This window comes from Dunckerocampus dactyliophorus, chromosome 17 (assembly GCF_027744805.1).
Source record: "Dunckerocampus dactyliophorus isolate RoL2022-P2 chromosome 17, RoL_Ddac_1.1, whole genome shotgun sequence".
In the NCBI taxonomy this organism is placed as follows: Eukaryota; Metazoa; Chordata; class Actinopteri; order Syngnathiformes; family Syngnathidae; genus Dunckerocampus; species Dunckerocampus dactyliophorus.
The window spans coordinates 15266052-15386133 of record NC_072835.1 but is presented as its reverse complement, the minus strand read 5'-3'; the positions used below and the strand labels follow the sequence as shown (position 1 = coordinate 15386133).

General features: G+C 40.7%; 1 protein-coding gene and 2 long non-coding RNA genes across 5 annotated transcripts; 1 reads left to right on the top strand and 2 right to left on the bottom strand.

Moving 5' to 3' along the window:
• Positions 1–11617: 11617 nt before the first annotated feature.
• Positions 11618–113624, top strand: LOC129170385 (mediator of RNA polymerase II transcription subunit 13-like). Of its 3 annotated transcripts, none has more exons than XM_054757873.1 (31): positions 11618–12631; positions 38788–39025; positions 71619–71703; positions 75660–75743; positions 91007–91152; positions 91436–91636; positions 94437–94604; positions 94684–94840; positions 94906–95010; positions 95641–96285; positions 97266–97479; positions 97582–97660; positions 97744–97865; positions 98914–99010; positions 99094–99311; positions 99389–99570; positions 100450–101378; positions 101562–101741; positions 101816–102045; positions 102856–103054; positions 103122–103392; positions 103998–104250; positions 104319–104507; positions 106417–106640; positions 106722–106864; positions 107640–107798; positions 107919–108083; positions 108836–108999; positions 110768–110932; positions 111063–111172; positions 112428–113624. In XM_054757873.1, the coding sequence occupies exons 1-31, from the start codon at positions 12560–12562 to the stop codon at positions 112558–112560; spliced, it is 6327 nt and encodes a 2108-aa protein (XP_054613848.1). In that variant the 5' UTR covers positions 11618–12559; the 3' UTR covers positions 112561–113624. The 3 variants fall into 3 exon arrangements, with proteins under 3 accessions (XP_054613848.1, XP_054613847.1, XP_054613846.1); XM_054757872.1 differs by having other exon boundaries at positions 97266–97488; positions 99097–99311; XM_054757871.1 differs by having other exon boundaries at positions 97266–97488.
• LOC129170387 (uncharacterized) lies at positions 38020–38691 on the bottom strand. The gene is made up of 3 exons (XR_008566591.1): positions 38575–38691; positions 38235–38400; positions 38020–38099 (listed from the first exon to the last, which is right to left on the bottom strand). It is a non-coding gene; the product is annotated as an uncharacterized LOC129170387 (long non-coding RNA).
• LOC129170388 (uncharacterized) lies at positions 75721–77680 on the bottom strand. The gene is made up of 3 exons (XR_008566592.1): positions 77575–77680; positions 76672–76752; positions 75721–75922 (listed from the first exon to the last, which is right to left on the bottom strand). It is a non-coding gene; the product is annotated as an uncharacterized LOC129170388 (long non-coding RNA).
• Positions 113625–120082: the final 6458 nt, after the last annotated feature.

The window sequence follows — 120082 nt, the reverse complement described above, 5'->3', positions numbered from 1 at the left end:
AAAAAACAGCGTTTTGTGTCAAGCATAACTTTCACTTTGACACAAATTTTTTGGTTTTGTGACAACTCCAACATCTAAACTGCACCACAACATAAACAACACAAAAAGGGGATATTTTACATCAAAATAACTATTTACAAAAATAACACCGTGAACTATTTACAATTTTCACCTTTTGAAGTGAACTGTGTCTGTGCATGCGTGTGCGTGCATGCGTAATCCTAATACTGCAAAAAGAAAATTTACAAAAATTATTTATGGAGAAAGCTGAAATATTTACCCGCGACTCTAGTGGATGATGGATGAAGATGGATGCATGGATGGGTGACATATTTAGAAAATAAAAAAAATAGCAAAAATGGGAATAAAAAAGAGCAAAGACTGAAGTTCACACAAAAAAATCCGACTAAAGTCTTTTATTCTTTTTTTTACTTTTAAATGGTTTTATTTATTTTATTTTTTAAATGTAATTTAATTTTATTCTATTTTACTTACTTATTTTTGACCTGCTTGTATTTACTGCTTTTATTGTTTTTACTTGTTTCAAATATTTTACCTGTCCTAAGTTTCTTTGTTTTTATTTGATCTTTTAGTTTTTACTGTCGTAATTTGTACTTTTACTTATTATTTATGGTTTTACTTGTCTGTGCAGCAGCTTGGAAGCACTGTTTGGAAACAGCGTTTAGAAAATGTGCTTTATAAATCAAGTGGATTGGATTGGATACGAAAAATGCTCTTTTTCACTTAAAGTACAAAGTTGAAATGCATTTTTTTTCTTGGAATATATACACATATATAAAACTTCTGAACACGTGTTGCTCTACAAAATATCAAAGTGGCCAATGTGTCTGTTTTATGACTATATTTGAATATTTTGCTTCTCAACCCAGATAGAAAAATGATATTGTAATTTGTACCTATTTTGGGGGGGCTCCTGTCAGTCAGGGGCCATTGGAATTGTCCTAACTCCCCCCCCTTTACGGAGCTCCAGCGTAGAATATGAAATTGATGTTCAACGCTTGAAAAGACAAACCCTCCAATCACAATCACGAATGACCACTAGATGTCGTCGCTGCTCTTAGTTGGTGTATCGCACCAGCTTCCTGGAATGTGCTTTCAAACTTATTCAAAATAGTCAGTTAAAACAACGCACTCTATTAAAGCATGTCTGTATTAGCTTTTCAAAGTCTAGATCTTTCCCTTTTTTATGTTTTGTCACTTAGCTAAAAAAAAAGCAGTCCTCTCCTGTGCCCGGAGTGGTACACTTTGATTGCATGTTTGTATTTGTATGTGCTGCCTTCATGATATGAATTTACATGGCAACAGAATACCTAAATAAACCCTGCTTCTTCCTACTGCTTTTCGGACATGAACTGTGCAAGCATAAACGATGACTAAGTCCCCCTTTAAGCAATATCAGGTGGTATGGGGGTCCAAGGAGACAAAAGAGCTGATGAATTGAATTAATCCTGTGATAGATGGGTCTGTTCACAGGGGAGGGGGGTGGGCGCAAAATGGACCTATTGTTCATGTGTCACTCCGATGGCCACGTCCCTCTATGATTGGTGCCTGCCTTGTGAAGGCCACAAGTGGACCAAAGACCTCCCTCTAGCCTCCTTATTCTTCTTTCTTGTCTCTCCCGTGTTTTCTCTCTTTATTCCGCCACAACAACAACACAGTTTGTTATCCTTGAAGCCAGATTCAAAGAAAGCAGCCTTCACCCAGGACAAACATGAATAAATAAATGTCACTTTTGCTTTATTTTATATACAGTAGCTGTCAATGCGAACCTCTCCAGAGCAATCGAGCATCATTCATAAATACTCACATGCATGTTATGCCTGCGGGGTTACAAAATGTATACAATAAACTTTTTTTTCAGGCTATGCTGACTGAATTAGGTCAGAATTTTGTATTAGTAGGCCCGGTGGAGGATAAGGTGTTTAAAATGGTAAAAAAAAAAAAAGTAAAGCTTTAGTTTGGCTTTATGAAATATGACAACACTGAAAAGTTGTTGACAAATTGATTTAATTTAATTTAATTTAATTTAATTTAATTTAATTTAATTTAATTTTTTTAATGACCACAAAATAGAGCATCATTTTAAAAACTGACATGATTGTTTTTTTTTTATTTTAATAATGTAAAATATAAAGATAATAATATTAAAGTCAAACTTTTGCTATGCTCGTGTGTATTTTTTTTAAATGCTCGCCGTCAAACTCCAAAGCAACAGGTGGCGTTATATGCCTGAAACGTGAGGCAGTTGTGAGCCTATCAGATGCCAGGAGAAGAAAGGCACAACAACGAGACAAATATTTAAGAAAAGGGGAAAAAACATCATCTGTGAGGACTGACGGTGAAGTCGTGTTATTGGTCGCGGTGTCGCAAAATCTCTCGCGCTTAAAAAACGTCACAAGATTTCTGGGCACTTGGTCTGAATTTTGAAATTGCAAATTTTGAAAACGAATATACTGCCATGCACATGCGTGTCTGCTTCCCTTGTCTCCCGCCTCCAAACAGGCAGGAAGAGAGTTCACTCTGTGCATTGGTGTCAGCAACTCGCTGCATTTGTTCCAATGAACAATGGTACGAACGGAGTGAGCCCTTTTGCAAGTCATACACTCGCTTTGCAAAAGAGTGTAATGTAGTAGAAATTAAACAAGTAGATTATATTAATATTGAAACAGTGAAATAGTTAAATAATAATATTATGATAATTCATATAACAATAAATTAAAACAAAGTAGAATTAAGTGTATTTATCATCAGATTACGTTACAAAATGTCAGTTTGAAAATATATAAAAATCTTTCATAACCCTCAACAATCCAAATCAATCTAAGAAAAAGGCTTAAAATTCTCGTTTGAAAATGATCTTTAACGTGGGGGCGAAGGGCAGCCAGGTGAGTGCCCCACAGACACGATCATTAGTTATGGTGAGGAGATGGTAATCGTGTTACGCTACAATCGCACTGAGCACATCGCTCTCCTCAGATGGATATAAACAAGTAGACAAGCACACACAATAAGCCCCCCCCCCCCGCTTTGAGTGTTTGTGGAAAGGCCACTTTAAGGGCACTAACTGAAATGTTTAACACTCGCCGGGTGGATTTATTGAGGTCAGCGCAAGGCTACGTTTTGAGAGGACAAGGTTATACCTTCGGATTGATTTCCATGAATGACTTTATGCTCAGGAGGAGGAGGAGGAGGAGAAATGGGGAGGGGGAGACTTATCCTGCTACATTGCACAAAGGAAACGTAGCAAGACGGCATAAGAAAGGAGGGCAGGATGGCGTCAGCAAGCGCTCAGCTAATAAATATGTGTCGGAGAAAGACAAAGAGCAAAGAGACTTTTCTGGCTCAGGCTTTTATGTTGATTTGATCGACTTCTCTGCACACGAGGAGGGTAAAATTGTCTCATTGTTTCTCTAAATGGGCATGCTGTTGAAGCCCAAATGCAATATTTAGGATACAAATAAAAGGATCAGAGTGCTGGAAGAGGACATGACACATATCATTTACGTTATTAAATTAATTTTGCCAATCACAATGTGAGGCTGAGCGATGCGAGGAAAACAGCAACATGACGGTTCTTTATCATGATTTGATGCTTTACGGTGTGCTCTCCCTCCCTCTCTCTCTTTGTGCGATGAATTAGAGGAACATGAAAACGGAGTAGACCTTCAGCGATACATAATGTATGAGCAGCTCCAAGGCTCCTAGTGGATTCTGTGCAGGTGGCATCAGAGGGTGCAGCCGAGTGGAAAAGGCAGGCCGGTCACTTAGTGCACACTATCTGCGGTAATCTCTCCGCACGGCTTGGACAATGTCTCTCGCTGGCACTAGCAGGCTGAAATGTGCCATACAAGCAGGCTGAGACACTCCAGCGGGATGTTAAAAGGCCTTGATCTAACCTTCAGGCTCCCGCTGTGCATGTCTTCAAGATTTGCAATGTAAATTAAATCAATATAAGCGACAGCTTTGGCCGTCTGGTGTACTTAATAAACTGCAATTTCTCTTCTGGCGCACGAAGTCAACTCAAATTGCAGTCTGCTCACTTGTTGCTTGGCAGAATGCACGGCACACAATCAATCAAATCATTTGTGCTCAATGAAAATCAGTTATATTTCATCCAGCATGTCCGAGCCACAATTTGAAATGGCAAACAAGTCACACTGACCTTTAGTATGGATAATACTCCCAAAATATAACACGATAAGGCACCATACAAGCGTAACCCCCCCCACTGTTCATATTAACTCTTAAAGCAGGGGTGTCCAAAGTGCGGCCTGCAATTTTATTGGCGGAAGACATTATAAATGGAATTTAACAAGAAAACTAACAAAAACAACGGCAGAAATTGAAAAATCAGCAGTTATTTTACAAGAATCAAGTCAAAGTATTGAGAGAAAAAAATATGTAAATCTCATGAGAAAAAGTCGTAATTTTACTAGAATAACGAATTCTAATAGCATAAAGTTGAAAAGCTGGAAAGTTGGAACATTTGTTTGTGGAAAAAGTTACAATGTTACGAGAATAAAGTTAAAGTATTATGGGAATAAAGTCATAAGTACGAGAAGAAAAATTATAAGTAGAAGGTTGAAATAGATGGACAATTAAACAAACAACAACAACCGCACAAATGAAAAAAACAGCTGTAATTTTACGAGAATAAAGTCAAAATATTAAGAGAAAAAAAGTCATATTCTAGCAAAAATAAAGTAGCAATTTTACGAGCTTGTAATCTTATGAGGAAAAAGGCGGGGTACATCCTGGACTGGTCGCCAGCCAATCGCAGGGCACGAGTTACACTCACATTCATACCTATGGACAATTTAGGGTCGCCAATTAACCTAACATGCATGTTTTTGGAATGTGGGAGGAAAGCGGAGTACCCGGAGAAAACCCACACATGCACGGGGAGAACATGCAAACTCCACACAGAGATGCCCAACAGAGATTCGTACCCAGATCTTCCCGATCATATAAAAATGTTAGTTTTTTTTAGTTGTAATATTATTAAAAAAACAAAACAAAATAAAGTTGTAATATTTGGAAAATTAGGTTAGGGAAAAAATTATAATTTGAAAATAAAGTCAAAATATTTTGTGAATAAAGTCATAATATTACAATAATAAATTTACAAAGATCATTTAAGAAGAAAGTTGAAATATTTGGAAAAAGAAACAGAAAAAAAACTTTAAAAAAAAAAGCAAAGATAATAAGCTCTTCCACCTATACCACAAAGCTGAGATGCAGTATTCTTCTTGAAATATACAGTATGTAACCTCTTAGCATATTTACATGTGTTGGTTTACAAAATATCAACGTTGCCATTGCATCCTTTCATTTTTCAGTATGTGGCCGTTGGCGGATAAAGTTTGGACACCTCTGCTTTAAAGGTACGGTATCCAAGAGGCTGTTACGTCACCAATGTGAAAACATCATTATTTATCACAACTTCATTTTTAAATGTATAGCAATGATTTGGAATGCTCGAGAAAGTGGAAAGGAAAACGTTGTGTTGACCACATTCAGTTACTCACAAGTACCGTGTATTGTTGAAACACGGCAGCAACAGAACCAATGTTGGAATAGTACTAAGACGCAAACATCTCAACCAGCATTTCTCCCACTGATGAGTTTAATGTAAACTGCAGTGGAACACGTATGAGCACTCCTGAGGCTTCAAATGTACCAACCGCCATCGTGTGGACGTATATTAGCGACCGAGATGATTGTTTGCTTTTGTTAATTGAATAGAGGCGTTAATAAGATTACCCACTTAATGCAGCCTGCTGTATAGACATCGGGATAGAATAACCCGACACTACAGACAAATAGTGAGAGCATCTTCCCCAGCAACAAAACCAAGATGAACAGCAACAATGAACTTTAGATGCTCTAAAAAAAAAAAAAAAAATCTATATATATACTGTATCTATATATATATATATATATATATCTATATCTATATATATATATATATATAAAAATAAAAAAAGTTTAGACCTGCAGACGTTCCTGTGATTTAAAGTCTCTCTCTCACTGAGGCACTGCTATAACTTTGCAGGCTGCCATGATGGATGAGGCGGTGTCACCCTGTGTTCATTATAATGCACACCATCTATTCTCCTCAGCCACACTCTGCCGCGCTCCAGGAAATGCCAGCGAGGTAGTGGCGCACTTGCACAAAGAGGAGAAACCCTCATCTGATATCTATGCTTTGCTTGTGTGTTAACTTAGCGCCCAGTGAGCCATCAATCACTGATGAAGATACCCACTTGGATAACTGATGTGTGTGTGCGTGTGTGTGTGCGTGTGTGTGTGAGGGCACAGTATGACTGATGAACACCCTTCAGTGTCCACGCGAGCATATTCCCTTGAAATATACTCATCCTGAATCATTAATGAGCACTCCCACAGTTAACGGTGTGCAAAAACATGAGGAGGAACACGAAGCGGGAGTGCTTATCATGCTAGCCACATGAATGTGATAGCCTCATAAAGGAATAAGAAGCTTCAAATGATGCTGTGTTACACCCCATTTTAACTCCAGCAGTTCTTAAATTTGCCTAAAAGGTCAGATAAATTTGGCCTCCGTAGGGCAATATTCTTATTTTATAGCCTCTTTTGTAGTGGTATTAATAATAATATTATTACGTGTCGCATACTGTAAAATCAAAGGATACGGGAGCTATTTTGATATTTGTAATTCTGTAAACGGACTCAAACCGATTTGTTGTATTATTCATTCCAACATTTCAACTTTTTCAAATTTTTGCTGTATTTTTCTTGTTTAATTGTATTTTTGTATGGAGCACCCGGGGGGCATGGAGGAAAATAATTTTGATGGGTTAAAAAAAACAGAAAAGACAAATTTTTGCCAGTCCTCGCTAATGTTTTGCGTTATTTATCTTGCAAAACTTTTACGACACACTTCCGATAATAGTTTGCCTCCCAATAGCAAAAATCATTTAAAACTATTACCATCTTCAGCATTTGCGCATCCCTTCCTGCACAATTGCAGAAGTAGAAAGTGATATTGTAACTATGGCAACAACATTTCAATGATCCATGATGGTTGTTCAGATTGTCTTTTGAAACGCTACCATCCGCTTCTGGCTGGTGTTGCTGAAAACACATTTGTTTGCGTACTGGAACTCCAAAGGAAATACATTGATTAGCCATACATCGGATTCTTTCACTTGTGTGCGCCGCTTGTCCTATAAGTAAACATTGTCATGTCAGAAAGTCAACAAAAGTGCTGCTCTTCTTGAATCTTGACGATTCAGCGCAAACATCCACTACTAGCCGACATTGACGCAGCAGTCTGGACTTTGTACCTCCTAAATGTTATATTATCTAACGTAATTCCTGATAAAAGTTTCACCATTGAAGTTTAATGGATGATAATGGCTACTCAATCTGACAAATGATTTTGTTAGTGTAAAAACTTCGAGCATGACTCTGTTTGTGATGTGTCGCAGACATCAGTGACCAAATTTGGGGTCGTAACAAGTCACAATACTTTGCGTTAGCTCACAAAAGTTAATAAGATTTGTTTTTTTACCTATCTACAGTAAATTATGTCCCTTAGGGGGCTCCATATTTATGGGATGTGCCGAGGGCCAATAAAAAACAAACTGTGGGCCACATTTTGAACCTCAAAAGTTACAGGAGTTACAGTGAAGTTCTTTTTACACTTGAGTAAAAAAAGAAGCAGAAAGAAATTACTTTTCTCACTGTCAAACACCAAATCAATAGGTGGCGCTATAGCCGCAACCTGTGCTAAATGCTGAAAACAGGTTTCAGGACTTCATTTTCATGACTTCAGCAATTTGGAGTGAATTAGAAAGTAGAAAGGACCACTTGGTAATTTATTAACAAATATATTACACAACAACACAGCAGCAAAAGAACCAATGTTGTAATAGCGGTAAGGCAAAACTGTTGAGCCAACGTTAACACTGCTGATGAGGTCAGTGTAGACAAGTGTAACACGCATGAGTTTCACACCAGCTGGAAAGTGGCACAAACGTCATTTTAAAGCGCATGCAGAGGCTCATCTTGCGAGAATAAAGTCGGAATTTCAACGAGTGAATCTCAAAATTCCCATGTAAACGTAAATCAAATCAGCATTCTCTCCCTGAAGTCCCGCCATAATGTAAGTAATATAATAAATATGCTAAAAACACCAACGCAGACCAAACAAACACGGTGAGTTGAGTTTGTAGATTTCAGATTAAACTGTAGTCCTTCTTCAGGACTAGACACAAACACGTACGCAATCACATTCAACTCTTTCACACCAACAGCCGAGTAGCACAAGTAACATTTAAAAGCGCATGTAGAGATAGATAAAGCCGCTGGATGCTGACCACTCATGATAGATACTTCAAATGCAGCTATTGCGATCTTGTAGCACGTATGAAACAACCTCACCAGAAGGTTGCCTACAGCCAGAGCTGACAATGTTTTTTGACCCGGTGCTCCAGTATTTAGGGATGGTGGCAGCTATTTGCTTTTGTAGACCTGTAGCAGACTCTGCGATTCATTGAATAGAGGCATTAATTGCAGCATTTACTGTAAATAAAAGAACCAAAATATTACCAGTAATGCATCATTTCTCTTCTCTCTCTGTCATCCGTCAGCACACCAAGTGTACCAAGTGTCTTTTTTTTAAAGCCTTCAAGGATATACTGAACAAAAAAAAAGGTCTCAGAATGGATCATTCCTGGAGCAAAGGGATCAATAACCGCCAGGCTAAGTACCCCGCTCATCCATCTGATTCCTATCTTTCCCCAGCAGATAGAAGAGGAATCAGTGGACTTTAAGGCTCTTTTTCCTTCCTCTGTGGCAACATGCACCAAGGCTTCCTCTTGTGCATAAAGCTGCATTAAATGATTCATGTCACAACTGCACTAGCATGATCATCATCGGACATGTCACTATATCACTGGGATTGTATAGTGTGGCACCAAAGTAAGGAATGGCCTATAAATAGCTCAGCTAGATTCACACATAAAGGTAACATCTTGCTCAAGCAGAAAGGATGGAGTTGGGCTTGGAGGAAGCTATTAATTATAAAAGAGAAATCAAACTGCTGCCATGTTGAGTGTGTGTGCGTGTGTGTGTGTGTGTGTGTGTGTGTGTGTGTGCGACCGCTCGAAGGCTTCACGAGCGGCTGGACGGCTTGTCAGAAATGTCTGAAAAAATAATGTCAGCTTTGAAAATAAGACTCGTTATTCGCTCAAACGTTGCCTGATCTGTTCCTCACTTTAAAAGACTGTCACTTAAGTGAAATCAACTTTTAAATATCTCCTATGTAAAGTGGGAAAACATCACTTGTTCAAAGCAGCCTGATAATTCCCATTTAAACACATAAAACATATGCATGCAAACATGTTAATAGCAATGGGTTTATTTCTCTTGAATAAGCTTAACACAGATGTGTGAAGGAGCACCGTATTTACATTGCACGGTTCAACTAAGTTCTGAAAAGCAGTTGGAAGAAGAGCTTATTTAAGCCTACCCCTTCTCCATGTCCCGGCAATTACTGCTAGTTTGTTTGTTTCCTGCTTTTAAAATGTTCGCCTTTAATCGGAAAAGAAAACAAAAAAAATGTAACAAGAGATACTGTAGCTACCTTATGCAGTGAAGAAATGGAAAAAAAAAGAAGAAAAAAGAAGTGTTGAAAAAATAAAAGATCATAAATAAATAGACAGAGACTGTAAAATAACATTAAAATATTAAAAAAAATAAAAAAACGTACAAAATAAATAAAATAATTTACTTTTATTATAATGTATATATTTAATAAAAACAAAAGCTAAAGAGATTTGAAATGAATGAATAAATACATAAACACAGGAGTACACAACAATGACAGAAACATTGCATAACGGTGTGCAAGCATATTTCATACGTATGGACGTAATAATCAGGCCATTTTGGTTTAATTGATGTGAGCTAAATGTACATCATTGGCGTCTCATTACATTTACATTATAATCCAAACACTCTGACAGTAAAGCAATATCATAAGTGCTTCTAATGAATGATTCATTATGCCACAAATATTTGATGGGCTGACTCTTTTCTGTCCGCTGCGGTTTTATTATTTCAAACTATATATCATTTTCTATGAGAACGTCATTGTAGCGACGTACTGTAGTTAATGCTGTTAATGCTAGTATAGCTAGTTAAGGATGGATTGAATTTACCTGCAAAACCTGCTTTTTTAGAATGTGCCTTTCTGCCAAAACAAACAAAAAAGACGTAGTGTTCAAAGTGCTGGTCATTTACCTTCATCGCCTCTGGAGCTCTGACATCCATGCTACGGCTCTTCAAAGTAAAGTAAAGTATTACTTTATTTGACCGATAGAAAAGAGTACACCCCCCACATTTCTGCTAGCATTTTTATGTAGTATATCTTGTCAAGGGACAGCACTATAGAAAGTAAACTTGGATATGCAGTACTTAAGAGTACAGCTCGTATAGCAGTATAGATTTATGGTCAACACACAGCCATAATTGTCTAAATAGCCGGCAACACAAGTAAATGGTCTTTCACTTGGATATCGCTTTTCTACGAAGGCACTCAAAGCACTTTGACACTGCTAGGACATTTATTTACCTACAGTACTGATGACACAGCCTCAGGAGCAACTGGGGGTTCGGTATCTTGCCCAAGGACACTTCAACACCTTCACGGAGGAACGAACCCGCAACGTTCAGGGTGGGAAACGACCACGCTACCACCTGAGCCATCCCGCCCCTAAGTGAGTATAAGATAACTCTATCTTGCTTACTGTCAAGCATGGAGGTGGTGGCGTCCTGGTCTGGGGCTGCAGGAGTGCTCCCGTCACTGGGGAGCGAGGGTCACATCTACCGTGGCATTCTGAAGCAGGAACTGGGCCACATGGCAGATTTCCAACATGATAACGAGCCCAAACACACCTCCAAGATGACAACTGCCTGGATGATGGAGTGGCCAAAGATGTCTCCTCTAGACCTGGACCCAATTTAGCACCTGTGAGGCATCTTCAATTGGAAGGGAGGAAGGTGGAGGAACACAAGGTGTTTAACATCCACCAGCTCCACCAGTGACGTCATCACGGAGGAGTGGAAGCTACTCAGCGCCCTATCAGTGCAGAAGTGCATTATCTTTGCAAAGGCATGTTTCGTGTTTGATGTCATGGCCAAATGAGTGCACATAATAATACTATGACAGGTGCTGTCATGTGATATTATTATGACACTGTAGCATTGTGTGTCTTGTGAAACTGCTAGCCTGACCTCTAGCCTGTGTCACATTTGCATTATGTAACCACATAAGGACACCGTGCAAATGCATTAAAGAGAATAACATATGTAACATATGGAAGTAAATAATAAGTCAATGCAAGATGTGTGCAAGATCCCACACTTTGAGGAGGGGAGGTGTCTTGTTGCACGACGACCGCCATTACAATGCCTTGCGTGGGGGGTGAAGAGAGAGAGAGCGAGAGAGAGAGAGAGAGAGAGAGACTCTGGCGGTTGTCTTTGGATGTGCGCGCGCAGACCCCACGCACGCCCCCACCCCCCACCTCCCCACACCATTCCACCACTTCTTCTTATTTACCAACCTACTGACATGATCACACAGCGCCAAATCCACGCAACCCTGCAGCATCTCCATAGACGAGCGTTGCTTTTGTTCAAGAAATCGGTGCATTTTTGCCCCTGTAGTGTTCCATGCATGTGTGCAACCGCAAGAGGACGTGTCGTAATGATACAAAACTGAAAGGAAGGAAGGATTTTTTTCACACACTCACACAGAAGCCTGCTTGTGGCGTTCCTCCTCCTGCCCCTGCTGCTGGAGTCAAAAGAAGACTTTCTGTCTCCCGATCGTGGATTCTCCCCCGCGCCACCACGCCACGAAGGAAGGATTGTTTTTGGGAAGGGAAAAATCCTGAAAGCAACAGAGGGATTAAAAACCATTTCTGGCAGGGTTACATTGTGCGGCTGTGCTAAGAAAGGCGGCTATAAATAGCTCCGTGCAATTTCTCGTAAACTATAACAAGTGGTGCATGGGATTGTGAGAGACAATCACGCGCCTGGAATACCCCACTTTTTTCGAACGTGGAAGAAGTTTGGAGTTTTTTTTTTAATAATCGCGCGCGCGTGTGTGTGTGGTGTTTGCAGCCATGGATTATTATTATGATTATCATTATGATCTTCATCTCAGGCTGATCTTCTCTAAATGGCGTGGATGTGTCCGCCTGACCTGGATTGGGATCGTGTTTTGATCCCCGTGTGGATTTATTCTCACATTGCATTCGATCATGGGCTCATTCTTCACTCTGAATACGCCCATTTGCTTCTAAAGGCAGCCTTTCTCGTATTTATCTGGACCTCTGGCGAGGTTTCTAGCCTACCTTTTGTGTGTGTGTTGTGTGCGTGTGTGTGGAGTGGACCCACTCAGGACGGACGGGACCCCCTTTATTTGGTGTGGGGTGTTGATGTAGGATTTCGACATGCCCAACGCTGAGGAACCAAAGCTGGGACCATTATGACGACAACGACGAACTGGGTGGCGAACGGGGCAAGCCTTGAGGACTGCCACTCCAACATCTTCTCTCTGGTAGGGCACCCCTTACTTAAATTCTGTCGCACTTTAAAAAAAAACACACATGGCTTTGATGTTGATTTTTTTATAAATGCAATACAGGGCATTTTAATACTCAGTGCACAATTTGACATTTTGCACAATTTTTAAATAATGTAATAAATTTTTAAAAACATTTACAATATTTTTAGTACATTTTTTATTTCGGTTTTATTTGTTTTTAAATTTTTTTTAAATTTATTTTATTCTGTATTTTATAGTGTTTTTTGTGTCATTTTCAAATTATTAACTTAAATTAAATTATTATTGCATTATATTATTATAATGGAATTATATATCATATATATTTTTTTGTATTACATTTTCATTTTCGAATAAATGCACATACGTAAATCATTTGACACCTTACAGCACAGGTGTCAAACTCATGGCTGTGGGCCAAACGTGGCCCACAGAAAGAACACACTTACAATGATTTGCGCATTAAAGCAATTCTGTCAGTTTCAAATATTCCTGTGGTGTTGCTGAACTCACGTGGCCACAGTATTTTATATATATAGCAGTAATTGCACAACCATTCTTACTAAAGGTGCCCCATATTCAGACTCAAAGTAACAATAGTTTAACTGTACACGACTAAAAACGCCACCACTTTGAAACTATTACAAAATGTCTGTACAAAATAACACCTTAAAGACGCATAAGACAGTCAAAAATGACCATTTAACTACAGCAAAGCATGTCTTGGACAACGGCATGCGACCTAAATTTGGCTTTGAGTTTTGGCCCCCTGAGCGATTTTGTTTGACACCCCATCTTACAACATAGTGCCCTGAAGGTGTCCCTTCCCCTTCAAAAAATGTAGCACTGCAAAAGATGAAGAAAACAGACATGGGTTTGATGTACAAGTAAATACTTGTGTTTTTTTGAATATACAATGCAGAGCATTTTGCTGTACACCTTACATCATGGTGTCCTGGAGGTGTCCCTTCCCCTTCATGGGTCCCAGGTACCAGAAAAAAACTTTACAGCCCTGCAAACCAGGAAGAAAACAGACATGGGTTTGGTGTAAATGCTTATGTTTTGTTTTTATAGACAATACAGAGCATTTTGCTGCACAATGCATTGATCTGAATAAATTGACATCTTACATCATGGTGTCCTGGGGGTGTCCATTCCCCTTCATAGGTCCCTGGCACCACAAAAAAACTGAGCTACAGCCCATGCAAAACATGCCGAAAAGTTTAGTTTTTATATACAATACAGAGTATTTTGACGCAGAATGAAAAAATTTAAATAATTTGACAATTTACATCATGGCGTCCTTAGTGGAACCCCAGGTACCACAAAAAACTCAGCTAAAACCCCGCAAAACATGAAGAAAACAGACACAGTGTTGATGCAAATACTTGTGTTGTGTTTTTATAGACAATACACAAATCAAAATAAACTGACACTTTACATCATGGTGTCTTGTGGGTGTCCTTTTGCTTTATGAGCCCCGGTACTACAAAAAAACTCTGCTACAACCCTGCAAACAAAGGCAATGTAGGACAGTTAGTAAGTACACCTGCACACTGGTTGCACTGGTTGCAGAACTGTATCGCATCCTACTGACGGGTGTTTCTAATATTTTGCATACCGTGTTTCGCAGCAAAAAGGGGCAAAATATATAAAACACACCTCAGTATGATACACTTCATTTGTATTTACATAACTATATTATTTGTGTGCTCTAATGACAGATTCCTTTTTGTTTATCATTGCTGTTTGTGTTGTTGTGAAATACTCTATGGGATTTGAAATATTATCACTCATCCATAGTAAATACGGTAACCGAAATATTAGCAACACCTCCCAGTGTGATGTATTGTAGTTCTACACCACTGTAAACTACATTAATAAACATAATGATAAATGAATACCTCTCTGGCAAACATTATTTGTATTCATTTACATGAGAGGGGCAAAATATTTACTATACTCCAAGATCTTCATCAATAAATCATGGTACACTTAAAAAAAAGAGCGAGCCAATGCTAAAAGCAGCTGTAACAGAGCAAAAACACAACCCTTAATGATGCAAATGCACTTGTTTAAGCAGCTTTCCTTGCAGGTAAGCACCATTTAAGCTCATACGGAGTAGCATCACTCCCCTCCCTTTAAATAATCATTTCACTGCACAATGCAGAGTGGCGGCTGCCTCTGTCAAATATTTCTCCCAGGCATAATGATTTCCTCATCTTCAATATTGTAATGTGTCAAGCTACACAAACGGCTTACCAGCTCATAAATCAGAGGATTGTGGGAGCTGAGGAGCAGTCAAGAGCTTTTCACTCCTCCTCCTCCTCCTTCTTCTACTCTATCCTCCCATCAACCTTAGAGATAAAAGCTGATAAAATGTTAATGTTGTCCTCACTAAGATTGGCTGACGACACGCACGGTGGGGGGCACATGAGGCGGATAGGGTATCGTTTTGGGTGAAATTTCTGTGACTTTGGCGGAACGTTATTCAGGAGGTGGTTGCGATGTTTTTTGGAGAGAAAGAAGCAGCGTGCTAACTGTCCTGCTCCCTGGGGCAGCCAAGTGGAAAGGCATGCAGTAGACGGGAGTCCAGACAACAACACTGAGGTCCCGAGGGCTTTTTTTTTTTTAGGTGATCTTGCACCCTGCAAGTCACAACTAAAGCTGTAATTTCACAATGCTTAAGGAGTAGGTGGGACAGGGGCAGTCATGCCTTGGAATTTGTGACTATCAGGTCAAGAAGGAGTGAGTAGGACGATTAATTAAAACCCTTCCTGAAGATTTGAACAGTCAGATTGAAATAAATCCAACAATGTCTTGAATTCTTTAGCTGGGACTACCAATGTGGTGATAGCCATATACTTGAATATGCTTCGCTGCTCTCCAGGTACGCTTTTTGTTGCGTTTTGTCGGTTTCAGTTTGGAGTTCAGTCTCTGACACCTGGATTACGCTCCTGTGTCGAGGCACCCAGTGTACGCTACACCAGCTTTCTCCTTCCCCTGCAAACCTTCTTGCATGGCGTGACACGCACCTCCAAAAAATGTAACTTCGCGGGCCGCAAAGGCTGTGACTGGTCGGCTTTGTTGAAAACATTGTCTTGTGTGTGTGTACGACTCGTTTAGATGGTGTACACGCCACCTCCACAAATGCCTTCTCCCTACGATTTCAGATCAACATTTGCAATAAAAATGATTGTTGTAATTAATTGCTAAGTACAATTTTGTGTAATGCGTCAAACTAACTGACTAAATAATGATACCTCTTTCCCCAATATATTGGTGCTTGGTGAAGGTGATGGTGTCCAAAGATGTCATGAAATCTGACACCCTGCAAACTAGTTAACGAGCTAACAAGCTAACTAACGCACGATGACCCAGTTCCGGTTAAACCGTGCCCACTTCCATTCCTTTATGCCCCACCCACTCCAAGTACAGATACGGACACAGATAATTTAGGCCATGTTCGCACTGCAGGTCAAATCCGATTTTTTTTTGCTTATATGCGACCTGTATCTGATTTTTTCATGTCGGTGTGTACAGCACGATTCCGACTTTTTCAAATGCGACTCAGGCCTCATTTGTATGTGGATATAAATCTGATAAGAATGCGATCAGGTCGCTTACTGAGACTTTAAAGGTACTCAAGGATGTAGGCAGTCATCGAAGGGTGTGGTTTATCGTGCAAAAGTCGATGTAGGCTGAAGTTCTTCTTCTCATCATTCCTGCTCCCACACACACCTTGGAATAGACACAGCAGCAAGTTGTCTACAAACTTTCCATAGCCAAAATTCTTGCCCTTTTTCTTCTTAATCTCCTACAGGGAATCATTTGGTTGAGAAAATATTGACTCCCGTTGCACAAAATCCTTGAAATTGCCACAAACGCGTTAAGGAGAGCACGCTAGCAATGTGCGGATCGACACTGAAATTGTTATATGATATTTTCAAATATTAATGGGCCATAGTCAACCACGAAACATTTATGAATTTATTACTGTATTTTTTGAAAAAACGTGATAGAGAGAGGGAGCGATGTTGCTAACTAAATAATGGCCACCGCCCTTGCATTTCGTGCTTGGTGGAGGTAATAATCCCAATGGTAATGTGATCATGTTTATTATTGTGGTTGAGGTTTTCACATTTTAGAATCACCCATAATGAAGATGGATGTGTAACTGCAACCACAATAATAAATAAACACATTGTTAAGGTGTCAATTGAAAGAGAGCCTTACGGTCTTTGGATTGTGCATGTGTACCTAATAAGTGGATGAATGGATGACAGGCTAGTGATGCAGTGCTTTCGGTGGTGGGAGTCGGGAGTAAAAAATAGACAAGTGATGAATTGGTGGTTGTGTTATGAAGACACACAATGGAAGGATGTATCGCTGGAATTGAGCACATGTGATTAGGATACGGTGAAAAGTGGCAAACTGTAAAGTGGATGCCTCTCTTAAGCACGGACTGGGCATTTCTTGACCTCTGCTATGTTGGAACATAAAAAAGGTCTTGGCTAAGCAGTCTGACAACCTGTTTAACTGCATTCCAGCTTGCACTAACCTTGTTGCTCACTGCTGATTTACTGCCTGTTAAAGAATAAGTGCCACTTGCATCATCATCATAAGAAATAGCCACTAAAGGGGGTAAAAAAGACGTGATGGGACTTTATAATGCAGATCGGTGTTGTGATCTGTCTGTCGGCGACGTCACACACACACTGCATCAACACACATCACATCACGGCGGCCACAAAACAACTGTCTTGTGTGCCGATGATTATCCATCTGTGACGGGACACAAACGAGTCCCGGGTAGGACGTGAGCTGGCAGGCGACGGAGGAGGGGTGGAGGACGAGACGGGGGAAGGTTTTTTTTTTCACAAAGAGGCAAAGAGAGAACGAAAAAGAGAGAGAGAGAGAGAGAGAGAGACTGCAGTGGAATCTGTTTTCATTTTAGGAAAGTATTATGACTGATGTGCATTTCCTGACTGCTGGCCTCAGCAGAGAGAGAGAGGGGGAGAGAGAGAGTCAGACGGAGTGAGAGAAAATTAAAGAGCGAGGGAGCATAATGAGAGAGAGAGGCGAAAAGGAGAGAGAGAGAGGGAGAGCAGTCATCTGTCTGTGGACATGTGCAGCTTATTGTAACAGTGACTCAAGCTAAGCAAAGGCGTGGACCATAAAAAAAAAGAGCCTCAGCACACAGGAAAACCTCCACTCTACTGTGACACACGCGCACCCACACGGTGCAATATAACAAAAAAAAACATACTTTACAAAGATAACAATGCTCAGTTTTGCATGGCATTGATTTTACTAGATGTTTATTGTTGTGGCTATAGTTAGCAGGATGTGAGAGCTGTTTCTAATATTTTGACACAGTGTACAATAACTTCAATTACTATAATGCAACGTTAAGTTTTTGTGATGCTTTTAACTGTAACATGTGTCCCGAGAGCCTGTTGAGCCCGTGAGAAAAATCTGTCATCTTGACTTGACTTGATAATGCCTTTGACACGCGTATATGTCCATCCCTTAACGGAAGGCAGCCTTGTAAAAAAAATGTAAAATTGAATCTAAAAATCTGAACTGTCAGTCAGCTACAGATGTGGGAGCTCGAAGTTTGAGAATTTTGTTGTTCTTCAGCGAATAGGCTAACCTAGCATGATGTCGCTGTTAAAATGTGACTGGAATGTCAGCACTGTAAATCGCATAGCTATGCTAGTGCTGCTAGCGTCTGTGTCCTTCTATCCAACTCCTTAATGTTATGTTGTTGCATGTGGGACATGGCATATATTACATTGGACAAGTGCAGCATGTCTCATCTTATTGATGAGACTGAGGTGGAGAGGGTGAAAACCTTCAAGTTCCTTGGCACACACATCAGTGAGGACCTCACGTGGTCTCACAACACCCAACAAATTTTGAAGAAGTCCCAAAGGAGACTGTACTTCCTGAGAAGACTGAGGAAATTTGGCATGTCCACCACAATCCTGAGTTGCTTCTACAGATGCACTATCGAAAGTGTCCTTACCGCCTCCATCGCTGTTTGGTACGGTAACTGTACAACACGTGATAGGAAGGCACTCCAGCGGGTGATCAAGACCTCACAGAACATTGTTGGGGCAGCCCTCCCCTCACTGCAAGACATTTATAAATCTAGAGTCCTACGCAGAACACACAACCTCATCAAGGACAGCACACATCCTCAACACTCATTATTCACACTCCTACCGTCAGGCAGACGCTACAGGAGTTTGAAGCCCAGGACCACAAGGCTGGCAAACAGCTTTTACCCACAGGCCATCAGGCTTCTCAACGAAGCACTCACACACGCCGCACGCAACACACACTCATAGCACTTTATTTATTTATTTACTTATTTATTTGTATATTTATTTGTATTAATGTCTCTTCTTTTTGTTGTTGCTTAATTTATTGGTATATATGTTTATGTTTCTATGTTCTTATTCTTATTCTTTCTTGTGTTTTCTTTCTTTTCTTGGGAGAATGAACAGGATAAGATTTTCATTGCATAGTATAACTGCTGTTTTACCATGCACGTGACAATAAAACTCTCTTGAATCTTGAATCTTGAATCTTGAAATAGAGCTTCAAAATGCCAAAAGAACAAATGGGAGTAAGACAAAACATTTTTTGAGTAAGCGATGTTTTGCAAACAACCATTAAAGTGAAATAAAAAAAAACCCAAAACCACTCTAAAACAAACCAAATTTTTATAAAAGGACTCAGTAATGAGTAGCAGCACCATTCTTGGTTTGCGCATGCCTGATGCCAGTGTTTCCCGGAGGCTAGTGGGAATGTTGCTCCAGGTGGTGAAGATGGCTTCACGGAGGGCATCCACTGTGTGGAACTGATGTCCATTTTTGTAAACGTCCCTCGCCACCCATCCCGTGATACTCTCAATTGGATTTAGATCAGGGGAACACAAAGGTTGACTTAAAAGAGTTAGGTTATTCCTCTGGAAGAAGTCCTTTGTTAGGCGTGCATTGTGAACTGTGGCGTTATCCTTTTGAAAAGCCAGTCATTACCATGCAGACGAGGGCCTTCAGTCATGAGGGATGCCCCCTGCAACATCTCCACATAGCCAGCTGCCGTTTGACGCCCTTGCACAACCTGAAACTCCATTGTTCCATTGAAGGAAAAAGCACCCCAGACCATGATGGCGCCCTCTCCACTGTGCCGTGTGGAAAACATCTCAGGTGGGATCTCCTTGTCATGCCAGTAACATTGGAAGCCATCAGGACCGTCAAAGTTCCATTTTTTTTCTCATAAATCAAACTTTCTTCCACCTTTCAATGCCCCATGTTTGTTGCGCATGTGCAAGTTCCAAACAGGAAATTTTGTGGCGTTGAAGTAGACGAGGCCTTTGAAGACGTTCTTTGTTCTTAAAACCCTTCTCTCACAGATGCCGTCTGATGGTTATTGGACTGCACTCGGCACCAGTAACAACATTCATTTTGGCGGAGGATCTTCCCGGGACATTTCCGGTGACATTTTTTTGGGTTTACCACTTGACTGTTTTTTTCCATAATCCTCAGGATCTTTTAAGAAGTTTCAAATGACTGTCTTACTGCGTCCAACCTCAGCAGCTATGGCGCGCTGCGAAAAGCCTTGCTTATACAGCTCAACAATCCAACCACATAAGAGAGAAAGCTCTGTTGCTTTTGCCATCAAGAGATCATGAGTGTGAATACCAGAAAATGACATTGAATCCACATTTTGGACAAGATTTTGGCTTTTAAAAGCAGTGGTATTTTCTTTTGATCAGCTGATGAACAACCTATTTCCCTTATAATAGCTGCTTGCAATAAATTGCATGCTCAATTTTTTTTGTCTCATTCCCATTTCTTCTGATTGCATCTTGAAGATCTACTTTCAATCTCCTTAAGATCCAACAGTGCAAAATGGAAATTCTTGCAATTTTTCACCTGGTCTTAAAATTTTGTGAGTGTAAAAAGTGGATAAAGTGCACAAAAGTGCTTCTTGGAGCCACACACTCTGAATTAGATAAGCGTGGACTAACAGTTTCTTAGCATGAAAGCTACAGACACACAAAACAGCGTGTTCCCAGTGGGGCTTACTGAATGAATTCCAGCATCAAGGCTAGATTTTGGTCAACACACGTCCAATACAGTGGCCTAGTGGTTAGCATGTTGGCCAGGAGATCGGGAAGATCTGGGTTTGAATCTCCGTTAGGCATCTCTGTGTGGAGTTTGCATGTTCTCCCTTTGTGTGAGTGGCTTTTCTCCGGGTACTCCGGTTTCCTCCCACATTCCAAAAACATGCATGTTAGGTTAATTGGCGACTCTAAATTGTCCAAAGGTATGAATGTGAGTGTGAATGCTTGTTTGTCTATATGTGCCCTGCGATTGGCTGGCTACCATTCCAGGGTGTACCCCCGCCTCTCGCCCGAAGTCAGCTGGGATAGGCATACCCGCGACCCTAATGAGGATAGAAGATGGATGGATGGACTTTACAATATTGTGTGGCCTTAATCTTGTATAGAATTCTTATTGGATCTAACAGTTTGTGCAGATGTACCTAATGAAGTGACCAGTCAGTGGTAAACGCCCACACCCAGGAGGCAACCTTCAAATATTTAAAAGCACCCACATACAGTATGTATATCATATTGGAAACACACTAAATCTGCCAGCCACACTTGCTCGTACACGCTGCTTATATATTTTATGGACTTGATGGAGGGTGTGCTGTGAAATCATCTCCCCCTGTCAAGGACAGACTCCAGCTTGTGCAAACACAGGTAGAATGCAGACTCCTTAATTAGAGGACGTCTTGTGTCCACCCTCTTCTCAACAGGCCTGGAGTGCACCGCTAGTAATTAAAGTGTCCTCAAGTGGAGGTCTAAATGTGATCAACTAAGAGGCGCATCATTAGCACAAACTGTATTCCAATAGAGATCCTGCCTTTATAATAATGACGTGATGGTCCAGCACGGAAATAAAGTGCTAAGCTCTGCAGCTGTGGGAGTGCCATTAGCGGCGGTGTCTTGATTTATGGCGGAAGAGGCTGCGGCGGTTTGTAAGGAGACGCAGGTGATCATGAGTGGTGTCTTTTTTTAACACAAGTCTGTTTGTGTTTGTCTTTTATTAATAGGGGTGGCTATTGCCTAAGCAAAAAATGTAGTAGGACGTGCTGCATGGAAAACGCTATATTTTTCCATAATTTTAAAACATTATTGCATTCTGTTTTCTTTACATTTAACTACAATATCACTCAGTAAAATGCACACCTTCACCAAGGCTGAACTATCTTAAACTTCTACCTGACGTGCAAGACCATCATGTTCTTGGCCGGAATGCAAGCGGATCGTAACAACGGATCGTCACGACAACAAATTTTTCTGGGCGATAATTGTCCCACATATTATTGCCGATAAACGATATTATTGTCAACATTATTTTTCAGACCGTTTTTTCATGAATGTGATGATAATGTATGGCATCAAAATGCGAGTTCACCGTATCACAAGCAATACACTTTAATTTCTCAAGAGTAGTTTTTAAATAAAATACATTAAACTAAGAACATAATACTTAAAAAACAACCCAATGAAAAAGGAAATTACTGCCAAAAACATCATACATTTTCTCTAAGCAACCCAGTATTTTAAAGGCAGTCTGTTGACATCCGACATTGAAGTCACGGCGGCGTCCTCTAACTAAGGTCAGAACTGCTCCAGCTTTCCTTACGCATTGCCTCCATCTGGCTACTGAACCCCTCGCGAGCTGCCCCGACTCTGTTGACAGCCACAGCGGTGGCGTCACCTTCAGCAGTCTCTCTGTGGCGCCTCCCACTAATCTGCCCCTGTCACTGCTGCCAGAAGCCCTTGTCATCACAGTGGTGACTTGACCCGCCACTACAGGCTCACCTGTGTCGATATGCCATGCTGCGTGTCACTATAGTGCAGCAATACACAATGGAGGCTGCTGTGTGATACTGTAACTGTGAGCGAGCTTTGTTGTTGTGGGTGGGGCGGCTGTTCAGGAACAAAAAGAAGCAAGATTACTCACTCACTCCTGCTTGTTTTTTTTACAGTACAATCTGCCTTCTAGTTACCCCTGCCAAGGAGGTCATGTTTTCATTGATGTTGGCTTGCAGGTATTTAGTACTTAATGGGGTTAAAAGAGGACCTTAAGTTTGGTGCAGATCTGGATAAAGTGATCTGTTAACATTGCGAAACATTTATTCTATTTTCTCAGACAAAAGATGGTTATCTAAAAAGCTGCTGATCCATATTACTGTATTGTTCTGCCTCAATAAAGGCCTGTGCTATACTGAAGGCCAGTGTAGGGGTTATGTTTTCATTGTTCTGTTTGATTGTGATTCAAGAAAAACATGTGGATCCAGGAGATGTAAAAATAGTCCTAACAATGCAAATTGTCATTTTACATTGTTGTCAGGGAATAATACAAGGCATGAGTAGAGCAGGCTATCGTGATTGTTGAGACACGGAGAAGGGGTTGGATTAAATAAACTCTACTTCTCTCACTCCTTTTTGGACATGCTGAATTCTGCAAACATGTAATGTACTTCAATGTCATTTTGTTCAGCATATTTGAAATAAACAGTTACCGTTACCATTACCATAGAGGGTGAGTACCGTACATGCTGTACGTAAACCAAAGAGAGGATGGGGCGCTAATTGGAAGCAGGCAACAATTGGAGAGAGGCTGTTATTTTTAATGTTTTGATTTTTTTATGAGTGCATGAGAAAGTGGGAAGGAAAACATAGCTGTCTTTGACAGCTATCAAGTATTTTGCATCACAGCAGCAACAGAACCAATGTTGCAATAATGGTAGGAAGCCAACTGCTGAGCCTGCATTAATACCGTTGATGAGCTCATGGTAAAGAACAGTTTCACGCCCACAACTGAAAAGTGTTAGAAACATTTTAAGGAGCATGCAGCGCTACATACATGTTGGACGCTGACCACTGATGATAGTTCAATTGCAGCTACTGCCAACTTGTGGAATTTATTAAAAAAAATACACCAGGAGGTTGCCTACAGCCACCGACAGTATGTCAATGGTTTTTGACCCGGCGTTAATTAGAGACCTCAGCAGTTATTGCATTTTAGATCATACACCCGGCAACTATAGGAGACTCTGAATAGAGGTGTTAATTGGTGCACTCGAGGTATCTATGAAGGTGTGTTACTGGCCTTGGTGGAGGTCTTTGTTCTCCCTAGTGCCATTCCAGTACTGTCTTGGATCTTATCTGACCCATAGAGGTGAACAACAGTTCAAAGGCACACAAAAGCAGGAGTGGACTCCTCAAGGCTGGGAGGGAAGGAGCCATCGTTGGGTGCTGGTGTTGGAAACTGGGTCTGGATGGGTATTTTGGAGCACAGTGGCTGGAGTGTGAAATATGTAAGGCCCGCAGTGCCAGCTGTGTTCTATTCTTAGCGTCCGCTGGTGTTGGAGCATGTGTGCCGGGGCGACAGGAGGCTGAACAGGGAACGCTGGATTGGCAGGGAGCGCCGCTAGTAGCTGGCTCCTGGAAAGTTAGCTTGGCAGGCTGGCAAAAGACTGGCAGATAGAGTCCTGGATGGATAGATTAGACACATCATTGTCACGCTGCTGCTGCTTCTGCTGCTGCTGCTCTTATTTATGATGAATTTAGCTGTTATGTTTCATCAGGGGGATGTTCTTGTTATCTCAGGCAGAGACACTCCACCTGGCTCAGACGCATCTCCATGGATTATTCTGCCTTCCAGTACATTTTGAATGTGTGTCGGTTTGTGCTCTGGTTTGAAAGCCACTGATGAAATTCTCGAAAACATAAGCCCTATTACAGTTGTCTTTTAATCTGCGTGGGTTTGTTTGTGTGCAATATCTTGTCTCAAGTTATATCAATTTGGATTCTTTAAAATGGGCATGTATTCTTTCAGGAATGGTGTCAAAAATCCCTACTAGGGATTGGCATAATAATAGCATAATTTAACGATTAAGCGATTATAAATTAATCCACTTTTGATGAATTGACTTTGACACAATTGAGGCAAAACAGACTGCACTTCCTGGCAGGTGCTGCTGATTCAGTCTCAACTACCGACATTAAAGGCATAAAAATATTAGACCGCATCCTTGACAAAAATACAGTGGAACCTCGGTTAGCATACGCCTCAGTTAGTGTGTTGAAAAATGTATGCAAAAATGTTGCCTGTTGCATATATTAGCATGTTCGTAACTTATTTTAATCATAAAGCTTTCCTGTTACCATAGTGGCGTAATTGTCCTCCAGCTCTGTCACCGGTCTATGATGTCATTAGTGGGTGACTTTGTAGTTCTTTGTTAACTAACACAGTTACACCACAAGTCTTTGCGTTTCTTATTGATCACGGCTGCAAAATAACCCATAATGGAGCCAAGAAAGTTGCAAGTGGCAGCACTTTGATAAAGAAGGTAAGAAACACATTTGATTAATAATTGAATATATTGATCATTTTAATAACTCGGGCCGCACGGTGGTCTAGTGGTTAGCATGTTGGCCAACACAGTCACAGTCTGGAGATCGGGAAGACCTGGGTTCGAATCTCCGTTGGGCATTTTCTGTGTGGAGTTTGCATGTTCTCCCCGTACATGAGTGGGTTTACTCCGGGTACGCCGGTTTCCTCCCACATTCCAAAAACATGCATGTTAGGTTAATTGGTGACTCTAAATTGTCCATAGGTATGAATGTGAGTGTGAATGGTTGTTGTCTATATGTGCCCTGCAATTGGCTGGCGATCAGTCCCGGGTGTACCCCCGCCTGTCGCCCGAAGTCAGCTTGGATAGGCTCCAGCATACTCCCGCGACCCTAATGAGGAGAAGCGGTATAGAAAATGGATGGATGGATGGATTTTAATAACTCATATCAAAACACAAAGGTGACGTCTGTGCGGATGTCTGCTCGTCCCTTCTGCCTCATAGCCGCCTTTGTCAACAATCAGGTCTTCAGTCACGGAACAAGTGACGTTTTGGATTGTTTTCTGAGTGTAAAACCATAATCGTACAATCGTTTTGTGCTAACATTTCAATGGATTAATTGGATTTGCATAATTTCTTATGGGAAAAATGTATTTGCTTAGAGTAAGTTTTGGTTTAATATAATTGAAATAACAAGCGATAGATTGCAATGAAAAGGTGACGTTTCTTAGCTACTTGACAGTTGTTTGATGGCTATGCTCCACTGATCACCATTATCTTATAATTAGCATCATAACTCCTCTGTTGTTTGCTCCCTTGTCCGACCTTTGAGCCTGTGTGTGTGAGTGACATGAAAGAAAGCTCTGACTATTTTTATTTGGCTCTAGAAGTTGGTTTGCAAGTAGTGTATAATTTCTTATATTCAGGTCAATGTGCTACTTTGCTGGAAAGACAACATGACATCAGCTATGTCAAGTTGAACTAAGGCAACTTTAATTTAAGACCTTACTGAAACACTGACATTAGTTTAGAACATTTAAAAAGAGATTTCTCCAAATGTCATCGATAAATTGATCAATGTCAATGAAAATAACATATCCATGAACATAAATCAGATTGTAGCACCGAGGCATTGATTTTGCAGGTGACAAGCCTTGGGGGAGGTCTCCTGTCTGAGGGTAGCTCCGTTAAAGACTACAGCTCCACTGACAATGAGAATGTACTTTATTTAAGGGCTGCATTTGCAAGCTTGTAAGTGGCCACATATTTCCTGCAAACCCCAAACAGAGCTGCCAGGATCCCACTTGGCTGCCATCCAGAGCGCACTTAGGTTAAAAGGGCCTCCTCCTTTTTACGTCCACCAAACGATGGGAGAGACAGAGACAACATCACACTGTCTCGTTCGCTGCTGCAAATTCTAATGATCGTCATGTGCTCATGTTCCGCTGAGAGATTATCCGTGACCAATCAGATGGCCTCTTGAGGAGAACAAACACATTGTGTGCAGACTGTTCATTCGCAGCCGTTTGACTTGCATCCATTCTCTCCTTGCACTCATCTCAAATTAGGTGATTTTATAAAATGTATATTGTCTCATGGGAATTTGTGCAACTCAGTTTTACTACATTTCAGTAAAAGTGCGCCGATGAGATCATGTTGACTTTACATGTGATGATTACAAAAGTCTGAGCTCAACGTGTCAGCATTACAGCTGGGCAGGGGTTTTCCAAAAGGCTGTTTATATAGTATAACTTTGCATATCTACATCAGATTAGTTTTTTTAGAACATGCCAAGATGGCCTCATCATCTGTCCTGTTCAATCTGGGAAGTCAGTTGCCCACATTGCGCCGATGCAAGTGGACTGTAACAGCCACAAGTGAAACTAGGTACTTGATTTGCAGCAGAAAGTGAATCTATGGTAGTGGGTTCATGCGCATACCAAATAAACATGCCTCACACTTTTCTAGGTGAGTTGGGACAAATTGTTGTAATGCATGTCTTACATCATAATAATGCTAATATAACTCATTAGCATATCTACGTTGGATTAGCCTTTGTGGAACATTTTAAGTATCAAAATGGCCCCCGCGTCCTTTGATTTTTCAGTATGCGGCCCTTGGTGGAAAAAGTTTGGACACTCCTGGCTCATGGAGACTTGCAGTTTTGAATTTTAGAGTGTATTCGCATTTGTTATGTTTGGCATGGTTAAAATGAACTCTGGTGCGTTTGCTTTGCTACTACGGTATGTTTGGGCAACACGATCATCAAACGTGAATGCTCCATGTAGCAAAGACACAGACCAGTGTTAAAATGAAATGGGAAAAAGCATGCAGAAATGATTAATATGTAAGAGAAAATACGTCCGAAGTGCTGTCTCTCTGCTCTGTTCTTTCCTTCTGTGTGTGTGATAAGTCTATTTTAGAAGCTTTTTGTGAAATCTAACATGAAAAATATAGCAAAATATAAAAATAACGTATGTCTTCAACCCAGCACCATAAGTGTGAGTACAGCCTCAAAGCAAACAACAGATTACACAGGCAGCCACTTTTTGCCTGTTCCAACCTGCCCAGGTGCGACCCAGGGTGAAGTCGGTGGCCCGGCCCTGTCTACGTCCTGACAAACACAGGCTTTTCTCTGTTGCCTAAGGCAAATCAACGCAGCAGATTGCAACTCAAATTAGATATATTTCATACCACTTATGCTCCAGTTAGCCAATTTGGGGAACAATAACACTATTTACTACTTGTAGGCATTGGCGCCTCCATGCAGCGGTACTTAGCTGATGATCACGGTGAATCATTTGTTAGATAAAATCTGATTTTTGGGCTTTTTAACTCACTTAGTATCCAATTATACATGAAGCGTGTTATACAGACTCTCACAGATACACTCACAGATCCAGTACATGACAAAATAATAATAATAGTGCACAGTTTTGGTTGAAGTATTATTATTTTTTTTTTATTATTGTGGTTGCTGTTGAGAAGAAAAAGATGTTAGAAATTTTTTTTAGTATGAGTAAATTAAATATCACTATATATATACATATATATACACATTTGTATTTATTATGTTATTATGACTTTGTAGCACATTAATATTGTTACATTTCCTGCAGCAGTGTTTCTCCTACCATTATATTAGGGGGGGCGCCCCAAATTGTATTTTCTATATACCTGTAGTGCCAGATCACAGAAGTCATCTGAGTATACATTTCTTATAGAATAGGTCAATACCAGGGGTGCCCATTACGTCGATCGGGAGCTAGCTTCACTGTTTCTCCCCCGTGGCAAAGATATTTAATATAGTAGTTTCAAAGTTTACTGGTTAGATTTTATATATATGTTATATGTTTTATAGTGAGAGAGAGATCATGTCGACTTGTATCTTGCATGCTGAAAAAGTGTGTACATCCCAGAAATACTCGAGCTCATTGCCCGTCCCCCAAATCTCCCCCCACCTTCCAGGCACTACTCTAGTCATGATTGGGCATGGGACACAGGTTCAGGCTTGATCACCCTGTAGTTGGCCGCCTTTGATGAGGGTGTTGAAAGGCCGAAACATCCACTGATTCAAAGGTACACCACTGATGATGTGTCCCAAAATGTGCATCTTTCCCACGGCTGAGATAAAGTTCCCACGCCACTCTCAACATCCACGCCGCATATGATTACCATTTATTGGCACAAAGGACAGTTTCCATCAAGTCCTGTGTATTTATGAACTATCTGCTCTACGTATCGAGCATGGTGGCAGAAGGGATTGCATTAATTATATGACATGTCTTTATTTGACTGAGTGTGCTACAGGTTTTGACTTTCTGGATTATTTTACGGTCTTAACTGATTCCCTTTATAAAATGTGATGGTTATATAACGTATATAACTGGTGAGGAACGATTGCATGACCGTCACAGCTGACATGCATGCATGACACACAAAAAAGCTGTAAACTTAGGGGCAACACTGTAAACTGTATGGCTTTATTCATGTATTTATCTGTAGTGTATTAAAGCAATTATTGTTTTGGTTACCGGAACCAGAGAATTTGCTCATCTCAACCTTTGTTATGCCTTAAAAAAGATGACGCTCTGAAAGAACAAAAGAGCATATTAAATATCACCTAATTAACACGTTTCAAGTTGCCATTTACTAATATCTCCAACATCCAAAGTTTCATCGTGGAGTATGAAACGGCAGAACAGAGCTCCTCGTTGTAGACACAAAAAAAGCAATCCTAAAAATAGACACAAATATATTTTGTTCTTGCTTCATCTTTTTCCTTTGTTTGCAAGAAGAGAAGAATCCTGCAGATGTTGTATGTTGCTTAGCAACTGTTTTTGTGCTTCTGTGTCTTCCATGGCTTTTTTCTGCGAATCTGTTTCTTTGTCTCTACTTCATGTCTCCGCGCCTCGTCACAGTTAATTAAGTCACAGACGCTCGTGAAGCAGCCACTGGTTTATTTATTTGCACCTTAATTATTTAGGCTTCAGACCATCCCGGAATGTTCGATGCTATGGCTTTGTGTCGTTTTATATGTGTGGATGTTTTACAGCCGCCTGCTGCCCGCCTCTTAATGTGTCAGGTGAGGAGCCTCCATCGAGCGTGATTGGCAGCTCTATCTGTCACTCAGCCCTGGGGACTCTGGCTGCTCTAATTAGGTCACTTGGCTTGCTCACCTCCCGCCGCTGCATGCTACGCTATACAGAACAGCACAGATCAAATAACACTGCCTTGTTTTGTGGGCTCGGGCGGAGGTGGCAGCACAAAGCGGAGGAAAAGCATCTGTTTAGTGCTTGCAGCCCCACGGGTTTGCCGCCGCCCCCCCCCAACCCAAACCCCTCTCTCCACACCTGTTTGCTGCTTTTGGGTCACTGCTCTCGTTCCCCTACAAGCACATTGCTCTTCATTTGTGTTGTAAGATGCCTGAAGGGAGCGCGACTCCTTGCGGGTTAATTTGATTTCAGCGGGCTAATTGATGAAGGGGGAGAGTGGCCCCCTGCTCTGATTTCTACCACTGGTTTCGTTATCATCTTTGTCCGCATTCATTCTCCACACTTATGACAAGGCGTGGGTGTTACAAATCAATTTATCAACTGTACATGTCGTCTACAAACTAGTGTGCTCCCTTAACAGACTACACTTTGCGGTTCCATGTTATACTACGGACTAAAGACAGTGATATTTGCTGCAACTAATTAGTTTGTTGTCAACTAATTAATCATAATAATCAATGGAAATGCTGAAATTCCTAATAAAAGAGCTGGTGAAAAGAGTGATATTCCTCAAGTAACGCCTGCCCTTTTTTAATCATTAGAATGGTCATTATACTGCCAAGATGTTTAGCTCTGAGGGGCTATCCACACGGAAACGTTTTCGGGTCAAAACGGCAAAGTATTTTATGGTTTCAGAAAAAACAGAATTTGAAAAAAAATACAACTGAATTTGGGAAAAATGAAACAGATTTCATAGGGCCCTATACTCTGTGATTGGCTGGCGACCAGTCCAGGGTGTAACCGGTCCCCGCCTCTCTCCCAAAGACAGCTGGGATAGGCCATGAACCGAGTGAGGACAAGCGGTATAGAAAATGAATGGATGAATGTTAGAGTTTTACTATGAAGAGGTATAAGCGCTGAACCTCAGGTTTTGCTTCTGCAGTATTCCATTTTGTAGTCAGTCTGTAAATTTAAAACAATACTAATGTTTGTTGGCGATATCACAATGCCAAACAAATACAATAGCGGGTTAGCATCATAGGAGTTTAACTGCATGCAAAATTTGGCTACAGATATTTTAGTTTTTACCATTAGAAAGTAGCACTTTACATGTTTTTTAGTTTGAAGATGACAAGCTCTAAGTCGCAGTCTCCAATTTTATTATCTTTTGCTCCCCCTGTTTGTTTAAACAAAACTTAATTAATTAATGATGAATTGTTCAATGAACACCAGGCTGTTTTTGGAAATTTTGTACCGCCAAATAAATACAACACAAGCTGGTGCGGTTACCCAAGCTGACAAAGATAGCATGTCAAACTCCATGCTAAATTTGTCAACAAACATCAGTTGGATGCAGATGTTTTAGTTTTTTGCTTTAAGACACTGCATTTCACTATCACTGCGTTTCGGTCTGAGTCTGAGGCTTCACTTCTATTCCTAATATCTTTGCTTTCCCCCATTTTATTCAAAGGTGGCATTTTATGTTGCGTTGTTAGGAGAATTTTGGACTGTTGTCTCTTAGGTAAAGAAGGGACAACAGCGCAGTTACATAAAGACAACAACGTTGTCAGAAAAACGTGAAAAACAACAAAAAATGCTGTAACATGCCGGAGTAGCAGTGTAATAAATAAACCCTAAATGATATCATGTGTGCCTACTGAAGCACTCAGTGATTAAAAAAACAATACAAAATGCATTCATTCCTCAGCATCTCCTCGTTCTTTGACATGTTCCTTCGCCTGATATAGGTAACTTATCTGAAAGGCGTGCATGTAGCACAAAGCCACATGAATGAAGCCCCAATATTGGCAGATTGTCAAGCGTCTAAGCAGATTGGAAGTTGATGAGAAAGCGATGCCGCTCGGCCAGAAAAAGTGTCTCACTTGTGCCCGACGAGGTAAAACTGCTGATACAAGCCGACTCTCAATTGCCTAAAGGGCCTCCTTTGTCAGCCCGTCAGCTCACAAGGCTCAGACAAAGCGAAAAAAATGCCATCGCTCTTAGATAGCGTGCTCAGCTTTGATGGAGCTGCCCACTGTGTGCATTAGCCGCAATTACTGTATAAGACTGCTAAAACTTAAAAGGATAAAAATTCTGTTTTAAACACAGACACTGCTTAAAAGGAATAATGACATACTTTATAATTAATTCACAAACATAATCACAGAGGAATTGTGTTTTGACTCGTGGCTCTCCCCTAAATTCTTCAGTCAGTGCCTCAATTCAATTAACCACAGCCTCCTATTTCCTGGTGCGTGGTCTACGAAAGCAAAAAACCACTGGGGTCTCTAATTAGCTCTGGGTCTTGGATTAAAAACTGTGGCTGTAGGCAACCTTCTGGTGTCGTTTTTTTTTGACTCCCCAATATGGCATTGTGAGTGGTCAGCATCCAGTAACTTTATCTAGAGCTATATGCGCTCTAAAATAGGACTACTTAGCTATTGTAACTGATGGATGTTACACTTGCTGTACTGTTGTTAACACATCAGTGGTATTAATGCCGGCTGAATGAGTTTGCTCATTACCGCTATTTTATCATTTGTTCTGTTGCCGCTGTGTTGTGCAATAAACTCCTTCATTAATGAAATGTGGCCAAAGACCGCTATAGGTTTTCCTTTCCACTTTCTCATGCACTCCAAATCATGATGAAAGCTTTCATATTTATTGTTTGTTGGGGGGCACATCTATAGATTTTTAACGAATGCCTGACCCACGATGTTTAAGGTACCTGAAGTCAAATTGTGGTCATAGTTTTGAAGATGTCAGGGATTATTGCCTTTCTGTTACGACAAGTATGCTACTGATTTTGTATTGATACCTGAAACAAGATGTTTGGTCCATGGCGCTTGAGGCAGCTGGGATAAAAGTCACATTAGTTCATGTTTTTTTTCAGTTTTTAATGATGTTTTCTAGTTTTTGCTGTTAAGGCCAGTGAAGGTTTCCTATCCATTTTAAAGCTACACTTGCAAATGTCTCGCTTTAGGGCGGCAGCATGATAAACCTCAGTAGTCAAAGGAAATGAGACTCTCTCGTGTCTTGTGTAATGGATGATGAGGATTATGAGCACATGTCCTGAGGTTGACCTTCTACACCCAGTACTTGCAAGCCGACTTATTTTTAACCTTCTTGTTTAGGCTGCTATATTCCTAAACGCTATTTAAAGAATACAAACCCTGAGAACTGGGTGCCGTCTTACCTTTATTTACTTAACAAAAAGATGTTTGAAGGAGGAGCAAAGGGGCACTCCCGAAAAGTGCTGGGTGACAGTGAGAGAGTGCTGAGGGATGAGAGGGAGAGTGGGGACGCGGTGAAAGATAATAGAGGTGAGCGGAAGGTCACCGATTCAGTGGTGGAAAGGAAAAGCTCTTGTTTTAGGGTCTTGCACTGAGTCCCAAATCAACCTACTGAGACAAGGGAAGGTTTTATTGGCAAAAATCCACTATTTGGATTTTTTTCTTCCCTGACCTCTTTGCTGTTTTTTACTCTTTTGTTGGTGTTTAAGAGAGATAGTGGATGATAGAATACTACACAGTCATGTTTTTGAATGCATCTTCTGAATGTGTTATATTTGTATTTTAGTTCATTTAGCCATTTTTATGCTGGAATATGCTTAATGTAGTAAAAAAAATTATTTGCTTAAATATACATACTTTTTTACTACTAACAGGCTGTGTTTAACCTCGAAACATTCAGTCATTCATTTATTCATTCATTTTCCTTGCCGCTTAATCCTCATTAGTATTGCTGGGGCATGCTGGAGCTTATGCCAGCTGACTTTGGGCGGGAGGTGGGGTACACCCTGGACTGGTCACCAGCCAATCACAGGGCACTTATAGACAAACAACCATTCATACCTATGGACAATTTAGAGTCACCAATTACAGTAACCTAACACGCATGTTTTTTTGGAATGTGGGAGGAAGCCGGAGTACCTGGAGAAAACCCATGAAACAGCATGATTTATGAATTCATATATTTTAGAAAAACTGTGATCGAGTGAAGTTCTCACATGAATAGCTACAGCATTGTACTGACAAAAAATGTAACTCTTATGAGCTATTTTTGTTGTCATTGTTATATTTGTCCAAACAAAGGTACCTTTAGTTGTATCAGGCATTAAAATTAACAAGAAACTGAAGAAACAAGGGTAGTTTAATCATTTTTTCCATGACTGTATATACTGTGTGTGTGTGTGTGTGTGTGTGTATATACAGTATATATATATATATATATATATATATATATATATATATATATATATACTACCCTTGTTTCTTCATTACAGTGCTGTATTTTTGTATTGTTGTTTACATTTAAATACCAGCACATGACAATAAATAATGTTACTATGAAAAATTGCCAGTACAATTACTACTAAAGATTTTATGATGGCCACAGTTTGACGCTGGAACAGTTTATTTCTATTGACATTATTTCCTATGGGAAATTGAAGATAAAATTGACACCGATAAATGATAAGGTAAGATCACTCCTATTCAGATATAAATGCCAATCCTTGAATAAAATTGCCTTAAGACAACGACGCCTTAAAGATCTTTGTATCAATACTATGCTTATTAATAATACTGTATTTTACGGTACTCATTTGGAATTAAAGCTGAAGAAAAGCTGCATATCCCATCATCACTGATGCCCTGAAAGTGAGTGAGGTGTCACAGAATCTGAGCTCTTTTTTCTTTTCCCTGTATCCACCTCATGGCGATTAACAACGATACGATTAAAGCGGGAATGATAAAAGGTTTGTTTTTGTTTGCGCGGCAGATTGCGGAGCTGATTTGCCGCTTAAACGTGCCGATTTAACAACTCTCTGATAATTTGATTTGCAGGGTCGACAGGGTTTCCCCTCCTATTTTCCCTTTTGTGTTTGAAGTGTGAATTGATGAAATGCATTCCGATAACAGGCTGATAGTATCATTAAAAGTGTGCGGAGAAATCTCACACACTGAATAACACAATAGCTGATGAATGTTTAATATATTTTTGACACCTTTTTTATCTACATCAGAGGTTCAAAATATTAGAAACACCTCGTACTATGATGTGGTGCTTTTCTTCACCTCCACAGAGCAAAGAAAGAACAAACAATTTACATGACCTCAAAAATTATTTGGAATCAAGTGGAACAAATCTTGCCAAACTCATTCCATAGCATTTATTATGGCTATACACGTGTAAAAATTTGTCATCGGAAAACTGCACTTTTTCTGGAATTTTGCCCATCATCCACAATCCTTATATGAGACATGAGCACATATGACTTTCTCTTTTATGTGCATTTTAAAGTTATAAAAACAGATAAAAAGCGACGGCTCAGTAGTGCATGAAATGGGATACACCTATGTCGCCCATGGTTTTCCTGATTATAACCAAAATCACTTAAGTTCTTAAGTACTGCCAAAAAATGTAACTCTTATGAGCTATTTTTGTTGTCATTGTTGTATTTATCCAAACAAAAGTACCTTTAGTTGTATCAGGCATTAAAATGAACAAGAAACTGAAGGAACGAGGGTGGTCTAATTATATTTTCCATGACTGCAACTGTTGAACTTCTTTCCACAAATTGAAACAAAAACTTCCACAACTACCACAAAAACTGCCACGTCTATATTATGTGTATTATCATTCACCGTAGCCATGCTATAGCTCACAGTCTGACAGACTTGTCGCTGCGCTGTTCTCACGAGACATTTTCTGTAAACGACAAATATTGTCACTTTTCATTCTCGCGAGCAAATTTAAGTTCAAGCCTTGTTGTTTGCACTTGTAGTGTCTTTGTTGTGTGTTTGCACGTGAGTCCACAAGGGTGCACAGACATTTGGCAGACAGGGGGACAGGAGGGGTTTGGTTGTTGTTAGAAGGAGGTCTCATTGCATCACAATGCCCTCCACGCTTGTGTTCACTCAGCTAGTGTGGACCTTGATTGGCACACTGGGGGCCAGGATGCAAGCCATCCAGGCCAGGAGTAGGTACATCAAGACTGCCAGTTTAGCCTGTGCCATGCGAGAACCACTCATCATGAGTGACAATGCATGTGCACAGCTGCATGCTGAGCCCGACAATAATTACAAGCGAGTCCCTCCTGTAATGACAGTATGTGTAATGGGAGATATAAACATTGGCGTTGTGATAAGCCCAGGCACTAAAATTAGCCACGACAAGGTCAAGGATGCGGCTGCTGCCCTCAAAGCAAAGCGAAAAGAGAGAGACATCTGTTTGTGCTGCCTCGTCCCTCCCAGTCAGTGTCAAAAGTCCTTCCACTGTTTGACACTGTTGTCTGCCGCTACTGGATCAAGAGGTGATGGAGAAAAAGGCGGGGGAGGTCATGCAACCTGTCAGTGTTGGGTGGCGACGTAAGCACAGAACGCAAAATGCGCAAAGTTCCTCTTGAATCCCGCCGAAGAGGATTTATATAGCACAGTTACATGCATACAACGTGATGATGGCGTGCTCATGCATACAGACATTTAAAAGCCAGTTTATCCAATATTTTTGTGGCTCATTCAAAGTGGACAATTGTACATTTTCTGGAAAAATATGCTTCAAAAGTCACGCAAAAATTAAGAATGGAGGTTGAACCGTCTGTTTGCAACAGTGTGAGACATCTCACAAGTCCCCAGATCAGTTAGCATCAAAAGATTAAGAGCACTAAGGCGGTGTTTCCCAGCATTTACTGAACCAATGCACATATTTTATATTAAAATCTCATGACACACTACCAAAAATAGTTAAATCGATATAGATATACTGAAATAATGATGATCTTGACTCAATTTACTCATACATGCACTCATTCAGTGTGAAATCTGAAACTGTTTAGCTGGAACACAAACATTATTTTTGTAGTAAATAAATGCAGGTGGTTCTCGGGTTACGAACAAGTTCCGTTCCTTTAAGTTCCTGCACGTTGAATTTTATTGTCATTTAATAATACATAAATTAACACTTTAGTTACTCACACTGTACACAGAAAACATGAAGGGCATAAAATACAGTAATGAAAACACTAAATACAAGAGTTAAATAAAATAAAAAAGAGAACCAAAAAAAACACTAAACTGCTTAGTTATTACTGTCACTTTCATAGGAGCAGATACTTTAACATGTTCAAGCATACGGGAGCGTCCTGGCAGTTATATGTAGCATGGGTGTCACGAGACACACAAGGCGACGCACGAGATTGGGCCTACGAGACAAGACACGATTTCAATATTGCTTTTAAGAAAAATACAATGAAAAAAATTTATGACAATATATTGCAAACTACTAATTTAATTTCTACTACGTTACACTCTTCTGCACTCTGTGTGTATGCTACCGGCCCTGCCTCCACCCAGTGAGACAAAGAGACTGTATGACTGTCAACAGGGCTGACTCTGTTCATGCTGTTGTTCTATGGAACAAACGCAGCAAGGTGCTGAAACCAATGCACAGACTGAAACCTCTTCCTGCCTGTTTGGAGGCGAGAGACAAAGAAAACACCACGCGCATGCACATCGCAATATAGCGAGGCCGGCAAAATTATCGAGTTCATTTGTATTTATTGTGTGATTAATTAATTAATTTATTATTGTCCCAGGCCTAGTGGTCTTGTGATGCAAACGTATTAGGCTTTTGAATGCATATTGTTTTAAGAAGCAAAACGTTTATCTTAAGAGACCCCAGCAACTAGCCGGAACTGCTTTCCTCAACAAAGAAAACCGACCAAAACTCGGCTCATGGGACGAAGTAGGGGAAAAGTCACTATTGATGCACTACAATGCTGATGGGGATGTCATACAACTTTAGAAAATCCTTTTAGACTAAAGATTTTTGTTGTTTTTAACTATTTCTTCACTTGTTAACTATTTGTTCACAGTTAAAAATGCTAAAATGAAATTACCTGGGCAGTTAAAATGTTATGCTGTCGACAGTTTGACCCTGGAATAGATTATTTTACAAAATCAGCAGAGCATCAAGTAATTATTCCCCCTACTATATAGAGTAGACTTAAAGTAGTGGTGATTAAACTGTGGCACATGCACCATTTGCGGCATTCAGGTTGCATTTGATTTATTTGACTGTGCATATTCTAAACATAAAATTAAGCCTTTAAAGCAAGCGTCATAACATAAGAAAATCATAATTTTAAGAGACTGAGCTTGACTTATTAAAAAATGTAGACACAAACACCAAAACAACACGATTACCTGATTCGTCCCGCTGAGTCTGTAACCCAGAGTTACGTATTCCTTCCTCGAAAGTAGTCTAGCAGTGTTACGGGTATCAGTAGAAATCTGAAATGGACACACATAAGAATGAGTGCATTCAACTGCAGCTGGAACTCATGGCTACATATTTAATGGTAGGCTTGCTCAAGGCTGCATGCTTAAACACAAAATGTTGCTGGGAGTGACAATAAAAACTTTGACCTTTCCACTACTACGCCATCCGCTTATGTCTCCAGTCCGTCATTCCTTGGACAAGCTGCGTCTTGCTTGTGTAGCTGTCTGGTCCAGTGAGTTCTATTGTTCGTTTTTTTGGGGTTTTTTTTTTACAGGAAGACGTTCCATGCGCATAGCCATGTGAACAGGAAGTCTGCAAACATAATTGGATGGCTTGTGTGCGGTTATTGATCGCATTTAGATGTTTTCTTTCATGTGAAACAGAAGCAGTGTAAAGCTTCACTGCACTCACTTTATTGATTCATGCTCAGCGGTTGCTTTAGATCATGCTGTGTGTGGAAAATAGACACACAAGCAGTGAACACACCTCTGTCAAGTGGGCAGTCTTAGGCTGCATTCACACTTGTCATGTTTGGTCCGGTTCAAACGAACTCTGGTGCGTTTGCGCCACTAGTATGGTTCCTCCGGCGATCATCCAAACTCTGGTGTGCAAAAAACTATTTGAGAATTCAGCTGTTAAATGATCAGAGTAATTGCAGAATGATTTACTTAATACGCCTGACCTTCCTCTCTCTACCAGGCGGATTTGACGGGCATCAAATGGCGTTGCTACAGCTTTCGCGGCGGCGGCGAGTATGGGCCGGTGATATCGGCGCCCGCCCAGGATGACCCGGTCCTGCGCAGCTTCATGCGCTGTGTGCAGGCCAACCTGCTGTGCGTGTGGCGCCGCAAGATCAAGCCGGACGCCAAGGAGCTGTGGATCTTCTGGTGGGGGGACGAGCCCAACCTGTCGGATGTCATCCATCATGAGCTGGAAGGTGAGCATGATGAGGAGAAAGAAGAGGAGGAGGAGGAGGGAAAAGCCATTAAAGTGGTGAAGGATGAAGTTGCTGCTCTTTTGCTATTTATCTACTGCACCTGCAATAGTCTGAGGCCATCATTAGATGTGTTTTTCAGTGTCCTTGTTCGAATACAATCAAATCAACAACAGGTGAAAATTCAACCAAAATACCCCTTTTAAAGTCGCACAAAAATGCATAGAACGAACGTCCTTCAAGACACACGATCTTAAAAGAAGAATAGAACATCCTGTGTCTACTCACAGGATGTTCCATCACATTCAAAGCAGTGTCACCACACAAGATTCAAGATTCAAGAGTTTTCAAGAAATGCCGTGCCTTCGTCGTCAAAGTAGAGAGTAGGTCAGATACATGTCATTTATTATTTTTTAAAACTTATTTCCAATTGAATAAATAAATATTTATAATCATTATGTATATTATTTTTTATTTAATCGTTTATAATAGGAAGAAATCCAGAGGTTGCCCAGCGTCTCTGAACAGCTTATGTGTGGCCTTAGAGTTATCCTTTTGTGAGACAGTCTTTTTACTGCATTACTATGTTAAACTGAGTAAAAAAAAGGTCATTAAAACATGAACGCTAGTGTTGGTTTCAGACGTTTGCACAGTAGTTTATTATTATGCCATCTTGTCATCTTGCATCACGTGCATGCTTTGTAACATATTCACATTGTCAGATTTGTAATGTGAAATGTTGTGCAAAGTGAAATGTGAGTGTTTCTTTTAGTGGCAGCTCAATGCACTCTTGCACAGTTGATGTTGTGCTTGTTGTCTAACACACAATAGGCTCTCATCGTGTGAGCTGTTGAATCCTCAGCGGGCTTTGTGCTGTTTGCTTAAGACGTGTATGGGCTTTTTCTGCCGACTAGTCCTTTTATTTGAGCCTCCTACTGTATAGCACGTATCTATAATGTGTTTGCTTTGCAGCTCAAGTGTTTATATGCTACTTGGGTACTATGATGAAGCACTGCGTGTGTGTATGCGTGTGCGTGTGTGTGTGAGAATCACACAGCGCTATCACACTTGAGAGACTGCTACTGTCAGCACTATTGCCCCTATTTATAGAAACATTTGCATTATCTCGCCATGCATGTGTGTCCAAATTCAACATATCGACTAAGCCGCAGGAAGACAGAGTGCGGGGGAAGGCAGGAGAAGGGATTATATTATTCCAGCTGTGCTTTCATTAGAACAAGACGGAGGGAAAAGATGGAAGAGTGGATGCAGAGGTTGTGGTGATAGCGAGAATGTGCCATGAAAAGAGCTTTGAAGGCGCAGCAGCATGCGGATGCTTGACAGATGTTGGCTAAGAGCCTTTTGTTTAAGCGTGTGTAATACAGAAAGCTCTTTTGTACATTGATATTGTTGTTGCAGACACAACTGCCAACAGACAGCTAATAGCATATTGCAACTGTGCAGGATAGTACTGGAGAAATAGACACACTGTGGTGCAGAGACACAAATGAGGCTTTCAGAGGAGAGAAATCTATTGTTGTTACACCTATTGTTGTATGTTCTCCTAAATGTTTGCATTACTTCACTTAAGCTACAGTTACTGCAAATCTGCACCGAGGTTGAAATAAACTTGATGATAATAAGGGATGGGCTGAGAATTGATTGTTGTATGATTCACTTGATTCAACTGAGGCAAAATAGAGTGAACTACTTGGCTGGAACCAGCAGAGGCGCTGTTGTCACTGCTGAAGCTGAGCGACGGCCCCACAGCCCTCCATTTGTCTCATTAATATACAGTATATCAATAATATATATGGATTAAAATGAAAAATATACAAAAACATAACATAATATTGACTATTCGGCCTTTTTTCCCAGTGAATTGATCAAAGACATTTTGTCAAATGCCTCATGATAATTTTGTTACGTTAACTATGAGGCAGACAAGCGGCATTTGGTACATTCTAATTTACGATAACAAATCATATATTTATATACAGTAATATAATTCACATAAAGAGATTGTTATTGTAATTATTTTTTTATCTATATTTATTAAAAAATACAAATACTCGGGGTGCTTATTATGTAATTAAAATTAAAATAAAGTGTTCCCTCGTTTTTCACGAGGAATAGGTTCCCAAAATAGCCCGCAATAAGTGAAATCTGCGAAGTAGTCAACTATATTTTTGTACAATTGTTATATACTGTATGTACTCTATTATATACTGTATTACACACTTTATACACTTTTCTCAGACAGGCATTAACATTTGATCACATTTGTCTCTTGTTTAAACACTCTCAAAGTTCAAATTTCGTTTTAATTTTAATGATCAACTTACGAGATTGGACACAAGAAATTAAGTGACTCACGCATATTTCACTCCTCTGGTCGTGGCTTGTCCTGGCGCTGTTAGCTTGTAGCGTTTTTGTATCCTTGTGAAATTGTCAAATCCCGGAAAGGTGAACGTCGATGTAGCAATGGAACACAGTAAGACATTCTAATAATTCCCCTAAATTCTCAGTCTATTGCATCATTATGGGCAAGTGTTGTGTCACACATTAAATTTCACACAAGTTTAAAAAGAAAACTGTTTTCAAAGCAATAAACTGTCTACCTTAACACATGCTGATGCCGGAGTCTTACTGAGTACATAACTTATGGCGTGCATGCTTTAAAAAAAGCCACAAAAAGCCAAAGAAAAAGCAAAACACACTTGCAGAGGTAATACTTTGAGTCCTAAACTGACGACATGCATGACAGTGGTCATATTTTTGCTGATTGTTGTAGATTTTGGGAATTATACGGCCGCAAGTTTCGACAGTACTGACAGATAAAGTTTTTAAAATAGCCTCATGATTGTATAACTCATTTAGCTCCTCTCTGCAGCTTCTAAAGCTGCAACTACAGTGACAGTTAAACTAAAAAATAAACTAAAATCCTGTAATTACACCGTCTGTCACCACCAAGTTGTCCGTGAACTTGCTGACCAAGCGTGTCGGCGTTTGAAGAAGTGCTGAAATGTGAGAGCTTGTCTATTGTTTGAAGGTGATAAATCTCTTTAGCAGTGCTTAAGGCTAAATAAATGATGCCTTTTGAAATATGCAGCCGGGATCAGAGTGCCGCTTCACCTTCTCTTTTGACTCTTTAAGGCAGCCCGACGGCCATTTGTGGCCCTCAGTTGATTTTTTTTGTTATTGGCCCTTGCGGCACATTTTAAAATACAATATAACAAGAAAACTAAAAAATCAGGCAAAAGGCAGAATGTAATGAGAATAAAATAGAAATGCTAAAACTAATAACCCCAGCAATAAATAAATACAATAAACATGTATATATAACTTACTTGTATTAGCCTTGGGGTTTTCAAAATGTGAGGCGCCACAAAGGAGGCACAGCAGCCTGACAAAAACAAAGAAAAACGTCTTTTTCAGACATGCTAAGCGAACTATTGTTATGTCAAAGGCAAAATGCACAGGCTTTTTTAGCTTCTATATTGAGAGTGTAAACAGACTCTGGGATGAGCAGGAAACACCACAAAATATACTCCAGGAAAAGGTGAGGTTCACTGTGTTAAAAACCCTGTTTTAGCCTTTTTAGAAAATGTAATTTAGTTCCCTGCATCCTCTGATTTTTCAGTATGCTGCCGTCGGTGGAAAAAGTTTGGACACCCCTGCTTTAAGTAGTCCAATCTAAGTGCCGTCTTTAAATAAGATGGCCTGAAATGTGAAAAAAGGGAAAATGTATGAGTTGAGTGTGGTTTTATGGGGATAAACAGGCTGAGTCATCAACATGTCGGCTGCACAGTCATAAATATGAACATCCATCCATCTTCTATGTCGCTTATCCTCACGAGGGTGGCAGGAATGCTGGAGCCTATCCCAGCTGACTTTGAGCGAGAGGCGGAGTACACCCCGGAGTGGTTGCCAGCCAATCGCAGGACACATATAGACAAACGACCATTCACACTCACATTCATACCTATGGACAATTTAGAGTCGCCAATTAACCTAACCTAACCATGTTTTTGGAATGTGGGAGGAAACCGGAGCACCCGGAGAAAACCCACGCACGCGCGGGGAGAACATGCAAACTCCACACAGAGAAGCCCAATGGCGATTCGAACCCAGATCTTCCCGATCTCCTGACCGTGTGGCCAGCATGCTAACCACTAGGCCACCGTGCGGCCCTAAATATGAACGCATACAATATTTTTATTGTTAGAATCACCTTGCAAGAATGATCTTGCAGATTCAGCATTAATATCAACTGCCAGGTTTTTGTGTACACGCACACACACACACACACACGCACACACACGCACACACACACACACACACACACAATCAGTGAGCCTGGATAATGAGGATGAATATTTCATCAAAGAGTGGAGAGATATTTTCTGTCATCAGTGTATTTAAATCATGACTATATCATAATATGCCAAATGTGAACCAGTGAGGCCTTAATGCAAAGCAATTCAGTTTGACACATTAAGAACACTTGTGTACATTTCCATCGCTGTTAGCAGCTATTTAGCTAACAACAATAACTTCCTCATAGTCAATTAATCACTTCACATTGATGCTAGAAATGTCGTTAAGTGAACTCAACTCCTACAGAGCTGCATCAATGGCTGGCTGGATAAAGCTAAAGCGACAGGAATCCTTCAACGTGTCGGTAAATTATCACAGCTCAACGTCTGATTTTGAAAGAACTACATTAAATTGAATTCAAATTGAATTAGAAAAGGCTTTCAAAGAGCCTCACATCAAACTAGCATCAAGGAAGTGCCCCAAAAGGCTAACACAGCTAACATCAAGCTAACCTTGTCCAGTTGGGGACTTTCCTCCAGAAAAGTAAAGGTTGTAATGTTTTTGGTAACGCTACGGGCGGCGCTCCTGCATGTACGCCACCATGACAGCATGTGGTCAAGGTGAATGAAGGAGGAACAGGAACAGATATCAAATTTATGTAAACCAGAGTGCTCCTCTCACATAAAGGATCTTTGACCAGCATTTGACAGTAGATACTTAAAGGAAAACTGCACGTTGTTTTGGAATTTTGCCCATCATCCATTATCCTTATGTAAGACATGAACACATACTGTATGTCTTTCTCTTTTTTGTGCGTTCTAAAGATATAAAAACAGATATAAAGAGTCAGCTCCGTAATGCACAAAATGGGATCCACCTATGCCACCTCCAAAGACTGTTATTAGAACACCTCCAAAAACCTCCAACAATGTTTTATATACATGCTGTGTCCATGTAGTAACACATACATTCACGATAACATGTAATACTTACTGTATTTTGCCGTATTTTGGCCATTATAAGGATTACCGCAACTTTGAAGTACTCTGCGCATGGATTTCACATAGATATATAGAAACACCTAAGCAGCCTGACGGTAACTTTTCCAAATTCAAATAAAAACACAGCAGCAGTGGCAGCATCTCGAATATGTAGCCTTACCTTTTGGTAGCGGTCTGAGGCGTTGTGAGCACAATGCTGACGCGCTGCGGCCGACTCTGTGGTGAAGCTAGTCGCTAGCTGGCTAGTAGCTAGTCGGTGTGGTATGGCTAAGTGTCAATACACCAGTCACGTAGTTTGGTCGGCGTAACAATGTTAATAATAATAATAACAATGTTGCTGTATCGTGGTTAATATGCATGTTACATTATATGTAAATGGAGCATTGTTGACGCTTTTTGAAGTATTTTCCAGAAGGTTTAATAGGCGGAATAAGTCGGTCCCATACACGCAGCACTGAGCTGTCTGTTTTTATATCTTTAGAATATGACGGAGTAGCCTATTAGGGACTAAAGTATTACGACTTTTTTCACGTCAACTTATGACTTTATTGTCCTAACATTACGATTTTTTTTCTGGTAAATTTACGACTTTGTTCTCGTAAATTTACGACTTTATTCTTGAAATCTCAGGTTATTTTAATACTCGTAACAGGCATTGCCTGAGACAGCGATGAAAATGAAGACTGATACCTTGGGCATGTGGATAACGTCCCTGTTTGATGTGTGTGTTAACAGCCAGTGTGCTAGCATGAATTAACTTGAGGTTGTGCACTGAAAAAATATGCACATTAGCACTCAGTGAGGTCATCAAACCTTACCTTTATGCATACCAGCATTTGGGAAAGGAAAAACGGAAAAAATATAGCGTAGCAGTCTATCTGTGCAGCGTGGGAGAAAGTTAGCACACGCACAATGGTGCGTTCAAGGACTGTCGAACAAAGTGGGACGGATCGCTTCTCGCAACAGACAACATAAACATGTAAAAACCATGGGATTTGTAACTGTGTATTCTTTTTAAAATAAAATAATGTCCCATATTTCCAAAATTGGAATGCATTTACATTAAATGTGATATAGTTATTTACAAATACATTTTTTAAAGTGAATTTTTTAAATCATTGCGCCTGAAAGTTTACCTCGGCCAGGTTCGGCCCCGCCCACGGGCTGGTACCGGGCTGGTGGTTGGTTTGACGAGTTTGTCTCAGTAGCTGTTCAAAATCAGAAGAGTGTGCTTGACAGATTTCTTAACAGGAGAGTGCTCCCGTTACATCAAGGATCTTTGACTACCTTCTTTGCAGTTCATGCTGAAAAACAGCAGAGTACTCCTGTCTTATAGAGGATCTTTGACTATGTTTTTTTTTTTTGAAGTGGGTCCCTCTTGACATATGGAGGATCTTTGACAAGCATTTTTGAAGTAGTTCCCTAAAACAGTCAGGTTTTACGATGTGACAGAACCTTAGCTTTTTGAAAATGTGGCTCCCATCAATTTAGTTATAATCCTGGTATACAAGTACAGTCAGGCATATTTCCCCCATGTATGCCAATAAATTTGTCTATATAGTGTAGGCATGGCATGTAAACTGTCTTAATTTAAAGTGGCAGTAAGTAACCAAATTAACACTTAATTTGCTGTTGTCGGGCAGATTTGTGGAACAGATGCAGCATTTACAGCCACGTCCCCCTCCTTCTCCAGACACACACACCCACCCACACACACACACTTGCACAATGGCACCTGTCCACCTAATAGCAGTATCACATCCTCGCATCAGTGATGCATGAAGTGTTTTGCTTCAGCAGCAGTTGTTAAGGGACTAGAGGCCGGTGTGCATTTTAACCTCCTTGTTTAACAGCAGCCTGGACCAATCTTTAAAGTGTCGACTCTTTACGGACTAGCTGAGAGCACAGTGGAATATACTCTAAGGTTCAGCTGGGAAATCTCAAATTCCGATCGGCGCTGTGCTTCCCAGCATGCATCGCTCTCGCTCCTCGGTACAAATGATGAGGGCAAAGTCAGCTGAAGACGCTGTGTGTTTCTTAACTTGTGGGGAGTCATTTCTTCCCCGCGCAGGTTTGGTTAGAACGCATTTAAGGTTACGACCGGCAGTAAATTGCTGAATATGAATTTGTTGGAAGGCGTCGGAGATTAAGGGCAAAAAGGACCCACAGGTCATTTAAAAATAAAGAAGCGGAATAAAAAGAAAGTCAATGAAAATGAGCTTTTAAACGAGAACTAGCCATTATTATTCATTGCAGCAAAAGCTGCCCCAGAGAGTACATGTCTGTTTGCTTTGTGCGGGGGGGGCTGAAAAGGGTGTTTACTGATAAAAATGTAATAAAGGAGCTTGTTCTTATGAATTTAGGATTGTGTGGAAATAAATCATGCTCTCTTTGACATATGTTAGAGGTTAAAAAGCTGAATTCAGTAATTTTATGATAATGTCTTTGAAACTGAGGAAAACGTTGTGGGAAATGATGTCAATGTGAGAGCAGCATGTCGAATACTTTATTGGAATGTTGTGGAGCAGGTCAGTTTTTTTTGGAGTCAGCCATGTTTGTGGAGTGTGTTGGAGCAGGTTATTGTGGATTTTGTCGGGGCACAGGTCATTATTTTGTTGTCCGCAGTGTTTGTGGAGTGAGTTTCAAAAAGCTATTTTTTCGCAGGGTCTGCCATGTTTGTGGAGTGTGATGCTGAAGGCCTGTGTGTTGCAGCAGGTGATTTATCGGGGTCCATCATTATTGTGGGATGTGTTATGTGTTATGTGTTTTGTTTTTTTTGAGTCACCTGAGCACAAAATGCCATTTTTGAAGAGTATGTTGTGGCATATCATGTTTTTTTCCATGTTTGTTTATAAAGGTAGCTTTCATGGCGGTCAAGCATGTTTGTTTGAGTCAAATTCATTTTTGGAGTCGGCCATGTTTGAGGAATGGTTTATGTCAAATAATTTTTTGGGAGTTTGTTATTTTTGGGGAGTGTATTAGAATGGTCATGTTTGCGGATTGCCTTGTGGTAATGTTTTGTTGTCTGCCATGTTTGTGGTTGGGATGGTTCAATACTGGCCAAATTTACTGGATTGGTTCGCAGAAAAAACAATATAACCACTCCGATCTGCTCCACACAACCAAACTATCACATAAATGCTTAATTTAACAATGCACGACATGTTGTAGACAGAAGAACAGTGGCTACCATGCACAATAGCACAGTAGCTAGTTATTGCAGTTTCTCGAGCGTGAGTCAATTAGTCTAGCGCCATGTTAGCTGTGTAGTTACTTTACGTGCAAAGAAGAGAGTAGCCAGGTGCGATTTGTGCGACACGAGTGTCCATAAATTTGTTCAAACATTTGCAAAAGCATCACAGTATGGACTATGCAGAGTTTTTATAGCCACAGTCGTCGAGTGCTAAGAAGAAAGGTGAGTCACGACAACAGTAATTCAGTCCACTGCCGTTTTGGAAGATTTCTCTGTGCACCTTTAACAGGCGTGGAGAGCGAGAGTCCCTTCAGCACAGCCTCCATATATTATCCAAGAGAGGAGACCGGCAGCTGAGAAAGCTGAAATGTTAATCTTTTTGAAAAACAATCTGCCCGCTAACTGACTAAATTTGTAACATTTGTGAGTGCCTTTAGAGGGCAGGTACTATGTGTCATTGTACGTTTTCAAGTGGCTATGCTATTATTTCTATGTTTAGTTACAGAATAATGATTGAAGTTATGATCAACATTGGAACTATAGGTATAGGCCATATTGAGTGTGATGTATCTCATTGTACACTGGATTTATAATACCTTTTTCATTTGTTTTAAGACTCAGATTTAAACTTTTATTCGATTCACAGCCAAAGCATCAACACCCAGCCTTTGGAGATGTGGACATGTTTAATGCCTTCCTTCAGGAAGACTATTCAGAATATTTGTTGGGCAGTTTGAACACGGTGCTGTTTTAATGTCTGTATTCAGTAAAGTACAAGTATACAAATCTAATACATTACAAGAAAGCAGAATGGAAGATCGGTATCGGTTTTGGATTGGTATCGTATTGGCCAATATGCAACGTTTCAATACAGTCATCCCTTGTTTATTGTGGTTAATTGGTTCCAGATCCGACCGTGATGAAGTATTAATAAATATTCAATATATCAGTATTAATAAATGGAATATTTTTGTAGTTAGAGAATAAAAAAACGTTTAAATCAATACATTTAAATACATTTTTTAACATCATTAGAGACCTGTAGACATGAAATAACACCCCTATAGTCACCTTTACACTTGTATCACCCAATATGATCGACATAAAAGAAAATAAGCCATCTTAGATGTAAATAAGGTAAGATAGACTCACAGCATAGTTCCTGGTGGCTATTGTCTCATCAATGTAACGGCACTGACACCTAAAACAGTGTTTCCCAACCATTTTTTGTCTTGTGTACCCACAGAGCCTTTTTGTCATACTATGAGTACCCCGTCACTCATTCGTGTTGATAATTCTCCAAAAGTACAATGTAACACAACTGTTATGATTGGCCGCAGCTGTCCCACAGGTTATTGTCTCCCTGGGGAAACTAGTTGCAGGGCGCATGTTCCATTTTACGGTCTGGCTTAATATGAAAAGAATTTGGAAATAATTTATTCCTAATAAATCCCTAGTTTGTGGAGTGTGTTGCCACAGGTCATATTTTTTGAGTCCTCCATATTTTTGACCGGCGTCGGGTTTTTGAAAGTCATAGTTCTGGAGTCAGCCATGTTTGTGGAGTGTGTCATGGAGTCGGTCGGCCACATTTGTGGAGTATATAATGGAGCGATAGTGGTAAGCATTATGTTCCTGGACCAACCCACTTAGAACAGTGTTTCATTTTTGTATGATTTCTTTGAGAAGAAAATGTACAGATGTAAAGGAAAAAAAATCTTGCCAAGATCCAAAACAACACCCGAGCTGCATTTCTGTGTCAACAAGTTTTCCTTGGCATCAGTTCTTTCCTGTGACGCCTGCCTCTTCCAGCCTCCCTCCCTCCACTCTCCATCCTCTCCCTCCTCTTTTCAGGCTTTGTTGTGCTTTATTTTGCTCTCCTCTCTTGTTTTTCTTGCCGCTTCTCTCTGTGATGTTAGCGTGCTTGGCTCCTCAGCAAATAAAAAGGTGGGGGTGGGGGGGTGGGAGGGGGTGCACGAGTGCCAATCAAGGCCTGCTCCTTTTTTTATTCCCTGGGGATTTGTCTTTGGAACATCTCTCACAGGACCAAAACTTAAACCAGACAGAATGAATAATTTGCCTTCTATTTTTTTTTTTGCTTGAGTCAGGAAGTAGGTCGCGAGCTGCTTCAATAAGGAATTAAGGAGGGAGACCTACGGAGGTCCCTTGTAAGACCTTAGAGAGGTCAGAATGGAGGTGTATGACTCTTTTTTCCCCCTTTTGCTGGTGATAGAGTAGGTCCTTAAAAACAGCAAAGTGTCTCTGTCATAGAGGATCTTTGACCAGCATTTTTGCAACAGATCATTAACAACAACAGTCTGTTATATACTGTAGAGGACCTTTGATCTGTGTTTTTACAGTAGATACTTAACAGCGGCAGTGTTCCTGGTATTCAGAGGATCTTTGATTTACGTTTTTGCGGTAGGTACTTGAAAACAGCAGAGTGCTCCGGTCATTTCGAAGATCTTTGACCTGTGATTTTTACAGTAAATTCATAAAAACAGCAGTGTTCCTATCATATAGAGGAGTGGTTCCCAAAATTTTTACCGTCACGTACCCCTTCAGACATTTCACCTGAAGTCATGTACCCCCTACTCCTGCACATACACTTTTTAAAATCTTTACTAACTTGACATATTGAACATAATTAATTGGTTAATTCAGTTTATAGTCATTTCGGGTCAAAAATGTGTATTTTGCATGGTCACATTTTGGTAAGGCTTCACATGAGCACTGATAAACAGATGCCAGTCTGATGTTGGCATCCTTCCGTTGGAATGGATTGAATTTGAGCATCGCTTTTTTTGTTCCGCTCACGATGGCTATGGTTTAAGTCTGCATATTAATTTAATACGAAATAGAAGGGGAAAGTGTAACAATCATGATAAAGCAGTATCTGAAGTACAAAAATACATACAACCAAGGATAAACCGTCATTTTAGGGGGGAATCCCTACTCATAGTGATGGGTTTTTTTACCGCTGTGCCGTGCGAGGATAGGAACACCAATACAAATCTTCAAGATTAAACACTCTTAATGTACAAAATAATCATCAAACTTACTTATTTGTTCGTACGATGCATGCAGAGCAATTACCAACTTCGTGCTGTGTCTCATTTCTGCTCCGTTCTCCTTGCGGCGTGAGCCGTTCATGCGCACTCGTAATTGCGAGTGGTAGGCGCTAATTGTTTTTCACTTTTAGAGGATCTTCAACAGCCGTTTTATCACTTGGTCCTTAAAAATATCAGAGCGCTGCTGTCATTTAGAAGATCTTGACCTGTGTTTTTACGGTAGATTCTTACTGCTGTCATATAGAGGATCTTTTAACTTGCGTTTTGTCTGTCTGTCCGTAAAAACAGCAGAGTACTCCTGTCATTTAGAGGATCTTTGACTAGCTTTTGTGCAGCAGGTCCTTAAAAGCAGCAGAGTGCTACTGTCATATAGAGGATTTTTTTCCTATGACGGAGAGGAGACCTAATGTATGGAGGTGATAAGACCCTTGTAAGACCTTCAAGAGGTCAGAATGGAGGTATGATATTCTTTTTTCCCTGTTGCTGGTGTGAGCAAAAAATGGGGGCAATAGCATGAGGGAGGGGAAGGACAAGGGGGGAGATGGAGAAGTAGGAGGCGGGGTGCTTCCAAAAAGAAGAAAAGGCTTGTTAAGGAATGGGGAGACAACATCTGGGATTTGTCTTCAGGCAGTTAGATAGACTGCATCATTCTTGGCTCCTTTTTTCTTAAAAAAATCATTTTGGCAAAAAAAAAGAGTGAGCTTCACACCTCAAATGTGTGAGAGAGGACCAGTCTGTTCATCTCCAAACAGCAAACACACAAATGTTCTGTCACTTTATGGAGGAAACTGTTTTTCCTCCAGCTTGGCTCAAGTAGACAGGGTGGTGTTGGTGACGGGGGAAGGAGAGGGTTGCACATGTGAATAAAGAAAAGACCTGAGGAAAAAATGACCTCAGTCGTGTTTACTTGTCTGTACATTTTGCAAGGAAGGACTGAGAATCTCTCATTTCCTTCCCTCCTCCCTCTCCTCTTTGTCTCCTCCCCTTTGAGCTGCCGGGGCGTGGCCTGTGACCTCCTGACCCTCTACTGTGTGTGCAAGACAAGATGTAAGGGTGAAGTTTCCCAGCTGCACTCAGAAAAAGGGAGGCGGGGAGGGAGCATACTTTTTTTTTTTTTTTAAAACACAACCACAGCCGGGAAGAATGAGAGCTTTGTGTGTGTTTGCGTCTTTGAAGGAAGGATCGAGAGACTTAAAGAGCGACAGAGAGAATATTAAAGAAGTCAAAAGATGGAGGAATGAGTTTTGAAGGGAAGGGAATTTCCAAGTGTGGAGGTATCAGAGAAGAAGTGCGACAGGCAGAGAAAAATGCGATATAGGCTGCCGGAGAGAAGTATGCAAGAACAGGAGGGGAGATGTGAGCAAGAGTTGAACTAGAATAATCGTCAGTAGAGTGCCGACCTCTGCAATGAAAAAAAACATGTTAAATACACGTATATAAAACGTATATGAAACATGAATGTTTTTAATAAAAATGTTTTACATATTTAAAAGAATATTCACATTTGTATTCATACAACTGTAATTTTTACATTTATCTACTGTATTTAGTTTTTGCATTTAATTTAATTCATTTTTTTTGTTTTCATTTTTTTTATGGTCATGGTTTGTGAACACAAATGGAAAAAAAGTCAGGGAGTGACGTATTTCTGTCAATTATTTCCTTATGTTCAGATCAGCTGTGTGAATATAAGATGACCCTAAATATAAGACAACCCCTCTGTTTCAGTACAGCACAGATCTCCGCCATGGTTTACAATCTAGGGAACAAGGAACGTCTCCATCTCCACAACAACGGCTAAAAGTGGAAATAAATTCCTTTAGTAAAAGTGAAAAATGCATGTAGAGATTTCTTGGTGTTTCTTGGTCTGTGTGTTTTTTCGTTAGCAGGCTACTTCCTGGTTCACAGAGAAAGATAAGACTATACCATTTTTCAGCATCGGTGGGCATAACAGATTCATCATGACTATAAAAGCAAAATAAGATAACTTCCTCCATAAAGAGTGACAAAATTATAGGGAAAAATCTTTGCCCCGCATTTTCAAGTACAGCAATATTCCTTTCCATTTACTCCTGACGACTCTTCTAGTTTTGTTAATTCATCCTAAATACTTTCATGTGTGAGGCTACATGTGCATACTTGTGATTTAGATGGGATAATATAGTCCTCTCCTTCCCTCCTTCCTCTACAGCAGTGTGTGCAGCCTCTTAGTCCGCGTCAAGTGACTACTATGTCTAAATTGATTTTCTCCCCTGGCCTTTTCTTTTTTCTTTGCTTCTTTTTTTATCAGCTTAGAGAAGCTGATTTTGTTGCTGGAGCCGCACAATCGATGCTTCCGGTGCAGCCGCTTTCTACTCTATTGCTTATTTTAAACAATCAGTAGCGATGAATTAATACAAGCATGCTGAATCAGATAAACACGTGTAGTGTGTGTGTGCAATGTCTTCTTGCTCAGCCCTTTCTGTTTGTTGTACTGCTGTTTACCAAAGTATACTGTATGTATTTCTCAAATAGTGACCTCCATTCTGATAAATGCCGTGCCCCAATTAATCCCCGGGGCAACGTCTGCTTGAACACATTAACGCCTCTCCTCAAATAAATGTCTGCTTTACATATACTATGATGGATAATTCCCATACATACAGTACATACACCATCTGCAGGGTAGACATGACATCTCTAAAGCTATGGTGTGCAGAACTTCACTTTTCAACAATTTTTGGGTCCTGTGGAGGAGGTTGTCATATGTTGAACAGAGAAGCCCTGCATTTTATCTTTCTTGTTCCATAATAATACATTATGGAGCTGAATAAGTTAAACAGGAAGCTTGGGCTGCAAACAAGTAATATATGGAATTTGTTGCGAAAGTGAGTGTGTTAATGCAGAATTGTCACGATAAGGAATAAAAAGGCATACAAAACACTGCAGGCTGCCATTTGTGTCAATAAAGAATGAATGGAGGGCCCCTGCCAACTGCGGCTGCACTGAGAACAGTGTCATTAGATCATAAGCACACCGAGAGGCTGAGCAGGGACCCAAGCAGCTTCACCCCCCCGAGCTTGAATCAAGTGCATCTCGGCCCTGCCTGGCTGGGAAAAAGCCAGGAGAGTTCTTCATCTCCCTCCCGCTCATCCTTTTGGGAGGGGAGAAAGCTTAACTGTCAATCTGTGGCCGCCTCTCTCCGCTCTCCCCTTCTAGTGGCAGTTAGGGAGCCCTGTGGAGTCCCACTAAGCCTCTCAATGGCTGCCCTACCTCCCACCTCCAGCCTCATTCACTTCTAATGAGGTGCTCAAGTGTCTGCGGCTTAACATGAGGGTCAACGCCACAAAAACGGGACGGCGCTGTTACTCTCGCGAACATGATAAATTCTGTTACTCACTGTGACTGATTCTTTACCTTGAAAGAACAAAATGTGCATCTCTTCTGCGATTGGCGAGTTATAACTCGTATTCGTTCTTAAATAATGCATAGACAGACAGAAAAACAATGATGTGGCAATGATGTGCCGGTATTACCCGAAACATTATCAGAACAATGAATCCTTTTTCTTATGCAGTGGATGCTTAATTGTTAAGTTTAGTTCTTTCCATATACGATATTGTAGGGTGGTGACTATTCTCTGTTGGCCAATCAATGGACAGCAGTGGGTTTGGTTCTGCCCCTCCACTCACTTATGTAAACTTGCTGTTGCATTGGTCTCCCATAGAAAGGGTGACGAAAGGGTGAACCAAACCGCTAAGTGGAAACAGGGCAATCAGTCCCCTATTATGTAAAATGTACTTTTTAATGATGTTCTAACACTAATATGCGTCCCCAAAAACTTAGATGATGAGCACCAAATGGGAGAAAAATCTATCATCTCCCTCATTTCTTTGTTATACTTTTGAGAAAAGAGGCCTGCTTTGAAGTTTTGGATTGTTCTGACATCATGAACAAAAGCCCTCCTCCCTCATGGATGCCACCTTTGAACCGCCCCTAGCCTGATGAGCCCACCCTATGTATATGCCCAGCTTTGTAAAGCAGGCTTCGTTACACATCTTACAACAAAGCTTGGTGCTCTGCCAACTATCTGTCAGTCAGCAGCTAACCTAGCATGATGTCGCTGTTAAGATTTAACTGTAATGTTAGCACTGTAGCACACATAGCGGTACTAGTGTCTGTGTCCTCCGATCCAACTCCTCAATGTTATGTTGTTATTTGTAATACACGGCATCTATTACATTGGACAAGTGCAGCGTACAGTCGTCCCTTGCGACATTGTGGTTTGAATTTCGCGGCTTCACTCTGTCATGGTTTTTATGGTTTATGGTTATTAATAAATCATGCTGTTTTGTGGTTGAATATGGCCTATTAGTAAAACAAGTATGTATATTTAAGCACATTTTGGGTATTTTTTGTCAAAATGACTTAAATAGAATAATCAAAAATGACTAAATGAACAAAAATACAAATATAAGTTATTAAAAATACGTTCAAAATGTGATATGCAGTATTGTACACTAGTCACTAGGTGTCAGTAGGTGAAACAGACAAGCCAGATTTGCTCACCGGAACGACAGGCTTTTATTGCAGGTTTGAATTATCTCACAACAGCCACAATAATAACAACGTAATAATAATAACCAACAATAAGAATCATAATAATTATGGCTGTAATCCAGCTAAAACTCAGCTCTGAACCCCTGACGTCGCTTCGTGTCCACATGTTCGGAACACATTTATTGCAACACACACAAGCACGAGTTTTAGTTATGTCTTAAATGGCTTATTTTCTCTGATTATATCTACTGTGTTGGGTAATGTGAGTGTAAAGGTGACTATAGGGGTGTTATTTCATGTCTAAAGAGCTCTAATGATGTTAAAACCCGTATTTAGACGGTCATAAACAGGCTATGCTGTAACTATGAAAATATTCAATTTATAAAGAAGGAATCCTGCTTGGTGAAAATTCATCAGGTTTGCAACCAGTTAACTGTGATAAACAAGGGATTACTGTATATGTAAAAAGTCCCTGGACACACACACTGGGTTGGAGACAGGAGTGGACAAACACAGCTCATTAGCATTAAAGCTACAGACATGCAAAACTTTGTGTTTACTAAAAGCACTTTTGTCTTTCAGCATCAGTGCTACATTTTAATAACACACCTCCAATACACTATTGTGGGACCTCTGAGACTTATTTTAAATTGTCGAAAAATAGTGGACCTTTTGGTTAGGGTTGTGTCAATTTCGGGCGATACTATATTTGCCTACATTTGACGACTCCACACTTCTTCCAGCTGCATGCTGAATGATAAGCATAAGCATCAAAGGCAGCATCACTTTAGTGACGCTCCGACCTAAACAGCCCCTCCAAAAACGCTCCCGAACAGACCTCACTCCCTTCAGATGACGCCCCAGACAACTCCCATAAACCTCCAAAATCCCGCTTTGGAATCCTCTGGAAGTCAAAGCCAAATCTCGTCCTGCTCACCCTTCCTGTTATCGTTTGTCAGGAACCTCATCTGTTTAGCTGTCTGTAGGATCAGTATCAACAGGCAGAGTTCCGTGAGGAGTTGATATTACGCTTGCGTAGGCGGTTAAAGTCTTGTTTTTCTATCATATACTGTTTTATGCTACTTGTTGACATTTCTCTTCTAAGGCTGGATGTTATGCATTGAGATAAGCCACTATAACATACAGTTAATGGAGCAATGCTCAGAAGCATCCGGTGATTTAATGCAATATTTAACAGTAAAGTGTAAATAAAAGTTCACCGGGGTAAATACAAGTAAACAGGCACAGAATTCACCTGAGAGGAAACAATTCAACAGGAGGCAACATCATAAAAGGAGTCATATAATTCAGATGACGAGGGTGATGCGCATTTCTTTATAATCTTATCGGTTAAAGAATACACGCACTGCGACTTTATCCATTTTAGAGGAAACCGTAAACCAAGGCTCACATAATTTTCATGGGAGGTAGTGTCTGGATTTCTTTATGAAAGCAACACTAAACGTACGTGTTACCGCACGCACGGGCTCCGCAATTTTTGGGAAATTTGTTGGCCGTGGCCAGCACGTAGAGGAAGTAGGGTATCGGAGGGGTTGCAAATGTGTCGTACTTATGGAGCTTGCCGCTCGCCATCCGTTGGTAGCTTTTAGATCGTGAGTGCGGCGTGTGACTTGTGCGTTCATGGAAGGCTGTCATATGTTTCACTCACTGGGGACATACATGTGTAGTTGGGGTGTAAGGGTACACAAAAATGTCATTTATATTCGGTCCAGTTTCTTGAAGTGCTTAAAACACTTAAAATGCTTTATTTAAAAAAAATGCAAACAGCAACTTTTTTTAAAAATAAATAAAAGCGACCCATTTCGTTGATATTTCAAATAAATTAGACTTTGAGTTTTTTCAAATAGAAAAATAATAATACAATAAACAGTTGTATTTAAACAATTGTTTAAACATTGTGGTCGAAATGTAATCGACAGTGACAGTTAAATAGCTCTCACTTGAGTGTGAAGTCGAACCATCTGTCGTAAGTGAAATAGCGGACACTTTTAGCTTTTTCATAAAGTGCTGGTATAACTTCCTGGCTAAAGTGAGGATGTGATGGTATTTCTTAGAGAGGTCCAAGAACTTTAATCATATACAGTCATGGAAAAAATGATTAGACCACCCTTGTTTCTTCAGTTTATTGATCCATTTTAATGCCTGGTACAACTAAAGGTACATTTGCTTGGACAAATATAATGAAGATAACAAATATAACTCATAAGAGTTTAATTTAAGAGCTGATATCTAGCAACTTCCATGATTTTCTTGATAATAACCAAAATCCCTTAAGTTCTTACATGAATAGCTACAGTATAGCATTGTACTGCCAAAAAATGAAACTCTTACGATCTATTTTTGTTGTCATTGTTATATTTGTCCAAACAAAGGTACCTTTAGTTGTATCAGGCATTAAAATGAACAAGAAACTGAAGAAACAAGGGCGGTCTAATCATTTTTTCCATGACTGTACTGAAAGGCAGCACTCTCAACAACTGAATATGGACGTAATCTCACAGCTATAAAACCTCCAATACCATGTGTTACTGCTTTGGCCCGGTCAGAGTTGCTTGCTAGAAGTTGTTTATATGCTGAAGTTATCGGTGTTTCCACTAAGCTGGTTTTCTTTCTTGTAGATGTAACATTCACTGCCGGATGATGCCGTTTTACATGTAAGACGTGTTTCTTGCAGCATACCCGATATCCGTTGAACAATGTTGACACACAGGTTTGGATTCATCCACTTGCCTTTGTCCAGACCTAATTTTAACAGGAAAGCCAAAGTGTTCCCAAACAGGAGACCGCAGTGAGATGGGAGTGTCTTTCAGCTCAGGCTTCTCGCTTGCATTTGATGATACCGAGCTACGAGCGGTCCTCCCCCTCAGTCAGTAGTGTCTCACACTATGACACTGTAGTAATAAATTTAATGAGAAAAAATAGCATAAAATATAACCAAAACGGTACACAAGTGGATCGAACCGAACACGCAGAAGCGAAACGGTTCAATACGTCCATGTGAACAGTTACACCCCTGATGTTTAGGCATCGTACGAGCCTCGTGCAGCCCACTCACTTCGATTGCAAGAGCCGCTGCTGTGGCGGGGCAATGTACACAATGTCACGCACTCCTCCTCTGTCTTGTGTTTGCGACCTGACTGCGTGCACTCAGAAAATAATTACCATCCCAATTTTCTTCCTACTTGCTTTGCGTACTGTACTTTCTGCGGGTTTGAAAATCCGAGCGGGCCATGCGTGTGTTTCTTGTGATTTTCCCCATTTTTGCACGTAGGAGCACATATGTCAGGATGTAAGGCCCGCTTAAGGGATGAGGCTGTTTGGAAGAAATATTGAAATTGATTTTCATACATGAGCGCAACCAGCAGGGGACGCACGTGCTGTAATTTCCGGTGTACAAACTGCTACTTTTTTGCTGTGCTTTGAACCCTGCGGCTTATAGAGTGATGCGGCTAATGGTCACGTTCTAATCATGCGATATCTCGTATACTTCAGAACAGCCATTTAGCGCTTCATGCATACACCCTCATCATGGAAAACACACGAAGAAATGCGGAAATGATTTCAAGTTAAAAAGCGATCCATCTAGCAACTTTTCCTCAAGTCTGCCAGGGGATCCTGACAGAGTGGAGCAGTGTCAAAAAGACCACTATCACCAACAGGTTTTGAAAGGCTGGACTTCTGCGTGATGACGAGGACAGCACAAGCTCAATAGCTAATTTGCCTCGAGATGTAAGTCACACTCAGAACGACAACGAGAGAGAAAGAGCGACAACACAACCCAACAAAGTGTGTGAAGGAATTGTGAGGCTGCTTAATTCTGACAAGGAAGACGAAGACAGCAATGGATGACTTTTCTGGTAGGCTTCTGTTTAACGAGACGTATTACACACACTCTTCGGAACTGTTTGGAAAAAAGCATTTGTATAATATATAGAATTCATATATTTATATATTTATATAATATAGAACAGTGATTGGCCTGGTACCGGGATGTGGGTCATTTGGTACCGGGCCGCACAGAAAGAAAAAATAATTTCCATTATTATTATTATTTTTTTATGTTTTATTTTGAAAAGTGGTCAGATTCTCTTTGTTACATCCGTCTCACTTGACGCATGTCCATTGTGCGTGTGCTAACTTTATCTCATGCCGCAGAGATAGACTACTACTGTATTTTTACCATTTTTCTTTCACCGCATATTTGGTGTCAAATGCTGATACTATGTGGGAATGCATAAAGGTAAGCTTTGAGGACTTATTGAGTGATAATGTGCACATTTGTCTCAAGTTAATTCATGCTAGCACACTGCCTTTTACCACACACGTCAAACAACCATATAATTTATGTCTCTGGAAAAACTCCAGGCTTGAACTGGTGGATGGTGGGTCGGCATTGATTTTGTGCTTTTAATTTGATGTTATTCATGCATTAGTTAGAAACCCCCGTATGAAAAAAAACTGTATGAAAATGCAGCAAGAAGCCAAAAAGGAGCAAAACACAGATGATACTTCAAAATGTGCACCACATTCAAGGCCTATTTTCCCCAAAAAATGTTCTGTACTCCTAATTTTACAAGCTTTAAGGTGTTCGATCTTCGAGGTACTGCTGCATTTTACTCATTAATGCCCGTGTTGGAATGCAGAGATGAGTTTCCAGACGACGTGTGAAAAAACAGCCCAGACACGTCTCCCCGTTGATTTATTCATTAGCAGTGACTTACAGGGAGGACGCTCGGCACTTTGCATCCATCCACGCCGCAGCCCAAAAACATCAAAAAGATGTGTCGTGTGTAAAGAGATACAGTAAGTGAAGGGGGAACGTCTCACATTTCCTGCCATCTTCCAGCATTTATTCTGAAATAACGACACTCTGCATTAATGCAAGAAATATGCTGTAAATTATATATTTTGGCTGTCAACATGCTATCAGTAGACTGTGATAATCACTGAAACAGCTTATCATGTGTCTGCTGGCATTTATTTTTAGAGGAAAAAAAACTGCTTTGCTTTTGAGAATATACTGATTATTATTTGATGGTTTTTAATCTGTAAAAAGCATCCCGTATTTGATTTTAGCATGAGTAAATATTTGAGCTGTTTTGTTTTTTCTCAGATTAGCATGGCACTGCTGTGTTGTTGCCTTTTGTGTTGTTTTCAATTATTGATTTGCCCCCTACAGTATGCCCATGACAATTGCTCCTCCTTGTTGGTGTAATTGCGCAGCTTTGTCTGTGAAATGGAGAAGCTTACAGCATAATGCTCCATGTTGATTTTTATTTTTTGGTTGTATTCACAATGCTCCAGCTTTTTAATACAGTGTGCCTCCTCCATGCTGCCTGTAAATATGCATCTATTAACCAGTTAATATCTGCGCAGAGTTTCTTAAAAAACATAGCAATTTTGTGACTGAAAATGATATGTGAAAAAAGTATGGAATTATGGCAAAAACGGAGCGTACACAATACAGCATTTTTCTGATGAATTAAGAACATTTTAAACAATATGTTATGGGATGGGTCTGCCATTTTTTGGTAGGTGGCTGTGGAAACGTTTATGGAGACTCACTGATCCTCATATTTCTGGAAACTGAGTCTCCTACAGTCGCCGGGTGCGTGGTGTACAACATCTTACTTTCCACTTTCTCATGGACTCATGGACAAATAATGATTAAAGTTGAAAAATTAAGTTGTTATATGTAACGCGTTTTTAAATTTAGGAATGAACAGTGTCTGTCACTAATGCTTGCTTCGAATTAACGCTCTGTTCTATTGCCGCGTTGGGAATTTACAATATTTATGTTTTTTTGTTTTCTCTCCGGGCCACACGGTGGTCTAGTGGTTAGCATGTTGGCCAACACAGGAACAGTCTGGAGATCAGTAAGAACCTGGGTTTGATTCTCCCTTGGGCATTTCTGTGTGGAGTTTGTATGTTCTCCCCGTGCATGCGTGCGTTTTCTCCGGGTACTCTGGTTTCCTCCCACATTCCAAAAACATGCATGTTAGGTTAATTGGCGACTCTAAATTGTCCATAGGTATGAATGTGAGTGTGAATGCTTGTTTGTCTATATGTGCCCTGCGATTGGCTGGTGACCAGTCCAGAGTGTACCCCGCCGGTCGCCCTAAGTCAGCTGGGATAGGCTCCAGCATGCCCCCGCGACCCTAAAGAGGAGAAGCGATATAGAAAACGGATGGATGGATGGATGGATGTTTTCTCTCCAACAATTAAGATTTTTTTTTTTTAAGAATTTTTGAGTGTGTTTTTAATTGAAGCAAAGGTGTGTTTTGCTAATGATGTCCTATTCCTATTCAATTGCCCTGAGTGGTCAAATATAATGCAAACTTTTTCTACAGTTGCAAACTCACATGCAGTACCGTAACAGTCATCCGCATATAAAGAACTTTTCCGCAAAACATCTGCTCAAAAATTCTTCTGCTATTCTTTTTCTCCACCCCCCCGCCATCAAAAGTCAAATTCCCCTGCTGTCAGAGCCAAGAGAGGAAAGCAAAGTGCAGAGCAGTAACAAGGGGAAGTTGTATGACTGAACACAGAGAGCTGGCCTGGGTGGGTGCCAGCCACCCGCTTTTACCCTCCACTTTGACCTCAGCTCTGCAGAGGTGGAGCTCTACGGGGCTGCAACTTGACTCCGCAGGCTTCAAATCTTATACTGTCGGAAAAACAAGTCCACCAAGAACTTTTGATCTCAACAACGGTATTTTTTTTTTGGAAGTGTGGATGTGCTTCTTGTGCTCCACAGTATAAACACCTCCAGACATGGCACAGCTCACGCAACCCCGGTCCCTTCTTTTGCCTGACTCACACTCACAACTATGCAAAGGCAAACTGCAGCTCAGTCATCTAATTGATTCCAGACTTCCCCCACAAGCCTTCTGCTTAATGCACCGCCTCTCTACAGGACTCTCTGGGTCTTAATGCCTGCTATGTGCATATTTCCATTACACGATGTCTAATGACTACATGGAAACATGTTATACACGATGTGCATGCATATCTTTTGCAACATGAGTCCATTCTACTGAGTCTGTTGACATTCACTAAGAAAAATAATGCACTTTAATTTTTTGGGGGGGAAATATGAATAACAGAGCAAACATTAAATAGATCTAAAAATGTATTTTGACAATAATATAATTAAAAAATATATACACAACTAATGAAATCTTAAAGTTACACTATTAGATGCCTTAATTGCTTATCAAGCAATATATTGGTTTTCTCAAAAAAAAAGTCTTTGAATTTCAGAGTTTCAATATAGTACAGATAATGCAGTACTCGGGTCAATTCGTGAACATTGTAAAAATAATGTTTCCTCACTGAAATCTCTTAACAGATTTTAAAATCCGACAATTATTTTTTTTGCTGGCTGGCACTTGTTGCTAGGCAGAATTCCTGGAGCATGATAATTTGTGCGCCAAGGACCAATGAAAGCAATGGGATATGTTTAAAATGAATAAAAAAACTGCACTATAAACTTTAGTTTTTGCACATTAAGCCCAAATAAAAAATACCAAGCCTGTATTCAACATGAACACCATAGAAAGTTAAAAAAAACAAACACTGCAGCCCCTGACCATCACCCGAGCATTAAAAATATAAGGTTATTATCACAACACGGTGGGGGTATACTGCGAAGCGAGTTTAGTGGGTTCGCGAGGCGTGTTGAGTGTAAAGCCGGCTTGCCTGTTTAACGAAGGTCGCTCTCTTTCAAAGCAGCTACATCACCATGGTAACGTAGGCTAAACTCATAACCTGGTCTCGACCAGGTTTATGTCAAGACTTTCAGCTTAAAATTGGGTATGAAAGCACTGCTGTTTCAATGTGTAACCCATTCGGAGATGGTGTCACCATTTATACGGAACCCGGTGGACGTGGGAGCAAGAACAATTCAGGCAGCACTACGACGGGAGTGGCTACTTCGAGATCACACTGATTCCCTAGCATTCCCTGATGAAATTCTCTATAAGAGGTATAGATTTTCAGCCGAGGGAATATGCTACATTTGCTCAATTTTTGAGCCGTCTATCAGGAATAAAATGCAATAACAAATATTAACTCGGTCAGTGTTTGCAGACGTATATGTCACAGAGGTCCCCACATGAGTACTCAGCCCGTTAGACTTCTTATATTACAATATTTGGTGGTCGAATAAATACTCTGAGGCATCGATCAACTGCAAAAAAACACTTCTTTATTCTAACAAAAAGGAAAAATTGGCACAAAGGAAAAAGGTTGCCAGAAAACACGCCAACGCTGCCACCTAGTGGTCACACAGAGGTACAGCATTTTATGTTGCTAAGTGTTAATATGTCAAAGTTGTGCATTGTTGAGCGTCGATAAATGAAAAGACTAGTAGGGTATGGTTAGTAGAATAATCAGTGTTAACTTGCACATTTACATGCTCGGTATTTTTCTGCCAGCGGTCCTCCCTCGCTCTATTGGCGGCGACAGTGTTGCTTTTGGCAGTAATCATCTTTTTCAACTCCTCAACACGCTCCATAATAATTACTCGCTCATCTTGTGCAAACTACACTGGCTGGGATCGCTTCACCCCCCCCCCCCCCCCCCCCCCCCCGCCCCCCCTTTACGTGACTTAACAAAGTAAGTTGATAACCACCATTGCAGTACCGTTTAACTTTGTTTGGGGAACTTGGGTTTTGTTGAGCTGCTGCATCTTGAGCAGAAACCCCGGGATTGTTGAGCCACTTTTCGAAGTATACCCCCAGTGACTAGCGTCGAGCTGCCACAGAACGGCAGCTAATTAGGAAAGTGGACCGTGGGGTAAAAGCACGTGGGCTCCACACTGCTGAGACATGGGTCGGGGGAGGAGGCGATGGTGGTGGGGTTTGGTGGTCCTTGAGCAGTATTGATCCAAGACCAATGAACAAGCAAAAGAGGGAGAGAAAAGGAAGGAAATGTGCAGCCAGAGGTCAGCGTGTGTTGTGTTGTTGTATTGTCACAGCCTTGGGATCAGTACCAGCTTTGTTTGTTTGTTTGTTTGCTTGGCGAATGATTGCTCCCCCTGGTGGAGATACTGCACTCTCTAAATGACATTTTTGGCAACCCCCAATGGGTTGTGCTCAAAATTCTTTGGAAGGCATGCTAGCATACACGTAATACTAATAATATCCTCACAGTTTGGTCATTGACTTATGGACATTTAGTTGCTAAGACATTGTGCTTGATGGCAGCCATGTTTTTCAGCCAGTCTTGCTTTTTAATGTGCTTGTCAGTCATTTGAAGGTGTGTACTAAATTTTATCTCGAAAACACCCGAAAGTTACCGTGGGTGATTTGTAGAAGCACATTGAGGTGTGGGAGAAAATTCAAATCAATCAGATTTATGACGTTTAATAACAGCGCCACCAAGTGGTTAGCTTAGACAAACAAATAAATGTGTCTTTATGTAAAAATATATTTTATAAATGGTTTACTGACAGATATTATTTGTTACTACAGTCTTAATTATTACTACTATTATTATTATTGGTATATAAGGTAGGGTTGGGCGATATGAACCTTTGCATGTATCACAATATGACGACATAATGAAATTCAGCGGAGTCTTGCATAAAAAGCTGCAAACCCTAACCCCATATAATTAACAACAATGAAATTAAAAGTAAGCTTACCCATTGCACTGTGTAGAGACACCGTCCAAAGCAAGCCGGTCTATTCCAGTTGTTCAGGGCAGCTGCTTTCACAACAGTAGATCCACTGTCAGTAGTTACACACGCTTGTTTCTTCTCATCTAAGTCCCATTCCTGGAGAAACTCCTTCAACTCAACAAAAAAAACTTGTCTGGAGACAGGACGACTTCAAAGTCCAGTCGCTGGTTATGTCGTGAACCGTGAGGCTAATATATGGTTGAGTTGCTCGGCAACCCCACGTGTCCGTACTTCGTCTGCTCTATTGAAACCAAACCACTTCCATATTACACTTCCCGTTGACCAACAAGTTCTTCGGCTGTAGTCTACGCTTCTCCGCCGCCTTCAGCCATGCTCATATTCTCTCTCTCGGTTTGTTTTGTTGTTTGCTCTGCTTTCTCTGCCATCGCGGGACCATGCTGGCGCTGGAGGTGAAGCGCCAATGCATCAACACAGTGCACCGCAGCGTGCAGTCGCAGTGAAAACATGTCATCAACTGTGTGTTTGAAAATACTATTTCTACCGGTATACGTGATTTTATTATCATTGGAAGGATTTATACCGGTATACCGGTGTATAAAAATGAGCACCCGACCCCGTCGGCTAAATGTTTTAATACTGTAGATAGTTAGACTATCAAAAGGGAGTCATAGTGAAGTATATGAACTATAATGTAAATACTGATGCGTTACCATTTATAACTAACTAAGGCTCAAAGTAGTTAGCTTCCTATTTGGCAAAGCGGTAGTTACAGTACTTTTGCTGATCATTTCTAGTACTTTAATAAGTCTTAATGTATTCAATTCATTAAAAACCAGCGTATAAACACAATATAAGCCTACCCTCATAGTGGAGTGCTACTGTTTTATTCTTTTCTATTTGAAATCCCCAATATCTCAATGTATGAAAGACTCTGAGCTTCTTTTTCTGTAGAATATCAGCCTTGTTTCTTGCGCTAATCAGTAAAAAGCCCAAACGACAAGGCCTGCGTTTAATCTAATTGCGAGACAGCGGCTGATAACATGCAGCCCATTTACATTCTCCAGGGCGTACTGCACTGGGCTGTTAGCTGCATCAGTGATGAATGACGGATCATGATGCATTAAAGCCCTATTGCACTCAGCTAGCTGCACATTTCACTTCTCTGCAGCACACGTTTTCCCTCGGGCCATCTGTTTTTTTTTTCTTTTTTTTTTTTTTTTTACCCCCTCCCTGATTAACAGGCAGTAAATCTCAAAATGTGGCGGCCTTAGTGACACGCTGTTGCTACAGTGACAGTGGCACAGTGTTTCTCTTCTAGCGTACATACATCATTTGTCAGATTGTTTGATTTTTACACCATCTTTGCGTGGAGGTTTTTTTTTTTTTTTTACACAATGTTTCTGTAACCCACAATGTATTAATATGGTGCTACGTCAGCATGTTTGCGTGTCCTAAATGTGTTCTATTACGACTGCAGGAAAGGTTTTATTACTGCTTCTACTGCAGTCAAGCATAGAAAGTTCCATGTTAGAATGAACCCTTTTAGCTGAAAGGGCACAGAATTTAAATGTCAACCTAAAGCAAACGTTGAATTACATTCTTTTACATTTTTTTCCGTGTTTATCAGGGAACTTGAGATCACAACATGGGTGAAAAAATTTATTTTGATGATGTTATTAGATTTGTTTCCCAGTTAGCGTATTGTTGCAACCTGATTGTTTTTTCTTCCAACAAATTTTATAGTATAAGAATTGGAAGATGGCCAGTGGGATACATCGTGGTCGTCAACAACATATTTCTTTATAATGCTACATTCATTGTTATAATTCATTTACCTGTGCCCTCAAAATGGGGATGTTTTCAACTACTTTTTAATATATTAATCAGAGCTTCAAAAATTCATCGATGAACCGATGATGAGTCGATTATCCACTTCATCGATGCAACTATTGTGGTATTCCCTTAATCGCTTTTTGTTTTAAAAACGTAAATACCCTCTGATTTCAACCTCTCAAATGTGAATATTTTTAAATTGTTTATTACTGATAATTTATTCATCCCATAACTTCGTTTGCTGACATTTTGCCATTTCCTTTCTGTTCACTTCTTGTGTCGAAAGAAAGGAAGGTGTCAAAAAAAAAAAATAATCAAGAAGCAAAAAAAAAAAGTTGAGTTGAAATAATGACACTACTGTACATTGCCGGTGCAATAAAAATGTGGAAAATGAAGGATAAAAATAACATTAAAATTTAATAATAGTGACTAAATAGGAATAAAATGATAAAAGTAAGAACAGGGGGAGATATTAAATAAGATGACTAAAAAAAATAAATGTATAACTGATGGAGTAAAAATTTTAATGAACCCCACAATGTATAAGTAATTTATTATTATTATTATCATTATTAACTTTGTGTAGCAAAGTTGTTCCCTAAAGCCGTGCAAAGAATATCTATGAAAGCACGTGTTTTTATTGTAAAAGTCTAGATCCAAAAGAGACATTAAATATAATGCATATTCATAATTACAATGACTAACTACTCAATCCAATCCATTGCACTTTATTTAGACAGCACATTTTCTAAAAAGTGTTTCCAAAGTGCTGCACAGCCTAGTAAAACATTAAATAATAAAAAGTAAAAGTAAAATTAATACAGTAAAAACTAAGCGATCAAATAAAAACAAAGACACTTAAAACAGTATATATATGTATATATAAATAGTATTTGAAACGAGAAGTAAAAACAATAAAAGCAATAAATAAAATAAAAGTAGATGATAAATAAAATAAAATAAAAACTAAAATAAATAAAACCAATTAAAACAAAAAAAAAACAAAACTAATTTATAGAATGTCAAATGATGTACTGTATATAACATATCATTTATGGCTATTGTCATTATTATTGACTTTGTGTAGCTCTATTATACAGGAATTATAACCAACGATGTACATGAAATATCTACTAAAAGCACATACATATAATACAGTGTCGGTAATGACACAGTAATCCTCATCATCGCCACCTACCTACCTGGAGTGGAATCTTACCACACATGACAACAGTTCGATTATTTTATTTTGTTGACTTTCATTAACAGTAGAACAAGTTTAAAAACAGCGAGATCTGTTTTGAACACCATTGCATTGATTCTGTTTGTGTTTTGCTGACTTTTTGGTTGTGATTTATGGCAAGATTTGCAAAGATCTATATTAGAGACTGCGGGGCATCCTGTGGAGCTGCCTGTGGAGATTGGGTGTTGGTGGGCAGGAGGGGGTGCGAAGTTGGTCTTTTTAAGCGATGCAGGAAAAAAAAGGGAGCTATCAGGAGAGCGGTGAGAAGAGCTAATGAGCTGGATTTGCCAGAGACTTGGCATTCTGCTCATCTTCTCTGCTGCGTTAGTGCAAGCCGGCTCCAGCGAGCTTCCTGTCTGCACCCTCCAGCAGGAGTAAATGAGGGCTGGGTGGGTTGGAGAGGAAGGAGGAGGAGGTGGAAGGGTGTTGGAAGCAAAAGAACAGAGGAAGGAGGAGGAGGAGGAGGAGGAGGAGGAGGAGAGAAGGGACCACTGTTGAAATTGAATGCCAGGACGCCATGTTCTCACCGGCTGCGTTTCCATGGTGACATGGGGCAAATCTGGCGAGTAAGGAAATTTCATTCATTGTGTTAAAAGTGGTGAAAATATTAACACAAAGCGCAATAAATCAGAGGTGGAGGAGGAAGCCCAACCATACCATCCCCCCAGGCCAGGCCACCTTATATGTTATAAGCTGGGTATACATTTATCTATTCATCATGATGTTTCCATCACTTTTTACTCCTGTACTTATTTATTCTTATGATTTAATGAAGGTATTGTTTATCATATATTCTATACTTACGTTTCACTGTGCAATACTTCCTAATTTATTGATTTTTTTACTGAATCTATTAACTGTATTAGTACACATTATTTATCCCTTTCCCATATTATTTAACATGTTAAACACAGGACGTGAACAAACTATCAGTGTTGAGACGCTGAGAAGGGGTAGGATTAAATACTCGCTAATCCCTTTCAGACATGTTAAATGGTGCAAATGTAAACATGTAAGGTATTTTACCGTAGCCTAGTTAAGCAATGTGGAAGTAAACCGAACCATTACCATTTTTTCTTTTCTTGCGTCTTTCTATGATGACCCTTTCGACCCTACCTGGTAAGAAAACACCCTGCAAAACTCCAGCAACCTCTGCAGGGATATGGCCGAGAACAAAGACGAGCACTGTTAACTGGACGCGCAATGTATGTGTTGATTTGGGAAGGGGGGTAATGGGAGCATGCACCAAAAAAAAGGGGATGCACGGCTGTTTCATTTGACACATGTACAGCAGCAATATTCAATCTGACAACAAATGACCAATGATTGATTTCAACAGCATGTATGTCAATTTCGACATTGTAAAGCAATTTACAGGATGTCCTGGCTGTCCGGCATGCGGGACGTTTCCAAATCATTTCTTTTTAAACCTCTAACACTGAAGATGTAGCTGGTAATAGGATTTGCCATACTATTTGGAAATGACTGTAGGTCTTGAACTGTCCAAATTATTCCAATAATAATTTCTGAAGTGAGATACTCTGTGCTTTCTAGTGATATACCGGTCATTATGGTAATCGTAGGGACTATGTCACAGTAGCTCCAGGAAGATGAGGCTTTGATAGAAAGCACAGTGGGTGGTTGGGGGTGTCGTGGGGGTCTGTGTACAGAGCAGCTGCAGCCTGTGTGAAGTAGAGGGTCAGCGAAACGACAAAGTTTTGCAGAAAAGCAATGTTTTATATTTTATTTGTGTTTTTTATGAATTGGTTTGAGAGGATTAATGTTTGTTTTTGTATTTTGCCGTATTGTTTGTCGCGTTTCTGCTGTGTGTTTGCTTGATTGCGAAACATGTCGAAGAGGTCGTCTGGGAAGTAAACAAGTAGGGATGTTCACATACTCTTGATATTCAATGCTTTATACTTTATAGTAGGACTGCAACTAACGATTATGTTCTTTGTCAATTAATCTGAAGCTTGTTGTTTCGATTAATCGAGTAATCGGTTAGACCCTAAATGGAAACAAATCAATATGAATCAAACACAAACAGTTAGTGGTTTGGTCTGTAGCATTTCAGAAAAGAGGCAAAAATGCCCATTGTGTTTTCAAAGCTGGTGTGTGCGAACATCTTATTTTAACACAAATATAATAGGTCTGCTTCATAGATGACAAAGGATATTACAAAATATTCACAATTGACTCTACTTTATAGTTCATAATTTACATCCTGCATCATTTTTTCATGTTCATTGTGCGTGTCTTATTCAGTAAAAATCAGTCACCTGTCATTATACCAATTTGTAGCAAGCAATTCTTAGCAAGCGCTAATGCAAAGCAACCTCCAGATGTTTGAAGTGCTCCTGAAAAGAAGATCTGAAGTTCGACTGTCAGATTAGGGCTGTTGTAAATCAAGCTTCTTTCCATTGAGGCAGCTGGCCAAAATGAAGCCAGTTGTTTCACACGAGCGCTTCAAAACAGTAACCCATGCCTTCGCCACCTCTTGTCTGGATTACTGTAATGCACTTCACGCGGGGGTTAGTGGGACGTCCATTGCACGTCTTCAGTTGGTTGCTGCGCATCTTTTTACTGGCACTCGAAAAAACAACCACATTTCCCCAATATTGGCTTTACTCCACTGCCTGGATTGATTATGAAATGATTTTATTTGTTTTCAAATACCTCAAAGGACAAACCCCGCCCTACTTCTCTGAGTTGCTACATCTTCATAAACCTTCCCCCTCACTCAGGTCAGCTGATCAGCGGGACTGTATGCCGAGTTCCTCCAGATGCCTTCAGGGCACCATTCAAACATACTGCTTGCATGGTATCACGCCGCTTCCTGCTTTGAGTACGTCGGTGTAACAGTTAGCTATCTTTGACTGTTTGCGATTTGCTGGCGACCAGTCCAGGGTGTACCCCGCCTCTCGCCCGAAGTCAGCTGGGTTAGGCTGATAGGCTGACTGGGATAAGCTACCCCCGCGACCCTAATGAGGAGAAGCGGATGGATGGATGGATGGATGGATGGATGGATGGTATAATGTTAAGCACAGGAAGTGAACAAAGCATTAATAATTATTGAGACGCAGAGAAGGGTTAAGAATTAAGATCTGCTTCTTCTGACTCCTTTTCAGGCATGTGGAATTGTTAAAGAGAAAAGCTGATGTTCATCAAAGTAACTTGTGAATTCATATTCAAAGCAAGTAAAACTATGACAAATGTCAGAGTCTCCAGCAAAAGGCGGCACTTTGTCTTGACCTCATGCATGTGTGCAACCTGAGCACGCAAGTCCGGGTGTCACCGTGAACCTCCACTCTTCAGCTAAAGCGAGGCTGACAACTGCGCTGGGCTTGACTGGCCTGTCGCTGCAGCCAACATGACAGTTGCTCTGCCGGGCACCACTCCACACACACACACACACACACACGCGCACACACGCACACATATATATAGTGACATTGACACACACACACTCGTAGCCCCATCCTGATATGATGTGCAGGTTTCTTCATCAGCACATGCAGCATGTTGTGACAGACTAGGCGTGCTATAAACAAGTGTGTGTGTGTGCGCGCGTGTTTATAATCCTCAAGCTGGCATGTGCAGATGCTTCACTGTCTCTGAAAACATCATTACTATTCCCACCAAGTGGGGGGGGGGGGGATTATAAAGCAGCGGGGTAATAACACTGTATATTGAGATTTATAATTTGATGATGATTGTGTTCTTTTCTGCCTTCAGTTGCTGAGGAGGGACTCTGGGAGTGTGGGCTGTCTTACGAGTGCAGGACCCTGCTGTTTAAGGCTGTGCACAACTTGCTGGAGAGGTAAAAAAAAACACACATATTGCATTATTTTCATACACTTGTATGCATGTATTGTATGTGATAAATGCAAAAAGTGAGTACAGTAGACTCTCTACGGTTGAAGGACTTTTCCCCCGTTTTTCCCGTAGGAAATAATGGAAATAGAGAAATATGTCCCAGGGTCAAACTGGCACCATCATGAAAGGTTTATAACCTACTTTTTAACATATTTTGAACTATCGTACAAGTGTACAAAGAAGTTAACCACTCCTATCATTGACTATGAACATTATAACTGTCTTAAGTGTCATATTGTCAATTATCATTACAAAGATTAGGCGAGATTAGAAAAAAAGAAGTTAACCACTATATACACGTTATAACATCGTGCCATAACAGGTTTGATACACGGCTCCCTGACAGTAATAAACAGATTAAATACAAGAATGCGAGCGCCTTCGTCACATACACACGAATGGAGAGGTGACAGTGCGCGGAGGGAGACATGGCGGCAGACAAGTACAACACCGAGCGATTTGTGAGGTCTGATTTTTTTGGGGAAGGCATTTTTATCATGCAGATGTATTACTATTTTGAACGCATATTATTTTGAGAAGCCAAACTTTTTACATAAATGACCCAGCAACTAAGCAGAGCTACGTTCCTTGTCACGGAAATCCGACCAGAACTGGACTCTCGGGACCAAATGGGGGGGCCACTGTTGCTATAGCCCACTGCTGATGGGGATGTCATACAACTTTGTGTCAAAAAATCCGAACCATCCCTTTAATTTAGGCATCATATAGGTATAAGTTCTGATTTACACTAAAACACAAGTTACTCACAGTCTTGGAACAGAACTTGTTCGAAACCCGAGGAGCAGTCGTATTGGCTAAATGTAATTCCCATCTATCTCTAAGGTCATTCTGAAAGATTTCTGAAGTGCATCCCCAAACAAAAGAGCCAAAAAAGTCACAGTTAGTCAACTCTTCTTGCCTTCTGGCATCATCAACTCAATGAAAATAATAATCTGAGCAGTGAATCATTTGCTCAAGTATCCCAAACTCTCCTTTCTGACTCAGAGCCATCTGTTAAATGAAGCAGCACATATTTGCTCTCTATTAAGTTAAGCATCAGCGATCATCACAGGGGGCAGACGGAATTAACCTTCCTATTACCTTGAAGCTAACGCCTTTTATTGCTAACTACTCTGGCGGCACGAGAGGGATCACTCTCTCTTCCGTGGTGCGCGGTGGAAATAAACTTTGTCGCACGCAAGTGATTTTCTTTTTTGTCTCTGCTCGAATGAACGTAAATTTGAGTCAATTAAGAAGGTCTTAATCAAACAATCACAAGCAAAGTAATTAGGAACAATTTAATAATGGCGGCAAATTGCAAGAGAGAGCAAAGATCAGGGCAATTACTAAAGGTCTTTGGAATGCAGGGGTGTTCAAAGTGCGGCGGGATTCGTGGACCCCCCCGCAAAAAAGGCGACAGAAAAAAGTTAGCAATGATGGCCCGTAATGTCGTGTTTTTTTGGGCAAATTAGCTGGATGAAGCTCTAAGTGTCTTTTGGGTAAATTAAGCAACAATTGGTTGGTTTGCCCCCAGGCTCCCTCTACTGGTTACCGGTGGAATTTATTGTTAAAAACAGCCAAGCCTGGAAGTACAGCAAATGACTGAATGAATGCACCGGCGGTTGAGAAAGCTTTACGTTGCCAAGTGGAGTCTATGAAATAATTGTGTAAATCTGTGACCTGGATTTGAGGATCCACTTTGGAATTCCCTGGCATAGAAACACGCACAGACAAGACTGTGTGTGTGTGTGTGTGTGTGTGTGTGTGTGTGTGTGTGTGAAAGGTCACTGACGTGAGGAGAAAAGATAGCGGGGTGGGCCAAATAAGGAGCACGGCGACTCAACAGCTTGATCCCATCAAATTGATGGGATGAAAGTGAAAGATTTTGGAAGCCCATTGAGGAGGAGACTTGAGTAAAAAACTTGCCATTCCCTTTGCTGTGAAATTGTGATCCACTTTTGTAGCTTTAGGAGGGTCACAGTGTCGGTTAAAGTAGCAATTCTTTAAAAACAAAAAGTTATTATATTATCATGAAATCAATTCACATGATTTCCCAGCATTAGAACTAGTAATAGTAAGTCAATAGTTTTCTTTCATGGAGTTATAACTGCAAAAATACCTTTCTTTTCATTGGCTGAGATACATCACATGTCAAAGAATGAAGTAAGAGATAGGAATCCCATCTCCACGTTCCTCACTGACGTGACAAAAGAGGAGATAATTGAAATTGCCAACAAATTAAAAGCAAAAACATCAACTGACTATGATAGAATCGAAATGGAAACGCTAAAAAAGGTAATTAATGTGATCGGAGAACCACTGACGTACATCGGTAATTTACCATTTCAAACAGGTAAATTCCCAAACAAAATTAAAATTGCTAAAGTAGTCCCAATCTTCAAAACTGGAGACAAACATCAATTTATAAATTACAGACCAGTTTCTTTATTCCCACTATTTTCAAAAATCATTGAAAAGCTATTCAACAACAGGTTAGATAAATGTATAAATAAGAATAAATTACTTACAGACAGCCAATACAGACACAGAACTAACATTTCAACATCCACGGCACTCATCGAAATAACTGAGAACATGCTGTAGACCGTAGTATTTATGGACTTAACAAAAGCATTTGATACAATTAATCACAATATCTTAATTGACAAACTAGAAAGCTATGGAATCAGAGGGGTAGTACTGAATTGGGTAAAAAGCTATAGCTAGGAAATAGGAAGCAATACGTGAAGCTGGGAGACTTTACATGCTTGCTTAAATATATCTTGTGGTGTACCTCAGGGGTCAATACTAGATACAAATGATATCTGTAAAGCAACGAAAGACCTAAAGCTAGTATTATTTGCAGACGATACTACTGCATTTTGTTCACACAAGAGTTCATAAATAAAGTCACAGATGAAATGACTAGACTAAAAAAGTGGTTTGATCAAAACAGATTATCCGTGAACCTAAGTAAAACTAAAATAACGCTATTTGGTAATAGCAGAAAGGACATTGATGTGCAAATACAAACAGATGGCACAGACATTGACAGGGTGAATGAAAACACATTTCGAGGTGTTACAATAGACGACAAAATGAGCTGAAAATCCCACATCAAAAATGTACAACATAAAGTGGCAAGAAACACTTCTATTCTCAATAAGGCGCACTTTTTTCTGAATCAAAAATCACTCCATACGCTCTATTGTTCTCTGGTATGACCATATGTAACCTATTGTGTGGAGATTTGGGGAAATAACTAGAAAAGTACACAGCACTCGCTAACCGTGTTACAAAAACGGTCTGCTAAGATCATCCATAATGCCGCTTATAGAGAACATACCAGCCCTTTCTTCCTAAAACCACAATTATTAAAATGTGTTAATTTAGTTCATTTTCAAACAGCTGAAATTATGCATCAAGCAAACAATAACCTGTTACCCAAAAATAGAATCAAATTCTTCTCAACAAAAGAGGAGAGAAATGTAACTTAAAATGAGAAATGAGAGAAATGTAACTTAAAGCACTTATATGCAAGGACAACGCTAAACACCTTTAGCATTTCAGTATGCGGAATCAAATTATGTAACAGATTGAGTAAGGAACTCAAACAATGCACTAAAATGAGCGATTTCAAGAAACAATACAGGCAGATAGCTATCTTTAGATTTGCTATCTTTAGATAGCAAACTAGTTGAGACTGAATTAACGGCGCCTTTGCTGGTTGCAGCCAAGTACTGCACAAACTGTTTTATCCCAGTTACTCCCAGATGCAATTTATCTACTATCAAGTTCACAAAATCGTAACAACACACACTGTAAAAGAGATGATTATCGTTCATATTTCTCCTTGGTACTTAAAGTATCTTATTTGTTACCCTCTTTTGACTTCTCCAGATGTCTGATGGACAAGGGCTTCGTGCGGGTTGGGAAGTGGTTCTTCAAGCCACATGAGCTGCAGGAAAAGTCTCTGGGCAGCAGGTAGGTGGACCAACACAAGCATATTCTACTGTGCTTTGTCTTTGTGGAAGAGTTACCTAACTGAACTAGACTTGGTTTGGCATCTTACGAGAGCGACACAGCTAGCGGGGATGTCCTTCATGTGCTTTGTCCAATCTGGTCGTCCTCGGGGCTGATAGCAGTATGCCTGCAGCATGAGGCTATTAAAAACCGGAGAGGTTCACTGAATGGGTTTTGTTGCCTCTCTATATTGTGCGTGTTTTGTGTTTTGTGATCGACTTAAAGAGTGTTGACTGGGTGCTGTCGAAATTGCCCTTATAGTTTAATGCTATTTTTTGTTATTTACGATGCCACCACAGAAGGGAACCAGTGTTGACACAGAAGAAAAGTGTGATGACAACCATAGAACAGGAAATAATCCAGTATATGCTTATGTCCTAAATCTTAACTTCCTTAAATCAGGAAGTTCCTTGTTGTTGTGGTATCTCAAACGTAATTGCAAGGCATTAAAAAAACATCATCTTATCATTCAGCCTCACTGTGATGTTTGTCACTTGATTTATATACAGTACAAGACAGCCAGGCTGACATGCATCTGGCGTACACATACGTACCACTACTGCCAGCTTTGTTGACACCACATTGTGTAACTCCTACGCACAGGCTACGGGATCTCTGTAAGGACTCAGCATAGCAACCTACCGAGCTAACCAGTCAGCCTCCAATTTATTTATTCTCAATTTAAGAAAGGGTGTGAAACTGAGTGGCGAACAACAAACCACTTCCACACAGAATGGGAGGAGAGCTCATGACATGCATGCAAGACTGACTATGCGGTGCAAGTTAAAGTGCTCATGACACCAAAACACATGTTAATCTTGTTATTTCCGCTGTGAAACATAACATCGAAAGGCATATTTCCTGTCTTAGATGTGAGTGTAATAGTTACCATTTTTAAACATGTCTTTCTTCGTGGGCATTCATGGCTGTTTGCATCTCGATGACGGTTTCACCAGTAAGTGTTCTAGACCTGAAATGCAAAACACGAATAGCTGTCACTCATCTTTGTAGCCTATCTTGCAATCCATCTGCCAATTTCAGTAGGTAAATCCAGATTTTTTTACAGGATCTATTCTATGAATTTTAGAATAATAGTATGGGGTTTCATTCCATAGCTAATTAAGGAGTGATCGCTGCTCACTGGTCTTTTATTTTGCAGTGTGCATATAACTGTCAGTGTCACTTACTGCCAGTCAAAAAGCATACTTGTGGCCATTTTTTGTGTGTGCGCTGTATCATAGTCATTACAACACTATGTCAGTGAATGTAATTATTGTGTTATTGTTGTGAACATGTCACTTTCTTGGCTTTGCTGAGAGTTCATGGCTGCGTGTGTTTGAATCAAACTAGGGGGTGTGCCAAAATCGTGTCAAAATCACCACTTCATTTTACTGCTGTTTCGTAGTTGATTATTTATCTTTGACAGCAGTATGACAAACATGTTGTATTGAGTGAGTACTTGCATTTTGTTATAGTTTTTTTTCCAACCTTTTTTTGGTGTCGTGAGCACTTTAAGGCAACATTGCTGATGCCTAGTGACCACAGTATTACCGTATTTTCCGGACTATTAGCCAAAAAATGCACAATGAAGAGGCAAAAAAAAAATACATAAGTCGCACTGGACTATAAGTCCCATTTTTTTACATTTATTTTATGAAATAACAAGAAAATGGAGAACAGGCTAAACAGGCGTCTGGTAACGTAACATGAATGGGTTGTATGTTAACATATTAAAAGCCATTCAGATAACTATAGCCTAAACAACATAACATAACTAGTTTGCCAAACTCACCCCAAATCACTACCAAATCCATTGTAGTCTTCATCCTCGGTGTCACTTCTGAACAACTCCGCCAAGTCCGGAAGTAGAGGGCGCCTTATCTCTTGTTCGGGTGGCTTTATTTCAGAGTGGGCGGCAACATCTTGTCTCTAGTATAGAGACAGCACAACTGACAGCTCATCCATACAGCAGACATATTCCACAGATGCCTAACACATTAGAGCCATTTAGGGGCATTGAAGTGTAACAACACGACAAATACACTCAATGGCACACAAGCCTAGAGCGCCCTGTCGGGGCTGTCAGTGTGGCAGTCGCTCTGGAGTAGTAGTAGTAGTGGTAGTAGTAGTAGTAGTAGTAAGTCGCAGGACCATGAAAATAGTGCGAGTTATAGACTGGAAGATATGGGACAGAGATTATACATTAATTATTTCATTTTTGAAAAAACGCGATAGTGTGAGGGAGCGATGTTCGAAACCCGATGTAGCGAGGGACGACTGTATTTGTTGTCTTGAGAAAATGTTTTTTTATGTTCAGGTTTGTCATTTATTCGGGGCAATTCGGTATCAATATTGTCAAAGGAAACAAAAGAACAGGGGAAAAAAAACAGACACTTGTAGAATCTACGCCAAAGAGTGTTGGAGCTGTTTTCACAAGGAGGGTGCCATCACACATTACTACTGTTATTTAAGTGTGAATTCATTTGCTTTCCTGTTGGGAATTGTGCTGTTTTGTTGTATTCTGCCAGCGCTACCACTGGAGATGAAGCTCACCTCTTATTCTTCTTCTTTTTTCAAATCATTTATCAGATTCTTTGTGACTGCGTGTGTTTTCTAATATACTGCTCCAAATAAAATAAAGGGAACACTTAAACAACACAATGTAACTCCAAGTCAATCACACTTCTGTGAAATCAAATTGTCCACTAAGGAAGCAACACAATCGATTTCACATGCTGTTGTGCAAATGTAAATGATTTTAATGATCAACACCTTCAGTTTGAGGGAAGGAGCTCATCAATTAAATCACCTGCTGAAGAAACTGGTTGGAGAGAAAACCTGCAGCGTCTCGGCCCTCCAGGGCACGAGTTTGACACATGTGGATTAGAACAAGCAGTGAGAGACACACCAAATGGACTAAAGTATTGGGTCACTCCATCATTAATTAACCAATCAGAGGTTACGGTGGAATTCTTGAATGTTATGAAGTTGTGAACTTATGAGATGCTGTGAGAATATCTATTTTGATGTTGTGAGAAGATCTTTTTTGTGGCCCAGTGCATAAAGCAAAGTCTATAAAGGCATTCTTGGAGCTTGTGAACTGCAGCGTTGTCCTGTTGAAAACCCAGTCAATACCACACAGACATGGTCCTTTAGTCATGAGTGATGCCCCTTGCAACATATCCACATAACCATCTACCGTTTGACGCCCCTGCACAACCTGAAGCTCCATTGTTCCATTGAAGGAAAAAGCAACCCGTGTCATGATAGTGCTTCCTCCACTGTGCCGTGTGGAAAACATCTCAGGTGGGATCTCCTTGTCATTTCAGTAACGTTGGAGGCCATCAGGACCATCAAGACTCCATTTTTTTCTCATGAGAAAGCAAAACTTTCTTCCGCCTTTCAATGTTGCACGTTTGGTGCTCTTGTGAAAATTCCAAAGACATTTTTTTTCCTCTTAGAACGCTTCTCTCGCAGATGCTGTCTTGAGTCTGCCTTCTTATTGCACTGCACTCGGCCCCAGTAACAACCTTCATTTGGGCCGAGGATCGTCTTGTGTCGACGAACAGCCAGCTTTTTTTTGGGCCTACCACTTGACTTTTTACCCTCAGGATCTTTTAAGAAGTTTAAAATGACTTTCTGATTGCGTCCAACCTCAGCAGCAATTGCGTGCTGCGAGAGGCCTCGCTCATGCGGCTCAACAATCCAACCTCGTTTCAAGAGAGGAAGCTTTTTTGCCTTTGCCATCAAGAGGTCATGACAGTGTGAACACCGGACAGAAAATTACATTGAATCGACATTTTTGGCAAGAGTTTGGCTTTTAAAGGCTGTCGTCTTAAACTATTGATCAAACAGTGCTAAATATAAATTCTTGCAGTTTTTCAACTTGTCTTAAAATTGTAATCAGGAGTGCACCTTGTCAACACCATACACGTGCATATGGATTCCTAATGTTGTTGTTACTGCTGTGTACAGTGAAAAGCAGTTGCTGCTAATATTATATTTATAGTCTGTGTGGGGTACATTTTCCATTTCCTGATCTTCTAGTTCAAAGACCACTTGACCCAAAACTTTCATCGTTATTTACAATGTAAGCTTGTCTACTTCCTGGTTGTGCTAGTCGTTATTTTGACATGTCAAAACAACATTGCTCTCCCTGCCTCATGTCGTTGAATTATTGAACATCCTGGAAGTAGGAGGAGGTAATATCAGTGCAGCAAACGAGTGTATTGCTTGTTTGCGTGCAAATGTTCCTCTAAATGTACCCTACTGCGCGGCGTTTTGATCTTTCGCGCCGCTCGGGAGCATTGCTCAGTTCATGTCATGTGACCTCCCGCCTCAGCTGCAAGCATCTCCTTTGTCTCCTCTGCACCTCCACGCTGTGCCTTTTATCCCCAATAGAGGGCGCCGGGAACACACGACTCCCCCGCCCCCTTCAGCCTCCCGCCTTTGTCAAGCTTCCCTGGTGTTTATCTGGCGTGTGTCCTCGGGGGGGCGAATAGTGGCGCATCTAGGAGTAGAATTCCAACCCTCCCTTCCCTTCTGCTCTCTTTGTGTCGGAATGAGGAGGGAGCTCTCTGGGTTGGTAGCGAATTGCATCAGACGCTTGTGTGAGGGAGGGATGAGAGATTTTCAGGGAGGAAGAGGTAGCAAAGGAGGGGTGGTCATAAATTAATCATTAGTGCAGGCGGCTGAATTGATGCATTAGAGTCTGTCCCTCTCATTAGTTCAGTCATTCTGTGCATGCCAAGCACAATGCACTGTAAATCTGTAAGGGCTAGCATTGGCATTCATGACCATATGCAGCCTATACTAGTTTATACATTCATATTTTACAGACAAAAAACATTTCCACAGCACCCAAAGTTGTATTATCTCCTCAACAATACATCATACTAAATCAAATAGTGCACAGATGCTCTCCTCCCCCCCATGTGCTGACATTGAGCTATTAGCCGTCGTCTTGGCAACACTCGGTGCCCGGCCATAGACCAAGGTCACATAATGTCAAAACAGAAGAGAGATGTTTTTGTATGATATCAAAACGACTGATCCGTACGTGGAAATGCTTTTTTCTGGTTGTTAAACTTTTTGGGACTGTGGACGATTGAAAAAAATAATAATTCTGCCATTTGTACCAAATGACATAGAAAATAATTATATTTCAAACATCCATCCATCCAGCCATTTTCTACGCCGCTTCTCCTCCTTAGGGTCGCGGGGGGATGCTGGAGCCTATCTCAGCTGACTTCGGGCGACAGGCGGGGTACACCCTGGACTGGTCGCCAGCCAATCGCAGGACATATTTTTCAAACATTTCAAACTAATTACTTCAGACCAGTTTCATAAAAATTGACAAATTTTCTGCTAACTAATCTTACAGAAAATGCACAGTAACCACAGTCCAAATATCCCCCACTTTGTTTTAAAACTAGTTCATTGGTTCAACTGGAACATCATGATAAGAATCTTATTATTACTTACTGCCTCGTATTAAAGTGAACATTGTAGCAGTGTTAATTAAGCCTTGGCTCCATGGATTCATTTGCAAGCACCTGAAGACACATAACACATTTTGGCCTTCTGTTATTCTTCTCAATAAAACCAAACTCCATATAACTCTCCTCATATTTTCTCATCTTAGCTGCTTTGGCCTTTGCATCCCTTGATGAAGTGGATGGACTTCAGGAGTTGTGCGCTTAGTGTGTCCCGAGCCAAGTGAGCGATTGACCTGTTGCGTCACAGTAATGCCAGCGGTTTTTATTTTCCACTAACCCAAGCGTAAGTGAGCGTTATCGGCTCAGAATGTTTGTTTTACTGGCTTAGTGGTTGTTCACTTCATCAACCATACGCCATATCTTCATGAATTTATTGCAAAAAAATAAAATCAAATTACGAGCCCCCAACGTATGGCTCATGGACCCGTGGGGGTCCTTAGCCCCCAGTTTGATAGTCTTGCTGTATCACTGTACCTGAAGAGTGGTTGCTGTGTCAAATGTACAAAGCGTGCAATGGCAAGTGTCATTGTTAACACAATGCCAATATAGTACTGTAGTTTCATATTTTTAAACAAACTAAAAACTTACATCGTGCAAAAGTGATGATCTTGTTTAGTCAAGAGTACGACAATGTTAATAGGACATTACAAGTTGTTGCATTGTATAATATACATCATATTGATATGAAGGAAAATGTATCCTAAAGTGGCACTTCATTCTTAATACTTCAAAGTCAAGATGTTTCATATTCTTCATCCTCTAACAGAAACAAACAAAAAAGTTAATATTTTCATATCCATAATTCATGTATTTTCTTGTCAGATCAGTTCCTGTTGCCATCATAAAAACTTTAGGTAATTAGGTCATTTAAGCATCATTTCAATTTTTAGAAATGTCACACAAGTGTTAACCACTACTTAAACGCTTTGAAGTCCGTGACTTCTGATGGCTGCTCATTTAACACCACTGAGGCTGCTTGGAATAAATGTCACAAAACAAAAACAAAGAAAATTCAAAATGCATTTAAATAAATTCACACCTCTGAAAATTTCAAATTTGCAATGTACAATTTCCTAGTCAAAAGTATTGAGACTCCTTTAGGCCTGTCACGGTAACAGATTTTGCTGGACGGTAATTGTCCTACAAATTATTGCCGATAAACGATATTATTGTCCGTTATTGTACAGTTATTACTGTTAACTGTATTTTAAGACCATTTTTTCATTATTGTAATGATAATATATGGCATAATAATATGAGTGCACCGTATCAAAAGCGATAAACTTGAATTTCTCAAAAGTATTTAACAGTTTAATTGCGGTCTTAAGAGCTTTTAAATGGAATAAATTAACATTGTGTGGAATACGCTGTTTACGTTGATTGAGGTGTAACATTTTGTCAGAGTTTGGTCAAAGTACGTGTTTTGGATGCAGCAAAATGCGTTTGGTGGACAATAAGGTGGTATACTCGGGGAGTCAGGGCAACTGAAATCTTAGTTCCACCGTTTGTATTATTTATTTAATTGTCTTGGTCACAAACTTTTTCATGTCACGGAATGACGATGCACACATGGGCTGAAATTGACATTAAATCGTGTGTTATACACAAAATGCACGAAGAAAGTATTCAACACTGTTTCCTCTGTTTATTCAGTATGGCTGCAGTATATTTTCACATGACTACGGTTTCAAATCACTGTAGTGTGTGTGTCACGACCCTTGAAGTAACTGCACTGTCGCTGGTATTGTCGCTTGTTATTCCTCACGACACCCAGTCGCAGCACTGCACACTCACTAGCACCTACAAACACGAATGCACATGTGAATTTATCGAGGCCGGCAAAATTATCGGGTTTGTTTTTATTTATTGTGCAGTTAATTGATTTATTGATCATCGTGAAAGGCCTACACCAGGGCCCCAGACTGCGACTAAATTGTCACAATTTGCGAATAAAATATGATACATCACGAGAGAATTTTTCATCTGCTCGCGCATGTGCGACCAGATAAAAGTACGCGCCCCGTATTGAGTTGACAAGGGATGTCCCTTATTACCGTGAGAATGAAAAATAGTGTGTGAAATGTACGGTCAGTTGAGGACAGCTTGTCACAGTCTAAGCCTATCGATGCCAGCGTGTGTGATCGCTCCTGTTTGACTCACATTGAAGTTTGACTATTCTGCCATCATTGTTTATACATTTTGCCTGGCTCCACTGTCTCTCTGGCAGCAGTTAGGTAACTATACTTATCCGCCTAGTCTTTGGTTCATGGACTCCAAATGTGACTTTTTTTTTTTTTTTTTACTACGGTGGCATTTTATCTTGAAAACAAACAAGCAAGCGGTTCGTTCGGAGCTCGTTTTTGTCCCAAAAGGAAGCTACAGTGACTGTCACGTTCATGTGACAGTGTCACTTAACAACCTTGCTCTTTTGTCACTATTACAATAATTATGCCTTGTCTTCAAAACACTAGTTGTGCGTCTAAGTTGTTTAACAAATACGTAGTGTGTTCGGCTTTAAGATAGTGACGTTATCATGGGATCTTAACAGGTAACTCGTGAACTACCAGCAGCTCACCGTCTGATCAGTTGAGTAGCTCACCAATATTTGCTTCAACTCTTAGCATTGATTATAACTGTTCAATTCAGACGGTATTGGAGTTATAATGTATATGATGCCACCAATGAGGTCTTCCAGAAGCTAGGACAGTTGTCATTTATTGTTTGAGTATTTACCAGTAAAACAGTGAAAATGACAGGAAATATGAATGCCTACAAATCCACTGTAACAGTCAATCATTGATTCATTTGTCTATCCCTGTAAACGTCAACGTAAATGTGCCTCCACTCATCATGAGAGACATATGAGAATCATCCACTATCAGACTGACACCATTTAACAATTAAAAATGTCACTGACAGCCCTCATGTTTGCTTAAGAGCACTATTTACCTTGAAGCGTTCTCCTTTAAACACGCTCTTTTATTGCCGCTCTACGATGAAAATAAAATGTTTGTATTGCTGCATGTGTACCGGGCTTCTCCCTCGGGAGGTAGAACACAAACGACTCGATGTCCCACAGATGTCTCATATAATTCTTTATATGAGCAGGTAAACCCAAGCAAGAGGCAGAGAAAAAACAAATAGATCAGTCGAGGCGGCGACGCAGCAGAGTAAGCGTCTAGTAGCAGATGAGTTACGTTAGAATTAATTACTCAGCTTGGCAAGTTTGTACTCATATCTATCATTCCTTTATGGTTCTTACCAAGAATGCTCCAATCAACAGCTCAATTCAGTTAACTGCTGAGCGTCCCATGGTTACATGATGCATGGTCGACAAAAGACGTGTCAAAAAAGAATGGCATTATCAGCTGTGGCTGGAGGCAACCTCCTGATGTATTTTTTTGTTTGTTTATTTACCTGTATAAGATGGCAATTTTTCAGGTGGGACATACTGTGGTCACCTTCCAACCTGCAGAAATCGTCTCAGCTCATCGTTTTAGTACAACAGAAGTACTGTAGGTTTACACTGGGAGTGCAAACAGACGCTTCCTCAATCTTTTTATCATACAGTTTTTTTGTCTTCCTTCTGCTTTTACAAAAGAGTGTCTCCCGATGTTCCAACAACAGTATGTGCAAATGTGACGCGTACATGAAGCGTGTCGGACCCTCGCTGGGACCCCCGCTGTCTGACTTGTCATGTAAAACCAGCTCCTCGTCGGTTGCAGCGCTCACGTACATGTCACTTAAAACTGTATACTTGTCTGTTTCTCACCTTCAAAACAAAGCGTATTTGCATATTTATTGCATGGTGGTTAGGATGTCTTTTCGTGCACACGGGCCATCAAGCACAGATACTCTCCATGGACGCTTTATTAGGTACAGTTAATTAGATGCATCAAAGGGAATTCTGCCTCTCTTTTGCTGCCAGAGAGGTATGAATGTACAATATGTTGTTTTGGTCTGTATTAATAAGGTAACCAGCAGCTTTTGGGCTGTGGTTTGGTACTGTGGTCTGCACCAAAAACTTAAAAAAAAGATGCAGCGGTGCGGAGTTCGGTGTGGTTCGTGTTAACACATCTATTTTTGTCATGGCACCAAAGACTGCACAGCAAAAGAACACATGCATGAATAGTTTTAATCCGTGCCTGCTGAGCCCAACATTGCGAGACAGTTTTTTGTGTAGATTTGCCAACATTGGTTGTCATTTTGGCAAGCTTGCGAGATTTTTTTTTGTTAATTGTGCTAACATTGCGAGACGCTTTGTGTAATTTTTCTATATATTTAAGTGCATAATACATTAATCTTAATAACAAAATGTTGGCACAAGCAGGAGGCAAGTATGCGTATTTGATATTGTGTTATTAACCATAAATGCATCTGAGGGACAGTGACCGCTTTAGAGATGAGCCCGCTTGCAAGTGAACTCCAGTGTGATTCGGTCCGCTTGAGCTCAAATGTAAATGCTACATGGACCAGAGTTAAAATGGCGGCAAAAAGCATGCAGAAATTACAAATATGTAAGAGAGAAAGCTTTGTAAGTGCTGTCGCTGCTCTCCTCTGCTCTCTCCCTGTGTGTGTGGCCCCGGCGCACTTTAAAAGTATGTTTTAGAAGCTTTTTATGAAATCTAAGCAGGTAAATATAGCAGAATACACAAATAACCTACGAATTCAACCTAGTGGATGCCGTTTTGGTTTGGAATATTTGAGCAATTGTCACAAAAGCTGCCCTTTAAAAGTAGGTTTTAGAAGCTTTTTATGAAATCTAAGCTGGTAGGATATCGCAGAATCTAAAAATAACCTACGCATTCAATCCAGTGGACGGCGTTTTGTTTTGGAATATATCAGTTATGCCACGTAATGTGTTATGAAAGCTTCTCTTTAAAAGTATATTTTAGAAGCTTTTGGTGAACTCTAAGCCGGTAAATATAGCAGAATATGAAAATAACCTGTGTTTTCCACCCAGAAGATGACATTTTGGTGTAGAATATTTGAGTTACGTCACGATATGTCACGAAAGCGGTCCAATCAAGTCCTTCCTTCATCCATTGTGAATGCTAAGCGACCCAGGTGCGCACCAAGTATCATTTTAAAAATGTGAACGCAGCCAATTAAGGTAACCAGCAGCTTTTAGTATGATGCAATACATTTCTACACATCTGCTAGGCCTGTCATGGTCAATTAATCACGCTATAAATAAAAACCGTAACTAATAAATGTAATAAAAAGATGATAAATGCCTGCCTCGATAAATTGACGTGAATGCATGTTGGTTTTCCTCCTCTCTATCTACCAAACAGACTGGATGACAAGACAGTTCACTCTGGGCACTGTGCATCTGTCCCAACACCAGGGTGCGTTGGTTCTATAGCGGAACGAACGGAGTGAATGAACCCTCCTGTCACTCACAGTCTCTTTGTCTCAATGACTAGGGGCGGGGCTGCATTCGCTAGCTGTGTGTGTCGTGTGCTCCACGATCCAATACTTTCTTCGTGCCTATTGTGTATAAAACACGATCTGATGTCAATTTCAGCCCGTTTGCGCATCGTTATTTTGTGACATGCAAAAGTTTGTGATAAAGACAATTAAGGAAATAATACAAAATGGTAGAACTTGTTCCAGCTGATTCTCAAAGTATAACACCTCATGGTGCACCACACGCATTTTGCTGTATCCAAAACGTGTACTTTACTTTGACGAAACTTTGACAAAATTACACACAAACAGCGTATAAGGACGTGTACTGCATATGCAAATGAGCTGACGTCTTCAGAATATTTCCGGGTTATTTATCTGTTTTTTTGTCAATATCCAGACAATAACAAAAGTGACACTGATTCAAAATCTGAAATATTGTGATTTATTAGGATTTTTATTTAAATGCAACTTTTGCTAAAAGATAGTGAGAGTCCATTTTATGTTCATTGCGTTTTTTCTGTCTTTTTTTATTACTTTGTTTGTTTGTTCGTTTGTTTAATTTCATTTTTTATTTAATTTAAAAGCTCGACATTCCAATTACAATGTTAGAAACTCGAGAAACTCGAGAAGTTGCTTTTGATACGGTGTACTCGCATTATTACTATGCCATGTATTGTCATTACATTCATGACAAAATGCTATCAAAATAATGTTGACAATAATATCGTTTATCGCCAATAATTTGTGTGACAATTATCATCCAGCTCAATTTGTTATTGTGACAAGTCTCACCACTGCAACCACAATAATAAACACACCGATAGATCCAATTTCTATCTTTGTAAAGGCATCTCCTGTTTGACATCATCTCCTATCAGGTAGTGCTCAGCAGCCGCTCGTTAAAACTCTGATTTCATTGATATGTGCGAAGCAATGTGTGCGTGTCACTGAATTATTCACTCGCAGCACTTTCTCCCAGGCCAGCTTTGCTTTCACTCTATATTTCAGACTGTATGTTTCTTTTCCTCGTCGCTCCCTTCCTCCTCCTCCTTTGCCTCGCAGCCTTTTGCTCTTCATCTTGTGCATTTGCTTAATTTTTCAACCACCAAGGGATTGTGTTTCTCTGTTTTTAAATGAAGGCCTTCTTTCTGTCTATTTATTCTACCCGCCCCTCCTCCTCCTCCTCAGCTTCCAGCTGTGAAGATCACTCCGCTTCATTTCTGAGTACCTTTCCCCATCTACACATGTTGTTTACTACTGTTTGCACACACACGCACATCAGTCCCAGAGGACGCAGGAAGCATTGTGTGTCCACATGCTCGCACCCGCTTACAGTGCAGGAAAATGCCCTTTCCTAAAGGACGAGCAGCATCAGTCTGCTCTTCTTGCTCATGTTGTAGCTCATGTTGCACTTAATTGGGCTTTTGTTATTGCTGTGACAGCGGCGACGTCATAATTACCGCACATTCAATTTTGGTTGGTACAATTATTGTACACTCAGTGACCACCAAATTACAGGAGCAGTATCCAAAAGTCTGCCATTACAAAGATAATCATGCTCAGTTCTAATTGTAGATTTCTTTTCTTGTTTATGTTGGGGGCAATTGTGATTATAGTTGGCAGTGGAGATGCACTGCATCATACTGAGACTGAGAGAAATGTTCTTGAATGTTAAATGTCTCGCTAACACATACGGTATGAAACAACAGTACTGTCAATGAGAGGTGTCTGACCCGCATGCTACCCCATGAACGGTATCAGATCAATTCTAATTTATATTTTGATTGAATTGACAAAAAAAATCAACACAATATCAACACAGTACGTATTCAAATAAAGATTAATTTAAGTTTTTTCACATTTTTGGAACAATATTTAATCATACTTTATGAGAGTGTACTTTGCAAATACACTGTTGCCTTGTTTATCGCGGCGGATAGGTTCCCAAAATAGCCCGAAATAAGTGAAATCTGCAAAGTATCCAACTATATTTGTACTATTATTATGTATGTTTTAAGGCTGTCAAACCCTGCATCATACACTTTATACATTCTTCTCAGACAGGCATTAACATGTTATCACATTTCTCCTCTCAAAGTTCAGATTTCGTTGGAGATTGGACACAAGAAATTAAGTGACCCACGCATATTTCACTCCTCTCATTGTGGCTTGCCCTGGGGCCGTTAGGCTGTAGCCTTTTTGTCGTCTTTGAAAACATAACCCTCCTCGTCGTCCTCCATGAACCGAAGATTCATTTACAGTATTCCAGGCGCCCTACAGCCGCGTAACTTCTGCCTTCATTCAGCGTGCCTGTTTCCTGCTGTATGATCACTAGCTGCTAACGATCATACAACAAGGAACAGGCAGTCCTGCACGAAGGAAATCGATTGACAATTGTCTACAGCCAATCAGAAAGCAGAAAACAGTGCACAGTGTAGTACACAGTGTATATATATAATAAAAATATAATGTATGAATATTAGAAATTATAGTAAAATCTATTATATAAAAAGATACAAAAAAACCACTGAAATAAATAAATAAATACATAAAATGACTTTTTCAGCCAACACTTTCAGTTATGATCCATTTTGGGGAGAGGAACCGTATTTCAAAACTGTGCATCTCAGATAGTGTACATTTTTAGTTCTGGTTATTTTTCCAGATGTCTCCAATACAGATTGACTACATCATATGGATAGAATGGCCTACAGGATATGCTTCATATATCGTACGTTTTTTCACTATTAACCTTTCAATGCTTTAGAGTGTACCACTATACAGTATTTTGCTGATAGATTTAAAATAGCCATTTCGAGGCCATGTGTGGTTGTGGTGTCTGATACAATGCACAATACATGCAGAACGGTTAGCAGAACTTTTACTCCTGACGTGCATCTGCTTCCCCTCTTGCTGCTATTTTAAGCTCTGGGTATGGTCTAATAATGCACTGAGGACAAGGTTGGAGGGCAGTACCACTGAAAGCATTTTTTTAATGGTGCCTTGCAATGAATACGCATGGAATGCATGTGCTGCCTGCAGGTGGAATGTTTGTCTTGATGATATATTTGTAATATTTGTTTCTAGAGCCCAGAAATCCACTGGTATTGGCCTTGTCTCTGCAGCCGCGTGCAGCACCATCTAGAGGCTAGATCTCACCACACCATGCCTTCAGCTTTGGCCCATGAAGGCAGAACTAGCTCTTTTTTTTAATTGAATTTGATGACCCATTACTGCTCAAATGGAGGTCCAGTGCCTTGAGGGCAAAGGAAATATTGCATGGGCAGCAGGGTAATCACGCGTAGATCACACTACCTGCTGACTTTATTGTCATCTTGATGTATATAACCACGGTGATAAGGAGCTTTATAGATTAAAAATATACATCATAGAACTCCTTGGTGGTGCTTAATGATGTCCAGGCCGCCCACTGCTATGTAGATTGCAATAAAGCCCAAATGATTACCCCTGCGTGATTAGAAAAGAAACAATACGCATGATGGACTGTGTGAGGCTGAGTAATAAAGCGGACATTTGTAAACATGCAGCAAGAACAATCAGTCATTAAGCAAATGAAGATTCATACCTGCAATAAGCAGGCTTTGTGATGACGATGGCGGATGGCTCAGGTTGGATGGCCCACAAGTTTGCAGAATTTTGAAGAGGGAAACAGTCATGTCGTACTTCTGGGTTTAAATAATAGGTTCATTTAGACTTCATTGATTGCGCAATTAGTCGTCATTTTACAGTATGGCATAGCACAATGTTGGACCCCAGAGACTGGCAATGAAATACAGATTACTAGTTTTAAAAACAAAAGGTGCACACAAATGTGTACACAATGATTGATCAAAAGGAATATATCGAGTAGGAGTCGTAGCTCCCAGCGACTCATGGGGGAGTTAGCTCCAAGGCCTCCCGCACCCATAGAAAACCCTAAAAAGTGTTATACTTTATACTTTAACTCCTAGAATATGCCTCTCTTAGTCATTGAACGCATTCTTAATTCAGTTTTACACATTAAGAAACAATATCAGGCAAACAATATACAGTATTGTACTGACAAAATGTGTGCGTACACATCACCTCTTGTCAAAGCATTTTCCTGCTGGAAAACGTTCTCGGAAACAAAGATTCATAGTAGCAGATACTCACACGAGGAACAAGGCAGGGAAAACACAAGGAACTAGTCAGAGTTCCTGTACCCTTCCACCCATAGTATTTTGCTAGTATTTATATATTCATTATTACCTTTCTGTGCTTTTCCTTGCCTTTGGTCTCATGATTGTATTCTGTCTTATGTGTCCTCAGTGAGCACCTATCATGTTCCTTCTCCTTCTTCCTCCACGGCGAGAGCAATGTTTGCACCAGCGTGGAGATCGCCCAGCACCAGCCTGCGTACCACATCACGGAGCAGCACGTCCGCCTTGCACAGACCTCTGCTGCACCGATACAAGGTAACACATTAAGCAGTCCAGCGGAATATTAGGTACATCTTCTGCCTTTACAAACGTAAGAATGCTCGGTCACTCAATTATTAAGATCATGTAAAAACTACTAATACATTACTAATACATTTTTTGACATGTTTATAATATTGATGTGGATCTGAACAAGTGTTTATTTTTTGCTAACATTGCAAGATCTTTAAAAAATAATTATTTCATTTATTTACTCTTGCCCCATAAAGGCTACTTTTGTGCAGGTGTACCTAATCCAATCCAACGTATTTGTTTGCAGTGATCCTGAGCCCGTACGGCCTGAGCGGTACTCTGACAGGTCAGGCCTACAAAATGAGTGACCCGGCAGCACGCAAGCTGATGGAGGAGTGGAGTTACTTCTACCCCATGGTACTGCGGAGGCAAGAGGGGCGTGCAGAGAAGGAAAAAGATAACCTGGCCTACGACCGCAACTGTCACGTGGCAGTAGAGGTGGTTGTAGGTATGCCTGACGTCACCAGCATCTTCACTTACACCATCTTTTTAGGCCGAGTGCAAAAGGGGAGTGTGGATGAAACAACAGGATTTTAAAATAAGGAAGATGAAGCCAAAAGCTCCAGAGGGTTTCGCTCATTGGTGGTCTATCAGTTTGCTCCCTCAGGGCTGTTTTGGCCTGATTACAATTAAAACTCCAGTGAATATCTGTTTCTTTGGGGAAATAATTCCAGCACATTTGCTGCTGCTTTTGAACAACAACAACCTCATAAGGACTGACTTCACATGCAACATTTTGTTACAAATTTGATCAGAAGTGTGACAGTATTTTTCCTCAAGAAAAAGAAGAGTTTTATTGTCAGATGCACAGTAAAACTGGTGGTTCTGCTATGCAATTAAATTCTTTTTCTGTTCATTCTCCCAAAAAAGAAAGAAAGAAAAAAACACAAGAAAATGAATAAGAACAGAAGAAACATAAATAACAATAAATTAAGCAACAACAACAGAAGAGACATTAATACAAATCAATAAATAAATAAAGTGCTATGAGTGTGTGCGTGTGTTGCGTGCGGCGTGTGTGAGTGCTTCGTTGAGAAGCCTGATGGCCTGTGGGTAAAAGCTGTTTGCCAGCCTTGTGGTCCTGGACTTCAAACTCCTGTAGCGTCTGCCTGACGGTAGGAGTATGAATAATGAGTGTTGTGGATGTGTGCTGTCCTTGATGAGGTTGTGTGTTCTGCGTAGGACTCTAGATTTATAAATGTCTTGCCCCAACAATGTTCTGTGAGGTCTTGATCACCCGCTGGAGTGCCTTCCTATCACGTGTTGTACAGTTACCGTACCAAACAGTGATGGAGGCGGTAAGGACACTTTCGATAGTGCATCTGTAGAAGCAAATAAGGATTGTGGTGGACAGGCCAGGACATGACAGGAATGCTCTGCTGTTGTTAGGACCTACTGCAAAAACACTTGTCGGTGATACTCTATGTCAGGGATGTCAAACTCGTTTTCATTGAGGGCCACATCACAGTTATGGCTGCCCTCTTGGGTCACTTGTAACCTTCAATATACAGTCAAACCTGCCTGTAGCGGCCACTAAAGGGAAACGGCAAAAGTGGCCGTTATAGACAGGTTGGCGGCCATTTTGAATTTGTGCGCGCACATATTAACATGTCTGTGATTAGAAGCTTGTTGTCTTTTCAAATACATATAATTATACTGTTACATGTTGACCAGTAGAGGGCACTGTGGGACTGCAGATAAAAGTTGTAAAGAACTACTAGGTTAATAAACCGCTGCTAATAAAGCGATTAAAGTGCATCGGCGACGTGAGTCTCTCCTTCCCCACAACAAGGAGCATTACGGTATTGACCAGTGCACATTGTCTCACACCAGGAAATAAATGGTGTCACTGTCTGCAACAAGCGCCAAAGAAGACGGCTTTTTTTATGTGGAACAACTGACAGTTTGTGTGGATCTTGTGAATGATTGTGACTGAGCGAGGACTCAGTAATTAAAGTCTACACACGACGGCTTCATTGCTTAAAAAACGAAACTTTTTTGTGCATGAAGCTTCTGCTTGAGTCGGCATTTTGACCGCTACAGTATATGCGGTCAGATATTGACCAAGGGATACAAAATGGGTGGCCGCTGGCCGCGTTTGACAGGTGACCGCTATACACAGGGTCTATAACACGCAAATTTTCTGCGGGGGATTTGGCAGTGGCCGCTATATGCAGGTGGCCGTTCTATACAGGTGGCCGCTAAGACAGGTTTGACGTATATGAATATACTGTAAATATGAATATAACCTCATATTATTATTACACAATTGCCCATTCATTTGATTATTATATTTTTACTAACAAATTGATGGATAACTTGCATTGAAATGAGAAGTGAGAATGTACAGTATTATATTGTTGCATGATCAGATAATATTCAAGTTTAGAATAACTGCACACAGTACAATTTTTCTGTTTAAAATGAAAGAACTAAAACATTTACAAGGAAAAAGGTGAAGTGCACTATTGACACAAATTATGCCCAGGCTTTCACGGGCCGCATAAAATGATGTCGCGGGCCACATCTGGCCCCCAGGCCTTGAGTTTGACACCTATGCTGTATGTGAGAGGAGCGCTTCAATGTTTTTAGAGCGCTACTGCAAAAATGCAAGTCAAAGAGTCTCGATCTTTAAATTCAAACTCCTCAAAGAGCTTACATTCAAAGGGACTGTTTGCAACACAGTGTGAGTTGCAGCGGCGAGGCACCGTCTCTCTCTTTATGGCGTGCTCTTCTCCAGCAGATATCTGCAGCTGTGTGTTGGATGAATTTATTGCCCAGGCAAAGACCCGCAACCCACTGAAAACGGTTCCATGAGCCAGTTTTGAGTCGCGACCCACCAGTTGAGAATCACTGCTCTTTTTGACCTGAGCACCATGCTCTTTTTTGAAGACCCTGCAAAAAAGTCCAACATTTTCCATACAACAGAAGTGTTCTACTGTTTTTAAGGACCTACAGCAAAAACACTCATTAAAGATCCTCTATATGGCAGGGGAGCTCTGCTGTCTTTAGCAATCTGCTGCTAAAATTGTTGGTTGTTCCCAAGTTTTGAACTGAATTTGCGGGCCGATCTGATGTCATTTCCGAGCCGGCGTTATCCCATGGACCGCCACTTCAAAAGCCCTGTTGTACTTTACAGGTGCCATGTTATGGATGGGTTATGCTTGTGATCCAACAAAATTCAGTCTTCAGTAATAGTCAAGTTAACTGCATCATCATCGTCATCATGTCCTTGTACATCTCTGTAGGTGGAGTAAGGATGACCTACCCAGCTGCTTTGGTGTTGATCGCCCAGAGCCAGCTGCCGGTGGAGCCTCCTCCACCTGCTCCTGCAGCTCAGTGCCTCGCCAGAGAGAACCAGAACCACTGCAGCGTGCCGCTCACACCGCCAACATCACCGGAGCAGCCTTGCTCGGGTAACAAACACACACATGCCATTCATGCATGCACAAAGCAAGACATCACATGACAAGACATTACACCTTATCTTTCTAGCGGACAGTGGATTTGTGACGTCAGCCTCCAGCGTCCCGACACCCGAGAGCAACATAGGCGTCACCAGCCTCAGCCCAAAGCATTCTGGGAAGAAGCTAACATGTCAGGTGGTCCATCAGGCCTGGAGGGAGTGCTACCTCAGCCAGCCTCATTATGTGTAAGTGACATCTGACTGTTTTGCCACTAAGGTACGCCAACCTGACAGGCCGAATCTGTTTGCAGACAAAAGCAGCCGGCTGACGCGACGCCTAAGAAGGAAGCACCAAATGGAGTAACAACGTGGCACTTCAATGACGCGGGAGCGAGAGCGCCGTGCAGCTGCTCCAGGTACCTCAGTGCTGCATTCAAACGATAAAAAAAAGGACTCCGTTTGGGGGAATGTACCGTAAATGCTTTAATTAAAGCCGGAGCATGAATTTACCAAAACCCGGCATTAATTAGAAACAGGTGATAATTGGAGACATTATTGTACTCGAATTTCAAAACTTTTTAAAAACTTCAATAATGATTTGGAGTGCATGAGGAAGCTGGAAGGAAACCAGACCTCTCTGACCTATGAAGGAGTATGTTGCACAACACAGCAGCAACAGAACCAATGTTGTAATAGCGGTGAGGAGCAAACTGCTCAGCCAGCATTAATAGCGCTGATGAGTTTGTTGTAAACAATAGTACAGAAAGTGTACCATGCATGAGTTTCACACCAATAGCTGCGAAGCAACATTTTAAAGCGCATGCAGAGGTTGAAGGAGTTTCTGACCACTCATGATACTTGCATACAGCTACTGCCATCTTGTGGGGAAAAAACAACATCAGGAGGTTGTCAACAGCCACACCTATTCATGCCAATGTTTCTTGCTATTAGTAGAGACGCTGGCGGATATTTGCTTTTGTAGACGATGCACCCTGCAACTACATTACTAGACTACTAGACTGTATTTACTAAATGATCCTTTTCAGGTTGAAGCAGCCGAAGTTGACCACCGCCACCACCTCCAACCCCCAAATGGGTGCCAATCCATCCTCCGGATCCTCACTATACACTCCCTCCTTACCCAAACACAAGAGCAGTGACAAGACAGAAAAGACTGACAAACAGACCAAAAGACCAGCCAAGATCCCCTTCCACCACCGTGTATCTGTAACCCAGGAGACCCCTCTGGAACAGGACTCACCCGGGGGCCCCCAGCTCAGTAGTTTGGTCGCACTGGAGCCTCCCTTGGAGCCTCTAGCCACCATGACAAGCTGCAAGTATCCCAAATCGCTCTCCAATGGCAGGAAAGCTCCAGAGTCCCTTCTTCTTTCGCCGATGTCTCCGCTTCCTCCCACGCTCAGCCCACACCCCAGGGTACAGGACCCGGACGTCCTCGATGGGCAGCTGGACATGCATGTATGTCAGGAGGCAGCCTCGGGCATGGGGGTCATGACGAGTGAGACGGTGGCATACACAGCGTTGCTGAAGCAGAGGGAGAATGGGGTGGGCTGGTGGAGAGGCTTCAGGACTCCCAGGAGTGATAGGATGGACTTTAGACCTCCTGAAGTCCCCGCTGATAAACTAGAGGAAGGGAATATGGACGGGGCCCCTGAGGGAGCGCCACTAAAGAGGTAGGAGACACAATGCAGGCAAATATTTGATAGAACTGTGTCAAAATCATGTTAGTATTGTAACACTAGAGATGTTATAAGCCTCTTTTGCACAAAGAAAATGTAAAATAGAAGCAACAGAAACATAACAGGCTCCTTTGGCTTCCCCTGTGTAGTAATGTAATTTACCTTTGAGCCACTTGTAAATACTGTACAATTTCATAGTGTAAACACACGTTTAAAATCCTTCTTCCGTTCTTTAGTAATCAGTCGTAGAACATAGGTAAGTTTCAGGAAAATGTCAGTTCCCGGTTAGACAAGGGAGAAAACCAGCCTTTTGTGAAGCATTTCAAGCATAACTGTCACTTTGACACAAATATTTGTTGCTTTTGTGACAGCTCAAATATCTAAACAACTGTAGCAACAAAAACAACACAATAAAGGGGTTCTTTTCCATCAAAACAACTATTTACAAATACATTCATGCATGGGTGTGCATGTGTTAAAATTTCCCTACAACGCGTAACCTTTTGCACGCTTACAGTCCTCCACGCTCTCTCACTTCCTCCTTCCTGTCATGTGTGATTTTGTTTACATGATCCCTGCAGAGCTCTTATCAAATGCACTTCTGCCACCTTGTGGCCGTTTTTATGGCTTAAAATTGCTCTGAAGTGAAAATGCATTAGTGGAAAGTTGCGTCATCCCCTCTTTTTGTCTCTCGTGCAAAAAAACATAAAAGACGTATAAATACGTTGTTGGGATCGCATGTTTGGGTTGATAAAAACGTATAATTACGTCTTTGGTATTGAATGACTTAATATTTAGACTCTATTCTTGTAAAAATCACGGCTGATTTTTGTCATTTTGACTTGTTTTTTTACGTTTTCTGTTTAAATTGTGTATTTCTAGAATGTGCCACTGACACCACTGAAGTAGGCCTTGGCGACGGCAATGACAGAGATGCTTTTGTTGCTGTAACTGACTAGAAATGTCTCTCCTAGACTTTACACGCAGACGCACAAGAGATTTAAGATCTCAGACGAGAGGGTGCGGGAGCACGTCCAAACTTTGGGCCTGCTCCAGCAGCCGGGTGTCGAGGCACTACGCGAGCCAGGAGATGATCCCTACGACTTTAAGGAAGGCGACATCGAGTACACGTTCTCCTCGTCCAAGAGATTAAAGAGTCAAGGACGGGAATCCAGCAAGAGAGCGAAGGTACCAAAAGTAATTGCAACTCATATTTAAGCGGCAGTGCGGCTTGGAAAACCTGTCCTGTGTAAAACTGAATAAGTTGAACTCTTCCCATTCACCCAACAGAGTGAAGAAATCACCAGCAACGGAACGCTGCAGGATGGAAAAGACGCCATGTCTATTTTCAACTCCGCCCCCAAATCAGGTGGGAGCTTCAACATCATAGTAAAGACGACTCAGCAGTCGTTTAGGTTTTTGTTTTGACCTTTTTTTTGTGCGTTCCTTTAGACGAGTCCAGTCAGGACGACGGCGCCGCCAAAGCCAATCCTTCTCTGACCAGAGAAAAAGACCTGGTGGTCAACATTTCCGACCTCGACAACATATTTGATGAAGATGAGGAAGAGCTCGGGGTGAGCTATGGTGTCAACGCTAGCAAGCATGTATCAACCTGTACGATAGTATAGAACTAAAAGTTATTGTATAGTTATTGCTTAGTTATAGTTACTTGCCCAACAAAGTAATTGAATTAGTAATAGAATTACCCTGTCATAAGTGTTACCTACCAGGGAAAGTAATTATTGTGATACTTTTTTGCAAAACCTTCAAATATGTGAAAGAATTCGGATTTAGCTTCATAGCGATGTGTGCCGTTGAGAGGTGTTGCATGAGAATAGGGCTGAGGGCTGAGCTTGTGACTTGCAACTCGCCATTATTTTTAATGCCGTTATTCCGAACGTTCTTGTTTGATGGGTTAATATTCATTTTATTGCACAAAACAAAAATAATACTATCATTTCTGTACTACAGTTACACACTGTGCCTACATTTACTGACAGGTTTGTTGCTTAATTGAACAATTTTTCTCAGTAAAAAAAATAAATTAAAAAAAATACTAATAATAATTTGGTGTGCCTGGAACCACAAATGATTACATTATATTAAATTTGATTTATTTAATTTATTTGTATTTTACTGATTACATTATATTCACTAATAATATTGACAGTATCAAAAATAGTGTCATTTAAATTCAATTTCTTGAGTCATTTATTTTGACTGTTATGTATTTACTCAATGATACTGGTAAATATTGTAATATACTCCTCAATAATAAATACAAAAATAATAAATATAATTTTAAAACGTATTATTACATACTTTGGACCTGGATGTAAGATGTCATACTGTACTGGTACCTCACAAGTCTTACAGAGTGGAGTCATCTTATAAAACACTATTTGAGCTCGGTGTCATTATTTCTTGAAAAATGTACAATGTTTTTATAATAAATACCTGTTACTTTCTGCAGTTGAGTAAATAAACCCACATATACGTCCTCATTTTTGTCTGTTAGGCCAACTTTTCATTAAATCAGCTAGCTGTATATAATGTTTTGGTCAGTGTACATTTTTGTTATTATTGCAGTGATCCGCTAATGTTATGTGCATTCATTCGTAGACGGTATACCCCAACCAGCACTCAACCAAACTAGCGGTATCCACAGATGATCGTCCTCTGGGGAAAGAAGGCAGAGCGGCAGTACCGTACCCATCAAGTGAGTTTTATCTTGATGTGTTCAGTCATACTCAAATAGCGCCAAGCATTTCACCACCGTCAATCCTTTCTTCTCCACCTCAGCAGTAGCAGACCTCCAGCGTATGTTCCCCACGCCGCCCTCGCTGGAGCAGCATCCAGCCTTCTCTCCCATCATGACGTACCGCGATACCCCCAGTCAAGAGCCCCCGCCACCCAGCGGAGCGGCTGACCATCTTTTGCTTGCAACCAGCAGCCAGCTACCAGAATTTAGGATGGAGCTGGAGGAGGGCATGGCAAGCCCAAGACAAGATGACTACAAGGTGAGGACAAGAGCAATAAATGCTCTCGAAGGACCAAAACATTTTGGACAATTCTATGCGTGTCTCCTCCGATGCAGGCACAGGTGGTCTCCTCCATGTTCGCCCCACTCTCCTGTCTACCCAGTCAGACTTTACCACCGCTCAAGATTCCTGAGCAGTGCTTCTACCGCCCATCGTGGGCTCTCCTGCCCAAAATGGAGCACATTCCAGCTCATGTGATGCACGCCCAGAACAACGCCCTCATCAGGGATGGATACACGTGAGTCTTGGGTGATGGTAGACTGAAAGTGCTTAGAAAATATTCATTTAGAGTATGATGATCTTTAGAATTGTAAATAGGCAAGGTGGAGTTAACATCATTGGGTATTGATGTTGGCTTAAAGTCTGGAAAATACTTTTTTTTTTTACTTAAAAAAAATTCTTGAAGTTCTTGAATTTCATTTTTTAAAAATGTTTGTTGTTGACCTTTTACATTTTTTTAAAAACTAACTAAGTTATAATATTGGTGTTTCAAAAAAAATTATTGAATTGGAAAATAGGAACAAAAAAAGCATTTCCAGTTTTTTTGCTGCCCTTTTGTTGAGCAGAACCTCAGAAGAAGAAGCTCGACGTAACACCTGACATTTTTGAAGTTTATATAGTAATTTCATGAACATGCTCACATTTTAATGTAGCTTTCTTTATTGTTGTTTTTTTGTTGACCAATGTCCTATTTAAATCAATTAACCCCAAGTTTAATTGGGATTTTTGAACTTTGTTCACTTTTATTTATTTTAACCTTAAGTATTTCCTGCAAATGCTTGAATGTTAATATAGCTTTTCTGTTGACCTTTACGATTTCATTATTTATTTATTTTATTAAAAGTTTTTATTCAAAACAATTTCCAGAAAATGGTTCATTTAATGTATCATTTATAAATTCAACCAGTGCAAACTATTTCTAACTTGTGATTCATTTGTATTATTTTACTGCATGTCAAAAGTGTTGATGAGACTGTAATTCATAAACTTCCCCACTAGGTAGAACACTCTCCACTCCTGTGTCTTACTGAAATAGAAATGAAATGCATAAGTCCTGTCAGAACACTTGAACATGTGATCCAGTGGTTTATGAACTGAAACGGTGTGTCTCTTTCAGAAACATCCCGAGTGTGAGCGCTCTCACAGACCAGGACTATAACCAGCTGAGCGGCACCACAGCCTCAGTGAGCACCACCATGGGCATCCTCCCCTCCCCGGCTACTCCTCGTTTCTCCGTGCCCACTCCGAGGACCCCTCGTACGCCACGGGGCATGAACCCGGCCAGCTCCGGCCAAGGCTCGGTGAAGCAGGACGGCACAGAGCTGAGCTCCCCGGTCTCTACCCCGTCCACCAGCCTGCCTCTTAGCTCGGTGGAGCCCCTGGCCCGTCCCGGTCCCTGCCTACCTGAGACCCACAGCCTGTACGCTATCCTCCTCCTATCTGACTCCGTCCTCAATGTCTTCAAAGACCGCAATTTTGACAGCTGCTGCATTTGCGCCTGCAACATGAATGTGAAGGGAGCGGATGTTGGGGTGTACATCCCTGACTCCACCTGTGAGGATCAGTACCGCTGCATGTGTGGCTTCAGCGCCATTGTGAACAGGCAGCTGGCGCACGGGACAGGCCTCTTCCTGGAGGACGAGCTTGATATTTACGGGCGCTCTTCCGAGGTGGGCCGGGCAGCTGAGAGGAGGCTTGCTCTCTGCCATCGGGACCCCACTTTGGGAGACCCCAGAGCAAAGAGACCCGAGGATGCAGCACCCGCCTCTCCATCGGTCATGATCCTCCTTCAGGAGCAGTGCTCGCAGCCGATATCATCCCTGGCGTCTCTGCACCTCCCTCACGGCTATTCCTGCTATTCCCGCAAAGGGGCGCTGCTGCAAAGCTGGATGTCGGAGAAGCAGTGGGCGGATGGGAGTGACACATGTGTGGAGTGTTATAATGCTTTGGAGCAGGGTCTGCAGTATGTGGACAATCCAACAGGAGGAAAAGTGGATCCTGCTGTAGTCCGAAGCACAGCTCTCCATCCCTGGCCTCACACGAACGGTAAGAAGCCGGACAAGAGCTTAAATGAAGGTCTGGTTTTATCAATTTTACACATTTCTGCCTTTGTGTGATTTTGTATCGATGTGTCCCATGTTGTTCACGTTTCATTGGTGTACAGGCTCTTGTTAACACGTGTGTATCTGTTCTGTGTGCGCTTTCTGTGTCGCTCTTCGCCCCCGACAGTGGTGGACATGAGCATGTTGTCGTCCCAGGACATGGTGCGTATGCTGCTGTCCCTGCAGCCCTTCCTGCAGGACGCCATCCAGAAGAAAAGAACAGGGCGGACTTGGGACAACATCCAGCACGTTCAGGGTCCTCTCACTTGGCAGCAGTTCCATAAGATGGCAGGGAGAGGCTCGTACGGTGAGAAGATACAACCATCTTCTTGTGAGTCTATTGATTATCCTGATCCTGAATCATCTGTTGAATTATTCCAGGTTCTGAGGAGTCTCCAGAGCCTTTGCCCATCCCCACAGTGCTGCTCGGCTATGACCGAGAGCGAGACTTCTTGGCGTTGTCCCCTCTGGCTTTGCCTTTCTGGGAGAAGCTTCTGCTGGAACCTTATGGAGGACAACGGGATGTGGCATATGTGGTACTTTGTCCTAATAGTCCCTCTCTGTTGGCTGCAGCCCGAGCCTTCTTCCAGGAGCTCAGCGCTGTTTACGAGGTAGGAGATCAGCAAGCACTTCTCACGAGACAATACTATGGAAAGTAAACTTGAATATACTTTAGAGTAGTCGGTGTACAGCTGGTATAGCAGTACAAGCTTCCTATCCACTGAAAACGAGTCAACACACAGCCATTATTGTCTAAATAGCTGGCAATACAAGTGAGTACACCTCACGTCCAATTGTGTTCATAGTGTCAAGATTTAGTGTGAGCACCATTGTTAACTAGCGCTGGCCTTAATCGTCTTGGAAATGGGATTCACCAGAGCTGCAGAGCTGGTTTCTGGAATCCTCTTCCACTCCTCCATGATGACATCACTGGTAGGTGTGGAGGAGACATACTTGGCCCCTCCATCACCTTCAGCCTCTCCAGCAAGGCACTTGTCATCTTGGAGGTGTGTTTGGGCTCCTTGTCATGTTGGAAACCTGACATTGCGGTCCAGCTTCAGAATGCCACAGTACGTGTTGGAATTCATGTTCCCCCTTCATGGACTGTAGCTCCTCAGTTGCTGACAGCACTCATGCATCCTCAGGTCATGAGTCTACCACCACCAAGCTACATAATTATCTTGCTACTCACTTTGTGTTGCAAGCTGTTTAGACAATAATGTGTTGCTGCTGTGTGTTGATAGTAAATCTATCAGCAAGCTGTACACGGACTACTCTAAAGTATATCCAAGTTTCATTTCTATTGTTGCTTAAGAAGATATACTGTCATAAAAACGCTAGTTGAAATGTGAGTGCTGTGCTCACTTTGATGAGATACTACAAGTATATACTCCTTAATGAGAGAATGACTTCATTCCTAGACGTGTCGTCTCGGCAAGCACCGTCCTTTGGCCAAGGTGTCCCGGGATGGGATAGTGCGTGTAGGGGAGGAGGTGGAGTCAGAAAGGCTGGAGGAGCTGGATGTGGGTCAGTGGTTGACCGGTTCTTGGGCTGGAGAGCAGCACACAGACAACCTCAGTAAACTCAAACTCTACGCCTACGCCTGCAAGCAGCAGCTCGGTAAGAACTTGATCCTGGCCACGACCAAACAGCCTCCAAATCTGCGTCCCTCGCTTACCTTTTACAGGTCCTCAGCTGTCAGTCCTACCTTTAGACAACTCGCTTCTCATACCACCCAAAGCCCAACCACCCACGTCATCAGCCCAGCCTGCGTCCTCCACTTCCGATGCAGAAGCACCTTCAGGAGTTCTGGGTACAGCAAACGCGTCAACCCCAACCAGTGCATCTTCAGGTCAGACGACAGGGGAGTCAAACCAAGGAGGGTCCGGCGACTCTAAAAGATCATCATCTAGTGGCGCAACAGCAGCAGGCAACACCCCAGCAGAAAACCCTGAAATGTAAGAACATGCCCACATCATGTTTTAGTATTAGAATGTTTCAAATGAAAACCAGACTGGAATTGTGTTGTGTGGCTCACAGTGGATGATGATGGGACGTACCATTTTATATTCTTGGACAGGGGGCATGGTTTTTAGTTACATCATGACTCAAAAGGAGAAACCATACAAATAATTTAGGGTAAAAAATTACCCAAAAGTTAAGCGCTGTTTTTCTGGTATCCTTCACCTTTATCCAGGTCGTCACCAGAATTGAGTAAATGTTTCATACATTTCCCGCTAACCAACAATTATAATGTATTGCATTGAGTTCAATTTGATTTCATTTTGGCTCCAACCACCTAGCTAGGCTACATGATGTTTCAGAAAAACATAATTGTACTTTTCAAAAGCAAAAAGGCAACAAAATGTGACTTATATGTTATTCATAGAATTTATGACAAAGGACGGAGACATCAGGCAGGATCACGCTGATATTACTCCCATAACAGACACCCCCATTTAACACAGCAATTCAATTAAAACAAAGCACGGTGCCATCTGCTGGTTCTGGTGGGACACTGCCACTACACATTTGAACAAATGCATCTCCCGTTCTTCTTCAGCACCGCCGAGCAGTCCCGAATCGGCATCCCGACTAGTGCCGACTCGACGGACAGCCGTACCAACCCCCCAGCCGTCGTCGTTTACATCGTGGATGCTTTCTTCAGCTCTACCGGAGCGAGGAACGAAGGAGGGGAGGAAGAGGAATGTGACGAAGTAGAAGCAGGGAGTGTCTGGCTGCTAGGGCTTCTTCGCTGCTACACAGAGATGCTAAACACCTTACCTGACACCATAAGACCTGCACTCGTTCTACAGGTAACGCGCTAGCAAGAGCCAAACAAGAACTTTAGAGCATCTTTGACTGTTCTTCCTGAACCATACAGGTGGTGCCATGCCAGTATCTCCTGCAACCCGCAAGTGGAGAAAGCCGGTTGTACCTGCAGCACCTGCGGTCTTTGGCCTTCTCCTGTTACTCCCAATGCAGGCGCCTGCTGCCCCAGCACACACACATCAAGTCCCTGACAGGCTTTGGGCCCGTGTCCACCGTCACTTCCGTCCTCAAGAGTCCTGATGTAAGTGGGACATCTCTTACGCTTTAGCAGCTTTGACTAACTACAGCATCGCACATGCACTGGACGCCGTTTTAGTCCAAGTGTCAGGTCCATACCAAGAATTAAGTCATGCTCTAACACAGATTGGATTTTGACGCAGACAGCAACTGCTTTACGTGTTTGTTGTTGTAATATTACGACCCAAAATTAAGCTCCTAAAATCACAATCTTCGCTCTCCAGAAGTTCAGACTTTTTCCTTGTAAAATTATGACTTCATATCATGTATTTTCTGGATACTGTACATATATAGTCTCACACCTGTCTTTCTGTCATTACTGTATTCTTGTGAAATTATAACTTAATTATTTTAAAATGACAGCCTTTTTTCGTCAAAATGTATTTTTGCAAAAATGTATTCTTGTAAAATTAGGGTTAGTTTGGTTCAGGTTGGGTGGTTGTTTAGATACCATCTGACACTGCTGCCAAATCTCTACTTAAAAATAGGAAAACATACTGTACGTACTGTGCACAGTGCCGTTTTATTTTTATTTTATTTTGTATCTTCAATACTTCAATAATATTAGTAAAATTCTAACTAAGTAATTCACCAATATGAAATAAAATCCACAACGGAGCAAAACCAGCAGCAATACAGAACACAGGGAAGATTGTACAGCCCCTTTAAGTACATACATTCCAACCCTCCAGGATTTCGCAATCACGCCAATTCATGCAAATCCAACTAATCCCTGCAAATTATGCACATTCTCACAATTTTTTCTAATCCCTGCACATTTTCACCATACAGTAATTTTCGCCCATCGAATTTGTATTGAACGCGACAACTGTCTAAAGCGGCGGTCCCAACCTGCCGTACTTGCAAGCGTGTGCTGTTTACTTGCAAAAACGTGGGCAAAATCTGTACCTGGTGAGTACAGCCTCAGTGCGGATTTGGGAGCACACAGACACAACGTAGCACTTTTAGTGTTGTGTTGGAATTTACTTTTTTTTAACCGTCCTGTGGGCTGAGGCACAGTGGTGACGTAAACCCCCAACCAACCCCCCCAGCAGCATGGGGTATCTGAGTATCCCGCCTGTAGAGGGCGCCCATCTGCCACACAAATCTGAATCTAAACACAAATTCTGCAAGTTGCCGCATCAGTACCCGTAATCTCTGCGGTGGAACGGGCCGCATCTTGAGGCAGCAGCAGCAGGGATTTCGGGAGAACATCGGAAGGTGGTTCTATATATACCCCCCTCGACATCGGGCGGAAAAACTGCCGTTCATCGCACTTGCACGCGCTTACAACATGAGAGTGAGTGAGGACGCCTGTACGTGAGCAGCGCGTGGAAGTACGCTGACGTGGCAATCGCACGGAGATCGTAGATTGCAAGCACGCTGTAAGCATGTACAGTTTTTCTACTGCAACTACAATCGTCATTCTTTGGGAATTCTGACTTTAATCTTGTAAATGTGCAACTTCATCTTTTAAGAACATTTTATCGGAAAAAGTAGCGTCTGTACTGTCAAAAAATGATAAAATTCTTGTAATATTATCAAGATTTTGACATAAAATGACAATCCTCATATTCTAATGTCTCGTAAATTACAGACACACAAAAACAACAATCACACTCTCAGAAAATGATGGTTGTATTCTGGCGATATTGCGTTTTTTTTTTGATGATCATCTTCATTCATTCATTCAAAACTGCAAAATGATGTAAAAATGATGTTTATCTTGCAATTTCACATGACAATTGTCATTCTTCTCAAACTTTTATCTTTATTCTTGTGAAATTGCAACTTTGTGCCTTCAAATCACTTTCTCTCATGTTTCATCCTAAGTGTATGATATTATTGTAAGTGTACCCTTATAGTCCTATTTTAGATAGCTTACATGTTTGTGAAACTTCCTCGTCCTCCAGCATCCCAGCCCAGTGCATCTCTACGCTCCCCCCTTCATCCTGGGCCCGACCCGGCCCAAGCAGCCAGAACCTGGAGAGATATGGGCAGAAGTCCCTCCCAGATACAATGTGCTCTTTGTGGGCTACTGCCTGTCACATGACCAGCGCTGGATCCTTGTGTCGTGCACTGACCAGCAAGGAGAGCTCCTGGAGACAAGCATAATCAACGTCGATGTGCCTAACAGGTTTGTGGACTTCATTTTCACAATACCAAATTACCGTTCAATTGTCTTCTATTTAAGTCTTTTTTTTTCCCCTCCATGCAGGTCTCGGCGCCCTAAAGTGTCCGCTCGAAAGATGGGTCTGCAGAAGCTGTGGGAGTGGTGTATTGGTATCATCCAGATGACCTCGCTACCATGGAGGATTGTGATTGGTCGCTTAGGCAGACTAGGGCATGGTGAGCTTAAAGGTGAGTAAACTGGCGTCACACGATGGCTCAGAGTTGGGTTCCTCAATTATATAAACCACTTTATGACCAATAAAACTACTTGTCATAAACCTTTTACTTCTTTTTTTATTGTCAGATACATAAAGCACGTAGACCTGGCAATTTCTGTACTTGGTTAAATCGCTGTCGAATAGAAAGCATGCATCTTGAAATTGTTTTTAAATACAACAAAAATAACTTTTAGTTTGTCAGATTCAAAAAACAACAAAGACAATACAAAGTGTGACTGTTCTGAAATACTTTTTTGTTATGTCCGAAACAACACATAAGTCTATAAGCCCCCCCCCCCCCCCAAAAAAAAAATTGGCAATACATGCTTTTCATTAGACCATGGCGATTAAAAGCACATATCTCCAAATTTTGTGACTTTTATCATATCTAAAAACAATAATATTTTTTTTAATAGATAAAATAAATAAAGGTACAACAAAAACAACAAAAAATGACTTTTGTTATTCAGATAAATCCAACCAAAATCTGGAGATATGGTTCACGTAAAACTTTGCGGAGGGGTCGCCCAATTTGCCAAGCAATAATCCACAAACTTTTGGCTCAAATCCGGATAAATGTTGATACAGGAGTGTATCTTCAGTGACAAACAATACAAAAATGGTGTCTGCACACGGTATGCTTCAATTGGTTTCACCTTCTGAGATCTGTGGTCTACTAATCGTCTTTTCTTCTATCGCATTCACAGTACCTTTAAACCTATTTTTCTTCTCATTTTTCCACAAAGACTGGAGCTCTCTCCTCGGGGAGCACTCGCTGCATTCGATAGGACGCCAGCTGCGGGAGGCCTGTCGCATGTGTGGGATTTCCGCCGCCGACACCCCCTCCATCCTCAGTGCCTGCCTGGTCGCCATGGAACCGCAGGGCTCCCTCGTGGTCATGCCTGGTGTGTGTGGAGTACATGTTGCATAGATCAGTTATTTTTCCAAGCTGATGCATCTCACACTTTGAGAAGCATGAGAGTGCATTTGATGACTAGACTCCTGAATTTGTGCTTTGCGCTCAGACGCCGTGACGATGGGCTCGGTGTTCGGCCGCAGCACCGCTCTCAACCTGCAGACCTCACAGCTCAACACGCCTCAGGACGCCTCATGCACGCACATCCTCGTCTTCCCGACATCTGCCACAACCCAGCTGGCGCCCAGCTCTTACCCCACGGAGGACAATAACGGTATGCTGCTGAGGATTTAGTAAAAGGTTACTAATTTGTTCAAATGTAATTAGTAAATTCATTATAGATAATCAATTATAGAAAATGTATATTTTTTGGTTTACATGCTTTGCTAGCAGGATTACACACACACAAAAAACATTCAGTGTTCGAGATTTCACGCTGGGCATGCTGTCAATTTATGTGTTGATTTTTCCTGCTTTTATTAGCATTGTGAAATAATTTCCCTTAAGTCCTATTTAATTTTTATGAATAAGCAGCATTTTACATAAAATTTTGTTGAGGGCTGTGACAAAAATATTGGATTTTCTGCACTCTACTTTACCGTTGTGGTTTATTGATCACATGTATTTAAAAAAGCAAATAATTGGCACTGCTTTGCAACTTTGAGCAATTTAAAATTAGATAAAAATGTAGTGTTTTGGGCCCAAATTGAATGTTTACATGGCAACATGTCAGCCATGTTTTGGAGTGTCTTCTGGCGTGTTTTCTTGGCTGCATTTTAGTCCAGTTCTAATACAATATTATGCAAATATTTCCACATAATATACAGTATTATTACTAACATGTTAGACTCATTGTGCGCCCTCAAGTCAGTCAGTGTCTGCATTCCACCACCAGGGGTTGTCATTGCTCCAAAATAGCACACTCACAATGGAGCTGTTGCAATCAAATGTTCCATGTCGTCCCATATTCCCATTAAGATACAATGACTTTAATTAGACACATGTCAATTGTATTTTATTCCCTAGATGACATGTTCGACCTGCCCTTCCCTGATGAACTGGAGAACGACATCGGCCATGACATGATGCTGATCACAGGGAACCTTCATCCTTCTCCCAACACCTCCCCTGTGCCGTCGCCGGGCTCTCCATCTGGAATGGGAATAGGGTCGCATTTCCAACACACCAGGGTAAACAAGTGGAAAATATCATCTTGTGGCTCTGGAAGACAAATGTAGGCCAGTCAGCGGTTTTTAAAGCTGGAAAAACTGAGCATTATTATTTCAAAAGGTAGATATTAGATCTGGTGTACCTAATGAAGCGACCGCAGTGTGTATATTTCATCACACGAAGGTATTTAGTCGCATACCTGTCCAGGCGCAGAGCAATCTAATCACATGAGTGGTTCATATCTCAGCGGCAGATTGGACTGACACCCGACAATCGCGCGCACACACACACGTCACATGACCACACCACATCTGAGAGAGGAGGAATTTGGCTGCGAGGCGAATGGAAGAGTGACATGATGACAGTTGACTTTCCAAAACATCTGACACGGTGATGACAAACCAGGACTAGAGCTTAATCACAAAGTAGAGAGAAAAAAGGGTGGCTTTAACCCGTTGATGGTGTCACCGCTCACCTGGGGGAGAAGATGAAAGTGTATGGGAAGGCACGGGAAGGCTACATACCAGGAAAACTACTCTTTACTACTACTTCAATTATTTTGGACTTCTAACATCTCTTACAATATGTACGCAATATACACAACATAAGACAACAGCTAAACTATGTGGTTCATTGTGACCTTTGCTGTACTGTATTACAGTCATCCCTGATACAGCCATCATCGCTCCCTCACTCCATCTTGTTTTTTGAATTAATACATGATCACTGTTTTGTGGTTGAATACGGCCTATTAACAGTAAAATAATTAGCATATTTAAGCAACTTGGACATATTCTTAGGCCTAAAGTAAGCATTTTCAAGCATAAAAATGGCTAAATGAACTAAACTACATATCCAAGGCAGAAGAAGCATTCTAATTGTGGATGTAGTATTCTACATTGGCCACTAGGTGCCAGTAATGGTTCGGCGAGACAAGCACTAGATGTGATCACCAAAACAGGCATTTATTGCAGGTTTAAATTATCTCACAACAGGCACAACAATCACAGCATAATCATTCTAATAACAACACGGGCCATAACCTACGACAAGCTCTGAACCTCCGACGTCACTTCCTGTCCTCCACACATCTGTCCATCCACCACTAAGGTCCCCTAGGGAACACATTTACCGTGACTCACACAAGCAGGAGTTTTATTTACATTTGAAATGGCTTATTCACTCCTATTATGTCTACTATATTGGGTAATACGAGTATAAAGCCATTTAAAGCCGCCATTGCAATGCATGGATGAGACAATAGCCACTGCAGGACGGATGCTGGCCAGAAAAAAACAAGGAACTGCTAATGTGTGCGCCTATGCTATATTATTTATGTCTAATATGTCTTTTTTTGTCTGATTATATCTACTATATTGGGGAAAAAAAGAATATACTTTACTTTAATTGTATTTAATTGTATATGTGTTTTGGTTATTACCTTGCCTTATGTGCGGCATCCATTTTGACAGAAATTTTAGGCCTGTTCAAAATCTTGCACTTAAATGTGCTTACTAGTACACTGCGTACTTTAGTTTTTGAGGGTGCAAATTGTGAACAGTGCGATGTTGTCCCAAATCGATTAGATTTAATTGAGTGCAACAAGTATGCAAGTGTGTGATTTGAGACTTGGGCTGTGTTCCACATGCAGTATTGAAGTGTTACCAAATATGGTTCCTTGCCCTATAAAGGCCCACAGGTAGAAACATTTCCCCCATGCATCAACATAAAATTAAACGCAGAAGCATTTATTTCGTGTTTTGACCTTTTCCTATCGTGTGCGCACAGAGCCAGGGGGAGCGCTTGCTCTCCAGGGACAATCCTCCAGAAGAGCTGAAGCAGCAGCCGCTGGCTCTCGGCTACTACGTCTCCACGGCGCAGGCAAACGGACTTCCTCATTGGTTCTGGGCCTCGTGTCCGCAGGCTGAGAACCAGTGTCCTCTCTTCCTCAAGGTAAACACGTGTTTGCATGAGCGTAAGAACGGCAGTAAACAATGAAGAAAGACTCACGGGATGGATGATGCACCGTGATGATATGGAACACCAGCGGCAGCGGATCACATCTGACGCTGCTTCCTTGCAGGCCTCGCTCCACCACCATATCTCCATGGTCCAGGCAGATGAGCTGGTGGCAGACAAGACAAAGAGGACGCCTCATCCGCTCGACTCAAAGACCACCTCTGATGTGCTGCGGTAAATATGCACATAACACATGTTGGCCTTTCGTGTACAATCTGATCTGAAGTATCTCCTAAACCCCAAAAGCAGCCAAACGCCACAAGCAACGCTATTATGATTCAAGGAAAAGAAATAGATTTTTGTGCTATCATACAATTTAATGTGGTGTTTGAGCTATTACATTTACTTGATATCATACCACAGTCATGATATTTCACACATGACCACTGTTTTTATTTCATTTTAGTTGTATTATTTAAGACATGCATTCAAGTTCATAACTCTCTTAATTTTGTGACTTTTTCCAATATTTTCTACTAAATATTATGATATTGTAACTGTATTTAATAACAATAATATGTATTTCATAGTGCTTTTATAGGTACATTTAACTATTGTACCATAAATTCCGGTGTATCAGCTGCACCCACTAAATTGAGAGGAAAAAACAAGTTTCTGGTGTATAAACCGCACGTGTCCACGTCATAAAATGGCATATTGTGGCGCACACGAGTCCGTGAGGACCAGGCAGCTCTTTATTTGACAGGAGTGGAAATTTCAGGTCATTACTCAGTATCAGTCTGACTCATGGTGTCGTCTTACTACATTGAACTCATCACACAGCAACTTAACTCTCAAGAGGTATACCACATGTACCAATACGAGTTTAAAATGACTGAATGAATGAATAATAGATGCATTTTTTTTAGCACTTTATAGGTATTTTTAAATATTGTAAATAAATGATCACAAAAGAAATAAAAATTATAAATTAAAAATGTCAACACTTAATTTTATAATTGTCATTCAATATCCATTTTTATTTAATTGTATTATTTAATAAGCAACACACTAAACACATTAAATATATTAATAATAATAATAATAAAAAAACATCATTTATTCTTTGTTTCATTATATATATTTTTAATCATTGTATTAATGCTTTTGTTAAAATGTTGCCTTTTTTTATTTATTTTATTTGTTAATTTTACGTTGATTTGTTATTATTTGGGAACATCCTTGGAAGAATTCTCACCTGTTTTGTTCTAAAATAGCAATGCATTAGTCAAGACATAGTACAATGTATTTGTATGTATTTTAATTTGCAGTTTTTTATCAACCTGAAAAGCTAGAAGGTAATATCTCACTACTGTGACAGTTCAATGCAGGCAGAATTTTAGCAATGCATTTAAAAATGTGTCTTATAAATAGTAAATAACAATTATCTTAATACAGTAATAAGAAAATGTCACCTTTTTTTAAACAGGTTTGTATTGGAGCAGTACAACGCCCTCTCCTGGCTCACCTGCACACCGTCGACGCAGGACCGCCAGTCTTGCCTGCCCGTCCACTTGGCCGTGCTGGTCCAAATGTACAACGCCATCCTCAACATGCTTTAGCCGTGTGCCTACACCACCTCCTTCTCCTTCTCCTTCTCCGTCTGGTCACCGGGAAGCGTTGGAGACGATTCCTGACGTTGTTCCCAAATGTGGAGTGGACTCTCCTGGGCCTGGAATGTAATCAGAGTGACAAGATGCCTCCATGCAAAGCCAGTACAGAAGAGGTTTTAAAGGCAGTCACGGTGCTTTCTAAGTGGAGAAAACCTGCAGCTTTCATCACTCAAAGTGATGGAAAAAAGTGGCATTTTTGCAGAAGACTCTTCATAGCTGCAAGAAACTGCATATTGTACAACCAGCAAATCTGCATGCCAACACAAACACATGGCCTTGTTGCGTCAAAGATGTTTTTTTTGTTGTTGTTGTTGTTTTTTTTACATTTTTGTACAAAGGAGGAGCTTTTGCACTTTTACCCACACCTTCCAAAATGTTGTGGACATAAATGGCGGTACAAAAAAAAAAAATATTAAAGTTGACCAGTTAAGGCATGCAGTGAGGCATGTTCACAACATTTGCAAAGAGTTCAACCTTATTTTTTAATATTTACAACAATATCATTTGAAAAATAAGGCCTCCTCCCCAATGTTAATAATTGTTATTTTAATGCAATATTTATACAAATTATATCATATCATGGAATTTGATATATATATATACTTCTTATTAAATATATATTACCTCTTCTTCCAAACAGGCACTTACTTAATGATAAGGGCACAAGTGGACACAGAATTATCCATTGTAATTAAAAATAAGTATTTTAAATATTCTTTTCATTGTGTTTGGTTTTATTTAATGAATTTAAATGAAAACAAAATTATGCAGGAGATATTTATGAGTCAGTGTTCTGCGGCAAACTTGAAAAAGGCAATCGAAGATCATGCAGAAATGAAATGTTGAAGAAAAGAAATGATGTCAAGTAATGCAAAGGCCCGTCCAATTCACTCTGTTACAATCTCAGCATGTTTTGTATTATACACTCAGCTGTGTTGGAATTTTCTAAAGCTGTACATTTCATCCATGTTTATTTTGCTGTGAGCTGTGATATATATATATATATATATATATATTTTTATATATATATATATATATATATATATATACACATATATATATATATATACACTGTATATTTCTGTGTGTGTATATATATATATATATATATACATATATATATATACACTGTATATTTCTGTGTGTGTATATATATATATATATATACATATATATATACACCATATATGTCTGTGTGTGTATATATATATATATAAAATATAAATATATACAGTATATATATATATATATATACTGTGCAAAATTTGTTTTACTTCTAGCCAAGAATTGCCAAGTGAGTGTATTGTCACATAAATTGTACAGACAAAAATGCAAGTTTGCAAGACTTTGTTACATCCGTCATCAGTTTGACTATGGAACAGATATCTGTTACTTTTACACTATTTTTTAAGTAAATTATTAAAAAGACTCTTCAACGTGACCACACGTGACTCGCTCAGCTGCTTTCCAATGCACCATTTACACACACTGGTCACTTCATTAGGCACACCTAGTTACAATTTTTACAAGGGGTGGATTATCAGTCAAAATCCAGACTATTGCGCTTCACCTCAAACATTCTGAGACGGCAGTCATACAAAATCAATAGGGAACACTCGGAAGGCTGACAATGGTGGTACCAAAAAAATGCTCTAATTCAGGGGTGTCCAAGGTGCGGCCTGGGGGCCATCTGCAGCCCGCGGGTGGGCTTTTATTAGCCTGCGCCACATTCTAATGATATAATTTCAAAGAGAAAACACACAGCAACAGTGGAAAAATCAGCAGTAATGCTGTAAGAATAAAGTCAAAATATTAAGGAAAAAAGTCGCATCCTAACGAGAGCAAAGTTGCAATTTTATGAGAAGAAACTTGCAATATTATGATAAAAAATAATGTCACTTTGGTAGTATTAAGTTGAAATATTAAAGAAAGTCTATGTTTTTTTTAAGTCATAATATTTTGAGAAACAAAACAAAATAAAGTTGCAATTTTTGGAAAATTAAGTTGGGGAAAAAGTTACATTATTATGGGAATAAAATCAATATATTACTATTATAATAATACTAACATTCATATACTACTATTATCCATCCATCCATTTTCTATACCGCTTATCCTAATTAGGGTCGCGGGGTACGCTGGAATACTACTACTATACTATTATAGTGTATTATATTATAATAATATATTAAAGTCATAATATTATGAAAAGAAAATTTAAAAAGATTATTTAAGAAGAAAGTTAAAATACTTGGAAAATAATTTTTAAAAAAACAACAGCAAAAAAAACACAGGAATGGCAGACAAGAGCGCCGACTGCTCGGCCAAAAGCCCGGACTGTCGACCGAGCATTCAGCGCAGCTCTGAAGGCCGAGGAAATGAGGTTTGGCTTCTCAAAACGATATGTGTTGAAAAGAGTAGAAAACATTTGCATCACCAAAACGCCTGCTTAAAAAAAAAATGAGACCTCAAAAATCGCTTGGCGTTATATTTGTCTCTCGCCGTATCCTTGCGCACTGTCGCCTGCGCATTCATGCATTCATGTGTGTGATGAAGACGCTCGCATATTCTTCCGCTGTGGAAGACACACGTAAACAAGATGGCCGTGGCGCTGCGACGACTGTACTGCCACCTTAGGGAGTTACTCAAAAACTACTACTTGTTAATGCCAATTTTTTTTTTGTTTAAATCAGAGATCCTGGAAAAGTATTTACTTTTGTAGATCACACGCCCGTCGACTAAAGGAACTTCACTGAATATGGGTGTTCAATGGAGCGTTTACGCTGTAGCAATTTGATCTTTGACCTCCGCCAAGCTCTTACATCCTGGTAAGGACATAATTAAAATAAAAAAAGGATTCTTACTCTGATATCAAACCTGAAAGTCAGAACACAATTTGACATTGTGTCTCCATCAAGGATTCTGGGATGGATATCAAACATACAAAAGGCTGCCCTTCTTTAACATTGGAAGATTTTCGTCATTTTTACATACAAACTCCATAAAAAATGGTCAGAGCACTTGGGGAAAAAATACAAGACACGTTTTCAACAGGTTCTACAAAATACCAAAGACTGATCTAAAAAATGTAGGATTATTATTTTGGTGTGAATCACAACATGGGGGGAAATGTGGCGCTTGGCGGAGGTCCGTGTTTATGTGTCTTGTTGTCTTGTTTGCTTTTACGCCGCGCGTTGGACACCGCTGCCTTTAAGTTAGGCAGTTGCTGTTATTAAAAATCCACCAGCATTGCGGCTGCGTGGCGCATGAAAGCAGACGTTTAAAAGTCATAATGCTAACGTTCCATTCCAACAATAGAGGGCTTTTACCTTTGTGTAAGTGCTCCACGGCGTTCCTTTTGAGGGGGCTGATTATGAATAAATCGGGACGGGAGGGGGGGAGCAGTTGTGTTCAAACCATCAAGGTCGCACATTTCAATAGAAGGCACTAAAAGTCACTCTGAGGCAGCGGCCATCTTGGAAAAAAACCCAACAACAGCAGCATAGATGGTTGAAGAGTAAAAGCCAGTGAAGGGTCACTTGTCTAATGGTCACTGGATGAAGTGGACGCTTAATTGACTGCATTGTGTTGCCTACCTACAGACGTCCAATTAGACTTTAGACGTTTACCTGCAGCGAAATGGCGTGCGCAAGCCCAGGGAAGGCCAGCATCTGCCTCTAGACATTGCATTAACAACACTAACTGCTCCACATTTGGAGGTCAATGGCGTTTCATCTCCCTTTTTTCCACCGACCGCAACATCAGATGATGACAAGGTTGTTCAACGACAACAAGAGGAAAGCTTGACGTAAGAGGGCCAGTGAGGTCAACAAGGGGGTCTTTTGACCTGAAAAGACATTAAAAAAACATGAATTAAACATTCATGCGATGTAGTATATTAAATATACAGTACAGTACATTAGCTGGCCACAACATTAGGTAGGGAGGCATGAGTACAGACTGAATTAAAATTACACTCATGGACTAATTGGTCCAAAAAAGGCTCAAAATGAGAAAAATACATGAAACAATGTCTTGGATCATTCATTATTATGCATTATTAAGTTGTGTTTGTATAAAACAAGTGCACAAACAACCATGAAAAACATCCCTGGCAGACGTAATTAGAATTTATTATTTCTACAGTATAGCTCCAATCTTTTTAATCTTAATAAAAGCAACTTAACTGAACTTAAGCGGCTTTTACAGAGTAAAGGACGTCATTAAAGTGCAGTGATGTGCGGTCAGGGGAGGCAGGTGGGACAGAGCCTCACCTCTCATGATGAAAAATACAAAAAAACAATAACAACATAAACATTTCCTGTCGCCAGCGTCTCCTCTTGGCTTAATGCACAAGCCCCGCCTACCTACCGCCTGAGTTCACACTAAGTTGAATCCTGGTGTCTGCCAGTCAATCATATAATGTTGCTGAGACATTTAAGAGACATGTCATACTGGAGGCACTTGTATTACCGCTACATCCCGAAGGTGTCAGGCGTGCATGAACTGGAAGGTGCTTGCGGCTGCCGTCCTTCCATAAAGAGGAAAGCCAGCATTTTTTTTTCTTCCAAGCTCTAGCTAGCAGAAGGCCAGTTGCATTAAAGATATTTCATGCCCTGCTGGATGAATGAATCATCTTCATATACAGGTCAAAGGTAAGAACACAGATAATAAAAAAGAAATAAATGGGACTAAAAAGTATCTGAAAATCATTTGACAACATTTTTAACCAAAGTGAATCATTCTTCTCTTTTTGTTGTTATCCTCTTAATGAGCAACCTGTATTGACATTTCACTCATTTGATACCAAAGACGTAGTTATACGTTTTTGTCAACCCGAACGCCCGATCCCAACAACGTATTTATACGTCTTTTAAGGGGGGGGTTTTGCGCGAGAGGCTAAAGGACGTGATGATGCAACTCCTCACCAATGGGTTAGGCTTGAGAGCACTTTTGATGCCATAAAAACGGTGGCATGGTGTTACATTTGTAAATAAATTGTTATTCTGATGTAAAAAAAACAACCTTTTTTGTGTTGTTTATGTTGTGGTATAGTAGTGTAGATTGTTTCGCCCTTTTCAAGTCGGCAACTGATATTTTCCTGAATCTTAGCTATGTTCTATGTTCTACTGCTGATTACTGAAGAACACAAAAAGGTAGAAACCAACTTTTTTTCCTGATGAAAGACAGGAGGCTAATCTTTTGGCAGGTTCCATGTACATATCACCATAGAACACAATATTCTGCGTGCCTTGAAAGATCAGTCAAAATCGTCTAAAATGGCAGGTAGTGAAGGTGTTGTATTTTGAAAAATGGCTGGGATTGAATGAGTTAAAAAAAAAAACCCCTCCTCCAAAGGAGTCAGTGCCTCACCAGCCGTGAACCTCACCGCAACCACACGTCAGTGTTAAAGGGTGTACAGTAGTTGCACCTAATTATATCATTTAGAACAGCTTATTAACCTTATTAAACTTAATTAGCTCTCAACAAGGGTACCATTGTTGGAGATTGGCAACAAACATTTTGAAATCACCAAATTGTGAACCCAAGAAATGTAAGAATGTATAAAAAAGAAGAAGAAGAATCAGCTTCAAACAGTGTTAAGCCATTCATAAATGTATGTGATTTATTCATCATTAATATCAGTGGTCCCCAACCTTTTTTGACCCACGGACCGGCTTGTGTTCCCACAAATCTCCCGTGGACCAGGTTCTGGGGTTTGTACATTATAGCCATCTAATTTATCTTATCTCTGGAGATGATTATATGGCTGTTTGACGTGTGTGGCAGTGTGCTAGCATGAATTCACTTGAGACAAATGTGCACATTAGCACTCAATAAGTCATCAAAACTTACCTTTATGCGTTCCCACATAGTATCAGCATGACACCAAATATGAGGTGAAAGAAAAATGCTAAAAATACAGTAGTAGTTTATTTGTGCGGAATGAGATAAAGTTAGCACACGCACAATGGACATGTGTCACGTGAGACGGATGTAACAGAGAGAATCCGGACACTTTACAAAATAAAACATGGGAATTATTTTTTCTTTCTGTGCGGCCCGGTACCAAATGACCCACGGCCCGAGGGTTGGGGATCACTGATTTATATGATAAGAATAGCATTAATAACATTTTGAGAAGGTCTTAAAAACAGACTATAACAGCATTTTTAAGGTATTCATAAATATTTTTTATAGCAAGGCTAGCATTATGGTAAAGTGGTACCAAGTAAATGCTGCTCTAACTATTAATCATGATTTATAAAGCACTAATAACCGTTTGTTGACCTGTTTGTAAACAAGTAATTATCCCTCATTATAAAGTAAATGATTGACGTGAAGAAAAAAATGTATATGGTTAGTTTCATGTAGAGTGTTGCAGGCATACTGTCACTCCAGATGACCCGGCGCCAGAGCTCTCGACCCGTCGGCACGACTGCAGGCGTGTTGCTGTCTTGACCGGGCCTCTCCCTCTGAAGTGCTGGCAGCTGGCGGCTGTAGCTTCACACCGGCTCAGAGATGGCGGCAAACAGCAGGCTTTCTCTGAAGTTCAAGGAAAGACAGAGAAACAGAGAAACACACACACACACACACACACACACACACTCATTGGACACACTTCTGTCTGTCTGGTGTCTGTCATGGCAGTCAGCGGTGATGCAGGGGTGGGGGGTGGAGTGTAGGACGTGGTAGGGCCCGTCTGTGCTGGTTCAGCGAGGGTTCAAGGCTTGGGAAGCTGTGGGTGGTACACGTTACAACCAGCACGTTACAATGTGAGAGATGTCAGGGTGAAAGGTCACGCGACAGATTGCCTTCATTACAAGTAACAGCACACGCAAATGACACATTGCACTATTTTCACATACGCATGCAGTACTTTGAACCTGTCATAGCATTCCTTTCATTATACTGTTTTAATTGACCTGATAATTATTAATTATGTTTATGCCAAAAGTAGTCATTTTAGTCCAATTACTAACAATTTAATATTCTTCACCTCAACTAGCAGTCAAGGCTAAACCAACTCATGTTGACTCACAATTCGCTCATTTTTGTTATTTAACATTTTCATTGTGAAATAACACGTTTGAGACTCTTGGCCTAGGCGGCCTAGAGGACGCTAACGATGACGTTAAAAACATCGCCAAAACCTCACAAACACACAAAACATGTTTTACTCGCGCCCAACCATTCGCAAACAAGCTCAGCGTGGTTTGCAAATACAAAACATCATTCGCAAACTCATGCATTTTGTTTTGCAAAGCAAATAAATACATCCCACTTCCGAAACAAATACAGCATGTTTTACACATGCAACGGAACACATTGCATGTGTACAAGTACAAAACCGGAATGACCTTCGAGTGCCAAAAAATCCTTCAAGTACAAAAAAAAAAACAGTTTGACAATTACAAGAAACTGCCGTGTGACTTTTGGCACAATCTTGTCACGGTCACGTGACTTTAGG

Excerpts from the sequence above, each read along its gene's own strand:
- LOC129170385 (XM_054757871.1), top strand. The coding sequence starts at position 12,560 with ATGACGACAACGACGAACTGGGTGGCGAACGGGGCAAGCCTTGAGGAC. Across the intron at positions 91,153-91,435 it reads CTCTGCTGCACCGATACAAG|TGATCCTGAGCCCGTACGGC; the intron begins GTAACACATTAA and ends ATTTGTTTGCAG. Across the intron at positions 103,055-103,121 it reads CGCCTGCAAGCAGCAGCTCG|GTCCTCAGCTGTCAGTCCTA; the intron begins GTAAGAACTTGA and ends TACCTTTTACAG.